Source organism: Eupeodes corollae, chromosome 1, assembly GCF_945859685.1.
Source record: "Eupeodes corollae chromosome 1, idEupCoro1.1, whole genome shotgun sequence".
In the NCBI taxonomy this organism is placed as follows: Eukaryota; Metazoa; Arthropoda; class Insecta; order Diptera; family Syrphidae; genus Eupeodes; species Eupeodes corollae.
The window spans coordinates 97,007,064-97,151,242 of record NC_079147.1 but is presented as its reverse complement, the minus strand read 5'-3'; the positions used below and the strand labels follow the sequence as shown (position 1 = coordinate 97,151,242).

The 144,179-nt window shown below is 36.0% G+C and overlaps 2 protein-coding genes across 3 annotated transcripts; one reads left to right on the top strand and one right to left on the bottom strand.

Annotated features, from left to right (window-relative positions):
* Window positions 1-46,259: 46,259 nt before the first annotated feature.
* On the bottom strand, window positions 46,260-109,630 carry LOC129940766 (probable aminopeptidase NPEPL1). 2 transcript variants are annotated; one of them, XM_056049216.1, is made up of 6 exons: window positions 109,423-109,630; window positions 90,174-91,162; window positions 89,696-89,852; window positions 74,252-74,428; window positions 46,572-46,682; window positions 46,260-46,488 (listed from the first exon to the last, which is right to left on the bottom strand). In XM_056049216.1, the coding sequence occupies exons 1-6, from the start codon at window positions 109,510-109,512 to the stop codon at window positions 46,357-46,359; spliced, it is 1,656 nt and encodes a 551-aa protein (XP_055905191.1). In that variant the 5' UTR covers window positions 109,513-109,630; the 3' UTR covers window positions 46,260-46,356. The 2 variants fall into 2 exon arrangements, with proteins under 2 accessions (XP_055905191.1, XP_055905192.1); XM_056049217.1 differs by lacking the exon at window positions 109,423-109,630 and adding an exon at window positions 91,257-91,367.
* A 5,247-nt stretch (window positions 109,631-114,877) lies between these two features.
* Window positions 114,878-132,706, top strand: LOC129938644 (cytoplasmic FMR1-interacting protein). The gene is made up of 12 exons (XM_056046314.1): window positions 114,878-115,006; window positions 115,349-115,564; window positions 115,633-115,812; window positions 122,493-124,144; window positions 124,222-124,395; window positions 124,472-124,590; window positions 124,666-124,778; window positions 130,955-131,154; window positions 131,220-131,755; window positions 131,829-131,923; window positions 131,990-132,376; window positions 132,443-132,706. The coding sequence occupies exons 2-12, from the start codon at window positions 115,358-115,360 to the stop codon at window positions 132,647-132,649; spliced, it is 3,870 nt and encodes a 1,289-aa protein (XP_055902289.1). The 5' UTR covers window positions 114,878-115,006; window positions 115,349-115,357; the 3' UTR covers window positions 132,650-132,706.
* The last annotated feature ends 11,473 nt before the right edge of the window (window positions 132,707-144,179 follow it).

Here is a 144,179-nt window from a genome sequence, read left to right as displayed (position 1 = left end):
GTTTAAGAATACTTAAAAGCCTACAACTTACCATCACTTTCGAAGTGAAAATAAATATTGTTGAATGTTTTCTCTTTAAATATTTGACCTTTAACCTAAAACACATACAAAATACTCATTTCTACATACATGGTTAAAAATAGAACTTTTTACTTAATGCAATCAGCACGTGGTTGTTGAAAAACTTTCATTTATAATTTCAATCAAAAAGTTGGTAAAATAGTTTTGAGAACATTCCAACGGGTCTGGCTCGTCTGGGTTCGGTTCGTTTTGGTTTGGTTTGGTTCAGTTGGGTTTGGTTTTTGGTCTGGGCCAAGGAATAGCTATGCGATGCATCCATTAATAGCACTTCATAGTTTTAGCAAAAGTGGTATGGAGCTGTAGGGTATAGGTGTAGGTCTACCGCCTACCCAACTTTTGTACCACTTAAACCTTAACCCCATATCGTCATCAGTTCAAAGTTCCAGCTGCACTGCAACAACAAGGCATAAAAAAGAAAGGATTTTAAATGTAGAAAACTCCAAAAATTAATCAAACTGAACTTTCATAATTTAATTTAAATTAAAGTTCATATTTTGTTAGTTCTGTCCAAAAGCTGCTGCTGCTGCTTCGTTGTTCGTTTACTATTTCTAAAGCTATAAGAATTGGAAACTGATGTACGATGGTTTGAAATTTCTCATAGCAACAAAAAGGACCCTTATTTGATTTTATTGTTGCTTGTTAAAAGAGAAAGAATTCACTAACCCTGTATTAGCCAAACTCTCATTCACTTTAACTTTGGAGTTTACACCAAGGGCTAAAGAGATGATGTACGGATATGCACCTACTTTGACCATAACCGTAACCAAATTCGAAACTTATTTGTAGTTAAAAGTAAGATCACTCGAGTTACGGTTGGAGCTCTATCTTTTGAAAAATGAGACACCATGAACTTAGTATACTTTTACATCCGAGGTGAAATTTTTGGAATAGTGTTGCCGTCGAATTTTATTTCTTGGACAAAACTTTATGTTATATAATACAGCAGAAATTAAAAAATGATTTCTCTGATTAGACAATTCCAAATCTTGTTGTTTTAGTCAAGGAATTTAAGGGTTTGAAAATTAAAAAAGCAAGTACATACGTCATTTCAAATAACCGAACAAAAATATAGCGGCAACACTGGTTATACGAAGTCAATTTGCAACTTGGCTGCTTTTTTGTCAAGGCGACTGCTCTCGAGAATAAGTTTCATTATACACACTCCCATACATGACATAAGGATGCACATTTTCCCATGCTCTTTAGTGTGTTGCATGTCCTTTGATATCCAAAAAAATTTGAACTCTCCAAGCACAATCACTTGAGAAGATTGTGGTGCTGGGGCCTGACGACGACCGACACCCTCTGCCGGTTGCTTGGTGTGAGAATATAAGAAGCCATGGTGCGGTGCTTTTTGGAGTTCTTCTCTGACTTTAGTGTACGTATCTTTTGGGAAATATGCATAGCTGAACCTTCAGCTTCTATTCTCTGGCAATAATTATTTTTGGCGGTTTGAAGAAGTTGGGATCAATTTTAGGGGTTTTCTTTACGGAACTTTGTCTTCAATATTGAGAGAAGTGAACATAGACTTAACCCCAATGTGATACATACAGGGGCTAGGGGGTTATGTAGTGTCACAGAAAGGGAATTAACTTTTGATATCACTAGGTCAATAAATTTTGCTGGAAAATGTGTATGAAGTTGACTTTTATGTACTTTTGATATAAACTCGAAAGTATAAAGTTTTGAAATTGTTTTTGTCTGTTTTTTTGTTTTAATAGTTTTGAAAATTATCTTGTATAGGACAAACGTGTGTCCTATGTTGCTTCCAAAACTATTATAATCTGTTTTAAACAAAACAAGACATTGGAAAGTAATAATAATAATTATCGTTATAAAAATGGATCCAAAAAGTGTTTATATTATCAACTAAGCAAGGTTCTTAAAAATCAAAGTTTGTTGGGAAGTTTCATAATATTTGGAAAATAAGAAGTTCGATAAAGTCAGAGGTTTTATTTTACGAAGCTCAAATAAATAAGTCACCTAAACTAAACTTATATAAATATAATCTTCAATCAGGGTATTGAATTGTATTTCATGTTAAAGTGTATGGAAAGTTTTACATTTATAACCTTGTTTTTAAGTTCTATAAGTTCTTAAGATATAAAAGTTTGTTTGGAATTTTAAGCAGAGCAAAAACTGAATGTAGTATCAAATAATAGTTTGAACAGTTAACTGGCCTGAGAATGTTTTCAAACTAAACCTTTTGCTTGATTATGTACTTTTCACAGTTAGAGTCGTTTTCATTCCGAGAGTAAATAAAAGACACTGTACCTAAGTGTTATCTTCCCTTCACACTAAAAATGAGTTTGTTAAATTGTCTCCGAGTGTATTAAAAGTTGATAGCGTTTAATATGATCTAATATTCTAAAAACTTTCTGCTCTTGACCTGCCATTTAAAACGCTGAAAACATTAAAGGAAATGTACCAAAGCTCTTCAGCAAAACTATGGGAAATCGTAACAAATTCTGAAAATTTAGCGAAACTTTCTGGATTTAGTGCATAATGCTTTTTGCTTTGATGGATAATGATGCAGTTTATCAGCTTAATGGTGGGATCGATGGAAAAAGTACTAAAATAAAAGCTCTGATTCGTACCCTGACGACATAGCACTGCAAGCTGATACTCCAATAAAACTCCAGATGAGGAGAAAGTTGTATACAATAAATCAAGAAGAGAGAAAGACGCAGCGGAATAAGAACTAAACTGGGAATCCAAGGACCGAAACAGTAGAACTGCTTGACAATTTAAAGTTACTTACTTACTTAAGGTGGCGCTATAGTCCGGGGCGGACCTGGGCCTCAACCAACAAGCGTCTCCAGCCAGCTCAGTCCCTAGCTAGCTGTCTCCAGTTTCGCAAGCCAAGTTGGTTGAGGTCCTCTCCCACCTGCGTGCGCCACCTGAGTCACGGTCTTCCTCTACTGCGCCGTCCCTCGGGATTGGATTCGAAGACCTTCCGGGCTGGAGCGTTGATATAAATCTAAGCCGTTGGACTTTAATTCTGCTAACTAGGTCAGTGTCGCTGTACAGCCCGTACAGTTCGTCGTTATATCTTCTCCTCCATTCTCCATCTCTGCGTACGGGACCAAAAATCACCCGAAGAATTTTTCTCTCCAAGCATCCTAAGACGCTCTCATCTTTCTTTGACAGGGTCCAGGCGTCAGCGCCATAAATGAGAATCGGGATGATGAGTGTCTTATAGATGGTAATTTTACATGCTCGAGAGAGGACTTTACTTCTCAATTGCCTTCTAAGTCCAAAGAAGCAGCGATTTGCAAGAGTTACTCTTCGTTTGATTTCAGCGCTGGTGTCGTTGTCTGTGTTAATAGTGGTGCCCAGGTAGACAAAGTCCTTAACTACCTCAAAGTTATAGCTGTCCATGGTGACGTTTTGTCCAAGACGTTCGTCGTTCAGTGTCCTTTTTTGATGACAGCATATACTTGCTCTTGCCCTCATTGACCACTAAACCCATCTTCTTCGCTTCCGTCGCAATGCTCAAAAACGCTCCACTGATATCACGCTTTGATCTTCAGATTATGTCAATATCATCTGCGTATCCGAGTAATTGGATGGATCTTTGGAAGATTGTGCCTCTAGTGTTGCCGGTTGAGTTTTGCACAATTCTTTCCAGAACGATGTTGAAGAAGTCGCATGACAGTGCATCGCCTTGTCTAAAACCTTTTTTGACATCAAATGCATCGGTAAGATCTTTTCCGACCTTGATAGAGCAGCGTGCATTCTCCATCGTCATTCTGCACAAACGGATAAGTTTGACAGGGATGCCAAAACTAGACATTGCTCGTTAGAGCTCTTCCCTATAGATGCTGTCATACCCGACTTTAAAATCGATAAAGAGATGGTGGGTATCGATTTGAAGCTCCTGGGTTTTTTGCCGTAGTGTGAATATTTGGTCGATAGTGGACTTTCCTGGTCTGAAGCCACACTGATAAGGACCAATCAGGTTGTTGACGAACGGCTTCAGACGTTCACATAATACGTTTAGAGGGTCTCCTTTCTTATGTATCGGGCACACTATGCTGAGATTCCACTCATCGGGCATGCTTTCTTCCGACAATATTTTGCAGATGATTTGGTGCTTAAAGAGTTGGTATAGTTGGTCAGCTTAAGTAGCTTTTTTTGGCTTTAGTTTAGATATAGTCATGGTCGGGTAGGCGGAATGGTTGATCTGCGTCGCCGAGGTTGAGTGATTCTATCTCCCCAACAGCGGAATTCGGTCTTTCCGTATTTTCAACATCAATATTCTCAACATATACTGGGGTCTACTACGGTTTTCGACTGATCGTCCTTACAAATCTCCTAAGACAATTTTAATGTCATAGCCAGGGCACTGCTCATATGTCTTGTCCAAGAGCTCGAAGAAAATGTCTTTGGTGTCTTCATCTTTCTCCTCTTTTGGGGCATATGAGGCTTATGTTGGCGAATTTAGCCTTGATGCGGATTGTCGTGATGCGTTCGCTCACACTGTTGAAACTCAAGACTTTTTGCCAGAGCCTAGTTCCAACAACAAATCCACACCCAAATAGACGCTGTCTTTGTTCTCGGTACATATCCGAAGTTCGTTGTCCTTATTTCGTTTGCGTGGGTTGTCAACAGTGAATCCGTCCGTATCCGAGGCTTGTTGGTGCTTCGAAACTTAAGGTATTTTTACGTGGCCAGGAAGTCACCCCGACGGCACAACCCCCAACCTGGAGGGCCAGATCCTTAGTATAACTCCAAGGAAGGGGAGCCGGATAAACCGCTCCTTACAGGCCTGGGCTCCGAATATGTCGAAGAAGCCCTATAAGGTGTTCACTAAGTAGTTCAACCTTACTGGAACTGTAGACGCCACCGTTGATTCTATCTCGAGAATTCGTCCGCTGTCGCCTGGATAAGGAGAGTTGCCTTAGTGGAAACACCTCTCCCCGCCCCCTCTCTCGTTTCCTGCCCCCAACAACTTTCAACTGGGGTTGGAACCCAATCTCCAGTTGAGGTACTAGGCACCTGATGTTCACCGCGGGGAGGTGAGAGTAGGAGTTGATAGACAGAGGTGGGTTTTGAGAAAAACCTGTGGACGCTTGTGTCCTCTTGAATGCACATGTCTAGCATTTGGCAATTTAAAGTATAAATATAAATAAATAAGGTGCCATTGAGAACTAGGGCCTAGTGAATAACAACTCCAAACCATCCCTGTGTGATAGTAATTTTGTCAGGGATGGAGGGTACTTACAGCCTTAAGCCGAATCCAAATGGCTAATTTGAGAAAGAACTTCTCATGACTAGAATATTTACTCTTGGAGGATTTGTCAATTTCTCGCAAGAGGCAGTACCGGCGAAAAAACGACTTTAATGTTTATAATAAATTTAAATGAATTGATTAAAATAAATTAAGTCATTAATAACTTCCAATTTACACCATTTAATAATTCTATTGTTTCTTGCATTTTAGATCTGTTTTTCTGTAAAAATGTTAGTCTTTGTTGCTTATAAAATAGAAGGTGTCTTGTTTTGCGTACATGTTGCAGAGGGTACAGAATTGCTTCAAATATCCGTTGTATGGAATGCCATTTAAGGTTACTAGCTCACATCTGGATTTGTTTCGAACGATATTCCTTTGAAGCTGAATATGTGTTCAAAATAATTATTTTTTTAAAGGCTATAATTTAGTTGCGAGTAAATTATTCTGCTCCCAGACTGCTCAGCTTCTGCTACGAATTTTTCTCGAACAAAGTCTTGGAAGTTTTATAATTATATTGTAAAGCTGCTCCTTAACCCTCTAATGGGTAAGACCGTCTCAAGACTGCCTTCAGTTTTTTGCTCTAGTGTCAAACTTAATATTTGTTTTTTGTTTAAACAACGGAAACTTGTTTTCGCTTTCTTTTATTAACATATTGATAACTTCTTCATTTCATTTCGACCACGTGATTGAAGCTGTCATTAATTGAATAAAGAATTTCATTAAAAGTGATTTATGAAATTTATGATAAAATTAAATTATTATGTATTAGATGGATCTCCGAAAACGTAAAAACTCAAACAAAAAAAATTATTTGGAAGAATTATCTGTAGAAACTGATGATGATATATATAGTAGCGATGACACGTATCATATCAGATAATGATGCATGGTCCATAGAAGAATGCATTCAGGAGATAAACGAAGTTGAAACAACGGACGCTTTTGTAAAAGCTATGCGTCTAAATCTAAGCGAAATGGAAAATCCAGCAGCTTCTTCAACTTTTATTGTTGATTCTAAAGAATTGGATTCATATACTTTTTTCGCATCATCATTCAAAAGACTGAAATCACCCCTACCGTCAAATGAGGCTACTGAGCCAAAAATTAAGCCTTCTTCTGGAGAATTCACTGGTACGCTTAGAACGATAATTAAGGATTCAAAAAAGCTGGCAAAATTAGTCTGGCGCAAACGATCAATGCGTTTCCACGTCAATGAAGTTGTATTTCGTGGCAACGCATCACTGCCATTGAGTGTAAGAAACCTCAAAACGACAATGGAATTATTCAATGTGTTTTTTACGGACGAAATAATTGACTAAGGAAACAAATCGTTGTGCGTTGACGGAAAACATAAACTCAAAAACTTCAAAACTTCTGCCGCAGAAATAAGAAATTATATTGGTATAATGATGTACATGTCGATATACCAGTATCCGAATATGGATAGCTACTGGGGAAAAAATGCTTTTCCTTCGATGCAAAAGTGCATGCGGGTAAAATAATTTGCTGCAATCAAGAGATTTTTATGTTTCCAAGATGAATCCCAAAGAAGAAAAAAAGATGAACCTTTCTTAACCGCTTGTTTTGAATTCTTGCTCTTGTAAAGAAACTAAACAGCGGTTCGATTCTATACAGCAAGACTTTGTTTTGACGTGCAGCACCAAGACGAAACACCATTTTCGTCAATATAATATGCCAAACAAGCCTCACAAATGGGGTGTCAAATTGTTTTTTCTTTGTAATTTGAACGGATTTGCATACCGTTTTGAGGCATACAATGGTGCAGGTGATAATATCATCTTTACAGGTAAACCAGATCTAGGAGCAACGTCCAATAATTGGCTTCGATAACTTTTACACATCGCTACACCTCTTATAGTCTATTTACGGGCACGAGGAATCGTATACCTGCAAGTAAGTTTCTGACCAATAGTCAAGTTATCAAGGAAAGCAGAGGATATTCATCAGAGCATATGGCTTCAGTTAATGGAATGGATCTTACTTCGGTTCTTTGGAAAGATAATAAGTGTGTACGTTTGGCATCAACATATGTAGGCACTGAAGACTTTCAAAGAGCCAGTCGTGATCAAAATACTAGTCAAGCTTGTCGATATGACAGAAAAAAGAAAACATTTACGGAAATCGACTGCCCCCAAATCATCCGTTAATATAACACGCATATGGGTGGAGTTGACCTCATGGATATGGGTCGGTATCATCACAACGAACAGCTACATTTTATAAACGAATCCGTGCAGAAAACGATAATGACAGTTCCGATTAACAACCGCTTTTCCAGCTTTCACAGTTTTGCAAAGAAACTGCACTCGATGCTTTCAAGGAAAAACGAGTAGTTGGGCGACCAACATCGTCGCGAAGTGTGGAGCGACCAGCATCACCAATGCCGATCACATTTTGCAAACCACTAGTCCTTATTTTGTTTGACAAATAAAAAAAAAAATGACCATCTGAATGTGAGGCAACATTAAAGATGTAGTCTGCCTGCATCTTAAGGGTGTTGATAAACAGTTTTGCAACTACCTTTTCTAAATAAATGGCGTAGTCAAATGTTCCATTTGGCAGATTAAAAAGTTTTTTTTTTATGAAATTCCTTTGGAGCTGCTTCAAATTCATCTGTTCCTCGAACTTGTGCCGCGTAACAAAGAGAAGTTTTAACAACACATTCAAACATTTTGTATTTAGCTTACAGCAATACATTTTGGTTTGAGAAAATAATTCTCCATGTCATATTCAGCAAGCTTTGAGAAGACTTCGCCTTTTCAATTTGATGATTTTTGAATTCATCGTTTTGTTCAACTTCACACCTAAATAAAATGTGAGAAGATCTTGTCAATACCATGACTTTGGATTTTTCAGTATTTATTGCAAGTCCCCATGTGTTGCAGTATTTTGACAACCGATTTATCATTAAATGCTAATTTTCTGTTGATTTGGAAAGGATCAATAGATCGTCTGCATAAAGTAGAACATTGATTGTAGTGCCAGCTATCCGAAACCCACTAGGGTCCATGTTCTGTAACTCAGGCGATAAGTTATCGCATCGTTAAAAAATGAAACGATTCGTTCCCCACTTATCGCCTCTGGAAAAAATTGGGTTTCTGTAACTCAATGCGATAACTTCGATTTTCGATTTGTTTGGGTTGGAAATTCCATTGGAAGGCGATAAGTAGGACTGTCAAATTGACATTTTAAAACAAGAAAAAAACAGAAAGTGAAATTCAAATTGCATTTATTATTCTTGATTTTATTAAATTATTTAAATAGTGTATTTTTATTGAAAATGTTCGCTATTTTCATTGAAGAAGCTTACCAATGCCGCTACAAAATGCGTATAGAACGCCGCATGCCTCGAGACAGCACGAACCCCTTCGAAATGCCCGGGGAACGTTTTCGTGAGGTATTCCAGCTGAGCCGTGATGCAGCGCTGATTTTGGTGGAAGAAATACGCTCATATTTGCCACAGGGACAAAGAAGAACTTTTAACCCTATTCCCCTCCGCGTTTGCTCGGCAATCCACTTTTTTGCAACGGGACCAGAGAGACATTGGCCATGATTTTTCCGTAGCAATGAGCGGATCCATGATCTCACGGTGTATAGCTGATGTGTCAAAAGTTCTCCAAAATAATTTTACGAACAAATGGATTAAGTTTCCAAGCATAGAAGACTACGAAGCCATTAAACGGAGGTAAGATTTTGATTGAATAAAAAATATTTGTTCGCTAAACTTAATAAATATACATATCTAAGGTTTTTTGAACAAACCAGCTTTCCTGGGGTGATTGGTGCAATTGACTGCACCCATGTACGGATACAAAAACCAAGCCGTGACATTGAAGCCTGCTACCTTAACCGAAAAGGTTTCCATTCGAAAAATTTACAATTGGTAAAAAACCTTTACCTAATTATCGTCTATATTCAACAAAAATTATGAACTTGTGATTTCGATCTAAAAATCCTCGGAGGTTTCGCAAGATATGGAGGTGCTGCCCATGACGCCTACATTTGGGAGGTTTCTCAAATAAATTTGCTGCTAGAAAGGCGTTATGAAGCATGTGGACCCGGAGAGCATAATTCATGGTTCTTAGGTAATTATAGTTTCTATTTAAAACTTAAACTTTTAAGCAGCTTTTATCTTAATTTCTTTAAAGGAGATTCGGGATACCCTCTACGTCCTTGGCTTATGACGCCATACCGTGCTACATCAAATACAGTCGATCGACGTTTCAACACTATAAATGCGAGTACAAGGAATTGTGTAGAAAGATTAAACGGTGTTCTGAAGTCCGTGTTTCGGTGCCTTCGAGTTGGGCTATTTTATTCCCCAGATTCAGCGGGGACAATAATAAACGCATGCTGTGTTCTTCACAACTTTAGAAAAAGACACGGACTTTTAGATGATATAATCGATCCAGTCCAAGAAAATGAAGAGATTCCTTACCCGGAAACGAAACAATCAACAAGTTATCTTCGGGTGGCAATCACAATACGTGACCGGCTTAGGTCAACAATTTGCCAATAAAGAATATAATCAAAATAATTTGCGTCTTTATTTTATTGGAACGGTTTTCTTTAAGCTTTATTGATATTTGTGGTTCATGATTTAAGTGTTTCTATTTCGCTCGAAATTTTTGAGTTACATACAAACCACCATCATTTCAAAAATATGTTCTTCATTTGGGTGGTTGAAACTGCTCTGAGTTCTAATTTATGTCACGTAAGTGTTCATTACAACCTCTTTCAATATATTTGCCAATATCGTTAATGTACAACGCAAACAGCAAAACGCTCAGAGCGTATCCTTGTTTAACACCAACGTTAGTATCAAACCATCCACTACTTCTGTACCAGTTTACATATTAATTAATACAATTAAAAGTTTTGAAGAGATTCCGAATTGAGAGAGTTTTTTAAAAAAAGTGAATTTCTGTTCAAAAAGTCGAAAACTGCCTTAAAATAAAAAAAGTGTAAATCTTCTTATATCTGTTTTCGAATGTTTTGAAAATTAAAGTTAAAACGAATATCTAATCCACAGTACAATAGTTTTTCCTAAAACCGGCTTGGAAGTCAGTTAAAATGCTGATAATATTAACCCAGTGGCATGATGGTTAGTGCGTTGGACTGTCATGCCAGAGGTCTTGGGTTCGATCCCTGCCTATGCCATCTAAAGTTTTTTCACGGGTACTACTAAATTTTCCGTTCGGATTCAGCTTAAAGCTGTAGGTCCCCTCCATCCCTGACAACAGTACTCGCACACAGGAATGGTTAAAAGTTGTAAGTCACTAGGCCCTAGTTCTCAACGGACTGTTGCGCCACCCAATTTATTTATTATTTTTGTTTCTTTTCTGTTCACTAAAACACCGCAAAATATTTTGGCCACGTTTCTTATGAATACGGAAAATAACAGATTTTTTGAACGAATAGGGTATGAAGCCGGTTGAACGAAGAACAAAATTGGACCCATTTATTTCTTTTGCTAAATTCCAAAAGCCTTTCGAATTATTGGCCAGACTTAAAGATTTCATATTTTTTTGTGCGACATAGTTACTTGTACTTGGAGTGTTTCAACGTTCCTTTTTCTAAAGGGCAAATCATTTGTTTCGGGTTTTTCATACATTCTTTAAAAAACACTTTTTTAAATTAATTACAACCAGAAGGTTGAGCTAGGGAAGAATTTCTTATAGACGATATAATTTCCTTTGAAAACAACTCAATAGATCGATTAACTGAAGAAGTCTCTGAGGTATGCATATATAGATTACTTTGTTAGGTATTCAAATTTTCTTTCTTCCTTTTAAATCTTGGTAGTAGCTTTAGTTTTTTTTGTTGAAATGTATTTTCATTGTTCTTATCTAATCAGAGAGGCATACCATCAGAATACCTAGGTTTTATAATCAACTACAAATTTTGAAACCAAGTTAATCCAATCGTTATTCGCTGCCCAAAAGTCGATAACAGATAAAAGTATATAATATTGGTGAAATATTAACTAAAAGAAATAATATGAGGCTTTACTTCACAAAAACTTCCATTTTTCTAACATCCTTTAAGTATAAAGCATGAATGAAACAAGCCTGCCCAAAATAGTTGTAATACATACCCTCCTTTAAACATCGTCATGCTTTGAAAAAGAGAAAAAACTAGTAATCATCAGAGCTTTATTTAGAGAGCAGAGTTTCTGCACTTGAACTACGCCCGTAAAAGGTCAGAAAATCATTTTTGGAAATGTATTGATAATGATGTTAAAAAGGAATATTAATTTTTAATTTTGTTAAAAAGAATTCTTGATTCATTTGCCATTAAAAAGTTGTAAGCTGATTTTTGGATGATGTGAAGATTTGGAACAGTGGGCGTGTTCGTCCCTCAAGAATCAAGAATATTGCTTCTGTAGTCCGTAAAGCAAGAAAACCCAGGTTTATCGATAGGTGTTGAACTTTGTAGTAAAGAATTCCACAAATAACATAACATTGTATATAGAGGATCGTAAAGATTTATCATAAGAACTCAAGCCAGTTGATGACTTCATAACTTCGTTGATTGTGCTCTTGGAATGTAAATTAACCTTTTGCTAAGAACTTTTGTTAAGAAAAGAACTTTTTTCAAAACTCAAAATAAAATCAAAAATTTTAAAACTAACGATCAATTTAATTTGACTGTCAAACCCGAAGATCTCTACTGACATTTTTTTTTTTGAAGAAATAGGTAGATCCTGGTAGATGTATTGATCAATTGTCAGCGGAAGGTTAGGTTAGGTTACAATTGCTGTCCGTGTTGGAGTAGGACACACTTAGGCCAGTTTTATGGCCCATTGTGATACCACATGAATCTTGAGGCTTTCTTCTTAGGTCAATGAAACTAGCTTGAGTCCCTTACGAAACATTAAAGACTGATTAAGTTTATATGATTGAGATCGGGTAGATTGTTATAGAAGAATTCTCCGAGGTAATTTTTTCGCTTTTAAGCTAGGGCATTTAAAGACTTCGCGAAACACTTTCACCTCTTCCTAATCCATACAGCTTCTGCAGAAGTCATTTAAGAAAACGCTTAGCCGCTTGGCGTGCTTTCCGATTAGACATTTATATATTCTATTAGGTAATGATACCGATTATCGACCTTATATGCGATCTGATTAGAGATAGCAAGCACCTTGAGCGTTTTAATCCTAGTACAGGCCATATGTGTTTTGTAACCTGACACGTGGTGATGTTATTCCACCTGATGTTTGTCTTCTTCATAGCGCCTTGCCCTATAAATGGTTTACTTAAACAAAACTTAGTAGAATGGGTTGGACCATTTCTGTAGAGTTCATCTGCCTTACAATTTCCTGGAATGTCTCTATGGGCCGGCAACCAGCAAAAGTGGTTATGGACTGTTATAGAATTTAAAAAGAGACAGAGTCCTCAAGAGATTTGATAGTGCCGTGACAAAATCGATCCACACCGATCAGCTCAAAGTATTAGTTTGTCTAAGGCATTTTGTAAGAGTTCGTTTAAGGTGTTTTGATGCTTTCTGGAGACCGCTATAGCAACGTTATCTGCTCTGAAATCCTCCGCGTCCAGACCAGTAAAGATTTCATTTAAAATGAGGTTACAGAATATAGGGGATATAACACCAACTTGCAGTGTCCTTTACTAACGAATCTTCTGGCGGAAGAGTTGTCCAGTTTAGAGCTACGTACTGTGCTAGTCAACATTAAATGAAATAACTCTCCAAGCGAACCTCTACGTTCAGATAAAGGGTGATTTTGTTTGAGGTTAGGATTTTCATGCATTAGTATTTGACAGATCACGCGGGATTTCAGACATGGTGTCAAAGAGAAAGATGCTCAGTATGCTTTGACATTTCATCATGAATAGACTTACTAACGAGCAACGCTTGCAAATCATTGAATTTATTACCAAAATCAGTGTTCGGTTCGAAATGTGTTTCGCGCTTTACGTCCGATTTATGGTCTACATAATCGACCAAGTGAGCAAACAATTAATGCGATTGTGACCAAGTTTCGCACTCAGTTTACTTTATTGGACATTAAACCAACCACACGAATGCGTACAGTGCGTACAGAAGAGAATATTGCGTCTGTTTCTGAGAGTGTTGCTGAAGACCGTGAAATGTCGATTCGTCGCCGTTCGCAGCAATTGGGTTTGTGTTATTCGACCACATGGAAGATTTTACGCAAAGATGTTAAACCGTATAAAATACAGCTCGTGCAAGAACTGAAGCCGAACGATCTGCCACAACGTCGAATTTTCAGTGAATGGCCCAAAATCCGCTTTTTTATCGACAAATTTTGTTCAGCGAGAGGCTTATTTCTGGTTGAATGGCTACGTAAATAAGCAAAATTGCCGCATTTGGAGTGAAGAGCAACCAGAAGCCGTTCAAGAACTGCCCATGCATCCCGAAAAATGCACTGTTTGGTGTGGTTTGTACGCTGGTGGAATCATTGGACCGTATTTTTTCAAAGATGCTGTTGGACGCAACGTTACGGTGAATGGCGATCGCTATCGTTCAATGCTAACAAACTTTTTGTTGCCAAAAATGGAAGAACTGAACTTGGTTGACATGTGGTTTCAACAAGATGGCGCTACATGCCACACAGCTCTCGATTCTATGGCCATTTTGAGGGAAAACTTCGGAGAACAATTCATCTCAAGGAATGGACCGGTAATTTGGCCACCAAGATCATGCGATTTGACGCCTTTAGACTATTTTTTGTGGGGCTACGTCAAGTCTAAAGTCTACACAAATAAGCCAGCAACTATTCCAGCTTGGGAAGACAACATTTCCGAAGAAATTCGGGCTATTCCGGCCGGAAAGCTCGAAAAAGCTACCCAAAATTGGACTTTCCGAATGGACCACCTAAGACGCAGCCGAGGTCAACATTTAAATGAAATTATCTTCAAAAAGTAAATGTCATGGACCAATCTAACGTTTCAAATAAAGAATCGATGAGATTTTGCAAATTTTATGCGTTTTTTTTTTTTTTTTAAAGTTCTCAAGCCCTTAAAAAATCACCGTTTATGTTTAAAGCACCTTCTATATCAAAGAAACCAACCAAAGTGAACTCTCTATAATGGAGGGAGTATTCGATAGTGCTTAAACTAATGTGTATAACACCGTTTCCACCGATTTACCTTTAAAGTAGGCAAGTTGAGACATAGACAGAAGTCTTGTACCAATACTTGCCCTTAAATGGATATCAATCGATCATTATAAGATCTTGAGAAGGAATGATGATAGATTTATGTGTCGTAGATTTTTACGGTTGATTTGCAAGCATTCACCCGTGTCAATACTTTCACTTCTCTCCATGCCATGGGAATATGGACCAGATATTAACAGCAGTTAAAAATTGCCCTAAGGATTGGTGCAAATGTGTTTGAGCTTTTTGTAGTTCGGCTAATATTACTGACCATGTTATTTCTTGAAGAAGTGATCGCACAATTGGCCGAGATTTTTCACTTGAAACTCAAAGGCTTTAATATTTGATTACATGTAAAGGATAAGGTCAAAAAAGTATACGCAGCCTATTCAAAATCTCACAGATGAAATTGGTAAAGTTATTAAGACGAAAACCTTCTTCTTTAAAATAAAACAAACATCCACATACTGTTCTTTTCTTAAAATCAAAATACTACACAAATGTTAAGAATAAAATTCAAAAAAACTTAAAAGCTTATATTTACCCACACTGACCATAATAATTGATTTATGAGGTCTTATGGACAGAATTTTGGCCGGACTTCTTCCGTAATCCAGCGGAATTCTAAGTCCGATTTGAGCATCGAGTTATTTTATACAGTGCAAAAATCCAACTCATAGTATTTATTCTCTATATTTTTGCTATTGAATCCGTATCGGCTTAGGCCCGGAACTTGTTAAGAACTTTACTTCTGAAGACTTGTAAATCTTAATTATTCTGTTGGATTAATTATATGGTAAAGATAAGGGAGAATTACAATTTTACATTGACTCCAGAGGATTAACTTCAGATGCATTTTTCATGAGAAAAGTTACTCAGCTAGGATTTTTTAATTCCTCAAAGTGCCCCTTAAAAAAAACAAACAATACCAAGGTCTCTGACATGACATTTCTATACGCAACGCACTAACCATCAGACACCTATCAATGGCACTAAGTCGTAAATTAATCCAACTAAAATTAAGCGTTAAAAATTAATCTAATCTTCTGTTCGTCTACAGTTAATTTCTAATTCCTGGATCTTCAGAACAATCCCATCAATGTATCCAAATGAATTGATTGCTTCATAATCAACTCTAAGTACTTTCTGAGATTCGCAAAAAGCACAAACAAATTTAGCATATTATTCAAATCCTAACTGAACAAACTTTTATCGACTTGGGATTTAATTCCAAATCAGTTCAGATCTCGGTGCAAGTAAATTGAAGGTGTTCTTTTTTTAGCTGTTTAATATTTCCAGAGCAAAAGTTTCCCATTACTGCCCTGGGAAATTAACTGCAAAAGGATAAACGAGAAATTAATTATCTTTCTAGCTCATCATTTCCATGGGAACGACTGTCTTCTGGTGTGAGAGTTATGGAGATATAGAAGGTATAGGTGAGGTACCTACGTTAAAAAAAAGGAACAGGGAGGAAAGAATCAAGGAAACAACTGCGACACAACGGTGAACGTGTTTCGCTACCACATTCTTTGTCCCGAAAAAAGTTGTACAAAACCAACTCCCTTTGCGTTTTAAACTTTTCTTCTTTTTATGTTTTGTTTTCGTTCTGTGGAAAAAGTTTAAAACATTTTTCATTCACTCAACCTTCCCTTTCCTATATCTATGTAGGGTAGGTGTCCTCAACTCAAGCCCTCGAACTCCAACTCACTCTTCGTCCCTTCAGTCATTCTATTCTACGACGAGCGACGCGCAACGTTCGAGTTCGAGAAGGACGAGGTTAAGAGAATTCTAGTGTTCTCCATGTGGAATAAACGCTGGCAAACGTCATTGGGAAGTTGTTTCGCTCGAGTGTCAATTTACACATTTCCACAGGATCAAAGGCGAACAAACTTTGAAAGTCAACACGGACGCTGACTATGTCCTGTGATCTCCTCGGCCACATGAGGAATTGGCCATCACCATTCTCTGCTCGCCAGAGTGTTCTTTCATGTTGTTTTAGGCAACTTTATTTGTTTTTTGTTATCCTTGTTTTATGTATTTGAGTTCACCCTTTCCTGTCCTGTCCTTTCCTTCAAAGCCAATAATAAAATACTCGTACCATCAAAATAACAACCAGGGGGTTGATGAATTGGACTTCAAAGAAGGTAGGGTTTTAAGGAGGGGAAAAAGGGGTGTGGACTTGAAGGTTAGCAAGTTTTAAATTATACCCAATGGTCATCTTGTAGACGCGTATTAAGTGACTTAGCGTTTTTCGCTTACACGAAACACCAACCCATTATAAGGATTTTCACAAGAGCAGTAAAGGGGAGAGATTCTACGTTATGTTGACCATCAGTTGAAATGGTGCAATGCGACTTATCGTCAAAAAAGAAAGATAAATATGAAGTGATGAGTATTTGTAAAAAGTGTCACTTTCTTTCAGGGACGAACTTACTGGTAAATTTGTATTTTGGATGCAGGAAGTAAGAACTAACTTATTAAGTTCTTTTTTGTGAAGATATTGTTCCAGTTACAAAATGTTGACATTTCTTGCTCGACGTCTCAAGGTCCGTCTATTTCGAATAATATCGCTCTTAAAAAGATTTCCATATGTAAAAAGGATGAATTCAGACTTTTCGTCTGGGGTGGGTGGAGATGACGTTCACACTGGTGTACAGCTGCTTTAAAAATAAATAAATATAACCTTTAGTCTGGGAGGCGACCGTCGGGTACCCTACCTCATAAGCCGACTGGAATTGAGTGCCAGAAATGGATAGAGCATGACGTGGCATATACAAAACTGCAGGGCGGGCTAACTTTCGATGGGCCTTGTGGTGGCAAAATGGCTACTTCCGGTACCGTTTTTTGGTACATACCTACCTCATCTGCCGACTAGACAAATGAGGAGCTTAGACTCTCTAGATTAAGAATCCGTTGGGCGGGCTAACTTTCGATGGGCCAAACATGTGCCCGCCCAGCTGTTTTTGGAAAAAAAAATCAAAATTCATTGACTTTTTACTTACCGAAATTTCAATTTTTTTTATCTCAAACTAAAGAAAAAAACGGTGAGTTGATTAGTTTCACTGTCAACTCAATAAAATATTTAACTGAATTTGTAAAAAAATTTAAAATTACTTAAGACAAGTATTTTACCACAGTTTTTCACTGTATTATTTGTCTAAATGTATGTTGAAAACATAAATAAAAAACAAGACATTATTTTCTGCAACAAATTTTTCGATCTTCATTAGGTATTTAAAAAAGCAAAACACATACGAAATATAAAAGTATTTATCTTCATTTTTTCAAAAAACAAATAAAATATAATATAATTTAATATAACACATTTACAAAAGAAAGGAATAAGAAATTTGCATATTTCACACAATTATTAACATAATATTTTCATTTGTTTAATCTATAATATTAAAAATAAAATAGTAAAGATAAAAACAATAAAATAAATAATATTAACAAAATGAAAATAAAATTATAAACCTATACCAACATTTTTATTTGCATTAAATTTTTAACAATTGTCATCAGAATCTTCATTACTTAAATATTCTATTTTGCCATTTTCATCTTCATTTAAAATAATGTCATCAACATTTGGACTAGTTGGTTCGCCTTGAGACCAAACATTTTTTATCTCCCATCCAAAATTTTCTGGATTGAGCTTTACACAATATGCCTGTGTTGTATTTTTAAACATACAACTTATGATTATAAGAAATCATTCTCTGAAATAATTAACAATTTAAAACAAAATATTAATCCTTTTGATGAAAATTTAGAGAAAGGATTTCTATTTAATATAACAACGGGTAGAGCGACAAGTCAAGATATAGCAAATTTTATTTTAAAGGCAAATGAAATAGATGAAACCCAAAAATATAATTTTATTAAAGAGTGTTCAAGAGAGCTTGATCGATTTGCAAAACCGATTAAGCGAAATAAAGTTCTTAACTTTGCGTCTGAACGCATAAAGAAACACTAAAAGAGTAGTGATGGTAAAAAACAGGGTCTTATGTAGGTTTAGTTCCGTAACATTTAATAAAATATCAAAAATTATTTTAAAACGAGTATATGTTCTACTGAGTCTCAGGAGATACATATTGTTTTAAAATCATCAGTTAAGGATTCGGAACACTACAATAGAAACGAAAAGGAAACCACAAATTTTGCAATATCTGGCCCACTACAAAAAAGAACAGAAGACTTCCTTAAATGTATAAAAAATCCAAATTTCAAGGAATCTCTGGTAAGATTCTTAGGGCAACATTGATAGTTCATTAATTTCAATTTTGAGGGAAATTTTTTTTCAATACGTGTTTTTCTTACGAAGTTCTAAATGAATCTACTCAAAGTGTGAATAGTCCCAACTCCAAATACAATTGCAGTCATAAAGAAGCCGACACAAGGCTAATTTATAATGTCAGTAAAGCAAAACCGAACTGACACGGGTATTCTTATTATTTTACTTGGAATCATGCATAAATTAAAATATTTAAAGATTTGGCTATCTAGGCATATATTGTACAGAACTTGCCGCAAAACTAGGGATGAGTTTGTGTGCTGCATTACCTTATGGATTCACAGGTTGTGACTGTACAACCAGTTTTTTTCGAAAAGCAAAAGCTAAATCTTTAGAAATACTAGAAAAAATGTCCATTTTCAGGCCGCTTTTGAAAAACTAAGTAATGAAGCTCAACCTTTAGACGAAAAAAGCATTCAAATAATTCAAAATGTTACTTGCCAAATGTACGGCTTAAAGAATTGCAAAAGCATAAATTTAGCAAGAGTTCAAATATATCAAAATCTATATGACTCTAAAAACGTATCTTCTGGTAATTTTTTAAGAACATAAAATATTTTGACTCCATTTCAATTCCACCTTGTTTTAAGTCATTGTTTGAAAAAATTAATAGGACAATATTCATAAGTTGTAAGTGGAAAATGCATCAGAGGTTATTGTGTAAAGCTCAATCCAGAAAATTTTGGATGGGAGATAAAAAATGTTTGGTCTCAAGGCGAACCAACTAGTCCAAATGTTGATGACATTATTTTAAATGAAGATGAAAATGGCAAAATAGAATATTTAAGTAATGAAGATTCTGATGACAATTGTTAAAAATTTAATGCAAATAAAAATGTTGGTATAGGTTTATAATTTTATTTTCATTTTGTTAATATTATTTATTTTATTGTTTTTATCTTTACTATTTTATTTTAAATATTATAGATTAAACAAATGAAAATATTATGTTAATAATTGTGTGAAATATGCAAATTTCTTATTCCTATCTTTTGTAAATGTGTTATATTAAATTATATTATATTTTATTTGTTTTTTGAAAAAATGAAGATAAATACTTTTATATTTCGTATGTGTTTTGCTTTTTTAAATACCTAATGAAGATCGAAAAATTTGTTGCAGAAAATAATGTCTTGTTTTTTATTTATGTTTTCAACATACATTTAGACAAATAATACAGTGAAAAACTGTGGTAAAATACTTGTCTTAAGTAATTTTAAATTTTTTTACAAATTCAGTTAAATATTTTATTGAGTTGACAGTGAAACTAATCAACTCACCGTTTTTTTCTTTAGTTTGAGATAAAAAAAATTGAAATTTCGGTAAGTAAAAAGTCAATGAATTTTGATTTTTTTTTTAAAACAGCTGGGCGGGCACATGTTTGGCCCATCGAAAGTTAGCCCGCCCAGCGGATTCTTAATCTAGAGAGTCTAAGCTTTCATTTGATACCTCATTTGTCTAGTCGGCAGATGAGGTAGGTATGTACCAAAAAACGGTACCGGAAGTAGCCATTTTGCCCATCAAAAGTTAGCCCGCCCTGCAGTTTTGTATATGCTTATGAGGTAGGGTACCCTACGGTCGCCTCCTAGACTACTATATTAGGAACCTGATGAAGGTCTGCAACAGTTAGTAACAGCTGCTGTTCGTTTTTAAGTGCTGCATCCGTATAATAGTACTGATTCGACAGTCGTAGCCTTGTCTTTAATCTGACAGAGCTGTTCCTCAATACATTAGACAATATCAACAATATAACGCAGCCTTTGATTTTTCTACACGGCTAGGAATATCTTGTGCGGCTCCGCATTCAGCAGAAACAATACTTCTAAGATACTGCATACTCCTCTCCTTTTTCTAGTGGTTGTTAAACAATGTTTATTAGAGGGAAACTTGACGGTTTTGAAGCTAAATATATTGATTTATTTTAAGCATAATGATTTCTGCTTCTTTCTTCACCCATCTTTCCATTTGATGATTATTCATAATTTATATTTTTAGATATTTCAGGAACGTTTTCCGAATGTGTCTTATTCCTCCGTTTCCTGTCAAGGATGCCCGCAGCACATGCGGACCATATTCGTGACAATATGCAACCCTGTCTGACTGCAACTCGACGACCTTTTCATGATTTTTTTGTTAGCCAGAGATAACGTATCCAAAATGACCGACTCATCTACGTGACAACCTATCTACGAATCTATTAAAGACACCTCCAGTAGACAACCGGTAGAAAATAAACTATCATCCACAACCGAAATTAAATTTCTTGGCTTATATGTTATTTAAACACTCATACGAAACCCGGAAACAACATGGGCCAGATAGTGTTCCTAAGAAAAACCAGGGGCATTTACTAGCAACAGCTGGAGGATACTCCCCGCCAACGTAACACAAAATTGTGAATAAATCAATATGATGAAATGGAGAAAATGGTGGCAGAGGTGGAGTAATTAGAAAGAGACAAAACAATCGTAGTGCTTTTCAAACAGCCCCTAGTTGCTTGACTCAGTTGATAATACCAAGCAGCCAAGACCTAACTACCAGTACCCAAGTCCAAGATCTTTTAAGAGGTATTGATATAACAAAACACCAGGTTTACAAATCCAACTTCCGATAACAGAGCTTAGATTTCAAAAATCCTTTGGGCAAAGTCACAAACATCACAAACTCCGGAAAGGTTGCACAGTTCGGCAATAACATTGTTATCACTTTTTAAGACCTTAGAATTTAAAAATATAATAAAAGAACCTACAATAATGAAATCGAAATGATATGAATTCTGGGTTCTCAATTCTGGAAGACATTCAAGACAATTTACACAACTAACTGCCTTGTGTAAAAATTATGGATTTCAAGTAGAAAAATCGAAAACTAAAGCCATGGCAAATCACACAAAAGACGATATAACGTTGGACGAAGAAAAAATTGAGTACGTAGAAGATTACATATATTTGGGGCAGTTAAAATTATTTAAGGACCAAGAAAATAAAGAAATTAACAGACACATCACAAATAGTTGGAAATAATTCAGGAGCCTTAAACATATTTTACAATTGGACAAAAGTGCACCTGAAACTCTGCTATTATATCGGTCCTTAACAATGATCCTGACTGCCAAAACGCTCAAGTAGCTAAGGATACGTCAGACCAAAATTTAGGAGGAAAATTATGAAAATTCGACCAAGTCGAAGGGTACGAAATAAAGGTATTCGCAATGGAACCTGAGTTATTGACGTCATAAATGTAGGGTTTTTCAATAAGGGCAGGTAGATGTTGTCATTGTCAATCGTGGAGTTTGTGGTGTGGAACGTAGCGCCGTCCTGCAAGAACCACATGTCGTCTATGACCATATGGTTAAATTTGGGCCATAGAAATTAGTTATCATCGCTGTTGACGATGACCGCCCCAATAACTTCGTTTTCAACAAATAATGGACCAATCACGCCACCGCCGGCCGGCTCAAAATCCACACCACAACAATTTTTCTTGTTAAGACACCGATTCATCCAAAAATGCGCTTTGTCACTTAAGATGATTTTACGGCTAAAATCGGGTTCTTTCTCGCACCGCGGCGATGTTCTCGGCCGAACTTGCATTCCTTGGCGTACAGGTGTTAGCTGATTGTTTACTGAACCAGTCGTCTCAAAATTGGTCACTAAACGTTGAAGAGGAAGAACCAATAAAAGATGGATTGAAGATCAATCACAAATAAGAACTAATTGGTAACAGAGGCTTACTTGCTAAAGCTTAATTAAGTACTTAAATCATTTTTACATTATTTTAAGGCAGTGCATAACCAACGAACAGTTGAGTGAATATATTCAAGAATGACCTGATGGCTTAGATGCCACTTTTCCTTCCGTGATATAAGAAATAAGGGTGAATGTATTCGATTCGATACCTTTTTCATACAACAACTTATAAGTGATTCCACCAAAAGCTTTAAGAACAAGCTCAAAGTTCGACGAAACTCATATCTTAAAGGACACCAATACTTATATTTGATCTTTTTATTTAATTCTTACAAAAATTATTATTACTGTACTAAAGGCCTTTAATGGTACTATTGCATCCCTGACTTCCTCCGTTGTGCCATTGAACTCCGACACCAAATGGCTTCACAACTTTTTTATCATCATCAAGACACCAATAAAGAACATTACGCGTTTCGTTCGTTGGTTTTCTTTTCTTTTTTTTTTTTGAAATTCAAAGCACATCTCAAAAGGAATAGGGGTTTATTTTTGGTCTTTTCGACCACGCACCATTCATTGCCTACCAGAACGCCACACCTTCAGTATCAATGGCTGAAGTTTTGTGTTTTTGGTTTCAAATACAAAAAGGGGGACAAACGCCAAACAAATATCGAGTGACAGAAGCTAATTTATTATTTATTGCGGTAAATATTAATAAATGGGCGATTTGTTTTCATTAGACAGCTCTCAGTATACCACCTACAAACTATGAACAGGAACAAGAGACGTCCTTAAACATCGAAACTTTCGCGTTTTCGATTTCAAAAGAAAGAAAAGACAGAAGTTGGGTGGGTGGGACAGGACATAAATGTGTTCCTTGGGGTATTGGTTATTTTTTAGAGGTGTTCTGTGTGCACGTGTAGACCTAAATAATGAAATAGTGCGGTAACGGTTCACATTTTTGCTACGCATTGTGTAGGAGTTATGGAATCCAACTGGAAAACTGACAAACAAATAAAATGCTAATAATGTTATTGAAGGAAGAAACAAAGGAAAAAAGGCAAGAGATATTATATAAACTTATATTTTTATGTGTCCTTTCTTTTTCTTCCCAAACTCGTGCTTGAAAAAATTTGGAAATTGCACACTTTTACAAAAACATGATACCAAAGAAGGTCCTTTACAGAGTCCAAAAACAAGGCATAGTATTATCAATTTCTAAGATAATGCTCCTATTAACCGCTTTTAAAGTGGCTTATTTTAAGGTCTCATAACTGTTCCTACTAAATTGTTTTTCAATCGGCGCAAGTACATTTTGGGGCCCCGTGGCGGTCATTTTGTTTTTGTGACATCTGTCAAATCTTTTGTTTATTATTCAGTTGTTTATGCCAAATAATCATGGCAAGTTACACGATTGAACAGCACGTTCAAATGATAGAACTTTATTATAAAAATGAATGTTCGTTAACGCAAACGTTGTGCACATTGCACCCATTTTACGGTAGACGTGGTGGCCCTTCACAGTCCATTTTTCAGGGTTTGGAAGAGAACTCCAATTTTGGCCGAAAAATCATTTTTAATTGACGAGGCTCATTTTCGGATGAACAAGCACAATTGACGTACATATAAATTACGACACCAACCCACGCTAGGTTCACCAGGTGATAATGCATCCTCAAAAAGTTACCGTACTTTTTTGAAAACGACGAAACTAAGGCGGTCACCGTCAACAGCGATGATAATTTATTTCTTATGGCTTAAATTGAACCATATGGAGCCTGACGACAGAAAGCGCTATTTCATTCCATTTCAATATCTACCCGCAATTATTGAAAAACCATTTATATAGTTAAAAGGAGGCAGGAAAAAGATTCTGACGTTTTAAATATTTTCAAAAGATCAGTGCAAGCGCGATTAAATGATAAAATGTCAAAATGATTTACCTCAAAAACATTCCAAAAGTGGACAAGGTCAAATACACCGTTTTGTATTTAAAACCTTAAGACCGGTTTACTTACACCCGGTGTAGCATTTAGCCACACACGGCTCATCCGTATGTGACACGAAAAATCGTTGCCCAACTCAAACACAGCACAAATTTTTTCACACCGCGACCGATGCAAATGTGAACACAAGTGTGGTTTCTACGGACCGTAATAAGGTTGATTCAATAATGATTCTTCAATCGCCGACGAAAAAATCGGTTATAATTTGACCTTATAGCTCTAAATTTACTGTGACGCTGTACCACTGAGGACAACATTTTTCGGAAAATCGGTGCATGTAGTCTATTGTTTCAACACCCAAAATCAGTTATTGTATAGGACTACCATGCCAGTGGTCTTGGGTTGAATCCCTGTCTCTTGCGAGCAATTGACAAACCTCCAAGAGTCATTCTTGTCATGAAAAGTGCTATCTCAAATGAGCCGTTCGGAGTCCCTTAACAATGTCGGGATGAGCTATCCATCCTCATCAACAACATCCGTGTGACTCTTATTTGGATTCTAGGTCATGGTGGCATTGTTGGATCGGCAAGGATCGGCCCCTTCATAGCTCACATGCGAAAATGGTAAATTTTCCTCTTGATGCGATGAATTTTCTCAATTTTTTTGACAGAATCCAAACACAGGTGACCTATAGGGAGCATGCAGCACAGCTGAGGAGTCTCCCTCACAACACTCACTGCATGCCGTAGCGGAGACCAACATGAAAGGGACTCTGTGATTCACTTTCTCTGCAAGTGTCCTTAAATGGTCAGTTCTAAAATGTTAAGATTCGGAAAGTCATTATTCCTTTAAGATCTAGATGAACTTTCCGAGATGAAAATCAAAGACCTGACTTCCTTTTAAAAGCGATAATGAACCGAATTCTGCTGTAAGGGAGACAGAACCACTCAACCTAGGCGACGCAGATCAACAATTACGCATACCCGACCTCGATGAATTGAAGATAGTTATATCTAAACTGAAGTCCTATATTGTTGTTACTGAACTGAAGTATAACAAAACTGCTCTAAGAGACCATGCACCAACTCATCTGCAAAAATATGGTCGGTAGAAAGCATGCCCGATGAGTGGAATCTCAGCATAGTTTGCCCTATACATAAAAAAGAAGACCCTCTGAATTGCGCCAACTACAGAAGCATCCGTCTCCTTTATATTCCATATAAGATCCTCTCTGCCGTATTATGTGAACGTCTGAAGCCGTTCGTCAACAACCTAATAGGTCCTTATCAGTGTGGCTTCAGACCAGAAAATTCCACTATCGACCAAATATCCACACTAAGGCAGATCTTGGAAAAAACCCAGGAGCTTCAAATCGGTCTCTCTTTGATTTTTAAGCTGCTTATGGCAGTATCCATAGGAAAGAGGTCTTTAGATCAATATCTAGTTTTTCATCCCTGCGAAACTTATGCGTTGGTGCAGAATGACGATGGAGAATGCACGCTGCTCTGTTAAGGTCGGAAAAGACCTCATTGATGCATTTGATGTCAAAAAAGTTTTTATACAAGGAGATGAACTGTCATGCGACTTCTTTAATATAGTTCTGGAAAGAATTGTGCAAAACTCAACCCTCAACACAAGAGGCACAATCTTCGCAGATGATATTGACATAATTGGAAGATCAAAGCGTGATGTCATTGGAGCATTTTTGAGCATTGCGACGGAAACGATGAAGATCGGTCAATGAGGGCAAGGCCAAGTGTATGCTGTCATCAAAAAAGGACACTGAACGTCGACGTCTTGGGCAAAACGTCACCATGGACAGCTATAACTTTGAGGTAGTTAAGGACTTTGTCAACCGAGGCACCGCTATTAACACAGACAACCAGCGCTGAAATCAAACGAAGAATAACTCTTGCAAATCGCTGCTTCTTTGGACTTAGAAGGCAATTGAGAAGTAAAGTCCTCTCTCGAGCATCTAAAATCACCATCGATAAGACACTCATCATCCCGGTTCTCATTTATGGCGCTGAGGCGTGGACCCTGTCAAAGAAATATGAGAGCGTCTTAGGATGCTTGGAGAGAAAAATTCTTTGGGTGATTTTTGGTCCCGTACGCATAGATGGAGAATGGAGGAGAAGATATGACAACGAACTGTACGGGCTGTACAGCAACACTGATCTAGTTAGCAGAATTAAAGTCCAACGGTTAAGATGGCTGTGTCATGTAGAGCATCTTTGAATCCAATCCCGAGGAACGGCGCAGTAGAGGAAGACCGCGACTCAGGTAGACCTCAACCAACTTCGTGTGCGAAACTGGAGAAAGCTATAGCAGGGAAAAAAAAACTATGTAAAACTTTTTCTTAACCGTAAATACATATATAAAAATGAATGCTACAATTTTTTTTTCATTGACATAATAATTCATGCAGTAGCGGGCTTAAGCCAATTAATACTTTCCCTGCAGAAGATTTCATGTCACCAATCACAATGTTGTTTGTAACAACATCCCAGAAACAACATAATTTAATCCTTCCCTTGTTACAATGAAATGAGCTTTTCAAAAACAAACAAAGAAACAAAAATAAAAGTTTATTTTTAAAATATTTTCCAGCTTCGAGTAAATACAAATCGAGGTATCCCACCAGGACCATTTGAAAAAATGAAACCAAAAATGAAAAAGAAATAAAAACATTGTTATTTATGCATGATGCTTGCTCACATTAAACCATCAGACAAAATACACAAATGCACAGGCATACCATCCGCATCCCTTTACCGTCATCCTTATAGCATCATCATAGCATCGTTTCTGTGACTCTGTTTTCTATGCTCTCGATCTCGTCTCAGATTCAGCTTTAGCTTCAGCTGACTATATAACTCAAACTCAATCTCCATTCGTTATCCTTTTTCATCAGTTTTGTGTCTGATTTTTGCTTGCTTTCCTAATTAAGAGCATCAGAATCAGAATAGCAAATAAAAACGGATAACAAGCTGAAAGCAAACAAGTGAAAATGTGTGTTTTCATATGCACATTCAAAGGATAATAGAAACAAAAATGCACAACTCCCGAGGACGAAGAAGAAGAAGATGCTATCAAGTTGATGCTATCGTTGTAGTTGACTGCTCGTTGTCGTCATCGTCATCGCCGCCACCGTTCTCGTCGTCTACGTCGTCGTCTTCAACATCCTCGTCTTGTCATTGTCGTTTTGTCATCGTCGTCGTAGTAAACTTCAATGTGCCAATGTTGGCACAACCACATGTTCCAAATAGATTCATTCGAGCTGCCATCCTCGTCCTTTAGTGTTTTTCTGCCTTACTGCTGCTATAAGTTCCTCTTTGCAAGTTGTGACTTGTGACTATGTTTTGTCATAGAGTACACAAAAAACTAGTGCAGAAAATAAATAAACGAAACGTTAACAAAGGATACGTGTACATTTAAACAATCACAATCCCAAATGAAAGAAACGCACCTTGATAAACATAAGAACCATAACCTGGTTTATGTGCTGTGCTGTAGTTTTCGTGTTGGATGGAAGAAAGGGTATCACATCAGTTGTGTCCTTTTTTTACTTTCCACACAAGCACAAGAAAAGAGTAGCTAATCTAGCTTTGCACTCGTTTAGCTTGGAATTAAATTAGGTTACCCCTTTTCAAGATTCATTTTTATTCAAAGTACTTTGGGAGAATATTTTAAACAGCGCGTGGCTTTAAAATATTACGGTGCATGACTGCTTTTAAGTTTTTACAATGTCTCCAGGATTTGAATGGAATAATTCCAATCACGTTTACGCTTTGTAACGAGTGATCCATTTAACGGTTTCAAAAATATGGGGATGGAATTTGACATCTGTCAAACCAATTTTTTTTAGTTGAAAATTTGACATTTACAAAAATGGATCGCTTAACTATCGCATAAATTGTTAAAACCTACTACAAAAATGATGATTCTGTCACAGCCACATATCGGGCTTTAAGAGGGCTTTATGGTTTACATACTCGTGAAGAAATTTGAAGAGACTGGATTGGTTACAGATATTGTAAGGCCTGTGAACCATCGTTTAGCTCGTACCGTGCGTCGTTCTCAGGAATAAGGACTGTCTTACGGCACATTATGGCGTGTTTCGCAATTGGATCTACACCTACATCCATATAAAGTCCAGCTTTCACAACAACTGAAGCCAGCTGAACATTCACAACGTCGTCGGAGATACGTCTTATGGGTGCTTGAACTACATTTCTCACTCGGTTGGTATGTTAATAAACAAAATTGTAGTATTCGGGGTTATAATCGACTTTTTTTGGTTCATTTTCTCCAAAGCCACTCTGACCTTGGTACGACCACATAAAAGTGACACGGAGGTTAATGTTGAGGCTGTATAGTTCATCCCGACATTGTTGGTTCAATATAGAAGATGTTGAGGCTGAATTGATACCAATAATAGGTAGCCGCCTGGCTGTCGGTGAAGATAGCCGTATTTACATTGGTTTAAGTTTGATTTGATTGCATGCTTCTCTGATTGCTTGTGATTCCGCTTAAAACACACTGCCACAATCAGGTAGCCGAAAAGACGTTCAAGGACTCTGAGAAGATTCCCGATCCAACTCCACACTAAATCATTGACCGGTCAGTAAAGATAGTGGTATGGAAGTCTTTCGTAACCATGCCATCCTCTCTGGCAAGAAAGATGATTTTAAATCTTTACTGAGGTTCAAGGCAGGGGTGCAGAAGTCGCTGTCCGTAGCAAAAATATCAGCTGGGATGAGTTCGATACCAGTCCAAATACTTGTGGTACACGAAAAAGAACGGTAGGACTTACTTAAGTATTGCAATCTTTTAGTGATGCTTTTTTGATATGATGTACTTGAATTTATCGAAAACCAGTGGCAACATTTCCAAGATGCAATCCGAGAACCTCTGACGTGCTGGGTTTCAAGCAACCACCAACAAGGAAACGCTGGTTTTCCTTCTTAGAAGGAAAAATAGAGAGCATGAGAAGCGTCCGGCCGAAGATGTTGAGAGGTTTAAAAACAGTAATGATAATGAAGTTCGAAAGTTTTATGAACAGGTGAAACAAAATTCACAAGTGCACAAACCTCGAACCAAAGACTGCAAAGACAAAAGTGGAACCGCAGTTATTGCTAACGATATGAAAGGACCACTTCTGCAAACTGTATAACGGCGACGACAAACCGAATTCCGCTGTCAGGCAGGATGATCCATTCAACATAGACGACGAAAGCCAACAATCCCGTCCTCCGGACTTAGACGAAGTAAAAATTGCCATATCTAAGCTGAAGTCTAACAAAGACGCTGGAGCACATGGCTCGAATGGCAGTGTTTTTAAAGCAGCTTGAGAAAATTTAGTTTGGAATACCAACTTATCTTTAAGATATGGTCAGAACAAAGCATGACCGATGAATTAAAGCTCTGTATTGTTTGTTCGATCCTCAGAAGAGAGGGTCCTCTAAACTGCACCAACTATGTAGAAATCAGTGTACTTTACATCGCTTACAAAATCTTCTCTGCCATAATATGTGAACGTCTAAAGCCTATCGTCAACAACCTCATAGGTCCTTATCAGTGTGGTTTCAGACCAGGAAAGTCCACAGTTGATGAAATATTCACATTACGGCAGATCTTGGAAAAACCCAAGAACACCAAATCGACACCCACCACCTTTTCATCGATTTCAAGGCCGCATATGACAGCATCTACAGGCACGAGCTGTATAGAGCCATGTCTAGTTTTGGCATCCCTGCCAAACTCATCCGTTTGTGCAGGATGACCATGGAGAATTCACGCTGCTCCATAAAGGTTGGAAACAACTTAACAGAACCATTTGATGTCAAAAAGGGCTTTAGACAAGGTGATGCGCTGTCATGTGATTTTTTTAACATCGTGCTTAAAAGAATAGTGCAAACCTTACACGTCAACACTAGAGGCACTATCTTTCAAAAGTCTGTCCAATTACTAGCATATGCTGATGACACTGACATAATCGGAAAAACTCAGCGTGATGTCAATGGGGCTTTTGTGAGTATTAAGGCAGAGGCGGCAAAAATGGGTTTAACGGTTAATGAGGGCAAAACAAAGTACATGCTGTCGTCTAGAAAGGACATACAACACCGACGTCTTTGTCAAAACGTCACCATCGACAGACGTAACTTTGAGGTAGTCAAGGACTTCGTCTACCTAGGCTCCGCTGTAAACGCAGAAAACAACACCAGCGCTGAGATCAAACGCGGAATAACTCTTGCTAACCGCTGTTTCTTTGGACTAAGAAAGCAATTGAGTGGTAAAGTCCTCTCTCGAGGGACCAAAGTGTTGCTATATTAGACCCTTATCATCCTCGTCCTGCTATACGGTCCAGAAGCATGGACTATGACAAAAGCGGATGAAAGCACCTTGGGTCGCTTCGAGAGAAAAGTTGTTCGTGTGATCTTCGGTCCCGTATGCATCGAACGATGATGTAACGACGAGCTGTACGGGATGTGCAGTGACGTAGACTTAGCCAGAAGGGTAAAAGTCCAACGACTAAGATGGCAATGTTCTAGCCCGGAAATTCTTCGAATCCACACCCACAAGAAATCTAGTATAGAGTTGTGAAATTATTAAAGGAATATGCATAATTTACATATAATAAATTAACAAATGTAGCAGGGTAAGGTCCCGAAGAACACAGCGTGCCTCAGCAAAATTAACATCAAAAGTCGTCTTATAATTCGCGAATTTTCTCTATTACTGTGACCAAGCTTTCTGTTAATGTTTCATTTTTACTTAACCTGTACTGACATATGTCAAAAAGTGTCCAAGTGATGGACTTCTAACTTGTTTTATATAGGTTTTTAACGATAAACTAAAGGTAGAGGTTAGTAAAGTAAAGTTCTGAGTTTGAAATGTATGACACTTGAAAAACTAACTAGTTGCCTTTGCAAAAATGTACCTACAAAGAATAACGTTTACTTCAAATGAAGTCCCTTGGGTTGTCTGAATCTGACCTATTAAATCCAACTTAACGAAAGATCAATTGCATTGTCGGTGCTTTGGCATGATAAATAATAAAAAAAGAATATTTTATGTGTTCCATATCAGTTATTTGTAATTTACAACAAGCATCAAAGGCACTATTGAAAATTCTCACTTCTTCACAAGTACGTAACTTTAAGACCTCCATAAGGAAGAACTATTATGAGTAATTAAGTTTACCTTTACAAAGAGTTTGAACTTTTAACCATATATTTCATGACAGTTGAGTAAAGTTATACATTTTATATTTCCATCATGCTCCATTGTCGAACAGCTTTTAAATGCGAATCATTCAACCCATCTCAGACTCCTGCTGTCCTAGTTCTAGGGCAAATATAAACGCAAATAAAAGCATAAACGGTTCAGCGGATGATGTCTTGTTAATAGCAGATAGTTTATATGTCATCTAAAGGAATTCCTGCGTATGGAAAAAGATATACTTTTCTGACATATAATTTCTGTGTGACTGGATAAAAGATACATTAGACTTTTTTAAACCGATTTAAAAATGAAGTTTTTGAAGTAATGAGAGATATACATATATGAAGATTACTGATACAGGAAAAGTTACACCCTATAGAGTTCAGTAGGTTAACATATGAACATAATATTTGCAGGCATCTATAAAATGTTGAGAGGTTTTTGTTTGAGTACAATATTTTATACTCTTAAAGACTTTAAAATAAATGTTAATGGGATTTTTAGTAAAGAATAAAACACTTTTAAATGTTTTATGTAGCAGTATACGAAATTTCTATGGTTTGACAGTTGCGAATGTCAAACTGTGGTGACATTTCTGTTCTCACCACTCGCAACTCACCACGATCCAGCACAATTCCTAGCGAACACAAACACACGTTATACTGAGTTATACACTTTGATGAGCTATCCGGTTTCATAAGCTTGATTGTGAAAAGGTGTACACTTTGATGAGCTATCCGGTTTCATAAGCTTGATTGTGAAAAGGTGTCTAGTTGAGACATAATAAGTTAAATGTGATGATTTGCCTAGCTATTCAGTATTAAATCCATTAAAATTGAATGTTCGGTGTGATGTAATCGGGCATTAATATTTAATGTAATTGTGTTTATTAAATAAATAAATCATAGAGTAATAAAGTTCAGCTTTCACTTGAATAAAAACAAACTTGATCAACTGTCATTTTTTACATAAGCAGACTCACTTGATAGTTAAGCAGATTTTTTCTTGACTGACTTTAGTCAACTTTCGAATAAAGTGTCAAGTCCCTTATGTCGACTGAACCTGCCCATTGTTGATACCTTATATCGTGCAAGTCATGTTTTTCAATAAACAATACCAATAAATTCAATAAATTCAAATTTCTTCACAATTTTATTGATTGATTGCAAAGTCGGTGGGCCATAATCATCGTGTTGTTTGCAAAATGTTGGCTACAATTATTTTGGTAATTAAGGCCTTACATGAACTACTAGTAAAGAGACTAACTTATTACTAACTACAGTACTGTGTGAACCAGCTCATCATCCAACAAACCCTTTTGGACATTTTTTTTGACTTAAGTAATCACCTTACTAATCACAGTAATTCTTTTGATTGCTTATATAATTTTGATTTCAGAAGAGCCAATTTCCAGCAGTTGTCTGAAGATTTAACCATTTCTGGAATTGCTGATACACTAGCATTTTCTAACATTGACGAAGCAGTTTCAACTTTTTATAGGATCCTTAATTATTGTTTTGAAAAAAAATGTACCGATAAAGAAATCAAGAAATACAAACTTTAGCCATCCTTGGTACACGAAAGAATTGCGTTTACTGCGTAACAAAAGAAATAAGGCATGGAAAACATATCTCAAAACTCTGTCTCCAGTCAACTTCTCTATTTATGTTGAACTCTTTAACCAATTTAAATCTCTTTCTAATTTTGTGTATGCTTGTTATGTTATATCAGTATATGGGCACCTCTTTGAAAGAAATTTTGGAATTTTGTAAACTCAAAGAAAAAATCAGATGGCTTTCCAGTTAATTTCACTTACAAGAACCTTTCGTTAGATAAAACTTTTGATATCTGTAACGCTTTCGCAACGAATTTCCGTGAGTCATTTGTTAATAGCCCTCAAGAAGTTGATGAAGTATATTTTCATAATCTTCACACTTTTTCGCAAACTAGCTGTAGTCACATACCTGTGCTACAGAGTACGGTCCTTGATCTTTTATCTGCGTTGAATGATGACTGCTCAGCCGGTCCTGATGGTATTCCCCCGATAGTACTAAAAAAGTGTAGTAATGCTTTAGTTGAACCCCTTACGTTTTTATTCAAACTTTCTCTAAAAACAGGCAAATTTCCCAGTATATGGAAGAAGTCATTTCTAACACCAATTTTCAAGAAAGGTAACAAGTCGGATATAAGCAACTACAGGCCCATTGCAAAGCTTTCTTGCATTCCTAAAGTATTTGAACAAGTTGTTTGTGAAAGCATAGCATATTTTAGTAAAAATATCATTTGCGAACAGCAACATGGTTTTGTGAAAAAAGATCAACCGTTACTAATCTCCTCACATTCTCAAACATATGTTCAAGCGCTTTAGAACAAGGTTATGAAGTTGACTGTGTATACATTGACTTTTCTAAAGCTTTTGACCAACTTGGCCACGGAATTATTTTATTTAAACTTAAGGCTCTTGGTTTTCCACCATTTTTCTTAGCTTGGATTAAGTCATGCCTTAAAAACCCATCCTACGAGGTAAAATTTAGAAATTGTCATTCTGAACCTTTTGCTGCTCAATCTGGTATTCCCCAGGGAAGCCATCTTGGCCGTATCACAGCAAAAACTCTGTCGTGTCTCCACATTTAAAGATTTAGGTGTGCATTTCTGTTCCAACTTAAGCCTAGTACATACTTCCTCGTGAAGTGAACGTTCGCCAGTGGAGAAAGTGAACTTTTGACATTGCTCACTGGTACACACTTGTGAGTACACGTTGTGAACATGAACAAACCAAATGTCAAAGCTTCACCAACAGTTCCCGTACATTTTGCACGTGAATTGCCCGTGAACGAAAACTCTCCACTTTGTTCTCCACTCAGCTTCACGAGCAAGTTCACGGGTGAACCAAAAACTGAAATTTGTATGGGTTCACGAGATGGTTCACAAGTATGTACTAGGCTTTAGAGTTTACACATCACATTAATGTTATTGTTAATAAGGCAAGTTCTATGCTTGGTTTTATAAAACGCTGGGCAAAGGAGTTCAATGATCCTTATGTTACCCTTTCTTTGTATAATTGCCATGTTCGTCCTCATCTTGAATATGCTTCGCAGGTATGGACTCCCTATTACGAAATTCATAGAAAACGTATTGAATCAATTCAACATAATTTCATTCGCTTTGCCCTAAAAGGTCTTCCTTGGGAAGATCCCTATGATCTGCCTCCCTATGAACATCGTATTCTACTTCTTCAAATGCAATCTCTCCATCAAAGGCGTGTTAATAATGACTTAGTATTTTTTCATCAACTCATTAATGGTGAAATTGATGCACCTTATATGCTATCTTGTGTACATTTGAATTACCGGGGCGGAACTCATCACCTGCGCACATTTGATTTTATACATATTGACATAACTATGGCAAGAATGAAGCTTTAAGTCGAATGAGCATTTTATATAACTTAAACTGTTCATCGATAGATTTAAATTTAAATAAGGTGGGATTAAAACCATTGTTTAGAACCAGTGCTCCACTATCGTAATCGTTCTCATTTTTTTTTTGTTCTGTAATAGTTAAATGCTAATTTTGTTTTGTATTTTGTGCGTGTGTTAGGGTATATTTGTATTATTTTTTACTAACACATGCACTTATGATGAGCCTCTGATCGTAGGTTGACGCTTGCTATAAGCTTACTACTTTCTGAAATTCTGAAGTGTAAAAAAAAAAAAAAAAAAAAAAAAACTTCTCCATCTATCTCCGCCCCTAGCTAAGATGTCTCTAGTCGCGTACTCCACGTTGGGTAAGTTCACTCTTCGCTGACTGCGGCGGTCTTCCTCTACTGTACTGTCCTATCCCTATGGGTATGGGTTAGAACGTTAAAGGACATTCCGGGCGGAACATTGGTTTCCTTAAAATCCTTAAAATCGATGAAGAGTCAATTTGATTTTCTTGGGTTTTTTTCCAGGATTTGCCGTAATGTGAATATTTGATCGACTGTGGACATTACCGGTCTAACACCATGGTGACTAAGACAGGTTGTTGCCGATAGGCTTTAGACGTTCACATATTACTGCAGAGAAGTTTTTGTAAGCGATTTTAAGTAGACAGATTCCTCCACAGTTGGTCAAGCTTAGAGAACCTCCTAGAGGATCGAACAAACAATACAGATGTTTAATTCATCGGTCATGCTTTCTTCTGACCATATCTTAAAGTTAAGTTGGTGCATAGTCCGAACCAAATTATCTCCAGCTGCTTTTGAAGAACTCTGCATTCAAGCCATCTGCTCCAGCGGCTTTGTTAGTAAATTCCAAACCGAATTCAAAAAGGGTTTTTACGCACTAGACCATACGTTCGGTCTGAGCTACGTAGACGGAAAAAACACAATCTTTTTTCATAGACTTTCAAGCTGCTTTTGATTCAGTAGATCTTAAGTCGCTTATATTTAAGCTTTTTCGGGATGGATTGTCTCTTGAATTCGGAAAGATGATTGAAGACATATTGTGCCGAATTTACTATCGACTACTGCTTTTGCGGAAAATACGAGAAGAAATACACAAGTACGTCACTGTTGAAATTGTTTTCATCTGCCCCGCCAGCCAATTAATCGCCAAACACCAATGCTTGGCACCGCACCGTGGTGAATAGAATTTGCACCTGTGCACTATTAAATTAATAATGAATTGATTAGGAGAAGGGAGTTTTGCAGGAGGTCTTGTTGACTGTTTAATGGTTATGTGCGAAATTAAATGAAGGAAACAAAAATGAAATTTGACATTCGGTACCACCTGGCTCAATTGTGTTCCACAATCCACACGCCGGAACCAAAAAGTCGACTGAGCGGTTAAATGAAACCGTTCAGAAGTTTCGGTAACTTATCAAAAATCTCGTATAAAGAAATTCATTTCATGCGAATTACATTAGGAAATTTAGATCTGGACGAACTTAGGAGTATGGCACATCAATCGAAAGTGAATTTAATGCCGAATACGAAGAAACGATTATCTAGTCGATTTATTGCGACCTGCGAAAAATGTATTCGGTGACAGCCGGACAGAAATGGAAAACTTCCAGGAGTTCGACAGTGGAGAGTGGAAAACACGGAAAATCACTGGAAGACAGTGGATGCCCTATAAAAGAACACTGCATCTTTGAGGAAGGGACAGTTGATTTGGCTAGTTCTAATATTCCGGCGACTTAACTTAAATAGAAGAAAACTTAAATAAAACAAAACCATTAAATAAATCCTCTCGGGAACCGCAATTAAAAAACTTGTAATTATTTGTCTTGTTTTTTTTTTTTTGCTTTTGTCATTCGCCCTAGGTTCGCTTTTATTACAATATATAATCTAACATTTTACGTAGTTTGGGATGAACAAAACCTATGTAAATGATTCCTTGCCTTGGTAGGATTAAAACAAGGCTACAATTTCAGCTCTCCATCTTTTTGTCTACATTAGAGAACTGTTAAAAAACATGCCTTGTGCCTTCATCAAAATTTGTATGTGCGCGAATGACCCGAGTCGCTTCAGCTCATGATAAATAGACCACGAGATTATCTTTTGAAAAGGAACATTACGGTGAGTTTAAAAAAATCAAAATCTTCAAAATGAAACAGGGCTGTTGGCTGCAAATAAAAAATGGATTTTTGGGGGAGGACACAGTAAAAGAATACCAATATTTCGGTTTCACCTTTACAAGCAACCTTACCAACGAAATAAAACTTTTAAGAAACTATCTGCTTCCACGAAAGATTTCTCATTTATTTCATAAAATCGAATATTTCTCTGAACTTCCGAAGCAAAATTTAAAACCGCCGGAAACTCCTGAGGTACTTTAAAACTTCAATTTCGGCTGACAAACAAAACACCAAACTACATGCTCCTTATTGAAACTGGACTATCAACACTTTACCTTTTATCTCAAAATCTTCATTTTAATGATATTGTAAGCTTATGTTTAGCCACACTGAAAAAATAGCTAGAAGGATTGCAGTCTCAGATAGTCAAATCTAGAACTTCGTAGTTCAAAGAATGAATGAAGCTAGTTAAAATGTGTAAGCTTCGTTTTAAGCAATCTATAAGGCTGACTAAGCTTAGAAATGATTATGTCGACATATTCAAATCTTCTGTATGCTCTATAGGCGAAATCAATTACTCCAAAGATAGTTTCAAACGGACACAATATCTATGGCTTTCCGACTAAGAGGAGAACTTAAACCCCCAAATTTCATACCGTTTCTAAACGACTTGGAGCTGTAGCGCTTTTTATACAACACTAGAGAAAGTCCAATACTAAAAACGTTATCCATTTTAAGGTAAAAATTCTTTTTTTAGATCAAAATTTGAATGCACCAATCAAACACATCATAAATCAAAAATAAATCAATTTATTTTGCCAAGTGGAATGTAAATAAAATGCACGACTGGGTCGCACGAACTTGCTCCTGTATGCAAAGACTCTGTTTAAAAAAGTACTTATATGAGATTTAAAAATATACCTGTAAAATAAGTTTCTCTTCAAAGTTATAAATGCCATTGGATTTGTCAAAATAAACCGCACGTTCTTTGTATATGAAAACCATAGTACTCTCATGAGCAGAAACTTTGAGGGCGACCAGATACCGAGTCGTTGGTGTGGCGTTAGTATCGAAAGTGGAGAAATTCAGAGGGAGCGAGAAAAAAATATTATTGCCATTCCCATAAGCAGCCAACAGAGTAAGGGAGATAATTAATTTTCGACCCAAAAAGTCTACACAATTTCCTTCATTCTATTTGATCTAACCTTGGATATGTTTTCACATAAAGAGCTTCCATATGAAGGTTGATGAATTTGCACTATGCACTAATTTAGATAAAAGCTAGGAATGTAATTACAATTTTGTTAAAATAATGCGCTCTTTCGGGCTCATGCACAGTTAAAATATTAAAAAAAAACTATTTTAAGATTCGAAATTTCGACCGAAAAACAAGTTTGTCTTCAAAAATTTAAATGTCATTTTATAAATAAAAAAGCATTTGATTTTTCAAATTTTTTTTTTGAAAATCGTTAGAGCGGTTTTTTTTTAAATTAATTTTGTATATATAAAATTTTTAAATTTTGTTCTAAAAATATTTTTGGTACGCAGTTGTTTAGAGATTATTAATATACGCTATACATTTGAATTTCATAAAAAAATGTTGACCCGTTTTTGAGATATCGAATTTTGAAAAAATAAAATTCAATATTTTTTTAAAAATCGAAACAATAAAAAAATGCACTTTTGATAATCAAATATTGTTAAAGCAATATAAGAGCTCATTCAGAAAAAAAATTATTGAAATCGGATCATAAGTTGCTGAGAAAATTAAAAAACAAAATAACGGTTCTATGAGTGGTACCTTTCCTGAGCAATACAAAAATATGGTTTTCTTACAAAAAGAAGCCAAGTTAAAAAATAAAATTTTAGAGAAAATTTAAAAAAAATCTATCGGTTTTTTTTTGAGAAAATTAGAATTTTCTGTTTTTGACCAAAAAAATTGTATGGGGGCCACTGTTAGTTTTGATCTTAAAAAAAAAATGAAAAAAACGCCTAACGCGAATCTGCTCAAAACCTTAACTTCCAAGTTTGAACTCAATGGACCCAATGGTTTAGGCTGTAGGAGCGTGGACAGACAGACAAAACCGACCGGACGGAATCGCGGGACCCACTTTTTTCGACTTCCCTACCATCGTAATATCATGTTTGATTAAAATCTCGAGTTCGAAATTTTGCACGAATGCAAAACTTGCCATATAGTTCCTATATGTCGCAAGTAAAAAGGGGAAAAACGACGACGGTTTGACAGATCAGAAGCAAATAAATTGAATTATTCAACCGATGGAAAAACCTATAAGCAAATGACATCGCAAAACACAGTGATGTATTATCAACCTCTTGGGCTTTCCAACGTTTTTTAATTTGAAATCTTAACGCTCTCTTTTAAAATTCAAGGTTTTTTTGATGGAAATTTATATCATCAGAGCAGCGGATTCTACATTCTTGTAACTTTTCAGCTTTTTGGGTTGAGGTTTAAGCGTTGGAAGGAAATCATAGGAGCTATTTACTTTTTCACCATATTTATTTTTAAAATATCTGCACTCAAAGTTACAACAACGGAACTCAAAACTCTTAAACAAAATCAACTTAAGAAAATGATCATAAACAAGGTTTGCTCCTTGAAAAAAAGAAAACACATCCTTTACCTTTTTTCTGTCCAACAATCAATTTAAGTCCCAGGAATGATTGTTTATACCGCATCAGTTTCCGTCAGTTTGTTTTGTCCTCGACACATAAGTGCGTGAATGGGAAAGTTGTTTTTCTTTATTTTAAGACACCACCATACCGAGCGTCGTCGTCGTCCTTGTTGGCATTGCCACCATACCGACCCTACCGATCCTGATCCTATTTGTTTATCCAATCTAAATGGAAAGGGTATATCATAAAAATGAGAACCTTTAAGAATGTTCAAACTAAATCACGCTCAAAAATTCTTGCAAGCACATCAAGAACGTAATCTCTTCGAAGATATCTCTGGCGTTCCATCGATTTGTGTCCTTTCGATGTTCCTTCATCGCATCATCATCGTTGTCGCTCGTCGTAGTCCTTTGTCGTCGTCAAAGTCGTAGTTGGTTGATGTCCCTGTTCCCAGTCATTCGGTGGTTGGTATTTCAATCGTTTTCATTTAACTTGATATGCGTTTAGTCTAGATTTAGATTCCAGGTTTGGAAGCTTTTCATTCGACGGGGGTTGTATGTTTGTGACGAAGCCTTTTTCGCATTAACCAAAGGATGAAGACGACGACAACGACATCGACAACATTGATGCTGAAGGCTTTTATTTTATTTTGTTTGCGACCCTCTGATAGAGCACGTGCGATTATTTCCTAACATCGAATCTAAAAATCAGGATATGTATTTTGCATAAATTGTGAATTGTTTTCGAGAAAGGGTTTTTCTTTTTGTGTTTTACGTTCAAATGACTAAAACGATATGGCTTGAAGGTGGTGATGTTGTTTTCTTGACAAAACGAAATCAATTACGTTTAAGGAGGAGACATACAAGCCTTTGGGAAAGAGGTATACCTTACCTACCTAAGCATAATGAAAGTGTTTTCATCGATTCCCTGGAGGTTCACTTTGCACGTTATTTTCTTTGTTAGATTTTCTATTTTTGTAAAGAAAATTGAAAATTGAAAGCCTTTTTTTGGCGCCCAATATTCAGGACACGTGAAATTATCATCTCAAAATGTATACAACATAACATAAAACGAAACTCAAGTCTAAATGGGGAAAATATTAAATAGAATTGTGTAGACTTTCAAATGAAATGTTTATAGATTTGTCAAAGGAATCGTGTGCTTTGAAAAGTCGTTTAAATATGTCACAAACAATAAAGGCAAAATTGCTTTATACAGTTGATTGAAGTACCTGTGTAACCATTTACCTATCGAACTTTTAAATATCCTGCATCAAGCCATAATACGCAACGTTGTTATTATATGTCTCAAGGACGTTTTCCATTAAAAAAAAAGAATTCTGTAGACTATGGAGTATGGAAGTTATGAATCTAAATAGAATGAGAGATTAACAAGAACGAAGTTTTGAACGCTCTTAAAGCATTTATTTATTCACTGCCCTCTACTTTTATGACTTATGACCTCTGAAGTAAATAGTTCTACTCACATCGGTTAAGATCCGGGGGAAGTTCGCGCTACACTGCGGCGTGAACTAGGTCCTAATCCAACCGTCTCCAGCTAGATGTGTTCTTTTGCTCCCTCCAAGTTGGTTGAGGTAACTTTCCACTTGTGTGTGTTACCTGATCGACGACCTCGCTATCCGGGGATGATGAGTCTTATAAAGCAATACTTTGTTTACTGGAAAAAGAGGGCTTTGCCAATGATTGCTTTCTTAGCCCTAAAAACAGTAAAACAAAAGATTTTCTTAGTTTGATCTCAGGGCTGGTGTTATTTTCTTCATTCATAGCGGGCCAAGGTGGTTAAATTCCTTAAATTTCTCAAAAGTACATCTGAAGATGATGACGTTTTGACTGAGATGTACGTATGTACTTTTTTTTAACCCTCTGTCTCAATGCCCTATTTAAATCGAGTTGAGTTATTTCTTCAATTACGTCAATATCGTCCGCATATGAGAGTAATTTGACAGACTTTTGAAAAACAGTACCTCTGGTGTTGACGATGTACACCACTATTACAGCGCATTACCTTGTCTAACATTTTTTTTGCATCAAAAGGTTCGGCTCCAACCTTTATTGAGCTGAGCTCTTTCTCCTTGACAATGCTTCACAAACGGACGACAGGGATGACAAAACTAAACATGGCTCTAATTACTTCGTCTCTGTAGACTCTTCATATGTGGCCTTTATGTCGATTTAGTGTTTAATAAAGACCTGTTAAGTTGTAGACGCTGTCTGTCAGAGGATATAAATGTCGAAAGATAATACCTACATTAAACAAATGATTGCCCTTATATCGGATAGACGTACCACGTCAAAAAGACTAAGTGAAATGATTGAGTATACATTAATGCTTCGTTTCACTAGTATGCAAGATCTAGGTTCACTTTTATCTGTCACACACAGTGTGTAGTACCCAGTAGTCTTCGAACAACGGATCCCACAATACCTGACTTTTGGATCAGGATGATGTCTTCCCCGTTTCTTACCAGACGAAGAAGAAGTGAGGCCGAGGCCTTTATGGAGTGTTGGAGATTAATCTGTACTAACTGCAGCATTTTGGCTACAATTAGGCAGATCAACCTCCACCACGGTTTTGTTCTGATCCTCTGAGGATGAGCCCAAGAGTTCGTCCTCGCTCAGAAGGATCATGTTAAGGTCGTCCTCAGTCTCCATTAAGGATGGATTGTCTACGACTTTTTTAGAGGGTTGAGTAGCGACTGGAAAGGGCATGGGTGCATCGTCGCCCTCTGTTAGGAGAAGACGACGACGTCCCAGGCCCACCACCATCGGTTATTGTAGGAGGCCCGCTATCCGCGTTTACCTCATCTTTTTTGGAAATTCGAATTTTAACGGATTTGAAGCCATAGTTTATAGAGCCCTAGTTTAAGGCCAGAGGAGCCAAGGACTCTTTATTGAGTACCACAATGTCACTTCTTCCTCTAGCTTGGCTTTCTTCCAGCTATGCGTCGGAAGGGACGGGTTTCAAACTCTGATCATCTCGAGAATGTCCTCGATACCAACAGGTTCCATTGGAATCCAAATGTGGGCTATAGGTCTGCTAGGAATGTCTTCCTTAGCTACAACCTCGAGCCTCGCACCTGGCCAAACCTCACCTAACTGGCTGATAGCGATCTTGTATAAGTCACAAGAGACCTTTCTCTTTTGGGCGTAGAGTCCTTATTGGTCCTTGTTGTAGCAGGTATGCTCTTAGCCCATTCGACACTAGCGGTTTGCTGCGGTGTCCTTTCAGCCCCCGATGATGCACCATAGGCCTTTAAGATTTTCGCCGCCTTAGACTTTGTCTATAAAGGCTTTTTGAGAGTTTTCCATTTCTGGAAGTATTCTCATTAGTAGTGGTAGGGCCATTTTTCACAACCCTGCCACTACTGAAATTAGGTATCGCTACCTTTATATTCTCGTTGCTACCAAAAGCAGAGGAGGGTCCATGGTTAGCCACTACTTCCTTCTCTGTGTCGGCAACAGGCGATACGGTCCTGAATAGATACCGGTCTAATTGGTTTTTTCATTTTTGTTTTTGGTTTTGTTCATCTTGGTCCCACGAGATGCGAAGAAAAAAATCCATCTGCACAGAGATTCGCATGTACAGATAAGGCTAGTTAATCTGGAGGTCGCCAGGTATCCAAATACTCCGTTAGAGATTGGGCTATTTTTGAATTGGGCCCCCAGCGAGGCTGATCATCGGCACGGGTCGTTTAACACCTTAAATCCAGCCCAATAAAGATGAGAGGTGGTTGGGGAGAAAGAGATAGGGTGAGGAGTCAGTTGATGTTTAATCATAATTCTGTTATGTCTTCGAATCCGCATCCACAGGACAGCGCAGTAGAGGAAGACCGCGGATCAGGTGGCGCGCACAAGTGGAAGGTGACCTCACCCAACTTGGAGCGCGAAACTGGAGACATCTAGCTAGGGACCGAGCTAGATGGAGAAGTTTGTTGGGTGAGGCCCTAGTTCACACAGGACTGTAGCGAAACCTTAAGTAAGTTTGAAAAATAGTGCCTCTATTATTGACATGGAAGCTCTACACTATTCTCTCAAGAACGATGTTAAGCAGATTGCATGAAAGCGCATCACCTTGTCTAAAGACTTTTTTGACATCGATAGGTTCGGTCAAGTAGTTTCGAATTCTCCACGGTCATCCTGAGGTGATGCCAAAATTAGACATAGCTCTTTACAGCTCGTCCCTGAAGATACTGTCATATGCGGCCTTAAAATCAATAAAGATATGGTTGATGTCGATTTGATGTTTTTGGTTTTTGTCAAAGGATATATCGTAATGGGGACTTTCTTGGTCTAAAACCACACTGACAACCGATGGGCTTAAGACGTTCGCATATTACGCAGAGAAGATTTTATAGGCGATGTTAATTAAATTTATTCCTTTATAGTTGATGCAGTTTAGAGGGTCTCCTTTTTCAGAATCGGAGAGAAAATACTGAAGTTCCAATAATCGGCCATGCTTTCTTCCGACCAAATTTTACAGATATATTGGGTTCATACTTCTAATCGAATTATCTCTAAATGATTTGAAGGGCTCGGTATTCAAACCATCTGCTAAAGTGGCTTTGTTAGACTTCAGCTAAGATATAGCGATCTTCACTTCGTCTAAGCCGGGAAGACGGGATTGTTGGTTCTTGTCGTATATATTGAATAGATCTTCCATATTCTTAGCATTGACTTCGGCTTTACTATGATGTTTCCACTTTCGTTTTTGCAGCCTTCGGTTCGAGGTTTATGAACTTTTGAATTTCGTTGTACGTCCTAAAAAAACTTTTGAACTTCATTTCTGCTTTTGAAACTCTCAATGTCTTCGACTCACGCTTCTCATGCTCTTTCTATTTTCTTCTGAGAAGAATTCGGTGTTCCTCTCTCCTATTCTACTTTTAAAGCTCCTGAGCAGCTCTCGTCCTTCTATGAAGTGCCGTTTTTTGTTAGGCTTCATTTGCCTGCCGATATTTCTCGTCAAACCTGGGGTTCTTGTTGGTGGCTACTTGAAGCCTCCCACGTAAGTAAAAGTGCTTTATCTACATAATGGAACTTACAATTTGTAATAAACAACATTCGGACGGCAGTTGCGTTAAAAAATAGAATCGCCACATTTTGGTCTCGAAAAACCCACTCGTTATCGTCTAGATAACGCCAATGGGTCATCCAAGATGGTGCGCCATGCTTAACAACCCGTGGTATTATTGATATTTTGATCACCAAATTATAACTCTTAAGTTAAAACCTACACAAAATAATAAAAACAATCCCTTACTGGACTTTCAAATGTATTCAGAACTTCAGATAGAAGTGTAGGAAATTAAAACTCCTCTACCATTCTTGTCTTTTCCACATACTCTTCAACAACATTCCAAAACGTCTAGCCGTTCCGGAAAGAGTTTTCTGATTCAAAAAAAATACATGTTCGCCCACACTTGCTCCCTTCAGTCTGCCTTCTACCAAATGGGCATTTGAATTCTTTAAAAAGTTCAAAACCGCGAGTTAAGTTGAAAAGTCGCAGCCATCTCTGCGTCTATCATCAAATGTCATCAGGGAATTTTTTACATATACATAATAATTTTCCAAAATTCAAATTATTTCTTTGAACGTTTTTTGTTTTCATTTTTGTGTCTCTTATTCTGTTCAGAGGGAAATGAACGAATTAAATTTTGTTTCGTATTGTAGAAAGTCCTTCAAAGGAAAACAAAAACACAGCAAGTACATGACAGTATCCCACTCTCCTCTTATCATAGAACAACAACAACAAAAAAAAAGCCACAAGCTACAATACTGTTCAACTTAATTTTAAATTCAACCATTTCTTACCTTTTTTGTACACCATCATGTTCCACTTGGAATATTTGAAAAAATAAGAAGAAATAAAAAACCGAATTCAAAAGCAACAAAGATAAAAGCAATTGGAAGAAGAGCTTCGTCTCCTTAAAGGATCTCTGTAAAACGTATTTCGTTCGTAACGTAGTTCTACTGCTACTACTAACTTGTAAGGCCCCCTAGAGGGAGTAGATGAGAAATTATGCTCTCGGGATGTATTCCATTGTCCAGCTGATATTACAATGTGATTCTGAAGTTGCCTGCTGGCGATGGGATACATCTCTCTTCGTCATTTTGGAAACCCCATCATTAAAATGTGCACGACAGATGAAATCTGGGAAATCTTCTTTCGCTTTCGCTATAACAGAATACAGATGTGCTATTACTCCACCAACTAAGAACTGAAAACCGAGAACTAGTTCTCCTCCAAAAGCAAAATAGCCCCGACAATATGACAGGATGATGCGGCAAGAAGATGAAACCAAAAGGTAGTTCCTAGTTGCATAGCAAGCAATAAATTAAAAAGCAACAAAAGTGTAAAAAAGAAATGAAAACTGAAATAAATTGAAGAAAACTCTACACTCCGTCTCTCGTTTGTTTTGTTTCATATTTCGTTTCAAAACTCCAAAAGAGTGAAATTGATTTAATTTCGTAAACTTTACAATGATGAACGAAGTTAATGAATTATTAATCACGACAGATGCGCTTCGATGGTGGTTCATATTCTGCTGGAGCAACGGACTGCAACATCGAGCAGCTGGTATAATTTCCAAATAGGGCCAACAGTAAGGCTACACCATAGCCAGTCGCTCGTTCGCCCTGTTTTTCGAAAGGGGATATACAAAAAGTAAATATTGATTAATTAATTAATGGAATTAGAGACAAGATATCTCACTACTCACGCAATGAACTGGAGTTGCCATATCTACGTGCATCCAAACTCCGGGGAAATCAAATCCAATATGAGCTGCAACAAAAAGACCAGCACACGATGATTGTGCATTATTTCGATCCTGGAAATAAATTGAGAACATTTCAAAAAAGGGAATATTTAATGAAGTAAGATAAAATTTAATTAATATGCTTGTAATTTATTTTGTATGTTTTTGTGTTTTTCTCGAAGATGAAAATGGGATAGGATTGAGTTAATTAAAGACAATTGGGACAAGGATGCTCCCTATGACATTAAGAAGGACAAATGTTTGAATAAGTAAGAAAGGAAAGTCCGATTCCATGATTTATCACACCCTAATTTTTTTGGAGGCTTAAAATACAAGAAGAGAATACAATTTTCCTAAAAATATTTCCCACAACCAAGTGATGCTGAGGTTGTTCTTGGAATTATTTTAATTTTTTGAATACATTTTTTAGAGGAATTTGGTTGTTTGCAGTATGTAATTGTTTCAGAATTTAGTGGAAATTCAGCTCCGAAGTTTCTTTGAAACAACAACATTAAATTCATTGATTTTGGACAGTGTTAAATTATTGATAAGCAGAAATTCTGAGAAATTACTTGATTTTAACATTAAATTGGACCATACAATGACTAACCAATTACAAATGTGGATGGGATATAGCATTTCTCTCCTGTGAAAATTGGGATTGTGAATAATTTCGATTTAAATTTATTGGTGTTGGAAAAAGTTTCAACGGAAATCACTGCATTCAGAGGAGTCTCAAAATGAAAATGTTGGAACAAGCAATTTCTTTGGAAGATTTCTGATAAAATATCAGGTTTTTAAGTTAATTCCGAAAATCTTACCATATAATAAGATAAGAGACTGAGGAAGAGCAATTTATGACCCGTGGGTCACTTTCTTTAAATGAGAGCATATCTTACATTTATGTGCTTTTTGGTTTAAATGTTCATTTAAATTAACCTTTTTTTGTAATTATAAATTTAAAAGCTTCTTTTTAAAATGCAATTAAATAACAAAATAAAATTGGTTCGATGTATTTTTGTCTTATATTAAAAAAAAGGATTTGCATTTATACTATCGAACTCGACATTGTAAGACTGGCTTAGCAGTAGGGCATTCTGTCACTCCAATTTTACAAGACCTTGTTGATGATTTCAGACTTGAAAGCTTGGATAGTTCCTTGATTGTTGGCAAAAAATTTTACCTACGGTGTCCAAAAAAAAAGTATTCCAAAGGGCCCAAATAACAGTTTTGAGGCGGCCATAATCAAGATAGCTGATAACACTTTTCACGCAAGACTATCAGTCCATAACTTGAATTATTGAGCTGTTACGATAGATACGGAGTTGATATGAATTGCGTTTGAGTACAGCAATCTCGAGAACAACAGCCAATTCTCGTCTGTGTGCGACTAACAGTGGTGTCCCCTAGCACAGCTTTATCAGTAAGTTTTACTGGACAGGTTCGGACCACATAAAGGACTTAAAGGTAATGCAAGTTTCCAGTATCTGGCAAAATATGTCCTTCCAATTTAGGCTATATCGGAGAGTTCTCTACTTACTTCAAAGCTGGAGGGTACTTCCGTAATTTTGGAAACAATAGTCGTCAACATGGTTAATGTCAACGAGATCAAAACACATTTATACACTAACTAAAATAATTGAAGACATAAGGACTGAACTCGATATTGATAATGTAACTTTTTTAGTCCTATTAGACTTTTCAAAAGCATTCGACATGGTGAATTACTCGATACTTATGAATAAACTGCATCACAGATTCAACATATCTTCAGAAGCTATTAAACAACTTTCTTCCTTTTTGAATGATAGAAAGCAAGCAATTTTCTTAAATAGAAATCTCTCCGATTTTCTTCCGGTTCAACAATGAGTTCCTCAAGGATCAATTTTACCCCCCTTTTATTCTCATTATATGTGAATGAAATCGGTTTCATTATAAATGAAGTATCAAAACATTTTTATGCCGATGACATTCAAATTTACAAAAGCTGTCCTTTGGGTTTAATTGACGACTGCGCTTTCACCCTGAACCAAGAACTAGAAAAGATATCCTACTGGGCGAAAAGAATTAGACTTAACATACTTTCGTTCCACATTTCTAAACCAGAACCCATTAGAATTCGTAGGAGTAATCTTCAATAAAACATTGACCTGGAATGACCACATCAACCAATTATTAGGTAAAACTTATGGAACGCTTAGAACGCTGTGGACCGCCCAAAACATCACTCCATTTAAAAGCAAACTAATGCTTGCAAGGACCCTTGTAATACCTGTTCTCACTCATGGATCCGACATTTTTTACAACTGCGATACCATCAGCAAAAATAAATTGACAATAACATTTAATAGTATCATTCGATACATCTTTGGGTTAAGAAGGTACGACCATATTTCACATTTGCAAGAGGTTCTGCTTAGTATGCCTTTTAATGACTTCATGAAGCTTCGAACATTGATACTGTTTTTTAAAATCTTTAAAACACGTCAACCAGCTTATCTGTTTGAAAAAATCAGAATGTCAACATCGACATCGGTAATTTTGCCACCCTTTTTGTAATATGCATATTTTCCAAAAAAGTATTAAAATCTTCTTTTCGAACCAAAGCAACTAACTATCTTCTCTTCTTAACTTTAACAAACTTAACTATCTTTTCTCTTTCTTCTCCTTCTTCTATTTCTATCATTTCTATTTTAACGTCAATTAATATTTTATCGATAAATTATTGTTATTTTCTTTTTTTTGTATATAATTTAATTTTATATTATTTTCTTTTAGTATTTTTTAAGAATTTGAATTGTTATATAAAGTTAGGTCATAGGCTTTCACAAATTTATAAGATATTTATTATCTTACTGTGTAAGCTTTATAAATAAATAAACTGAAACTGAAACTTATTTAAAGGATACCAATACAACAGTCACAAACTTGAAAATGAAATTGTTAGATTTGTAACTTTTGAAGAAGGTTTCAAAAGTTATGTACGCATTGAGAAGCTAGCTTCTAAATAACTTCTGTCTAAAGCGACACCATTAATCGAAAAAAAGATTCTATAATAAGAAAAGCAATATCATTGCTTATCGTTTACATTAAGGATTTTGGCCAGGAGATACAATTATGAAGATTTAACATTCTGCACAGCTATTTCTCCGCAAAGAATTAGACAAATGGTAAGTGAAACATGCGAAAACGTTGGACATACCATAACGATTGTTCATAAATATCATCCGCTTCAGAACTTGACTTCTAACTGCTTTGGACTTTCTTCAACTCTTTCCGGTAATTTTCCCGAAAATTATTTACTTTTTTAACAGACGTATCACGGTCGCCCTTAAGATATTTTTCTTTTAATTTTTGAATTCAACGGTCGTATCCTTGATTTTTCATAAATATTTGCACAAGTTGACAAACCTGAGCAAATATCAATATTATTTTGATTTTTACACAATTAATTGTACAAACCGCACAAATAACCCCATTCACAACACAGTCTGTATAAACCTCAATGTGTGGTAAATTTATTTTGTGTGGTAAATTGTCGTTATTTGACTTAGCAGATTGCAGGAGTGAATACTTTAAAATGACATAAACTTGTGTACGTACGAGTACAAAGTCACAAATTACAAGCAAGTTAAAACCTCAGGATTTTCCTGTTCACGAGGATTTTTTCCGAAATGTGATTGGATGCGTTCAATCTTGTGTTGGATGGGAAATCATGGATAGTTGGATTTTTAGATACCTTGTTGAACGAGTTGGATAGCTGTATTGAGATAGCTTGTAAAAAATAAAAACAACTTTCAGCTGTTCACAAAAAGCAGAGAAACTATTAAGCTTCGAAGTCAAAATACATTACATTTCACACTACTCAGCACATAAATGTACGGAGGAGAGAACACAGCACCTTGAGCGACTAGACTATGTAAGGTGATAACAACACAAGACATTAATACAAGAAAGAAGGACAGAAGAGAAAGAATAACAGACAGAAAGAACACATGACAACAGCACGTGGTAGGTTTCGAGACGGTTCCCCATCGGTCTATTAACCACTCTCACAGATGCTTGATTTCGGTGATTGATGGAAACAGAAGCTTTATCAGTGACTAGGCCGTTACCTCGAAGTCAAAATAGACCTCATAATTACCTTCTAAAATTCGGAAGCAAATAGCTTCTTCATCGTCTATTATGTACAGAACATCCTCAAATACAACTTCAACTAACCTTTTGTATCTTTTTGTTTACAACCAAAATAATACAAAAAGCTGAAATCAATTGTCAAGTTTCTTAAGATTCAACCATGGGTTGAATAAGCTATTCTGTCAGATACCTACATACATACCCCAGAAATTCTTGGATCCCTTTGGATTCCTTTTTTGACATCTCAGCTGTTTTTGATCAGCTGTTATTTAACACGCAAAACACTAACAAAAAGGTATCCGGATACTCTAACTAAACGGAAGTGTCAAAAAGCTGAATTACTATATATTTGGGGGAATCAAATCCAGCAATGCTCAATGGGACGGAACTGTACACAGAAAGGGTAACTATATGTGGTGCTTAGTTTAAGCAAGGTGTATTGTCGGGCCATACTTCTTTGAAGAAAACACAGTAACTGATCACCTGACCTGATTTCACTTTTTTGTGTGGGGATGTCAAGCAGGAGGTGAACGAAACAAAACACAGGAATTGGACTGAATGGAAGTATTATTATATAATTAGCAATAATTGAGGGGATTCCGAATTGTCAAATTGAAAATTTTGATATTTCTCAACGTTTCAAGGTCCCTAGAGTCGAAATAAAAGATTTAAAAAAAAATGTCTGTGCGTGGGTGTGTATGTACGTTCGTACGTCCGTACGTTCGCGACGTTTTTTTCGTCCTCCATAGCTCGACAACCAGAAGAGATATCAACTTCAAACTTCAAGAAAATTGCGTGGGTAGTTTTTTTACCATAGCAGTTTGAAAAAAAGGTGAACATTTTGGTTAACCCTAAATATCTTACGAACCAAAAACGCTAGAGACTTGAACTAAATTGTATATAATATATTGTAACGTGATACCAAACAGGTATATTTTTTGAAAAAAAAAATCAATATAACGGTTTTTTTATAAATCAATAAAACTGATAACAAAAATTTGTCACCTCCAAAAATTTTACGACTGAAATATGATTTCATCTCTAAAATAATTTTGTGCAACGAAGAATAATGTTTTTGACATCTGATAAAATGTTGAGAAAAATCGAATTGACAGTTTTTTTTTATAAAAATAAAAATCTAAAAAAACATTACTCAAAGTTCGTAAAAATTGAATATCGACTTAAATATATTTTCAAAAAATTGAAATTTAGGCTTCAAGCTTATTTTATCTTATAAGGAATATTGTTTTCAACATTTTGAAAAATGTTGAGAAAAATCGAATTGACAGTTTTTTTACAAAAAATTAAAGACCCAAAAAAATGTATAAAAGTTGGTAAAAATTTATTTTGGACTCAAATATATTTTCAAAACTTTGAGATATTGGCTTTAATTTACTTTTATCTTTCAAAAAATCTTGTTTACAACATTCAATTAAAGTTTGAAAAAAACCGAATTGACAGTTTTTTTTACAAAAAATTAAAAACCGAAAAAAAAATTTACAAAAGTTGGTAAAAAATGATTTTCGACTCAAATATCTTTTAAAAACTTTGAGATAATAGGTTCTACCTAATTTTTTCTTATAAGAAATATTGTTTTCAACATTAGGACAAATTTTGAGAAAAATCGAATTGACCGTTTTTTTTACAAAAAATAAAAACCTGAAAATATGTATAATAACTGATTTTCGACTCAAATATCTCTACAAAAATTTTAAATATTGGCTTCAAACTAATTTTATCTTATAAGAAATAAGTACGGACGTACGTACACACGCACGCACAGTCATCTTTCTAAAAATCTTGTAGCGGTGGGAAATGCCAACATTTTCAATTTGACAAATCGGACCCAGAAATGCTCCATGGGACGGAACTGTACCCAAAAAGAGTAACTGTGTGGTGATTAGTTTAATCAAGGTGTATTGTCGGGCTATACTTCTTTGAAGAAAACGGTGTAAGAGTAACTGATCACCTGACCTTACTGCACTTTTTTGTGTGGGGTTGTGTCAAGCAGGAGGTGAACAAAACCCAGGAATTTTGCTGAATTGAAGTATTTAGTAATAATAATAATTGAGGCGATTCCGACTTCAGGCCGCAATGAACAATTTTTTGATCGATTTCCAAGAAATATGTGGAGGTCATTGAAGCAAAGTTCCAAGTTTAAAGTTAATGATATCTGAAAAATTAACTTTCTACTTTACTTTTATTTTGTGATAAAAGAATGCAGTTGACCGCAAATGAAGCCCCTTATATTCTGTGGACCTGCTCCTAGATTTTTTAAATTTTCTTTTTTCTTACAATTTACAAAAATAAACATTCACAGTTTTCTCTTTAAACAAATGATGTTTTTTTTTAGATACGAAAATTAAAACTTTAAAACAACTCGGTTCTTTTTCCTACCAAGGGCGGTTTCAGATTTTTGTGTGTCAAGGGTTTTTACATGTGTTTTTGAGCACCGCTTAAAAATGTTCTTTAATGTTCTCTTAAGAAGGCTTTCAAAATTTATGTATGAATTACATTTACATATTTCAAGGGCTAAAGTGACAACTTTACTTTTACGATTATTTTAGAATATTTGCCCAGCTACATATGGTCTAACTATTTAATTTGGATGACTCGTTACACATAAAATCATTCTAAGATTCTAACTGTTTTCTAATAATGCCATATTTAAGTGCTAAAATAGAAAAATGTGGAGGGTTTTTGGTTCATGTTACGAAGAAATGTTAGAAATTGTACTGAAACTCAGCTTTATCCAAAAATAATATAAATTGTTCTTGTTGGCATTTCTTTATATGCGGAGAACGAACATCCAGAAAATGAGAAAGTTTCCCACAAAAATTTGATATTTTTCGTAGGAAAATAGAAGAATTTTCCCACTTTTTCTATGACGTATTTTTTCACACTTTATTTTCAAAAGCCTCTTTTAACTATTGTTATCAGTCCGCTTACTCGCAGAAAAGAGCCGATGCCAGAAGAAATAATAAGTTGGGAAGAACTGTAGTATGGCACTCACAAATTACACGTTGCAAATTCTCTTTTTACTTTAGTTCTCGAGAGATTCAAAGCTCTCATATTAAATTAATAGATATGAAACGTTCATTGTTCATGTTTTTCAATTAGCCATTAGTTTAGAAAAGTGTTACTTTTGCTGTTTTTGGGAGGTCCGTAAAGTTGGAAACACCACAATCGAATTTTTAAAATAATAATTTAATTTAACACATTTTTTCTATGATTTTTCAAACTAATTTTATTATAATTACTTTTTTCCCCATGAAGTTTTTTTTTTTCTATGTGAGTGAATTTTTGCACACTATTATAATAAACTAAGAACATGAACTATTAATAAAAAAAATTAAATTAATAAAAACATTTTTTTTTATTATTTACAATTGGGGTATGTCACACCCCAGTGTGAGGAACGGGTAAGAAAAATATAGGTGTGAGGACGGAAAGTTAACATCGCCTATAAAATCTTCTCTGCCGTAATATGTGAACGTCTAAAGCCCATCGTCAACAACCTGATAGGTACTTATCAGTGTGGTTTTAGACCAGGAAAGTCCACAGTTGATCAAATATTCACATTACGGCAGATCCTGGAAAAAACTCAAAAACACCAAATCGACACCCATAATCTTTTCATCGATTTCAAGGCCGCATATGACAGCATCTACAGGAACAAGCTGTATAGACCCATGTCTAGTTTTGGCATCCCTGCCAAACTCGTCCGTTTGTGCAGAATGACCATGGAGAATTCACGCTGCTCCATAAAGGTTGGAAACAACTTAACAGAACCTTTCGATGTCAAAAAAGGTTTTAGACATGGTGAAGCGCTGTCATGCGATTTTTTTAACATCGTGCTTGAAAGAATAGTGCAGAGCTCACACGTCAACACTAGAGGCACTATCTGTAAAAAGTCTGTCAAATTTTTTAGCATATGCTGATGACATTGACATAATCAGAAGAACTCAGCGTGATGTCAATGGGGCTTTTGTGAATATTGGGCAGAGGAAAAAAATGGGTTTAACGGTTAGTGAGGGCAAAACAAAGTACATGCTGTCGTCTAGAAAGGACATACAACTCCAACGTTTTGGTCAAAACGTTACAATCGACAGACGTAACTTTGAGGTAGTCAAGGACTTCGTCTACCTAGGCTCCGCTGTAAACGCAGAAAACAACACCAGCGCTGAGATCAATCACAGAGTAACACTTGCTAACCGCTGTTACTTTGGACTAAGAAAGCAATTGAGTGGTAAAGCCCTCTCTTGAGGGACCAAAGTGTTGCTATATAAGACCCTTATCATCCCCGTCTTGCTATACGGTGCAGAAGCATGGACCATGACAAAAGCGGATGAAAGCACCTTGGGTCGCTTCGATAGAAAAGTTCTTCGTGTGATCTACGGTCCCGTATGCATCGAAGGGGAGTGGAGGAGACGATGGAACGACGAACTGTACGGGCTGTACAGCGACGTAGACTTAGCCAGAAGAGTAAAAATCCAACGACTAAGATGGCTGGGTCACGTAGAGCGCATGGAAACCAATTCTCCGGCCCGGAAAGTCTTCGAATCCGCACCCACAGGACAGCGCAGTAGAGGAAGACCGCGGATCAGGTGGCGCGCACAAGTGGAAGGTGACCTCACCCAACTTGGAGCGCGAAACTGGAGACATCTAGCTAGGGACCGAGCTAGATGGAAAAGTTTGTTGGGTGAGTCCCTAGTTCACACAGGGATGTAGCGCCACCTTAAGTAAGTAAGTAAATCCAAAAACAAAAACTAGTTGATACAGTTTTGTCCTTCTATTTTTGTGACTCACTTGAATAAATCATATTTCACTAGATAAGATATTTCAAAAAACATTTATTCCATTCTATTAATTAAACCAACATTTTGTTTTACATCAATTTTAAATTATAATTAAAAACAACTAATTTGAAAAAAGTTTTTTTTTTTATTTCAAAATAGATTTAACTTTTAATGTACAAAAACTTGAAGGATTTAAAAAAATTAAAAAAATCTGTTTTTTGAAGTGATTTTGCTTTGGATGCTCTAGAACTGGATTTTAAACACGGATTTCAAAATTATAAATGCCTAAAAAACAGCGAAATTGGCACTTTTCTTAGACTAATGGGTAATTGAAAAACATAATGAACGTTTCAAATCTAGTAATTTTATATAAGACCTTTGAATCTATGAATAACTGAAGTGAAAAGGGATTCTGCAAAGTGTAATTTTTAAATGCAACACTAAAGTTTCTTACCTGCTTAATTGTTTACCTTAATTTGTTTTTATTTATTTTTTAGAGTAATTATGTACACCTATGTATTTCATTTTATTCATGAAGCAAACATTTTTCTCTCTACAATTTTAAAATTGTGTGGTCTCCTTTAGAATCAAAATAACGGGTTATCTATTTTGAAGTTTCAAAAGTATAGGGTTGGAATTTGACATCTGTCAAACTAAACCTATTCTTCTTCACTTAAAAGTTTGTGAAATTGTGAAGAGATTTGAAGAGACTGGATTGGTTACAGATATTGTAAGTCCTGTGCATTATCGTTTCTTTCGTGCCTCTGAAAATGTCGCTGCTGTAAGTGAAAGTGTTGCCGAAGACTCGAATGTGTAGATTCTAAGTCGTTCTCAGGAATTAGGACTGTCTTTTTGCGTATTTTACATTTGAATCTACACCTTCATTCATATAAATTCCAGCTCGCACATAAACTTAAACCAACGACTTTACAACGTCGTTGATGAGTCGAATGGGAGCTTAATGGCTGAAACACAAACCCGCTTTCGGCTTTGCCTGACATTTACGAGTTCAGCCACAGGAATTCAATGCATTCTATCACAATAAAGCTTCAACCTCACGTTTGATTGACAATCGGAAATAAGGTAATGTAACTCCAAACGGAAGCTCTAGTTCAAATTTGTTGAACATTTGCTTTATCTGACAGCTCAACAAATTTAATTTTTTCGATTTCAAAACTCTCTTTTTTTTTATTATGAGAAAAAAAACAGCTGCTAATGACAGAAGTGCCATTTTAGAAATGTCATATTAGAAGCACGGTTGCCAACTTGAAAAAAAAGTTTGTGTCCAAATTTGAAAATAAAAATGAACATAATTAATTGATGTCCGAAAAATTTGTAAACACAGATTGATGAATTCTTCACATTTTTCTTAACATATTTTCCATATTATGCAGATGACATTTTTTTTTAATTACGTACAAATAAACTCACAATATCGTAAACAAATTTAATTAAATGAGATTAACCCGAATAAAGATAACGAAACATAAAAATAAACCGTTTTAAGATGAGATCAAAGTTAATAAGCTTAACAAAATGTAAATGCTAAAACATAATTTAAGAAAATTTATTACTCGCCAGATAGTAAGACTATTTTAAAGATCTTTGCCCAGCACGTTATTAAAATTAAGTATTTTCCTCTATTTTTTTTAAACAAACTATTCCAAAAAAATTAAAAAAACGACTTTTCGACAAAATTCGCATGATGTCAATTTTATCATTGATTATGTTTTTTTTTGTTGAAAATATAGGCATCGTCCATTTCATTACTTCATCTTTGGGATCACACACAGTTGCTTAAATGAGTTTAACCGTTGTTTCTGTTTAGCCAAGAACGTTTTCGTTACCCAAATTGTCGAACATCTTTTTTCGTTTCCGAAAAATATGAACAAGTGGAATAAAAATTGACCATTTGATCAAGTAAAAAAATATTGAATATATATAGGTCACAGATGACCAATGTGGCAACCGTGATTGGAAGTGTCATTCAAAGCAACCTCGAAGCTGGCCCAACGAAGCCGAAGCTGAAGCGTGTTTGTGTTTCAGCCATTAACAACAGACTCGGCGGTGAACCGCGATTTTTCGAACACCAATTTTTCTGCGACGAAGCACATTTCCCACTCGTGGGGTAGGTATACAAAATTGTTAAATTGTTGTATTTGGGGTTCTGAGAATCCTCAAGCAAGAAAGGTCATTACATCCACAACAAAAAGCACTGTTTGGTCCGAAGTGTTATTGAACCTTATTTCTTGGAAGACGACGATGGAACGAATGTCACCGTCACAACTCTCTATTGCAACAGACATTTCCTGTCCGTATAATTTCTCGTCGTGCACATATCAACTTACCACCACGATCATGAGGTTTGACTACACCGCTGGACTTCTTTTTGTAGGGCTACGCAAAAGACCGTGCTTATGCAGATAAACCTTTAATTTTTGAGCACTTAAAAACTAACTTTCATCAAGTTAGTTATTGCCCAATATGGGTCAAAAGTGGTCAAAAATTACCTTAAAAAAATCGATGCTTGCAACGATTCGCGTGGTGGTCATTTAAATGATTTAGCGTTTCACACATAATGTCAACGTTCAAACTTTAAGTTATTTAGCTGACGGCTATGCCAAAGTTTTATAAAATTCGTTATGTTTATTCAAACTGTATTAAAATATTTATAAATAAATAAATTACTTACTTACTTACTCACTTACTTAAATAAATAAGAAATATCATTAAACAAATATCTTATATCTGCTTTATTCAAGTTTACTTTTGAAACCGCAAAATGGATAACCCTATATGTTAAGCTAACTCGATTTCTGTGCAAAATTCATTAATTGATAAGTCCAATATAGATATTCCCTTTCATAAAAATAATATCTACCTTCTATATTTTTCTTCTTTTCTTTTCATTATATCCTTCAAGAACCTCATAGATACAATCTTAATTAAAAGAAGACAGCCACAAGCATAAGTCCTATATTGATGGGCAACACTTTAGTGCTGCTCCACATTTTATTTACCCGCACTCAAGACGTTAATGTTGGATCGTAATAAAGCGCAATAAATTCGACTTCTTCCAATGTATCGAAAGATTCAAGCATCTGAGCATCTGAGCATCGGCATCCAAAACAGAACCAGACCCAGACTCAGACCCAGAACCAGAACCGAACAGCATAAGGAATGTATATCTATATTTTATTCGATATATGTATACTTGGTACTGTATATGTATTAAATTGTTCTATTCAATATTTTAGGTGCAATGAATTGAAAATGAAAGAACTCACCAAAACCAAATGAACCGAAAGAACCATGAGGAGGAGTTCGGAGCTCGGAGTGTGCTCTACTTAAACCAAAATTATGAATCATTTATTGTCCCGGACTAGTTGTTTACACCAATGTTATGAGGCAATTAATTAAGATTAGAGCAATCAATCTGTTATTTTGTGATTTTTCCCCCGCAACAAAAATAAATCATAAAACAGACCAACTTGATTGGCAATTTCACGGGCTCAAAGGATTGAAGACCTGCAGATGGTGATATAGTATAGACGATGGCGAAGGAAGATTTATATGTACTGAGATGGAAATGGAGATCTAGATGTGAATAGAAAAAGATGTGTGGATGGAATGTTGAAATGTTCAGAAATCAAAGACCAAATGAACCCAATTTTTATTACATACTTCCAAATGGCCATCAAGGTTGGTTGATGCTTGATGCTTGATGGTGGATCCATCGTCTACGTCGTCGTTCGTCGTCAACATCTTCATGTCGGTCGTCTATGGGTTGAATAGGTCGAACTGATATTGGTTTAGGAGGTTTCGAAGATGCTTCTTGTATTTTGATGGTACATACATATATAAGAAATACGAGTAAAATAATATTTCTAAAAACCCAACGATATGATTCATTCACACAGCATTTTATTTGATGCAATAAAAATACAAGTATTGCCCATAAATATGGCATCCACATCCGAAATGGAGTTTTATGGCTTCGTTTTGGTTTCAAACGACCGACGACGACTAAGAAGACTTAGACTTAGAGGAAAAAGATGAAACGACCAAAGTGTGGCAGGAGAAAGAATTACTTTTTATTTTATTCCTATAAGTATAGAACTATATATGTTTGAGTTGTGCATCTAGGTCAATTTCAATAAAATATTTATTATTTTAATCCGCTTTGATGTGGTTCTGTCAAATCGAAATAAAAAAATAAAAACCAAGAATCGAAAGCAACAAAGTTCTTTTTTTTCGATTTTATCGATTAAACTCAGGAGACGGTTTTGGGAAAGATGCTTTAATGTCTCGTTAAATTTTGGTCCCTTGTTTGAAAAATAAATAAAATGCAAGACTGGATCGCACGAACTTGTTTCTTTATGCAAAGAGTCTGTCCTCTGTCTATTTAAAAAAGTACCTATATAAGATTTAAAAACATACTTATAAAATAAGTTTCTGTTTAAAGACTGTAGCGCCACCTTAAGTTAGTAAGTAAGTAAGTTCAAAGATTTAAATGCCATTTAATGTGTAAAAACAACCTTAATTTTTACTTTTTTTTGAAAATTGTTAGATATGTTTTATTAAAAATAATTTGTATATATACAAATTTTCCATTTTTTCATTTGTAATGCAGTTGTTTAGGGATTGAATAGAAATCTAGTCTAGACGAATCATCATATATATTATTTCGTTAGGATGTCTCCCTTTATCGGATCTAATTTTAACAAATAAGGTGTCAAAACAAAGAGAATTTTCCGTAGACTATGCGAATTGTATTTTATTGTTTGTATTATTTAGAATTTGTTGAAAAAACTTAACTTTGTATTATAATAAAAATATGAAATACTCGGAAAATATTGTGTTAAGGGAAATGGTTTGTGTATTTGAATGAACTTATCGAATGCACACCATTTTTTGTCGGTAAGCTAGTTTCCAGGTATTTCCATTGTATATACAAAGGCGCGATTCACAACTCATCCCGGACATGAAAAATACTTGTAGGTATACTTAGCAAAAACATTTGTTTGTGTATTCAATAAGTTTGTTCAAAGCTTATCCTTTAGATAGCTTTATTTTAATTTCATATTAGAAGAACCAGGATGGAAAATGGAAAATGTTCAAATGGTAAACATGTGCATTCAAGAGGACACAAGCGTCCAAAGGTTTTTCTCAAAACCCACCTCTGTCTATCAACTCCTACTCTCACCTCCCCACGGTGAACATCGGGTGCCTAGTACCTCAACTGGAGATTGGGTTCCAACCCCAGTGGAAAGTTGTTGCGGGCAGCAAACGAGAGAGGGGGGAGAGGTGTTTCCACTAAGGCACCTCTCCTTATCCAGGCGGAAGCGGACGAATTCTCGAGATAGAATCAACGGTGGCGCCCACAGTTCCAGTAAGGTCGAACTACTTAGTGAACACCTTATGGGGCTTCTTCGACATATTCGGAGCCCAGGCCTATAAGGAGCGGTTCATCCGGCTCCCCTTCCTTGGAGTTATACTAAGGATCTGGCCCTCTGGATCTGGCATGAGAAGCGCGCGATCGAGGAGATAGAGGGATGTCACAACAGGAATGAGGTTCGTAAATTTTACCAAAAGGTAAAAAAAACCTCCCAAGGGTACCAGCCACGAACCGAAGCCTGTAAAGACGATCAAGGGAACATCGTAGTAGAACCACAGTCGATGCTGAGAATATGGAAAGATCACTTCTCCAAATTATATAACGGCTATGACGAACCGAATTCCGCTGTAAGGGGAGATAGAACCACTCAACCTCGGCAACGCAGATCAACACTTCCGCCTACACGACCTTGACGAAGTGAGGATAGCTATATCTAAACTTAAGTCAAACAAAGCTGCTGGAGCTGACGCCATCGCTGCCGAACTATTCAAAGCAGCAGGCGATGACTTGGTAGGGAGCATGCACCAACTCATCTGCAAAATATGGTCGGAAGAAAGCATGCCCGATGAGTGGAATCTCAGCATAGTATGACCGATACATAAGAAAGGAGATCCTCTAAACTGCGCCAACTACAGAGGCATCAGTCTCCTTAACATTGCGTATAAGATCCTCTCTGCCGTATTATGTGAACGTCTGAAGCCATTCGTCAACAGCCTGATTTGTCCTTATCAGTGTGGCTTTAGACCAGGAAAGTCCACTATCGACCAAATATTCACACTACGGCAGATCTTGAAAAAAACCCAGGAGCTTCAAATCGATACCCACCATCTCTTTATCGATTTTAAAGCCGCATATGACAGCATCTATAGGGAAGAGCTCTACCGAGCAATGTCTAGTTTTGGCATCCCTGTCAAACTTATCCGTTTGTGCAGAATGACGATGGAGAATGCACGCTGCTCTATCAAGGTCGGAAAATATCTTACCGATTCATTTGATGTCAAAAAAGGTTTTAGACAAGGTGATGTACTGTCATGCGACTTCTTCAACATCGTTCTGGAAAGAATTGTGCAAAACTCAATCGTCAACACTAGAGGCACAATCTTCCAAAGGTCCATCCAATTACTCGGATACTCAGATGATATTGACTTAATTGGAAGATCAAAGCGTGATGTCAGTGGAGCGTTTTTGAGCATTGCGACGGAAACGAAGAAGATGGGTTAAGTGGTCAATGAGGGCAAGACCAAGTATATGCTGTCATCAAAAAAGGACATTGCACAACGACGTGTTAGACAAAACGTCACCATGAACAGCTATAACTTCAAGGTAGTTAAGAACTCTGTCTACCTAGGCACCGCTATAAACACAGACAACGACACCAGTACTGAAATCAGAGGAAGAATAAGCCATGCAATTCGCTGCTTCTTTGGACTAAGAAGGCAATTGAGAAGTAAAGTCCTCTCTCGAGCATTTAAAATCACCATCTTTAAGACACTCATCATTCCGGTTCTCATTTATGGCGCTGAGGCCTGGACCCTGTCAAAGAAAGATGAGAGCGTCTTAGGATGCTTCGAGAGAAAAATTCTTCGGGTGATTTTTGTTCCCGTACGCATAGATGGAGAATGGAGGAGAAGATATAACGACGAACTGTACAGGCTGTACAGCGACACTGACCTAGTTAGCAGAATTAAAGTCCAACGGCTTAGATGGCTAGGTCATGTAGAGCGGATGGACATCAACGCTCCAGCCCGGAAAGTCTTCGAATCCAATCCCGAGGGACGGCCCAGTAGAGGAAGACCGCGACTCAGGTGGCGCACCCAGGTGGGAGAGGACCTCAACCAACTTGGCGTGCGAAACTGGAGGCAGCTAGCTAGGGACCGAGCTGGCTGGAGACGCTTGTTGGTTGAGGCCCAGGTCCGCCCGGACTGTAGCGCCACCTTAAGTTAGTAAGTAAGTAAGTAAGTAAGTTCAAAGATTTAAATGCCATTTAATGTTTAAAAAAAAACCTCAATTTTCAGGTTTTTTTTTTTAAATTGTTAGACCTGTTTTATTTAAAATAATTTGTATATATACAAATTTTCCATTTTTTCATTTGTTATGCAGTTGTTTGGTGATTGAATAGAAATCTAGTCTAGACGAATCATCATATATAATATTTCGTTAGGATGTCTCCCTTTATCGGATCTAATTTTAAAAAACAAGGTGTCAAAACAAAGAGAATTTTTCGTAGACTATACGAATTGTATTTTATTGTTTATATTACTTCAAATTTGTTGAAAAAACTTAACTTTGTATCATAATCAAAATATGGAATACCCGGAAAATATTTTGTCAAGGGAAATGGTTTGTGTATTTGACTGAACTTATCGAATACACACCATTTTTGTCGGCAAGCTAGTTTCCAGGTATGTCCATTATCAAAGGCGCGATTCACAACTCATCCCGGACATGAAAAATACTTGTAGGTATACTTAACGAAAACAATTGTTTGTGTATTCAATTAGTTCGTTCAAAGCTTTTTCCTTTAGATAGCTTTATTTTAATTTCATATTAGAAGAACCAGGATGGAAAATAAATTATCTGAAGATAAGAAAGAGGCAGAACATGTATGTTTAAATTGTAAAGCGATGGCCTATTGGTTGTGTAGTTAGGTAGGTGTCTAAAACGAATAAAGACTAGTTCATTGGTGTGCTCAGGCTGCAGATAGATAGATAAAGAAATGTTTATGATGATAATGAAGGAATGTTCTTGGAAGAAGGTACTTACTACTACTCCAATCACATTCCTTCTTTCCTACAAGTTTTCAGACAAACATGGAGTTATTACGTTCAGCTTGCTCTTGTGCGTTTTGGATTTTAGTTAAGAAGTCACACGGAAGCAGTAGTTGTAGTGGTTGTACGTAATACCTATATAGGTATGATGTGTAAACGTTGAACAAGAGATTCTAATAGAAATGCATATATACTCAGTTTGTTTGGGGAAGCACTTTTTATGACAAGAATTTATCTCGAAGGATTTATTAATTCCTCGCAAGAGGCAGTACCAGTGAAAAAAACTTTAGTGGAACCATCACGCCACGGATACTAAAAAAAATGATTTAAAATCTTAAAATAAAATATTAAAAACAACGGCAATGCTTACAGTTATAAATTATACCCTTTTCAAAAGCCAGAATTCTAAATTTTTTTAACTAACTAGCAGACCCCGCCTGATGTTTAAATGATAGACCTGTGCATTCAAGAGGACACAAGCGTCCACAGGATTTTCTCAAAACCTATCTCTGTCTATCAACTCCTACTCTCATCTCCCCGTGGTGAACATCGTTTGCCTAGTAGCTCAACTGAAGGTTGAGTTCCAACCCAGTGGAAAGTTGTCGGAGGTAGCAAACGAGAGAGAGGGCGAGGTGTTTCCACTGAGGCGCCTCTCCTTTCATCCAGACGGCAGCGGAGGAATTCCGAAGAAGGAATCAACGGTGGCGTCTACAATTTCAGTTAGGTTTAACTACTTAGTGAACACCATATAGGGCTACTACGACATATTCGAAGCCCAGGCCCATAAGCAGCCGGCTTTCGCCCTTGGAGTTAAATCAAGGAACTGGTCCTTCAGGTTGAAGATCGTGCGTCAGGTTTACTTGCTGACCTTTAATGAAGGTAAGGTTAAAAAAAAGATCTTGTATTTCCCCGAAAATAGGATTATAGTCCAGTTAATAAAGGTTTTCACCTCAAAAAAAAATCCAACAGTTTTGAAACTTGGCACACTTACTAAGGAATGTCTGGTAATACCCCAAAAAAAGTCCCCAAGAATCCGAAGTGAGCTCTAGCGGCACTTAAGAGAAACATGGAGAGTGTTTCAGTTATTCACGTTTATTTTGAAAACTATGTATGTGTCGTATCAAACAAGTTTGTTCCACAAAATTAAAGCTCATTAAATTTTATAAAAAAAAGCTTTCATAATTTTGTTCGTATCTTTTATAGTTTATAAAATAACTCTAGCGGCAGTGAAGAGAAACATACGGCTTTTTCGGTTTTTTGGGTTTATCTTAAAAACTATTTGACAAATCAAAAAATAATCTTCTACAAAATTAGATCTTAATAAATTTCCTTAAGAAATATGATATTAATTTGTTTGTACTTGTTTAAGTTTTAAAAAGAACTCTATAGGCATTTAAGGAGAACATATGTTGTTTTTTAACACAAAATGAAAACTTATTCAATAGCTGATATCTTCAACAACTGAGCTTCATAGGATGAATAACAAAACCCTAAGCTTGATTTAAGGTTTACCAACTTCTTAGAACCAAGCTTTCTGTATATAAATAAGGCAAGGCTGCTTAGTATTGGAGACATGAATGATCTGGGACGCACAACTGATATAATGCTATGCCCTATTGCGATGAACTTCCTTTTTATTCACTGCCGCTAGTGTTTTTTTTATAAACTATAACAGATAAGAACAAAACTTTGAAAGCTTTTTTTTTTTTTATTTAATAAGCTTTAATTTTGTGGAAAAACGTTTTTTGATACGACAAATACCTTTCGAGATCAATGTGAAAAACTATAACAAACACCATTTTTCTCTTAACTGCCGCTTGAGCTCACGTCGGATTCTTGAGGCTTTTTTTTTGGTCATCACCAGACATCCATTAGTATAAGTGTGCCAAGTTTCAAAACTGCTGGATTTTTTTGAGGTGAGAACAATTTTTTTTCGTTCATTGATTGGACTATTATTACATTTGTGGGTGGGGTAACACCCAGTCCACACCAAGCAGCCCAAAGTATTAGACTATCTAAGGCATTTCGTGGAAATTTTTTTAGGATGAGCAATCACTTTGAAACCCTCCGCATCCAGACCAGTAAGAATTTCATTTACCACCTGTGGAACCTCCACAGGAGATGGGATAGAAAACCACGTTGCGGTGTCCCTCTTTTTATGAATAACCTAGAAAAAGAGTTGCCAAGTTTTGAGTTAATTATTCTGCTAATCAGAATTAGATTAATTAACTTCCCAATCGAACTCTCTACGTTCAGAGATGTTAATGCCGATGTGATTGCTGATGTGTCCATTAAAGCGCTTTCGATGTCAAGGAAAGCAGCCATAGTGAAAACCCTTTACTTTAAATCAAAATTAAGAAGCCTTTTCCAAAGTGTCCCAAATTAATAAAATCTCGAAAAGTTCCTAAAACGACCAACAAATCTTATTGCAAACGTGATGCATACATTTTTACATTCTTAACAACATAAAAGCCTACATTTTTTTTCTTTTCACTTTATATGTTCTTAAAATATTCCCAATCCCCCAGTTCCGCTTTATTAAGAAAGAAAATTGAATAATAAATAAATTCTTAAATTATTTAAAAGTAAATATTTCTGCATCGAGGCGGCCTTATTACGTAACATATGAGCCGCATTCCGAAGCGTTTAACTCCTTCATTTGTATTTTGATATAAGGGTTTTCATTTCTATACGATGAGCATGAAAGTTCGCGTTTTTTTCGCGGCGTTCAGCTTATAGCTTATCATTTCCAACATTCGCTCGGTTTCCCTGCTGGATAAATGAATAATAACACCATAGTTCAGTGAGCACCAAAAGAAGACGTTACTCGTCGACATCGCAACTATGCGACGAGCTAACATTCACAGTTTACGGAAATTGCTTCTATAAAACAGCCATCATAAAACTGTGGAATACATCTCTATATAATATTAAGGCTTCTTCGCTCGTAAGTTATTATGCGACCGTACAAGCTTTTCATAAGCTATATGTATTTCCTTAAGAAATCGTGCTGTGCACAGCAGCGTCTTCTTCTTCTTCATGGTTATTTTTTCAGTTCTTTACAAAAAGTTTCTAATGCCACAACCGCAACGCAATCTACCTCTCAATGCATAGGGTAAAGTTGGAGAAGTAGGTCGAGCAGAAAGAAACTCCTAGGGAGGACTAGAAGGGTTGCTCTCGATGCACTGTTTTTTTTTAACATCCCACTATTAAGACCTTTCTTTTTAAAAACATGTTGTTCCTTTTTTTTTAAATCCCATATCTTATAATCGCAGGATTTTAACAGATTAAGATTTTGAATAAGCTGGATTTCAGAAGAGGGGATTTTGAATAAAAGTGTATTTTTAGCAGACGTGATTTAAAAACGATTTAAAGTGGGATGTTAAAAAGTGGTAATTGTTCAAGCTGAAACTTATTTCACCAAAACTGCTTACGAACAAAAAGTGCTGATTTATTTCCTTCACTAAACCAACATGTGTCTCTAGAAAGACTGTGTTCAATTAGTACCGCAAAAAAGTAATATTTTGATCCCAATTCACCCTATCTTCATATTTTATGGTGTTAAATCGATTCTCTATCGTTTCCAGCACGTTGTTTTCTACTCACGATGAATAAAACACACAACACACAACCTCTTTTTACTTTACATTATTTATGGTATGAGTCTATACAGAAATAACGGTAGAATTGCACTCTAATATTTGTACCTAATGTAGAAGAATCTCTAATCCCCCAGTGAGTTAAGGCCCATCTCACACTTGGAGTTGGAGTTTGAGTTGGAGCTTGGAGTTCGACCTAAGAGTGTTTCGCTTTCTAAATGTCAGTTATGCTCATAATCGCGCTAAACAGGGCCAGGACCCAGGACCAGGACCTCTTTTTACACCAAACTTATACATATATAAATATATATGAATGATATAAGCAGCAGAAGCAGGAGCAACGGCATCCTTTAGCTTTTGCGGATTAAATGAATCTACTGAGCTTGTGTGGGAGTTCGGGACATGCTGTTGCAGCAACTGTAACATTATCCTCGTACCCAACATCCCCTTGCGCCCAATCTTTGGGTGAAATCTTCACCACATTAAATAGAAAGAGAGCAAATATTATTATTTAGAATAACCGTTTGTCAAGGGGGTTGGTTGTTGGTCTTAGGGTTGGTGGATGGGTGGATCTGGAACTACTGGATGGTGGATGCCTCTGCTGGTGCTGATGATGGGCGGATGCAGTGGAAGGATGATTGGTGTGTTGTGTTATGTTGTGGATGTGAAAAATAATGAGATGAATACTTTGTGCAATTTACTGCTGTGCTAATAGCATAGCAATCTTTTCGTCTTTTCGGTATAACATCTTAGCGATGAGGATGAGGTCAATCCGTATCCGCAGTTGAAGCAGTAGGGGGATAAAACTGATTCCTTACTGATAATAATAAAATTGATGTTAAGTTTTTCTTCCTATTTCTTTTTTTTTTTATTTATATGGTACCGAGTATTATTATTTAGTGGAGTTGCATAACAGTTTAATATGCACCTTTGCTGGATATCGGGCCATGGAAGCATTCAATGGTAAGGCAGATAAACTAGCCAGAAATGGTACAGTACAGAAGTGGTACATTCTACGACGTTCGGCCAATGCTATGAAGAAGGCAAACATCTGGTGGAATAACATCACCACGTGTCAGGTCGCAAAAAAACATCTAGCCAACACTAGACTTAAACTGATCAAGGTACTTGATGTCTCTAGGCAGATCGCATATAAGCTCGATAATCGGTGTCATAAGAAGTACCCGTGGCATGATGGTTAGTGCGTTGCTCTGTAAGTCCTTTGTTATAGACGAAGGTTGAGCTTCAGCTCATCTTCAATTCAATAAAAAACAAAAAGTGCATTGAAAGACCGCTGTGGTTCATCCTCTCCCGAAAAAGGGAAAGGACAACTCCAACCCGTCAAATCTTCGGTCGATAAGTCTTCTTCCGAGCATCAGCAAAGTTTTCGAAAAGATCATTAATAGGGCTCTGACTAAGTGGGCTGCGGACAACAAAATAATTCCGGATAAACTGTTCCGGTTCAAGGCGGGTCATGACACAATTCATGCTGCGTCTAAACTGGTTTCTGAATTCCAATGGAATAAATCAAAACAACAAAGCACAGGTACTGTTCTGGTTGATCTGGAAAAGGCCTTTGACACAGTATGGTTAGAGGGTCTTTACCTAAAACTGAGCAGGCTTGGCATAAGCAAGCCATTGTTGTATATACTTTATGATATGCTTAACGGTAGAAAGTTTGTTGTCAAAAGTGGCAATGTAACTTCTACCACAACATTCTCAATTAAAAATGGTCTTCAACAGGGAGCGGTGAATTCGCCGATTCTCTTCAGCATTTACACCAGCGATCTGATAGGTAGTCTTACAAAGACAATTGCGTACGCCGACGATCTAATTGCGTACAGAACGGCCCGAAAAGTTGAGGTTATTGAAATTCTCTTGCAGCGTGATTTCGACAAGATTCAGCGATATTGCGACGACTGGAAACTGAAAATAAATGTCCAGAAGTCAGAGACAATTCTGTTCCGGACTCCGTTGGCTAGTCATCGTTGATCTTCACGGGCAGCCATTAACGAGCAAAAGTGTAGTGAAGTACCTCGGTATCTGGTTAGATCAGTATTTATATTTCGACAGACATATAAATGCTGCTCTGACCAGGGCCAGAGGAGCCTTCGCTCTGACGAAACGGCTGTTTTACAGCAGTCGGCTTGACCCCAGAGTGAAGGTTATTTGCTACATGGCGCTCATACGGCCGATGATCGTTTATGGATGTATTGTATGGTTCAACGTTGCCCCTTCCCAGATGGAGAAGTTTCGGGTGTTCGAGCGGTTCGAACGGCAGTGTTTACGAAGCTGTACCGGGTTATATCGAACAGCCGAATCTTCTTACGGGCATTGTTATTCCAACGAGGTCCTATACAATGGGCCTGAATCAACAAAATTGACAATTTCGTGATACTCGTTCGAGGTCACATTGCAAGAGCTATGTCTTCCACCAACAATTTCATTTTCGGGGCGTTCTATCCGAACGACGAGTATTTTGAGAATGCATGACTAAATCAGGAAAGATTGACAGTTCCACTAATCTACCACGTCAGACGTAGAACCGTGGATATGCGACTTCTGTACAATCGGGACGTCAGAGCACAAGGCGGAGCAAAGCTCCTTCGGTTCAGTAGGGCTGTGTCCGAATGGGACCGAACTGATATGGTAAAGCAGGAGAACCAGTTTGGTGGCTTCAATCGGCACTTGATAGTGAGTTGTCGTAAAATAGGCATGGTGGCACAAAAAAAATTACAAAAAAAAGAAATAGAAAAAAAAGGAAAAAAAATGAAAAACAACAAATGTTAGATTTGCTGTATTAAGTAGCTTATAGGTAGAACATGTAGTTTAAGTTAGTTTTAAGTTTTATTTAAGGACCTAATTTTAAGTAGTTTTTAGGTAAAAATAAAAAAAATATTGAAATAAGTTTTTATTATTTTTTCTAATGAACACAAATGACTAACAGTAAAATAGATCTTAAGGACGAAAGGCATTAGTATTAAGTGTATTTTAACTTAGAATGTCATTGAGAATAGTTCATTTTTTTGACAATTTACAATTAAAAATTACTTACAATGCATTCAAATTTTTAAATTCTTCGCGCCCGTTCCCAAAACAAAAGCACTTTGAAGACCTCTTGGAACCTCGATGCTGGATTATTCTTCAATATCCTCTGTGTTCCAGGGATGATTTAACTTTATGATTGGTTAATTTTGTATTTGAGTTAAATACAACCTTTGGTGGTGATGTTTAAATGGTAGAAATGAGCATTCAAAAGGGCACAAGCTTCCACAGATTTTTTCTCAAAACCCACCTCTGGCTATTCACTCCTCCCCGCCTAATACCTCAACTGGTGATTGGGTTCTAACCCCAAAGGAAACGAGAGATGGGTAAAAGTTTTTCCACTAAGACACCTCTCCTTATCCAGACGGCAGAGGAAGAATTCCCGAGATGGAATCAACGGTGGCGTCTGCAGTTCCAGTTAGGTTAGACTATTTAGTGATAGTAGGTATTCTACGACATATACCCAAAGCTGTAAGAAGCAGTTTATCGGGTTCGCCGTCCTTTGAGCTATACTAAGGATCTGGCCATTTAGGTTGGGAGTTTTGCTCTAGGGATGACTTTCTGACCACATACAAATATACTAGTTGCGAAGCACCAATAATCCTCCGATACGGACGAATTTACTGATGACGAACGAAGGACAACGAAATTCGGAATCAGAAATGGTTAACACGCATTTGATTGCCGGAAGCAATAAGTTAAATGGAGAAACCAAATGTAGCACGTCACATCATTCTTAATCAATCTACAATTACTTCAAAACTAACTGCTACCGTTATCCGACCCCTATATTTTTTTTATAATAAACGGGCACTGAAGGAGTTATTAATACCTTAACATGTTTAAAGTTTAAACACAGTGCGAGCTTTAGGAAAATAGGGAAGGATTTAAGAGAAGATATCGATGCACATTGGTCTTAAGGTTTTGAATATCAAAATGAAAGGAAAAACAAAGCTGGGTAAAGTATTCCACGTTCTTGATGCTCGGTTAAAAAAAAAATCTCTATACTTGGCAGTACGTCCGAAATTGAGCGCAAGGTTAAACTAATTTGCATTCCTAGAAGCACAAGTATTACGGCTAAATTTTTTGAGGGGGGGAATGAAACATTGCGGCGGTGTTCAAGTAACGTAATTGTTTCGGTTATAGTTCTGCCGCCTATCAATTTCAAAGCTCTTTTTTGGATCCTGTCCAAAATACTTAATCTTGTTTTAGGGGCACCTGCCCAAATATGCGAGTTATATTCGATAAGAGAGCTTGATGCCAAACTCTATCAAGTGCAATAATCTTACTTTCTTAAAAACGATGTAAAGATTTGTACCACTGTTCGGTGAGATACTGCTACGAAAGCCATACTGCCGGTCATTAAGAAGCTTCCGTTCTTCAAGATATTTCTTAAGCTGATATTTAATCAGCGTTTCCATGACCTTGGAAAAAAGGGACGTGAGTGCTATTGGACGATAGTTAGAGGGGGAGGAGGACGATACAAAGGAAAATTCAAAATATACCATTAGATAGGCCTGTCAAGAAATTTCACTACGTTCGGGAATGTCTAGCTATGTCATTGAAAACTTCATCAACCAAAGTCAGGTATATGGGGCAAAAAAAACGACCAAGAAGAACGCCGCTCGTCAACAATCAGGCCAAAGAGAAACGAACAGACTCCTAATGTGAAACAAATTGTGTACTAGAGAAGTAATGGGAAAATGGATTTAGTAATAGGAGTACGACGAGTCCAACAAATAATAAAAAAGGATTAGATTTCCTTAGGTTTCCTTTGAAAACAAATGTGCCAAACCTGTAGTCTTGCCACGACGCAAGCTAGCTCGGCTTCGATTTTCTTAAAAACACCGGTGCTAGAAAGAGGAGTGGAGAACAGACGAGAAGAAATTGCGGCAAAATTTAGGTTTATGATCCCTTATGGATTTAAGGGGTGCTTCGTGAGCACAAAAATGGATTCTGTTTATTACATTCAACTACTCGATGATGTCTTAATCAACTTTGGAAAGGAAATAGTCACACCAGAATTTATTTTCCAGCAAAACAACGCTGCAATCTACCGACAAGAGCAACAAAGCAATTTCTGGAGTCTCGAAATATCACCACGTTTGATTGACCAGCATTATGTCTCGACTTAAATCTGATTGAAAACCTGTGGTCACTTTTATCGTCAAAAATTGAAACAATCAATCCAAGAGGAGTGGAAGAACATTGAACATTCTAGTCTAGACGACTAGAAGAAGTTATAGCCAAAAAAGGCAACCATGCTTCGAATAAGAATTTTTGAAACCGAAAAAATAAAAGCCACCTTATAATTATTTTGTAGTGAATTTTTAAGTTTTAGTTTGTTTGTTCCTTAAAATTTAAGACAAATAAATCAGGAAGGCAGCCAGTAGTTGTAAGACAATCAAAATCAAATGGGGTGGCGCAACAGTCCGTTGTGAACCAGGGCCTAGTGAATTACAACTCTCAACCATTCCTGTGTGCGAGTACTGTTGTCAGGAATGGAAGGGACCTACAATTTTAGGCCGAATCCGAACGGCTAGTTTGAGAAAGCACTTTTTCATGACAAGAATTACTCTTGAAGGATTTGTCAATTCCTCGCAAGAGGCAGTACCCGCGAAAATTATTATTTTTTTTTTTTTTTTAATTAAGGTGGCACAGGCAGGGATTGAACCCAAGACCCCTTGCATGACAGCCCAACGCACTAATTATCATGCCACGGGTACTACAAGACAATACTTTGTCGTATAGAAAATTTTCATAATGAAAAAAGGCGCATGTTTTCAATATTGTATTTCGAAAAAATGTTTTCAGTATTCAATATTATACTTATGACCCCATACATTGACTCTACAGCAGGTTCATATAGTTCCACATAGTTCGACAATGATTCATCGTTTTGCAAAAATGTATCAAATATTCTTCAGCAAGCAATAAAACCTGAAACAAAAACTCATATTTGAAGCACTTTTTTTTAAATCAAACAATTCAACTCTTTAAATTATGGATTTTAAATCATTCCATGCAGAGGATAAACTTTTATCCTTTCATGATTTTTTTTGTTGTTGTTGAGCCGTCCTCATTCCTTATGATGACCATGTACATAGTACAGGCATACTGACCATCATATTCAGAGTGTAATTTTCTCTTCACTTGGACAATGGAGTTGCAGTTGCAGCAGCTTCAGCTTCAGCTTCAGAAGCAGCAACAACACCAGCAGCCAAAGCACTACAGTCACTGCTACTACATCATTCGACCTAATCGATCAAAAATCCCATCGGGTTAAATGACTGTCGCATGCATAGCGTCCGGCCAGCTCTCCATCATCTCTATACACCATGTCGCCATCAAATAGCCTCAAGTTATCATCTCTGACATTGTCATGCATCACTATAAAGATCAACACAAAAACAAAAACGAAAAGAAACAAAACAGAGCTAAAAATAAAACGACAATTTTCCTGTACACGCTGCAAACAGGAGGACACTTCTATAGGTCGAGCATAGTACACAAAATAAAATAAATCACCGACCGTAACCAAGCAACAACCGAAGCCACTCGAAAAGGTGGATGGATTTCCCGCCCTACTATAGAGTTTTAAGGACCAAATCCAAATCCGAACCCAACCCAAACGACCAAAGGGGTGATTTGTGTTTGAATTTGCACGCGCGCTAGACTTCTAGATTTAAAATCTAATCTCAAACAACCACCACATCACTGTACATGGCGTTCAGTCCTCTTCATCTAACACGCGTCCCCACAAAACAAAAAAAAAATACAGACTCATATATGCAAAAAAGCAAGGCCCCTTTTAAAAAAAAAAGGTATAAAGCACCTTTCCTAAAAAACAAAAACTAAAACAAAAAAAAAAAACATAAGGCTCTTTTATACTTACAGCGACGGAATTTTTCATGTCAGCTATCGCCGATGTAAATTCAGGAAACTGCAATTCAGGACAATAAATTATTGGTGCTAATAAATCTCCAGATTTGCGTCCAGCTTCAAGTGATTTCACCTCCCAATCCTCTGAGTTTGTCAAAATGGCACCATGATACTTGCCTGTTGCTATACCCTGCAAAAATAACAATAAAAACGTTAAAACCAAAAACAAAAAAGGGTTAGTGAAGTTTGGTTAGAGTATAGAGGTACCTACTATTACCGTTATATGGCTTATACAAGATACAATCTTAGCAACCTTTGGAAGCAAGAAAGCAGGCAAACAGGGTATTGTAAAGTTGCTATAAATTATTGTTAATTTATTGAACCATTACAGAATGCTTGGCGCGTTGTTTTTTTTTTTTTTTTGTTGGTCCTTGCCTCTTATGGAAAAATATACTATAGTATTCCGGCCACAGATATACTCTTTGAGAGGAGAAGCAGCACCAAACCCATCCAAAACCCAACCGCCTACGAAAACGCAGCTCAACGTTTTGTTCGTTACCCAAGCGTATCGGTCGTGTTTATTTTTCTAAAGAAAATGCTATCCGAAAGGAAAAACCAAGGGTGAGATGTTCGTTCGTGTGTGCTATAACTTTTCTTTTTTCCTCTCCGCCATCTATTTAAGCTCAAGAATATTGTGTTCAGCGTTGTTATATTTTTTTATTGAACTTAAAATCGTCTTGTTTTCGACTTTTAATTATTTTGAAATCTTTACTTTTATGTACATATTTACTTGTTTGAAGAACCTTTATGAAAAGGTTAAAGGTTTTATCTGAGAGACATTGACGTATTAACTACTTCTTATTCCTGTGAAAGAAATCAAACTGTTGGCGCTTTAAAGGCTTAATAGGCACAGTTACGAAATAAATTAATTTCGGAATTGCCAAATTCAATTTTAACTTAAAGTTAACTTTTATTAAATAAACACTGAGTCCAATGACGATCCTAAAACCTACAACACGAAAATTGTGTGCTAGTAATAAATTATATCTGGACTGATATGGTAAAATATCTTAAGTTGATTTCTTTATTGAAACATACACAGTTTTTATTCTACCTCAGTGCGTTTCCTTTTTAAATTGAACAAAAATGCATCGTATGTGTTACATATCTTAAGTTAGTATTAGAAAAATCCAAAGTGGACTTAAGATTATATTAGCCTTACATTATTTACAAAAATTAAAGGCTAAAGATTTTAAGTTGATTTAGATATTTTTTCACCCACAAAATAAAAACACAATCACTTTTAAGTCGACAAAAATTATCAAACAATTCTGAAAAATCAAAAGAATACAAAAAATAAAGATGACTTTAAATAAATTCAATGACAGTTTGTTTGAATATTTCACTCAAGCCGCATATTTTTTCTAAAGGCTTAAGTAAAAAGCTTAAGCTTAAACTTTAATCAAATTAATAAATTAATCTATAAGCTTAAAAAAGAAAGATACGACTGTTTCGAACAAATGTCGAATCTGTGCTTTTTTATGGGTGCAGCACTTAGAAGGTTACTTCAGCCATTACAAGAAAGCTGCAAACTTTCGCGAATAGATGTCTTCGTAACATCCTAAGGATTTTCTGGAGAAGTTTTGGACCTGTCCTCAGGTGAGGAACCTATAGACTCTATAATACAAATGCCTAAGTGGCAATAGATTGGACATACGCTTAAAAAAGGTAACGAGTGCATTGCTGGTTAAGCAATGCAGTGAATTCCGCTCACACAAGAAGGAAGAAGAGCTGGACGACCGAGAAGCATAAAGCGCAGGACAGTCAAGGCGGAATCAGCGTCACTAGGAAAGTGTTGGAGGGAGCTGAAACACATCTCCGGAAACCGTACACAATGGCCTCTTAAAGTTCCCAACGGACTTTACAGGTTTGAGGACCTACGTAAGAAGTAAGTAAATTAAGTGACTTACAACTTTCAACCATTCCTGTGTATGAGCACTGTTGTCAGGGATTCATGAACCACTTACTCCCTTCGTGGTATAGGTTTTTATTCAAGAATGGATAATTTCTATGCTTATTGATAGAAGGATTCAAGCACACAATCTCTTCGAAACATGTGGGTAGAGGACCACCTAATAACCGTGTTCTCTTTCCGCTCTTATGGATTTAAGTTAAAATTAAAAAGTTGTGGGGAGAAGAAGGAAGCTAATGCTGATGATTTGGCTTTACTCGTTCGTCACCGTAATAAGTGAAAAAGGAGATTTGTCTAAAAGAAGATAGCAGTTGGGAATAAGTGTTAATCGGAGCAAACTGAACTGATGCTCTTAACGACCAAAACTAAATCTCCCTACCCCGAAGAAACGGTCAAATCCTGTCTTTATTCTCCAGTGCAAAATGTCAAGGGGTCATTCTAGATTTCAAACTAAACTGGAAAGTAAACATCGATAAACGGGTTAAGAAGGCTTGCATTGCCTTTTTACGCCTGTAGTAAAACTTTTGTTAAAAAGTGGGCCATTCAATCGGAATTGATTTTGTGGACGTGCATCAGACGTTGAACGTCCTATTTTGTCTTTTGGTTCGATTGTGTGGTGGTTCAAAGAATAGCTAGTGTCGGTACGACAGGGACCCTTCGATCCTGCCCAATAGATTCCTTATATGTTATTCTGTACCTAATACCAGTAGACCTACAGATTAAATATTAAGTATCTTGCAGCGTGCTTATGCTTAAACAATCAACTGTTGATTTTCTAGACCCTATGAACATGGCAACACTAACGAATTGATTCCAGCTGATATTTTTGCAACGGCACCAACCACTGCACCCCTGCCTTGAAACTCAGTAAAGAATTGGGCGGATGGCATGGTTACGAAAGACTTCCTTACCACTATCTTTCCTGACGGGTTAAGGATGGAGTGCTGAGTTGGGTCGTCAATATTATCTGTGTCCTTAAATATCTCTAAGACTAACTGAATGTGCCAGTGTATTTCAATCAGAGAAGCATGCAAAACACGCAAATCAAACTTAAACCAAAATAGAAACATGGCTATCTGCATTGAAATTCGGCGACAACATCCTCTATAATGCTCCAACAATATTGGGATGAACTATCCAGCTTCAAAATCATCCTCCCTGTCGCTCTTATTTGGGTTCCAGGTCATAGTGGCATTAATAGAAATGAACGGTTTGATGAATTGGTCCGGCAAGGGTCGGCCCTTCATAGCTCACTTGTGGAAATGGTAAATATTCCTCTTCGAGCTATGAAGGTCACATTTTTCTGACAGAGTACAACGCAGGTGGAACAGTCTAACTGCACCATATCTATAGAAAGATATGACCTACCTATAACAAAAACCGTTCTATCGAACTTTTATTTAGACCCAGGCATGAAATAGGATCAATGAAAAATGTACCGGAAATTGGACGATAGGAGAGCATTGATCAAAACAATGGCTGCTTAGCGAATTTCGGACGGCTAATTTGAGAAAGCATTTTTTTTTACAAGAATTATTATTATATGATTTTTCAATTCCCCGCAAGAGACAATAACCGTGAAAAAAAACTTTAGATGGCTCAAGCAGGGATTGAACCCAACACCTATCTGACAGCCCAACGCACTAGACATCATGCCACGGGTTTAATCATCTATTATAAAATTACATCACACTGACTTTCTTCCTTTTATTCATAAATGTTTTATATTTATTTCCAATGTGGAATCTTTAACTGTGTAGAACGCACCTATTGCTTATAAAACTCAATGCTGCTCACAATTTTGACGTCGCCAAAAACGCGTAGCCTTATTGTCAAATATTTTTGAACACCTTCATGTTTTTTTTTTAAAGTAAAGAGAAACTCAATGATTATTTCTTTGTATGCTTTATATTTTGGCTGTAATCTTTAAGGTCTTTTTTGTCCGAATTTCAAGAACACTATAAGTTAAGACCTCCTTTCCCTAGATATTTAAAGTTCCAACACTAACTTGAATTTGTATTTATGCTATTTAAACCTAGACTACTTTAATATAATTGGTCGTATCGTAGTAATAACCGTTTGAGTTCAAGCATAATTTACGAAAAAAACTCTCTTCAAGTTCATTTTCTGTGAATGTTAACTTTTATAACTCAAAAGCTCGAGCTCGATTTTATGTTCGTGTAATTTTCGATTAAAATAAAAGTAAATATCATTAACTTTCAATAAAATATTTGTAATGAATCTTATATCGGCATAGGTTCTTAAAAAGTTCTACAAAAAATTAGGCAAAGTAACTTCCCTCAACTTGAAATTTTGTAAGTAATTAATTTCAAAGACGAACTAATATCTTAAGTCATATTTTCTATTCTTATAACTTTATATCTTAAAGTTTTTTTGGAGAGCTTCTTTGAATTGTATTTTAAACGGTGATTTTTTAAGAGCTTGAGAACTTTTTAAAAAAAAAAAAACGCATAAAATTTGCAAAATCTCATCGATTCTTTATTTGAAACGTTAGATTGGTCCATGACATTTACTTTTTCATTTAAATGTTGACCGCGGCTGCGTCTTAGGTGGTCCATTCGGAAAGACCAATTTTGGGTAACTTTTTCGAGCATTTCGGCCGGAATAGCCCGAATTTCTTCGGAAATGTTGTCTTCCAAAGCTGGAATAGTTGCTGGCTTATTTGTGTAGACTTTAGACTTGACGTAGCCCCACAAAAAATAGTCTAGAGGCGTCAAATCGCATGATCTTGGTGGCCAACTTACCGGTCCATTCCTTGAGATGAATTGTTCTCCGAAGTTTTCCCTCAAAATGGCCATAGAATCGCGAGCTGTGTGGCATGTAGCGCCATCTTGTTGAAACCACATGTCAACCAAGTTCAGTTCTTCCATTTTTGGCAACAAAAAGTTTGTTAGCATTGAACGATAGCGATCGCCATTCACCGTAACGTTGCGTCAAACAGCATCTTTGAAAAAATACGGTCCAATGATTCCACCAGCGTACAAACCACACCAAACAGTGCATTTTTCGGGATGCATGGGCAGTTCTTGAACGGCTTCTGGTTGCTCTTCACTCCAAATGCGGCAATTTTGCTTATTTACGTAGCCATTCAACCAGAAATGAGCCTCATCGCTGAACAAAATTTGTCGATAAAAAAGCGGATTTTCTGCCAACTTTTCTAGGGCCCATTCACTGAAAATTCGACGTTGCGTTGTGGCAGATCGTTCGGCTTCAGTTCTTGCACGAGCTGTATTTTATATGGTTTTACACCAAGATATTTGCGTAAAATCTTCCATGTGGTCGAATACCACAAACCCAATTGCTGCGAACGGCGACGAATCGACATTTCACGGTCTTCAGCAACACTCTCAGAAACAGACGCAATATTCTCTTCTGTACGCACTGTACGCATTCGTGTGGTTGGTTTAATGTCCAATAAAGTAAACTGAGTGCGAATCTTGGTCACAGTCGCATTAATTGTTTGCTCACTTGGTCGATTATGTAGACCATAAATCGGACGTAAAGCGCGAAACACATTTCGAACCGAACACTGATTTTGGTACTAAGATTCAATGATTTGCAAGCGTTGCTCGTTAGTAAGTCTATTCATGATGAAATGTCAAAGCATACTGAGCATCTTTCTCTTTGACACCATGTCTGAAATCCCGCGTAATCTGTCAAATACTAATGCATGCAAATCCTAACCTCAAAAAAATCACCCTTTACTATCCTAAAAAATATTTAAAATAGGCTAAAGATAGTTTACGTGTTTCAGGCTAGAATCAATGTAAAGCCTTACACTCAACTTTAAAGTCAAAAGCGTTGATCTCTTTTTAAATTAATAAATAACAACCCTGCCTTTTCGATACGAGGAAATTTTCCTTCTTTATACACCTTGGAAGGATATCGACATCAAGTGGGTACACAGATGGTAATTTGTTGCAGAATGGTAAAAAGAAAAGGACTAAAAATGCATACGAGCGACAAAAAGTAAACTAGGATTGTAAAGTGTAGAAAACTGAGAATGCAATAGAAGAGACACACACGCCCAGCCCATCCCAGACCAGGCCAAGCAGGCAGACCAGGTTCACCCACCCTCACTTTGAAGTAGTACACCTTCCTAGATGAAAGAGAGCCGACAGAAGGAAGACAATCGAATTAGAGGAAGGAAACAAATTTGTGAAACAGGAAATTTCCGTTAAATTTTATTTTTCTACTTTTTATTGTTTCTTCTTCGATGCGGGGTGGGGGAGGGGGTGGTTCGGGCGTATTGGTTAAATTGAGGTAGAAGGGTGGCAAGGAGTTATTGCCATGGTTTGTGCCAACACCCACCGTCACTGCCACCCGACCATGATATACGAAAAGATAGAAGAGGCGACGGAGCAGATCACTTAAATCATTTTAAAATCATCTCATTGGATATATGTACGTATATGTATATGCATAGGTTGTGCAGGAAGGTACCTCCATATAGTTAAATAGCTGGAAGGGGATATTTTAGAAAATTCCAAGTAGTGCAGTGGAAGCTCGCGAGGAGGAGACGTGATGGCTTCGGAATAAGATTCGCGCGATTTATGAGCCGATTGGGCGGAATTTGTGGTGTTTTTCTTTTTTTTTTCTTTGTGTGCAAGGGTGGATAATGTAAATTTTAAGCTTCAAGGAGCAATATAATTTATTTGGTTAACAAAGATAGTGTGGTGTTAGTTGGGAAGGGTGGGGGTGGGTCGGTGCAACACAGAATTGCAAGCAATCCCATCACAGTAGTCGATTGCGATCGTCATTTAGGAAATTGCAATTGAGAAATAAATTAAATGCAATTGGTTTTGGGAAGGGTATAAGGGGTTGTTGGCAGGGGGTTGTAGGTTGAGCAATGTAAATGCAAATACATATGTTGCGGTAAGATATAAGGAAAATAACAACAAGAACACATACACACACACACAATTTCTCTTTCGACATGATTGATTGAGTTTTATTGAGAAATCAAGAGTAATGCCAATCACAGTGGTAAATCAAGAGCAGAGGGTGTTTTTTTTAGAAGGTAATTTATTTGACTTTCATAAATAAATTGAATTTTGTAATTAGAGAAATTTTCAATTTCTTTTAGATGTACTTTAACTTTAGATAAAATAACTCAAGAATGTCAAAATAGAGAAGGGTTTTAATTTATTGTGGTCACTGTTAGATTTTTTTAGCACAATAAAGTAAAATGCAACTTAAGCTAATAGAACGGAAAAAAGTTGTCTTTTGAGTGTTTTGAGTTGTAACAACAATTTCTGAAAATTTTTTAGCTTACAAGGGGTAAATGTGACAAAATATTTTTAAAAAAAACAGCTAATATGTAAGTTTTTTGTTTATGTTTTTGACACAGTTGGTGCCTTTGTGGCTTCAAGAAATGATACAATTAGCTTTATTAAGGTTCTATTTACCTAATTGAATGGAATCAGACCAAAAACATAAACTTTAAAAAAACAGCCAAGTAGATCTAAAAATATGTCAAGTTGTAAACTTTTGAAGCAAACGTTTACAGTTCTGAGGTAATAATTTGCGTCTATCGATGCATATCATCTGAAAACCCTTTTAGAACAGTCTCCACATGGACGCAAATGGTTTGGAAATGTGGGATGGCGAGCTCGCAAATAAGTTTTAAGCTTTTTAACAGTTTGCTTGCATGTGCGAGTATGCGGGATCGTCATATTCATTTGCCTGATATCACTATTGGTTATGAAGCAGTTCTGTTTCAAATAGTCGATGACAAGACCTTTGTACATTGAAGAGTCAATAAAAGTTGATCCGAAAAAAAGAAGAGTAGATGATCGACAGACATTCTTACGAAACAGTTATTTAATTGTAGTTTAGTTCACACCTGCGCACCCGAAATTACTCAACACCAGGTTCTTGGGAACTTTCATTTAATTCATATTCTTCAATTAAATCCAATGTTTAGTGATCTTTCTTTTCGAAATTTCTAATGAATTTCAGCACTTTTTCAAAATAGTGTATAGACATTTTAAACTTCGTCATCAATCACAAACATATCTTATAAAGGGTTTTTCAATTGGCGTGGGTAGATTTGACGAGCCGTGAATAACACTGTTGATTAGCGTAATCAACGATAGATTATTCCTTATGGCTGCGTCTCTTCATGTGAACTTAACCAATATCTTAAATAATATGCTTCCAGGAGAAATTCGGAAGTAACGCTTTTGGGTTTAGCCTGTCTCCAAAAAAAACGTACCTTCTTCTTCTTCTTGGTAGAAAATTATAAACCGTGTAGAATTTGAATTATTCAAAAAGTCAATGCTATTTCATGCCATGAGCGTCACTTTTATCGAAGAAACTAATCAACTTTCAGTTTGGGTGCACATGTTACAGTTCAACCTTAATGCAATTATCACATATTCGATATTACCAAAAATGCTAATAGGTGCCTAGGATTTCTCAGATAAAGATGCAAATAAATGTGTAATACCTTCTGGTGTTAAAAAAGCCTTTACTCGTCCTAAACTTGAATAGCTCACATATCGGAGATGTGCTCGTATAACTAGTCCTTCGACAGAATATAAAACAAGAACTTTGAACATGATAAGCGATAGAAATATAACTGAAACTTTTACATTGAACACCATCGACATGTTCCATGCCTTTCGTTGTTTTCCTGATATTACTACAGTTCCTATAACGGAAAGAACCACATCAACGTTAACATCCTCAAACAGTTTTTTGAAATACACAACGTACGATCTAATTGGAGGTTACTTCAATGCAAGGCTTCATATGTAGCAGGATAACACGCATCAGTACTGAAAGCAAAGCCAACGTGGACTGGATTTACCTAGACAGTGATGAACATTCTTTGGTGTTAGTGTCATAGCTCAAGCCAACCTTTCCAAGAACTCCATCAACCTTTATCAACATAAAATTTTATTTATATACACGAATTGAATAGCTGCTTTCTATCAAGCTCAACCAACTAGCCATTTTAACAGCAAGTCCCCAAACGGACTTCTTAAACTTCAGGAGACTGAACGTCGAAAGAATGCGGAGGCACGTCGAACAACATCTGTACTTCCACATGCCAATAGAAACCTCCAGAATAATAAAATTGATGGAGCCGTCGAGATTTTGGAAATGAAAATCGGCAACGCACTTGACGTCCAAAAGGTACCCATGACTGCTAACGATAGATATTAACACCTACCGGAGTATGTGCGAACTTATATTAGCTCCGACAAAGGTTGAGAAAAAGGCCACAAGGAATTCACCAAAAGAAACTTAACGCAGCGAATCATAAAAACAAGACACTGAAAAGTTAACTTGAACATCATGTTCCGAAACTCCATCCGGCATTGCTATGACAAAGTTCTCAAGAAGAAATTACGAGGAAGCAAACCTGGAACAGAAGCTTTCAAGGAAATCAAAAGTTTTATAAAAAGAAACAAACGACTTCCGGAAGTCATGATGAGCAATAAAACACTGATATGACGTCATTGGTTGATAAAGTGGAAGCCTTTGCCAACCTCTTCGAAGGGAAGTCTACCCCCAACCCACTTCTAACCAACTTTTTATAGACGAAGTTGAAGATTCTATCCAACAAACTCTGGCTCCCTCCCATAAAAAAAAGTGTATTTAACGAAACCAAATTGTAAAATGACCCAATTGACAACTCAAACTTGAGCACTACAGGGGAAATATCAGAAATATTATAGTACTGCAAACCAAAGAAGTCAACAGGGCCAGTACAGTATCTAACTTCATCCTAAAGCGGCTACTGTAAGCAGTGTTTATATTCCTGACAATCGTCTTCAACAACTGCCTAAATAATGGCTACTTTCCCCAAAAATGGAAAACTGCTAAGATCCTGGCAATTCCCAAGAAAGGAGATCGGAATAACATCTGCAACTATAGGCCCGTATCTCTCCTCAGCAATATCAGGAAACTATTGGAGAAACTTATGCTCAGGAAACTCAAAAAATTCTGCTCTATCATTCCTGCCATGCAGTTTGGTTTGGGGAAAAACACACGAAGCTGCATCATTTGCTGAAGTTTGAACACGACATTGACTCAGCCCTTAATAGTCGTCTTGTCACCGTTGGATGACTTCTGGATGTTGAGAAAGCATTTGATAGCGTATAAATTGAAGGCCTTATCCATAAACTTCACATTGGCTTGGCTTTCCAATTGCACTAATAAGAATTATTTTCTGAAGCGAGAGTTCTTAAACTGGATAACCACCTACTACTTTTGGCTAAGAAACTAGCAGGTAACTCATTTAGCCACCCAACCCAACTTATTGTAAAGATGAAAACCCAACAGCGACTGCCAGAGCCCATTTACCTCAGATAAAAACAGAATACAAATCAACAACGTGTCAGCTTTCCGACGCGACGCACAGTGGTGCGAGAGCGGAAAATTCTTTTGAAAAAGTCATATCTATCCATTTAAACTTTATGTTTAAGAACTCTTTAATAACCCGAGCGTATTATTTAATAGTGTTTTTTTAACATATATATATTATGTTCTGATTTACAAGCCCTCAAAGATGAAAAATAATTTTACTCTAATCGCGAACCGTGTTTTCAACAAATTTTGAGTTGTTTTTTTCCGAAGTTCCTTTAAATTAATTTTCTAGCTTCTTAAATAATTTAATTGGTCTACTTTCGATTATCTAAAAAAATAAAATGATAATTCATAAAAGATACCTTCTAAAAGAAGTCTGAAACTTTAGTACTAAAAAAAATGTTTTTTTTTTAACTTTTTGATTTAAAAAAGTGTCAAAAGATTCCAAGTAAGAAGATATGCCAGCATATGCTGCATTCATTCATATTAAAGCACAGAAAAAATCAGCTGCAGGTACGTGCAGACGTGGAAGTTATGCTCAAAAATGTTTTTCTGAATCGGATTTCAAAAAACTCCGTCTTGACGGTTATGTTTGATTGATTTTTTCGGTATTAATTTTCAAATTTTTTGAATTATATCATAGAGCTTAATACAAAATGAAGAACAAGATTAGGGATAGTCTTTTTTTTTCAATTTTTCGCTAAAAGTAGGAGAGGTAAAAATAAAAAAGGTGATATTTTTAGAGTTGTATTTTGTTTTTGTTGTATATTTGGTAATTTTTTATTACCTGGGCTTATTAGAATAAAATCGCTTGCTTAAATCTACAGTTATGGACAGACAAATAGCACACTCAAGACCTTTTTAGACAATAATTTAAAATGAATAAGAACAAAAACTGAAACTAAACTTCTGGGGATTAAATTTTAAAAAAAAACAAATCTTGCGTGTGATGACATTATTTCTGCCGGACATAGAAAAAGCACACATATAAAATTCAAACGTTTAGAAATTAAAACTTTTATTTTATACAGTCTTTCTAGTTAATGCTTTGTGGATCGGCCACGATTTTTCAAAGTAGCTTGTCATCTTCTTGGTAAACTCTCCTCTAATTTCCTACATTTGTTTTGGGGAATAGATTACCAAGCTTCCTGAATTCCGGTCCAAAGTTCTTCCGAATTTTGTTTGCCAGATCTTAACTTTAACATGAAAATCTGACTGGCATTGACTCGAACGCGAATGGTCCCATTGTGTTTTTTAATATGTTGAGGTATGAAAACATATCCATCGGTCCATCTATTTTCACCACTAGCTCCACCCCATGCCAAGAAAAAGCACCCCACACCATCACACTTCCTCCACCATGTTTCACATTTTTTTAAAATGTATTTTGAGATGTAAGCCTGACCTTCTGGGCGAGGAACAAACGTTTTTCCATCTGATCCGATGCGGTTACACTTTGTCTCATCACTACATAGCACTCTTTTACAAAATTTTAGGTCTTTGTTCGGATGGGTCTTGGCAAATGCCAAACGAGCCTTAATATTTTTTTTTTGAAAGCAAAGGTCTTCTTACTAGTCTGCTGGATACGTTAGCACCACATTCTTCATTAATTTCAGACGTAATGATGCGGAAGGATTTAAAAGGATCGGAATTATACTTTCTGACGATGGCTCTGTCAACGCGTACTGGAAGTCTTGCGAGGGGTGGACTTCCGAATTTTATTAGTTATTCTGAGTTCAGGATTGGTTTTCACCAAATTAATAGCATTATAGACCACTTTCCCCGAACACTTTATTAATTTCGCAACTTCTAAAGGATTATTCCCTTTTTCGTAGATCATATTCCTTTTTTCATTTTGGAATTTTTTTTTGCAGTTGTATATGAAGTTCGATAAACAGATGAAAAGTTACAATTTAACTAATAACTGTGATATTTCTTTGTCCACTATTTATGTATAGTCGAATGTTCTAAACTTACTTACTTACTTAGTTAAGGTGGCGTTACAATCCTGTGTGAACTAGGGCCTCACCCAACAAACTTCTCCATCTAGCTCGGTCCCTAGTTAGATGTCTCCAGTTTCGAGCTATAAGTTGGGTGATTCTGCGTTTGATCTCAGCGCTGGTGTTGTTTTCTGCGTTTACAGCGGAGCCTAGGTAGACGAAGTCCTTGACTACCCCAAAGTTACGTCTATCGATTGTGACGTTTTGACCAAAACGTCGGTGTTGTATGTCCTTTCTAGACGACAGCATGTACTTTGTTTCTCCCTCATTAACCGTTAAACCCATTTTTGCCGCCTCTGCCTCAATACTCACAAAAGCCCCATTGACATCACGCTGAGTTCTTCCGATTATGTCAATGTCATCAGCATATGCCAGTAATTGGACAGACTTTTGAAAGATAGTGCCTCTAGTGTTGACGTGTGAGCTCTGCACTATTCTTTCAAGCACGATGTTAAAAAATTCTCATGACAGCGCATCACCTTGTCTAAAACCTTTTTTGACATCGAAAGGTTCTGTTAAGTTGTTTCCAACCTTTATGGAGCAGCGTGAATTCTCCATGGTCATCCTGCACAAACGGACGAGTTTGGCAGGGATGCCAAAAATAGACATGTCTCTATACAGCTCGTCCCTGTAGATGCTGTCATGTGCGGCCTTGAAATTGATGAAAAGATGGTGGGTGTCGATTTGGTGTTCTTGAGTTTTTTCCAGGATCTGCCGTAATGTGAATATTTGATCAACTGTGGACTTTCCTGGTCTAAAACCACACTTATAAGTACCTATCAGGTTGTTGACGATGGGCTTTAGACGTTCACATATTACAGCAGAGAAGATTTTACAAGCGATGTTAAGTAGACTGATTCTTCTATAGTTGGGGCAGTTTAGAGGGTCTCCTTTTTTCAGGATCGGGCAAACAATACTTAGGTTCAATTCATCGGGCTCATCTTACAGATGAGTTGGTGCATGCTCCTAACCAACTTATCTCCAGCTGCTTTAAAGAGCTCGGCATTCAAGCCATCCGCTCCAGCGGCTTTATTAGACTTCAACTTAGATATGGCAATCTTTACTTCGTCTAAGTCGGGAGGACGGGATTGTTGGCTTTCGTCGTCTATATTGAATGGATCATCCTGCCTGACAGCGGAATTCAGTTCTTCGTCGCCGTTATACAGTCTGCAGAAGTGGTCCTTCCATATCTTCAGCATTGACTGCGGTTCCACAATGATGTTTCCACTTTCGTCTTTGCAGCCTTCCGTTCTAGGTTTATGTTCTAAACTACCAACAACAAAAGGCTATAGCTGATAACGGTTTAAATATAACTCTCTTTTCTTGTGTCAGTTGCAGTAAAGTAGCAACATACCCACACAAAATTGCAATGATCATTCAAAATAACAGAAAATCTTTTGGAAGTGCTTTACTTTCTTTATGTGTGCTATTTGTATGCCCACAACTGCATTTACATATGTATATACAAATTAATGGAAAAAAAGTTAGTATTGTTAGTTTCGTGAAAAACTGGGCATCAGTGTCGATCTAATAAAACAAGTTACGGGGAGAAGTAATGACGATAACACCTCCTCAAGATTTTTTGCAAATCCAACTATGACTTCAGAAATCACTGGAGTTAGTGAATCTCTACTTTGGCGGTTATCCTTGAAGTAATAACGTCGAATGAAAAATTAGATTTAAAAAAAATTCAAAATAAAAAGTTAAGATTTTACTAAAAAAAAAACTTTTATTTTGCCAAATTTCACTAAAATCCGTTGAACCGTTCAGATTAAACAGACTTTTTTTAGCTCTCCTATACGAACTGAACCACTGTGCGACGTGGCTAAGCCTGACACCAACCCTTAAACCAATCAACAAACCATCAACAATGAGAACCTTGGCGCAACACCCCGAGGATAACCTTTTAAGAATGGCATTTATATTAAAGAATAGTTCAATTTAAATCTAAGCCAATGTGTTAAGTTAGGACACTTTTGTGGCAACAAACTACTTTATTATTATCAATGCATCTATTTAATTTTAAGACTATAAAACTGTATACATAAAAGTTAATTAAACAAATCTTAATATTATTACAAACAAATTTCTGTCAAAAAAACAGCCCCTCCTTCAAAAAATTCAACCGTAATACTTATATTCAGAAAAACGCTCATATTTTTTCAGCGGCACATCAATATTGTACAATCCTTTATCCAACTCTTTTTTTCTACCATTTTTGTATTCAAATGACAGCGGTATCTCATCTTAAATCCTTCAATTATTTTTCTAACGATCGTACTGTGTTTTAAACTTGAGCTCAAATTATAAAAAAAAATCCGCAAAAGTTTCGAATACGAAAGAACCTACCCTAAAATGTAAGAAAATGGACTGCAAAATGCTGTTAAGGTAAAGACAAATCATAGACTTCAAAAAAACTGTCGCATATGCCGTGAGTCCCAAGAAGTAAAAGTAAAAGAGCTTTATATTCAAAATCCATTGCTAATATCCTCTTTCCTCACGCATACCCAGCTAAGCTATTCATTAAAACATGAATAACATTACCTAATTACCGTTGTTATTTACAAAGAAGAAGATCTGTTGTACGTTTATTTGTCGTTTTGGTTTTGTTTTAGTGATTTGGGCATAGTCTTGTGAAATACAAAAACCTAAGATAATTTTCATGTTCTCAAATCATAGATCATTTTCATTATACAAATACATACATACGTTATCGCCAGAAGACTCACAAAAACGTGTTACATTCGAATTAGGGTACTCATATTTCCATTCATACTCACAACGCGATTACCAACCACATTCGGTGTTGCATGCATTTTACAAAATATTTATCAAAAAGAACTTTTGCAAAATCCATAGATAGATTGTAGCTAAGCAAAAACTCGCTAATGAACTTTACAAGCACAATAGAACGAACCATACGTCCCTTGGATTGGCTTGGCTAGGCTAGGCTAGTAGCTAGTTAAAAACGAAAGAAGGTGGCAGGCAAGCTACAGCTTCAGCTTCAGCAACACAAAACAAAAGACACGGAAACTTTGCAATATTGAATAATTGCCTAGCTGTGTGCGGTGGTGGTGGGTTGAAGTGGAGTGGAGTGGATAAGGTGCGGTGCAATTGCAACTATAGCAACCAAAGATATATTTACCTGAGCTCCGGTGAGTGTTGCCATATCCAATATGATGTTTGCCTTCAAATCCTTTTGTGCATAGGTTACACCGTCGGCCAGGACCAGACGTCCCTCAGCATCCGTATTGTTAATTTCCACTGTACGACCAGAATACAGTGTATGAACATCATCTGGGCTGTTATAGTTCCAACAAAAAACAATAACAAGCAATGTAGCAGCGGTAACGGGAGCGGCAACGGCAGCAGCAGCACCAGCGCCAGCACCAACCAACAGCAAGCATCAAACACCAGCAGCAATAGCAAATACCATGTGAATAAAAGAAGACAAAACAAGAGGATAGTAATAATTAAAATCGTTATTATTCATTGCCAGCGACTTGGTCGTGGTTTTCGTTGTCGTTGTCATCGTCATCGTCATTCTCGTTGTCGTCATCATCATAGTCATCATCATCAACGAAAAGCTAGGAAAACGCTAGCGTTTCAATTAGCTCACTCACCGTGTGGCATTCGGTCCGACAGAGTTTTCAGCCAAACAAAAGACTGCATGCAAATTCTCTTTGAATCCGCACTTAACCGCCGCATAAAATGCACCAAGAATAGCTGCAGCACCGCCGCAATCCCTTTTCATACCAGGCATTGCAGTCTTGCCTTTGATGCTCAAGCCACCAGTGTCGTAGACAATTCCTTTGCCCACCAACGCAATTGTTTCGTTGGCCCCCTTCGGTTCGTGCGAGAGAACAACGAGAGCCGGTGGCACAGCCGCTGCCTTCCCCACACCATAAATGCCACCAAATCCCAGCTCTTGTAACTTCTCGCCACGAATGATGTGCGGAGTCAGCGAGAGCTCACTAGCAATGACTCTAACCTCTTCGATAAAGTGGCTGACATTCATTTCGTTGCATGGCATATCGACTATTTTGGCAGCCAACCGGATGCCTCGTGCGGCTTCTTCCATGCAGGCAATATCGTCGGCAGACAATGCAGATGTGGCAAGTTGGCCGTCTTTTTCAATGACAACAAACTCAATACTAACGGTGTTGTTTGATTTTTCATGGTTCGAGTTGGAGCCATTGTTGGAAGTTTTTCGTGAATACAATGGAAAGGCTCGAACGACGGCACAAGCACTTGCAAATACGTCCGCACGCTCGCAAACAATTACAACAGTGTCGTTGACATTCATTGTTTTGTTCTTAACCAAATTAGAGATTGCATGAGCACGAGAGCTAGTGTTGTGGCGAGAACTTTTGAGGGGGAGTGCGGCTATGGTTGCCATGTCCAAGTACAACGAACACGAGTCCGTTGGTGATGGATGAAGGGATGAGACAGCATGCTTGAATGTTTCCTGGTTGACACGCGGAGCAAGTTTGCATTCGATTACGGGAAACTTGAGAAGATTAAGATGACGCAGTTGGCCGATGATAAGGACTGGTGTTACATGCGGATCGGATTTGGTTAGAGATGCATTGAATTTAATGTCGGTAACCATCTGCAAAATATGAATGAAAAATTTGACAAATACAAAAAAATTGATATTCATTCGCATAAATATTAATCTAATATAATTTATCAAATAAATTTACAATTTCTTGAAGTATTTTTGGAGGAGAGGAGTTTTTCTTTTTGTTTTGTTTTGATTTATTAATCATTCACTTTCGAGATGTCGTAAAAAAAATTTGAATGCTTAAGTATTTGGATGTTTGCATGCATAGTCATTTTCAAGATCTAAACAAAAGTGGCGCAACAATCATTGAGAACTAGAGCTTAGTGACTTAAAACCCTCAACCATTCCGATTTGAGAGTCAGGTCAGGAATATAGGGGAACTACAGTTTTTTGCCGAATTGGAACGCGCAAATTTGAGAATGCATTATTCATGACAAGAATTACTTTTGGAGGATTTGTCAATTACTTGCAAGAGGCACGAGACAAAACTTTAAGTGGTACAGGCAGAGATTGAACCCAACATTTCTAGCACGATAGTCCGGCGCACTAACCATCACCCCACGGGTTCTACATTTTCAGGAATTGGATAAGCTTAAAATTGGTTCAGTTTTCTGAATTGTATGCATAACTTGAAAACGATCAGTTTTGTATGCCTCTCGGAAACCGGTGAAATGATTTCCTTGGAATTAGAAAGAAAGTTAAATTTTCTGTTTAGTTCACATATAAAACCGCAACTACATAAAGACGAATGGCTACCTTCCATCCATGTGTAAGCTCAGTGAGTAGTTGGAGCAGTAAAAATTGTTTTTGCCATTTCAGCTTATAACTTTCGATGATAGGCATTTATTTTTTTAATCTGATCATTCATTGATGACATATACTATTTGGGTCCCAATGATTAGCTTAATTTATAACCTTCAATCAGCACACCAACTTGTTTTGGTTCGTAATACTTGAAGCGCTTCTATCTTCGGAAGCCTATTATTACTCATCTTCATAACTCCGAATATGTAATCGACTTGCATTTTTGGGGTTCGTATGAACATAGGTGATAATCCTGATTCCAACATAATAACATAGTTGGGTGTATTTGATGGCAGTGTAAAAATTCTATTAATAAAGTATCGGAAAAGTTTCTCCACTGTTTGGTATTGTTTCGTTCCCCAAGTTTGTGCCGAGTAAAACTTGACAGACTCAGATACCGCTTCAAATATTTCACCTTTAGCCTTAACCAGTTTCTATCTTAGGTGAATTTCCATGCTCAAATTTGTCGTTAAGTGAACTCCAAGGTATTTGAATTTCGTAACAACTTCAATGACCTCTCCATTATAGAACCATTTTTCTTTTGCCGAATTACGGCCTTCTCCTCGTTTAAAAATCAAATTTTTGGACTTATTAAAAGCTGGCAATATTGAACAGGTGGTTTATCATTAACTGCAATGGATCAGGTGATGCTGCAAAAGAAAAATTTCGTCCGCAAACAGAAATGCTTTTATTATTTGTCCGGCGAATCCAATGCCACCTGATAAGGGGTCTGTAAGATCTTCAATAAACAAGGCGAACACATTTGGACTCAATGTACAGCCCTGTCTGACTCCCGATTGTGTTTTAAACCTTCTCCAGAACTCTTCTTCATTCCATATCTTAGCAATTGTACCTGCATATGAACGTTTTCGCGATACTTTTAAAGGTTCAAATGTGGTCAACGGTCGAATAATATTTTATAAGAAACATTTAGAAAGCATATTCCTCTATAATTAGAAAATGATGTACTCCTTTAATTCTAGTGGTATCATTCCCGTTTCCATGACATTGTAATATATAGTTGTCAGTCGGTGGGTTAGCTCTGTTGTGTCATACTTATAAAATTCTGCTGGTATGCCATTCGGTCCGCATGCTTTCCCATCTTTAAGATCCATTACAACTGAAATCACTTCTTGGTGTCTTATTTCAAAATTTCTTTTCGCTTTTACAAGACGCTAATCTCTTGGATTCAGCTTCAAAGAATGCTGGCTTCTTTAGCTTACATATTGCCTTGAAAGATCTATTAGCCAACATATATTTATTTTTGAAGTAGCCATCATTCGAATATCTGTATGCTCTAAGCCAGCTAAACGATAATTCCTGTACCTTTCTACATTCTACATCAAACCCTGGCTCTATAAAGTTCTCCAAGGCTTTGCTGTTGGCAGCTACAGTTGGAAACGACTCCTTGATTATTTTATCCAGCTTGGATAGATCACAATTTCTTTGTCACAGCAGTGAGATATCAAGCCTTGTTTGATATTTAATCTCGTTTGTCGGTTTCCATTCTAGTTTCGGTAGGAAATATATAACCTTGGCTTTTCTTTAAATCGGTCCGAACGTTATGATCATTTACACAGTGGTCTACGAGACTAGAGTCTATCATAGAGCTTCCCTGACCACTGACAAAATTTAATTGACCTTTCATATCTGACAAGCTTAAACCATTTTGTATTCTTAACCCGTACGAGTTACACAGGTCAATAAGCTTCAAGCGACAACTGAAAAATAATTTGTGGAGAGTGCACAACCTTATAATTACTTTATATGACACTTAAAACTGTTTTTGTTTTAAATAAGACAAAATTACAATTTTAGCCATTACATCTAATTAAAAGGAACTAATTAATTTAACACCTCACACATAATAGGACACTTAAATACTTATTACTTTGTTGCGTATCCTTTCGATTTAATGCCTTTCTCAGAGCGTCTAGGTATTGAAGAGAGAAATTTTAACATACTTAACGACTTATTTTTTGCAATTTCTCTTAAAGGCCCGTCTGAAGGTCCCCAATTGTTTTTAAAGTTCAAGAATTATGAACCTTTTGTCTGTGAACAAAATCTAATTTATAATATTCTCATATATCTACGGGTTGACTAACTTTCGGCTATTACGTCAATAATAAAGCTTCTTCTTCTGATGTTTTCGTTGCTGAATTTTTTACTCGTGTTGTCATTAACATACATTTTTATAGATTCCAAAGATATGAAAAAAATATTAGTTGCTTAGTCTAAAAAGAAGCTTATTATTTTACGTCTCCAGGTTCTTTCCTTTTAATTTCAAGGTCCCTAGAGTAGAAATAAAAGTACGTATGTACGTACTTCCGTATGTACGTACTTCCGTACGTTCGCGACGGTTTTTTCGTCTTCCATAGCTCAAGAACCAGAAGGGATATCGATTTCAAATAAATTCTGTTTTACAGATAATAAGGTAGAAAGATGCAGAAAGGGCTCTCAAGAAAATTGCGTGGGTGGTTTTTTACCATAGCAGTTTGAAAAAAAAGGTGAAAATTTTGGTTAACCCTAAATATCTTACGAACCAAAAACGCTAGATACTTGAATTAAATTTTATATAATATGTATATTCTAACGTGATATCAAAGAAGTATATTTTTTGAAAAAAAAAATCCATTAAACGATTTTTTTATAAATCAAAAAAACTGAAAAATAATTTGTCACATCCAAAATTTTACGACTAAAAAATAATTTCATCTCCAAAACAATTTTGTGCAACGAAGAATAATTTTTTTGACATCTGATAAAATTTTAAGAAAAATCAAATTGACAGTTTTTTTTTATAAAAAATAAAAATCTAAAAAATCATTACTCAAAGTTGGTAAAAATTGAATGTCGATTCAAATATCTTTTCAAAAACTTGAAATTTAGGTTTCAAACTTATTTTATCTTATAAGAAATATTGTTTTCAACATTCTGAAAAATGTTGAAAAAAATCGAATTGACAGTTTTTATACAAAAAATAAAACACAAAAAAAAATACTAAAACTTGGTAAAAATTTACTTTCGACTTAAATAGCTTTTCAAAAATTAAAAATATTGGCTTCAAACTTATTTTATTTCACAGAAAATATTGTTTTCAATATTCAGTAATTTTTATATAAAAATCCAACAGTCCGTTTTTTCATAAAAAATAAAATCTACAAAAAATAGTACGCAAATTTGGTAAAAATTGATACGAGTACTTATAGACAAACTTTTAAGCAAGACAAATTGACAGACGGGATGGGAAGTTATCAGTGTGGGTCGCATCGCAGCCTCTTTTTTATTAGAAAAATTGGATTACAATAACTTCCTTTGCGAAGTTAATAATTACTAGTCATTTGACTTAAAAAATACCGTTATAGAGTGATTACAGTGCAAGAACGGTGAGTGTCCGATTATGCGTGAGAGGTTTAATTAAGGAATTGTTTTTGTTTCTTTTTTTTGTATTTGTTTTTGAGCAGCGCATACAAATGTTCCTTAAATAATTTGTTACTTAAACTTACAGTTACATACGTCAAGGGATAAAGTGACAACTTTAGCTATTAGATTATTTAAGAACACCGTTGTCCAACAAGATATGGCCTTACTATTTTATTTAGACGAATGTTTACATATGAAATAATTCTAAGATTCCATCAGTTAAACAAAATATGCCATATTTAAATGAACGCTACAAAATTATAGATTCAAGAACCCAGAAAATGAGAAAGTTTTTCAGAAATCTTGTGATCTTTTTTCGCAGGAAAATAAAAGAGAATCTGTTATGAAGAATTGTATGGCTTTTTTTGACGTATTTTTTCGGACTCAATCTTTTCGAGTCTAGATTGGAGAGCTGATGCTACAAAACAAATTCAAAAAAATTACTGTTTTGCATGAATCCTTTGAAAATATTTTGATCTTAAAGGAGTCAAAAAAAACTTAAAAATTATAGAGAGAAAATTGTTTGGTTCATGAATTTTAGGAAAAAATAAAAACAAAAAACAAGGTAAACAAATAAGTTGCCAAGCAACTTTAGTTTTCGAGAGATTCAAAGCTTTTATATTACATTAAAAGATGAAAAGCCTTCATTGTTCGTGTTTTTCAATTAGCCATTCGCTTAACGAAAACGTCACTTTAGCTGTTTTTGGGACATTTATATTCTTGAAATTCGTCTTTAAAACTCAGTTCTAGAGCATCCAAGCAAATTTATTTCAATTTTTTTTTAATTATTAAAGATCTAAAAAGTTTTTGTAGTAGTACATATTACATTCTTAAATTCTAGGAAGTACACATCCATAAATTTATATATTCTTTTGATTGTTTCAAGTGGCCGACTTAGAATTGGTCTAGCTATACTAATTATATTTAATATTAACTAATTTGTAATGCAATTTACAGTGCAAAGACAACAGTCTGGTTTATTTTTAGAATTATAAATACGTACACTCAAAAAGACGATATTTTGATACATAAAAAAAAACTTAACCTAAGAAAATAATGAAAATATAAAAAGAGAAGAAATGATAATGATTTCACAGTAAGTTTGTTTCTATCTCCTTACTTGAGATGAAGCTAGATTCAAATGGAGTAAAATATAGTTTTTATTACTCAATTTGTGTCCTTAACGTTTTTTTACTTTTCAAGGACGTCAGTTTGGTTGTTAACATAAGTTGCCAAAGTTTTGAATGTATCACATAGTTTTATATTTTTTTTCATATGTAAGATATCTTTACATATACTTAAATCAAAAATTTATCAATAAATAATGTATTTCTATTTACAGCACGATTACTAATATTATAGGAACTTAAGTTAGTCCAATTATAATTGGATGAGTTCAGTCTAGGCGTGCGTTGCAATTATTTGTATGAGGTATCTTATTTTTTCATTTTTAGATATATGTAAGTTAATCACTTTTAAGAATAAGGATCTAGAGATGTTGAACTTTAAATCGAGGACTTTTCGCTCTTACAAAGGATTGTGAAAACCTCATACCCACAAGAGAGTCTCAGCCAAAAGCAAAGAAATGCAAGAAAAGAACCCTGGTTTGACGAAGAATGTCTTAAAGCTCGTAAAACATAATTTGCGTGGTTGAGGATTTTCCGTAACTTAACGCAAGAAGGTTTTTATATAGAGGCAAATAAGAACTTTAGAGTTTGTAAGAATAAAAGAAAGTTTTACGCAGAAAATCAAGCAGTGCGATTAGCATCTTGTAAAAACTCCGCTGATTTGTGGAAACTGGCTAAAGAGCTGAATGGAAAGCGTTTTACTATCCACACAAAACTCACTTCAAATGAAATGCTTTCCCATTTCAAGGTTCTTTTAAATCCTGAAATAACGCCGACAAAGTTGAAATTCGCAGCACCTGGATTCGTAGTCGATTCTCTGACCTGTGCATTTACATTAAGCTAGTTGAAAGAAACGCTGGAGATGATTAAAGATAGAAAAGCAACCAGTTCAAATGATATTCCAGTGAAATTTTTGAATTATGGTACTGTCATGCTTAAAGAGCACCTTTAAAAACTTTTTATTATAGTTTTGCAGGGAGAACTGTCTCCAGAGGAATATCGAGATGCTTTTATATTTCTGATCCACAAGAAAGAATCTTAGTGTTTCTTAGTGTCTTTTTTATTTATTTATTTCATTTCAAATGATCTTAAAGTAAATATTTAAAATAATTTTAATAAAGAACTTAAATTTCAATATAATAAAATGAAAAAAAATAGTGAAAATAAAATTACTTTGTTACACAAAATCAAATCAAAAAGTTCCTCATTGTACACCTAAAGTACTTTCCCAAGTTATCCGTGTGAGTTGAGAAATTCATTTTGGAATCAATTACAAGGCCTAAGTATTTAAAATCATTCACTTTCTCTATTGAAAAACAATTGGACGCACAGTTTTGGTTAGTAAAAGTTAGATAAGCCTTGGTCCCAGTTAAAAAGTTGCAGTTAGGAAGCTTGAACTTTTGACATTATGGGGCATGGTACTGAAAATCAACTTCAAAGTTTTAAAAGGATGATAAGCTAAACAACATTAGTTTCGTTTTCGAACTAATAACCATATTATGTACCGAAGACCATATTCTCAATAACTCAAGGTAGGTCTCAATTTATATCTGAGACCAAATCCAATCGACTATTAGTGAAATAAGAAAAACAATATGATCCGCAAACACATTTGGTTTAACTCTGAAATCAAGAGCAAACAGAGAGTTTATGTACACTAGGAATAAAATTGTTCCCAAAACAGATTCTTGGGGACACCGAGGTTGAGAAACATAAATTCGCTTCTGATCTCATCCAACTTCACTCTCTGACAACTATTTTAAAAACCAAACCAGTTTAACATAAAACCATGAAATCCAGCATTTTCTAATTATCGCAGTAAGATTTTATAGTCAACCATATCAAAAGCCTTTGTTATATCAATAAATAAACCAGCTGTGCACTTTTTTTGATCTAAATTGACCATTATTTGGTCACAAAACTGCAATAACGCTTCTTCAGTTGATTTTACCTGCTGAAACCCAAATTGGACAGAATTAAAAAAAATTGTTTAGTTCAAAAAGATAACCATCCTTTGTTTTATAACTTTTCCAAAAATCTTACTAAAGACGGGAAGAAGAGTTATAGGTCTATAGTTGCACATATTACTGGCCAAAACTTTTTTTAAATATATATTATTTATTATAAACACATTTGATATAGCATCAGCCCTAGACGAATGCGAGTTTTTTTTTTAAATTACCACAGCTTTAAGTATCTCAAGAGAAGATATGGACTCAAAAACGAAACTGTTGCTTTGCATCGGCTCACCGTCACAAATAGGTTGACAAGAAAGTGGTTGCAGATTAGGGACTACATTTATAAAAAAGTCATTAAACGCATTAGCAATTACACATTTGTCAGTAACTTCACAATCATCAATGCACATCGTTTTAAGACTTTTTGACGTAGAATGTTTGTTGAGTATGCTGTTAACGATTTTCCATTCATTTTTCAGATTACCTGTTAAGGAGTTAAACTGATTCCGGTTAAAGCTATCATGGCAAAGCTGAATTTCTTTTTTAAGTTCAGCACACAGCTTCTTATAATTTCGTTTTAGAATAGTATTATTAGGGTTCTCATAGCATTTTATTCTTAGTTTGTTTTTTCTTTTTACTTTATTTATCAAATAATTTGAAATCCATGGCTTAAGCCTTTTATTTATTTTTTTTTTGGGGAAAAGTTGAAAAAGAAAAAGCGAATAGGAACTTGAAGCATCTAAACAAGAATAGACATTTTCCAAAACTCAAACAAAAGCAAATGTTTTAACTTATTATAATCGATTTTTATCAAATTATAAGAATTTTCTGAGATTTCACAATGTTTTCTTTTGGAAATATCAAATAGAATTCCTGTCATGGAATGATCGGATATCAACAAATCAATCGATATTTGATGCAGCTAACTACAGAGGAATTTCCATTTTAAATGCTTCTTACAAGATATTTGCAATGATGATGCATAAGCGTCTTGTAAGTTAGATTGAGACCGGAAACTTGCTAGGTTAGACCAAGATATTCAGCATTTTTATATTCAGGAGCTTGGCAGAGGATTTCTTGAAACAAAGGAAAAAGCTGTATGTATTTTTTATCGATGATTTTAAAACAGCTTTCGATACAATCGATCGAGGTGCACTATTCTATAAGCTTTATGGTCTTGGGATATCGTTGAAGTTTGGTCGCGTTCTTGAGCACCTACAGGTGTGTTCATAAAAATAGCAGTGCTCTCAAAATAAAACAAAAAGGCCTTCAATATCAACGTTATATTACATTTCATTAAACTTCTAATAACAAACTAAAATATTTTATTCATAATAACAGAAAATAAGAATTATCGATTTTTTATCGTTAAGTTTCTCACAGTAAAAACCGTTTTTAAATATATGGCTGTGCATAAAAATAGCAGTGCATGACAAAGTACTAGATCTATTACGTAAGAAGTAAAAAAAACTGTAATAAGTTATATAAAAGTATACAAATAATTTTAGCTTACAATTAGTACTTTGTTGCATAACCATTGTTTTTTATGATGCCTCCCATCTACGTGGCATCGAGTCCACTATCTCTCGACTGGTATTGCGTTCCACGAATCAAGCACTGCTTCCCACAATTCTTCCGAATTCTTGGGTTATGCTTTATGAACGGGTTAAGGTCGGGGGATTCATGAGATAAATAGGCCCGACCCCGTAATATGAAAAGCAAGCTCATATCATAATTTTTCCTCCACCATGCTTCACTGTTTTCATAGTGTACCGTGGATAGTATGCTGCATTTTAGGGTCTTCTCACATATTCTCGACGACCCTAGGACGCAAAAATTATGACTTTGCTTTCATCGCTTTACAGAACATTTCTCCATTTCTCTTTTGCCCAATCTTTATGCGTGGTCTTTGGGCCGGTAGCTTCTCTCTTAATTGTCTTCGTATTGTGACAGCGCTAACAGACAGTTGAAGTCCATTTTTTATTTTTGTAGAGCCTATGAAAGGGTTCTGTTTTGCTAACTGAAACATTTTTCTGTCAGTTCTTTCAGTAGTCATCCTTTTTTGGCCTTGAGTTTTTGGTTTATTTTGCCATTTAAAGGCGTTACTGCACATTTTTGCTGAGCAGCCTAGGATGTCTTAAATATTTTTTCGAATTTCTTCGGTGAAGTGTCTTGACCGTCCGTTTGTTTATTTTTGAGCTAATATTTATTAATTGTTTATATGCTAGTATGGTACAAATCTTTAATACTTTATATAGTATAATATTTACTTACTGAAAAATAAAAAAAAAAATTTGTAACACTTTTTAACTATAAAATCAAAAGCACTGCTATTTTTATGAACACTCTATATGCAAAGAGTTTGAAATAATGGGAGTTCACCGGAAAAAGTAGAGTTTAACTTTAAGCTAAAAGTCTCTAATATGAAAACGAAAGAACATTAGATGCAAGTAACATGCCAATTTTTTTTTTTAAGAATTTCCGTCCTTAAAATAATTGACAATCTAATAAAATGTGACCAGCACTGCTATTTTTATGAACACAACTGTATATAGAGAATCGAGGGCGGCTGTATGAGCAGGTGAAGAACTGTCAGACTGTTTTGAAACCTCATCGGGAGTGAGACAAGGTTGTACATAAAGCTCTACTTTTTTTGCACTTTTCATAGACGACCTTTTAGACTACTTGCCGAGTGGAGTGGATTTCGCAGCACTTCTGTTCGCAGACGATATAGTCATGTTTGCGCATTATCCGGAAACTCTACAGCTGACGATTAACAGGGTTTAACAGTATTGTCAGCAATGGAATTTAATAGTAAATATAGATAAATCCAAGGTTATGGTTGTTAAATGAAATAAAAGAACAAATCAAAACGGTTGATTTAGGACTACAGGTTAACAAGATTTCTAAAAGTGTTGATGGATCTATCGTCATAAAATGTGGTGATAAGGAAACAGTGAAAAGAATTGAAGAGGAAGTAAATGATAAATTAAAAGGAAAATATAATGTCAACATACCTATGCTAGTCAAACCAAAAATAGTAGTGATTGGCATAGACAACGAGGTGAAAGGTGAAGAATTGATAGAAATCATAAAAAGCCAAAATAAAATAAGTGGTGAACTAAATCTTTTGAAGTGCTATAGTAAGTTCAATGATAGTAAAAAGTATAATGCAATTATAGAAATTGAAAAGCATATTTTTAAAGAAATAATTGAAATGGAAAATCCTTGCTTAAATATTAGATGGAATTAGTGCTTAGTGTTTGATAAAGTAAATGTAAAAAGGTGCTATAACTGCTGGGGATTCATAGACAATGCTGAAAACTATTCAAATAAAATATGTTGTCCAAAGTGTAGTGGTGAACACAAATTAGACAAGTGTACAAGTGAGGAGATGAAATATAAAAATTATGCTCTGACCATCGAAAAATTAAACTTAAATATTGATTCAAGTCATGATGCTAGGGATGCAAATTGCCCAGTGTATCTTAGAAGGCTTGAACGAAAAAGAGAAAAATTCGCATATTAACAACCAACATTTCTCCAATGCTTGCATCTCAATATACAGGGCTTGATCAATAATTTAAATGAATTAAAGAATATTATTTATGAAAACAATTTCGATATAATAGTCCTAACTGAAACACATCTCGGCTTATCAGTGATGTTTAAAGAAGTGTATATAAAGAACTATAATATTATCCGTTGTGAAACATCATCAGCCTATACTGGAGGAGTGGTTATTTATATAAAAAAAAAATTGACGAATTTTTAGTGCTAAAAAATGTACAAGTTTTTATGAGTATATGGCTATTGGTTGTTGAATTAGAAATGCTTACAAAAAAAATCTTCAAATAACAGAGTGAAAATTTATTAGAGATAAGTTAAATGGGGCTAGTGATCAAAGGAATATGTGGAAAACGTTAAAAACTTTAGTTTTGAGACAATCAGTAACAGAAACTAATTGTGTTGAGTTTAATGGGAACAAAATAAGTGATGAGAAAATAATTGCTAATAAATTTAATGAATTTTTTATTAAAAGTGTAATAGAAATAAATGAACAAATGCCGAAAGTTGCATGGTCAAACCTTTTGCTAAATAGTGAACATTGTTTTAAATTTAAAAAAGTGGAATCAATAGAAGAACTCTTAAATCTCCTGGAAATCGTCCGTTATAACCCCAGTGGAAAAAATATCCAACTCAAAGAAATGCGAAGACTATAGGCCTATAAACATGCTTCCTACTGGGAAAAATTGTTCAAATCCAATTAGAAGAGTACCTACAGCTAAATGATCTGATAATTGAGGAGAAATCTGGGTTTAGACGAAAACACTCTTGTGTCAGCTCTAAACTATGTTATAGCAGATTGGAAGGAAACGATACATAAAAAGAAGAAAATTGCAGCAGTATTTATCGACCTCAAAAGGGCATTTGAAACGTTGGATAGATTGATTTTATTAAAAAAATTGTATGGGTACGGAATACGAGGAACTGAGTTTAATTGGTTTAAGTCATATCTAATAGGAAGAAAACAAATTTTAAGGTTTAATGGGGTAATTTCGGATGCATTAGATTCAGACTTAGGATTGCCACAAGGTTCAATTTTGGGTACATTATTGTTTGTAATTTATATTAATGATATAAAAAGTGTTTTAAAATATTGTAACTTAAAACTATTTGCTGATGATGGTTTATTTTACGTTGAAGATAATGATTTAAAAAACAGTATAAGACAATTGGTAATGGATATTAATAACATACAAAATTATTTAAATATGAATAAACTAAAATTAAACACAGACAAAACTAAAATAATGTTATTGCCAGAAAATAAAATAATTTGTAAAATAAATGAATTTGAATGTGTACAAGAAACCAAATACTTAGGAATAGTTATTGATTGTAATTTAAATTTTAAAAAACATTTTGAAATGCTTTCTAAAAAAATTGCCAACAAAATTGGGTTTTTTCGAAGAATACGGAAAAAGCTCAGTATTTCTATGGCGATCAAGATATATAACTCCATTATACAGCCACATTTTGAGTATTGCCCGACAATACTATAATATTTGTTTTCAAAGTAAAAAATAATTAAATGCCTATTTATTTACAGAAAAGACTGATAACAAGGAGTGAATTGCGTCCATATAATCTTAGAAATAATAATAACTTGCACTTACCGTTTTTTAGAAATAATAGGACACAAAACATGTTATTTCATAAAGGAATTCAAATTTTTAGCTGCCTTCCTAGTAATATTAAATTAGAAACTAATTTAACTAGATTTAAGCACTCAATAATTTATTTTGTGAAAGTAAATTATTAATGAATACTGTAAAAGAGTTTACAAATAGCAAATAGAATGCTAAATAAATATATACTACCACTACTTCTACTTAAAAGTGGTGGTGAACGTAATGCATCAAATAAGAAATTGGTTAAGGCGAAAACTGCTATTAATATGACATGGAAACAATGCTTCAAGAATAAGTGTATAGCACATAATAGCAAGTTTAAAGTATTTGAAGCAGTAGCTAAGAGCATACTACGTAATAATGCTGGAAACGGGTTTCTCTCCTTTGTTTATAAAAACATTGAAGTTGCAACCGGACTTCTTGCTTAATGTTTTTAAAATAAATGATTCACGGGTCGTGAAAAAAGTGGCCATAAAAGCCATACAAGATCAAAACAGTTGGTATCGAAAGTGGCAAGATCTTGCTGAGGTATGTCAAATTAATTTTAATAAACCCATCGAGGATTTAACAACCGCTAAAAACATCTTGTATGAAGTCATTCGCTGTAGCGTCTAATTTCTTGTACAGAACAACTTGCAGCAGATTAAATTATAACCTTACAGAAAACAACTATTTTAAGGATTCCAATAATGTCCGTGTGATTTCTATGATGGTCAGACTACGTATTGAACTAATAGATTTAAATTTCATTGCACACAGACCTGATTTACTGTCCACTTTTCGGAAAAATGCCCCATTCTCTGAGAAATCAGAAGGAATGTATTCAGAAAAGTCTTTTTATCGGAAGATGAAGTAATAAGTTTATTGAATAAAATGAATGTTGTCAAACTTTACGAATACTGCAAAACTGCCTTCTGATTGTGTTTCTATTTATTGCTTTTTAAATTATTTTTAATCTCTAATGAACTTTATATTGTTAAAAAATTATAAATACCTTTTATAATATCTAAAAGAAATTATATTGAGGACTTATTACATTCATTGCATTTTGTTGTCAATCTAAACATTTTTGGTGTGTAGTGTAAATTGTACTTTGAATAAAATCTCTATCTATCTATAATTTATTTATTTACATCAATTAGAGATCTTAACATCTACAATTAGATTACAAAAGGTCAAGAAATAAAATAATCATTTATAACAAAAAAAAAAAATAGGCGGAATAATACATAACATTAAGTGCTTAAAATAACAATTTTATAAACATGGTTTGATTAATTAATTCGATAAGAACAAAAGTATATTATATCTGTTTATATGAAAATTAAAATCAATATGATTTGAAATGAGATTTGTTTCTCTAACACAGCGAGTTAAAGGTTCATTACAAGCATAGTTTACCCTATGTTCCTTTTCTCGGAGTAAGCAACGTTCTCTTATTTGACGCGAGGGAGCATACAAATCTATCAACGATAAAAGGAAAGGGCATTTGATATGATGCGACAAAATGTCACTTAAAAACATTACTAAAAACATTTTCCTTCTATTTTCAAGTGACTGAGTTCGAACCTAGTTTCTGAATTATAAACCTTGTACATTTTTTTGGAGCATTTGAATTCTATTTGAATAAATATTGTAGTAAGGATTCCAAACCACACAACAGTATTCTAAGTTTGATCAAAGGTGTTAAATAGAGATTTAAGGACAAAAGGATCCTTGAAGTCTTTTGTATTACGTTTAATAAAACCTAGCATTGAATTGGATTTTGCTACAATATATTCTATATGCTTGCTAAAGTTTAGTTTTGAATCAAACACTACACCAAGAACCTTTTTCTCCAAAACTCTTTCAAGAACAAAGTTAATTAAATTAACTTTGTAATCAAAAGAAATTTTGGAAAAATTGCGACAAAAGGAAAAAAAATTGACATTTATTAACATTCAAGAATAATTGGTTAGTTGTACACCATTCTGTTAACGTTTGGAGATCGTTTTGCAAAAGAATACAATCATTTAAAGAATGTATGCATCTGAAAAAAACTTTAAATCATCTTCAAATAAAAGTGTACTAGAATTTAAGAAGATATCAGCCAGGTCGTTGATGAAAATTAAAAAAAGAAGGGGACCAAGATGGCTTCCTTGCAGGACACCCGAGATAACAATAATTGGACTAGAGAGCACTTGATCAATACAAACGAATTGTACACGACCCCTTAGATATGACTCAAACCATTTCAACATATTTGAGTGAAAACCAAATTGTTTCAGTTTTTCAACCAAAATAGTATGACTAACTCTATCAAAAGCCTTCGCAAATCAGTACAGATGACATCAATTTGGTAGCCTTCTTCGAGTTTATTTAAAACGAAATTGGAAAAGATAGAAAGATTAGTGGTAGTGGATCTTCCTGCAATAAAGCCATGTTAAAAAGGTGAAATATGCTCAACTTTTCACATATAATTTTCTACAATAGTTTCGGTATACTTGATAATTTACAAATAGGACGGTAGTTATTTACTTCCTGCTTAGGACCATGTTTATGAATTGGAGAAAGAAATGATTTTTTCCACACTGAAAGAATTTCACCTTTCCCAAGAGAGGCATTGAAAATGAAATAAAGGGGCTCAAATATAGCAAGTGCACATTTCTTCAAAATAATTGGTGGAATTTCATCAGGGCCTTGCTGCAATTGTTATTTAAATTCAAAAGATCTTCTTAGATTTCCGAAATATTAATTTCTAATTGTCCTATGTCAACCTTATAACTATGATTAGATAATTCGGCTATTCTTAATGGATTTGAACTAGATTTCGAATAAATTTCGAAGTAATGGGCAAACGAATTACAAATATTTGAAAAATCCGAAAATGTAGAACCCAGATAGTTCATACTGCTAGGAATGCCATTTGACATTTTTTACTATTAATAAATGACCAAAAACATTTTGCATTAGTTTTTATGTTTGATTCAATCGATAAAATGTAATTTTTATCGAATTCTCGCGCTACACGAATGTAAGTATTTTTTAAATCGATATTATTTTCACAAGTGCGTATCCTTTTGTAAACCTTTTTTTTTTTCATTACTTAAGTTACAAAGCCTCTTGTTAAACCAAGGAGGCTTTGTGTTTTTATTAATTTTTACTTTTGGGACATGCATATTAATTACCGCATTCAAATTATCAATGAAGAAATCATAAAAATCAAACAAATTCATAGAATTATAATTCAAGCGCCACGGAATACCCGACAAATAACTCACAATGTCTATGTAGTAAGTTTTTGCGTATTTATATTTAAATTTATTACAATTTGTGCTTTTCAATTAATTATAGAATAAAAAATTTACATTTAGAGCTAAATGGTGAACAGAGTTAGGAAAAATAGGATAAAGTGATTTATGAACAGATATATTTAATTCTCTTTCAACAAAAACAAGATCAAGAATACGATTTACGAGAGGCGTTCAATATATTCTCGGTATCGGGGTGAAGCTGTGGTTATATATGTATATAAATTGACTTATTTATCAAGTAATACTATTATTTTAGTGCATTCATGTAAAATTTCATATAAATGTGATTATTATTTACCGTTAAATCTCTATTTAAACAGAATCATAATGGCAACTGAGACGATGATGATGAAAATTGAGCATCGCGCTGTAATTAAGTTTCTCACTAAGCAAGGAAAAAGTCAAAAAACTATTCATGAAGAAATGGTGTCAGTTTACCAGGGTTCCGCACCTTTATTATCAACTGTGCAAAAGTGGTCAAGTGAGTTCAAGAGAGTCAGAGAGAGCATTGAAGACGACCCCCGCTCCGGCGCCCCGGCTATTGCTTGTACGGAAGAAAGCATCAAAGAAGTCGAAAAACTTGTTCTCGAGGATGCCCGAATAAAGGTGAAAATGATGGCAGAGATCACCAAGCTTTCGACTGGTACCATTCACTCCATCCTTCATGACCATCTTAACCTTTCAAAGGTCAGTGCAAGGTGGGTGCCTCGAATGCTCACAGCGCCTCAGAAAAAAGTGAGGATCGCATGCTGTAGAGAGCTTTTGGAGATGTGTAGTGAGAACGCGGACGGTGTGATGCATCGGATTGTTACTGGTGACGAAACATGGGTTCACCACTATGACCCTGAAAGCAAACAAGAGTCCATGCAGTGGCATAAAAAAGAAACAGACCCCCGAAGAAGTTCAAAGTCAATCCGTCTGCCGGGAAGCTCATGGCCACAGTTTTTTGGGACTCAAAGGGAATCTTACTCATTGAGTACAAAAAATAAAGGTGAAACCATCAACGCCAAATCCTACGCTTCCACTTTGCATAATTTGCGGGGGGAAATTAAAAAGAAAAGACGGGGTAAACTCGTAGCGGGTGTGTTGCTTCTTCATGACAACGCTCCTGTTCACACGGCGCGAGTTTCCAAGGCTGCTCTGCGAGATTGTGGTTTTTGAAGAAATTCAACATCCACCTTATAGTCCAGACCATGCCCCTAGTGATTACTTCCTGTTTCCGGATTTGAAAAAATGCCTTCGTGGAAAAAGATTTTCGGATGATGAAGAACTCAAGTCGGCAATAAATGGGTATTTTGCAGGGAAAGAGGAAACTTATTTTTATGAGGGTTTAAAAAAGCTTATCTCAAGATGTAACAAATGCATTGATGTTAGGGGAGATTATATTGAAAAATAAAAACAAGTTAAATTGAATTCGCATTTTCCTTCATATCGATACCGAGAATATATTGAACGCCCCTCGTAAATTATTCTTGCAACAATTAAGTTGAATCAAGTCATAACTTGCAAAAGAATCAATTACTTCCCATTTGAAATCTGTGTTAACATTAAATGATAACAGTTCGGGATCAAAAATCCATTCGACATTCGTAAGATTAAAATCTCCAACAATAATTATATGTTCATTATTTTTTAGTTTAGAAGAATAGAAATTACAATTATTTACATACATTTTATACAAATCCAATGAGCTTCTGCGTGGAATATAACTTTCAACAACAAATAATATAATTTGGTCAATGTCGTACGGACAAGAAGAAGCAGAAGGCAAACTCATTTCGATGCATACGTATGTGGAGCAGACAGCAAGTAGCACACCTCCACCTCTTTCCAAACCAGTAGCCTGAGAGTATAAGTTCTTAGTGTTAGTTTACAGATTCATTAGACTTTCTGCTAAATAACGGTGCAATATTTGACTCCAAAAACGCAACTTAGATGTGTTTTTACGAAAAAACAAAGCGCACCTAGCTGACTAGAAGGCTAAAAGGTGACTGAACTCAGGGAGGGTTTTATATTGTTATCTAGCGGAACCTACTTTTAATATGGGATAAAAGAAACTCTTAAAAACTAGATAAGATAAACAAACAAAACCTGAAACATGTAAATATTCAGACCATTTTATAGGTAAATGAATACCAACAATAGCATTCCTTAAATATTGCAAAGTAGGTATTTATTCTATTGTCTAAAGGAGCACAGAAAGACCAAGGTTCTTGTCAAGCTTTCTTTACTGAGAAAAACCAACTGCAGAACAAAATTTATCACCCACAAATGTTAACATTGGTAAATAGCAATACTAAAGAAATGATGCTAGGATTTAATAATTGCCATCAAGCACAGCCTGTTGATATGGCTTTTATAGTTCCAAAATCCACCTTCATTGTTATGTTAATATTGTCATACAGGTTATTTAAAGGTCAAACCAAACTGGAAAGGATCACACACAAAAAACAACAAGTCTAATTCCTATTAGAAAATACCTAACCCATCTTTTTCAAAACTTACCTTGCGAAGCCCTTGAAGGCAGTAGGGATTGGTGGTAAATGCTTTAAACTTGGTACTTCTATTTAATAGAATTAAACTCAATAATCGCATGGAAATTTATTCAATTCTTTCAAGAAATAAATTGGTAAATAAGATGCCGAAAGAGACCCCGTAAAACCGGTGTTCTGTTCGGTGTCGGTGATTTGCAGATCAAGAAAATGACAGTTTGCGATGTTTTTGACATAAGATGTTTTGATGACATTCGGCTTTTCGATGCTTTCTTTTTTACTTTATGTTTTTCTTTTGGAATAGAACGGAAGAAAGAATGTATAAACGTAGTAGATTTTTAAAATTTAAGTAACTAGCTTTATGTTTAAAAAAAGTCGTTAAATTTGTTAGATTTTCAAAATTTTTATAGATTTAGTATGTTTTTCACTAATTCCTATATTCTGTATTTACTAAGAAAAAAGTATGTTTTGTAGATGGAATAGGAAAAGTGAATAAGTATTCATAGCCACAGAAAGAATTTTGCACCATACGTCACCAGCAAACAACGTGCTGCCAGGCAAATATTGTAATCATTTATGAATTTATAGAATATTAACTTAATTAGAGTGGCGCCACAGTTCTGTGTGAACTAGGGCCTCACCCATCATACATCTCCATTTAGCACGGCCCCTAGGCAGGTCACTTTCCACTTGTTTGCGCCATCTGACATGCGGTCTTTCTCTACTGCGCTGTCATGTGGGTGTGGATTCAAAGACTTTCCGGGCCGGAGCATTGGTTTCCATGTACGTTACCCAGTCGTTGGACTTTTATAATTTTGGTTAAGTCTACGTCGCTATACAGCCCATACAGTTCGCTTTTCCATCTTCTTCTCCAATCGCCTTATATGCATACGCTACCGTACATAACACAAAGAACTTTTCCCTCAAAACGACATAAGGTGCTTTCATCCGCTTTTTTCATAGTGAATGCTCCACAACGTATAGCAGGACGGTGCTTTCTCAGCCCAAAGAAATAGCGGTTAGCTAGCGTGATTCTTCTTTTGGTATCAGCTTTGGTGTTGTTTTCTGTGTTTATAGTGGAGCCTAGCTATATGAAGTCCTTCACTACCTCAAAGTTACGTCTATCGATGGTGACGTTTTGACGAGACGTCGCACAGTGTGACAATTTCGCTTTTTAGCAGGAGTTAATTTAAAAAAAAGACTTGCACAAATGTAAACAAAAACCTGATTTTCTTGATTGTGACCAATTTTTTTTGAAGAATCATTTGCAACAAAAAAAATTGATCTCAAAGTTCTATTTATGTTCAATTATTCATTCCAAGGTGTGAGAGCAAGTGTTTCCTATTTTTATTTTTAGTTAATTAAAATACTCATAATAAATAAAAAAGTAAGTTTATTCTGGATATTGGGACCTTTTTAATAAATTAAAAAGGGAGGAAACAAAAATGATTGGTTATTTGGGTCCGTTTTATGAATTCATTAGAGTGAAAGTACAGTTGTGCAGTGTTATTCAAGTTGGAGCCCCTTTTTGTTGTAAAGCCGTGTATGTTGGTTACCAAAAAGTGTTTTGACTTGTTGAGCACAGTTGCGACATCCATACTAAATTTTCAATTTTCTTAAGATGGCTACAAAAATTACGAAGAAACAAATTTATGATATTTGGATTTCTAAGATTAAAATTAAGTCCTTTGATGCAGTATTTTCTTTTTTTAAGAGCTTTTTTAGTAATAATATGTTTTCTGAGGACGTAATCAACTCAATAAAGACTACCCTAAAAAAACGTATGCTTAGGGTTTGACGAAAGGATGGCCAAAAGTGGTCGCCATCGAGATCGCTTCGAAAGTACTTTTTGTTCGTGGTTGAATGAAACCCTAACACTCCCGCAAACAGTTTTAGATGGAATTCCTTCTTAATCTCGGGAAAACAAGGTAGGAAGACCAAGAAAAATCTTTGATGAATGCTGTAAAAGAAGCAAGCGAAGAAAAGTACAAAACCTATTAGATTCGTTTAGATCTACAGAAATTTCGATTGCGAATGAACTAAACCTTAGAAGAGCAGAAAAAAAGAAATACTGCTATCGTAATAAAGCAACTGTCAACATGTTCCCCAAAAAGAGGTTTGTATATTTTTAAATGTAAATAAGTAAAAATGTGTATATATAAGAATATAAATAAATTTATTTGTTAATTACTTACTTACTTATTTTTAAATTTATGTACATTTTTATAATCATTTTTAATCGTTAATAAGGTTCAATTATAAGAAAAGCACTGGAAACTACTAGTTCTGGCTGTATTTCAATGTCTGCAGATGAAGCGATAGCAATGATGACAGATTCACAGCTATCTACTCACCAATATGAAATAATACCCCAGAAAATAAATAAAACTGTTCCACATTTATTACCCTCTTATCACAAAATTAAAGAGGCTAAACCAAAGTGCTACCCTGATAGCAGAACTGTAAGCGAATCATCTGCTGAATGTGGCTTACAAAGTTTACTAAATCATAGTGTTAAGTTAAGCGTATATGTTTAACTAAAAAAGATGTGTTAGATTCTATTGATGATTTTAACACCGGTTTAAAAGAAATATCCCTGATAATAAAATGGGTTTGCGATGGTGCTCAGTAAAAGTCATACAAACAGAAATTATCATCGGGTGATCATTTCGATGAAAATCTGTTCAGTGTATCTATGGTGCCCATTCAAATGTTTTTTGTTAAAGAAAGAAACCAAAATAGTACTTTGGCAAAACCGAGCCCCATAATCAACGAGGCATTGAAGGCCTATTTAATTAAGTTTTGCAAAAGAATTGACCGAATTGATCAAACATGAAGTAGATTCAATTCAACATCAAATAAACTATAGAATGATAAATGAGAACAGTTTTAATATCTTAGTCAAACCAGTTTTCTTACCTACTATGATTGACGGCAAAATATGTACTGCTTTCCGCATCTGTAACGTCTTCATTTTAAACCTGTTATATTTGCGCTGCAAAACCTTCCGAAATGAAGAACCTAGCCAACCTTTCGAGGAAGTCTCTGTAAAACAAGCAATGTCATTCGAATGAAGTCTTGATCCGATTTATGGAATGTGTACTTCACATTGCGTAGAGACCAGTACCTATGTTCTGTAACTCAGGCGATAACTTTTCGCATCGTTAAAAAATTAAACAGCTCATTCCTCAGTTATCGCCTCTGGGTAAAATCGGGTTTCTGAAACTGATGGCGATAAGTACAATTTCCAAACTATTCTGACTGGAATATCCATAGGAAGGCGATAAGTTGAACTGTGAATCTTCTGTCAAATAAAAAAAAAGTTCTAAAATAATAGAGATTGAGTAAAAGTGTAGAAATATTAATATATAAAATATATCTATATAATTTTATTGTCGGAAATGGACCAACGACGCAACAGAATGCGAATACACAGGCGAAGTCTTCGGTATAATACTAACCCATTTGAAATGTCGGAAGAGCGATTACGGGAGCTGTACCGACTTAGTCGGGATACAGCTCGCGTTCTCGTTGAAGAAATGCGTCCACATATGAGGCAGGGACAGAGGACAACCTTTATCCCCATCCCTTTTCGTATCTGTGCGGCACTGCATTTTTTTGCGTATGGGTCCTACCAAAGGGACGTTGGGAAGGGCTTTTCAGCAGCAATGAGCCGAACTATGGTGTCCCGCATTGTAGCCGAAGTATCCAAAATACTTCAGGACAAGCTAGCGGGCAAGTGGATAAAATTCCCCAGGGAAGAGGAATACGATTCAATAAAGCAAATTATTATTAGATTTTTCAATGCGACCGGATTTCCCGGAGTTATTGGGGCTGTTGACTGCACCCATTTGAGGATCCAAAAACCTAATATTGAAATCGAAGCATGCTACCTCAACAGAAAAGGATACCACTGAAAGAATGTCCAGTTGGTAAATATATTCTTAAGAACTTAAAATCTTAGTTTTAATGAAAATTGCTTTTAGGTATGTTACTTCAACCTGAGAATTCTTAGTGTGATAGCAAAGTTTGGAGGATCCTCACATGATTCCTATATATGGGATGGGTCCCAAATGAAATCTTTGCTTGAACGACGCTATGAGCCTTGTGAACCGGGGGAACAAAGCTCTTGGCTGTTAGGTAAACAATTATGTTTCACAAGGCGCTTACACTACAATTTTAAATCTTTTTTTAATTATGTAGGTGATTCTGGTTATCCACTTCGCCTTATCTCATGACACCATACCATACCGCTTTTCTTCTGCTGTTGATGAGAGATCCTACAACTTGATTCATTCAAGAACACGCAAATTGTGTTGAAAGGCTCAACGAAGTTTTAAAATCTGTGTTCCGGTGCCTTAAATTGGGATTATGCTATTCTCCGCAAGCAGCAGGAAGAGTAATTAATGCATGCTGTATGCTGCATAACTTCCGATTAAGCAACTTATCTCCAGTTGCTTTAAAGAGCTCGGCATTCAAGCCATCTGTTCCAGCGGTTTTATTAGACTTCAGCTTAGATATGGCAATCTTTACTTCGTCTAAGTTGGGAAGAAATTGTAAGCTTTCGTCGTCTATATTCCACTATGATGTTTCTATTTTCACCTTTTCAGCATTCTGTTCAAGGTTTAAGTACTTGTGAATTAAGTTTAACCTTCTCATAAAACTTTCGAACTTCATTCCTGCTTTTGAACCTCTCAACATGTTCGCCTTCAAGCTTTTCTTGCTTTCTTTCTCTTGCTTAGAAGTCGGTGTTCCTCTCTCCTATTCTGCTCATAGAGCTCGTGAGCAGCTAACGTATTTTTATGCAGCGCAACTTTGCGTGCCTGTTGTTTGGCTGACGAATTTTTTGTTATGTTAATACAATAAAAAAATGCTTGGCATTTAATTTTTAAATATGAGATTTTTGGCATATGTTGATAGTGATTTTAATATTTCACTATTAATTCCAATAACCGTATGAAATGCCAATGATGGCTTGAATATTTACTTCCAAATTGATTTAGCAATTATATCACGAGTAACACCATCTTGTTTAAACTATATGCCGTTGATGTTTAGATAATTAATTTTTGGAAACAAACAAACATTCAGGTATATATCTCAAAAGTCCTGGCCATTTATTTCAAAAGGAATAACGGCCGATGATGCGAATTTCAGTAAACAGTAAATTTTAATGTATGTTTTAAACGCTAGTTCGTCAATGGTTTCAGAATTGTCTTCGCTCCAAGTTTTTGTTTTATTTGAATTTAGGAGTTTTTGAGTTGCTAAAATTAATATAAAAATAATACAACAAATTTTAGGAACTAAATTAAAATTCTGTTAAAATGTTTACAAAATTGTACAAAAACAATAAGAGTTCAAAAGGTTCCGCGCTGAACTCGACCATCCACATTCAAAAATGTACTAGAACATCAAATTCTGACATTTCCTCTTTTCACTGACATTCCATGACTTTCTAGTGTGCCCATAAAATTATGAAGTGAAGCCAATAAACCAATTTGGAAATGGAATGTCTATCCTCCGACGCAGGCATCGACAGATTGAAAATATTTATTTGTTTATAATCTATTTTTCCACAATAAATATCAACAACTAATGTAAGTTAATAGTTTTAAATTAAAAATAAACAAAGTGTGCTTCGATTTCCCCCTGAGTTTTCCTCAATTTCATTGTGTATATGGTGAAAATCTTCAAAATAATTAAGCTCCAATGGTGTCAAGAATAGAAAATATTGCCAAATGAGTGATTGATGAAAAAGAAACTAGACCCACCCATAAAAGCCCAACAACAGACGCACTTGATTAGTTAATTAGGGAAGATGAATTTATAGCCTACTGTCTGTTGTGTTATTTACAGTGCACCAAAAACTTAAAACTTTAAAAAACAAAAAACTATTTATCTGTTTAATGTGTTTGGAACCTCTAAAAACTATTTTCTAGCCTCACACCATGACGGAAAAGATCACCCTTGCGGATGCTCTATCCAACGTGGAAGTTCTGGATGAACTGTCGCTGCCCGACGAACAGCCATGCATTGAAGCCCAACCGTGTTCGATTATTTACAAAGCAAATTTTGATACTAACTTTGAAGATAGAAATGGATTTGTCACTGGAGTAGCTAAATATATTGAGGAGGCTACAACTCACGCTAATTTGGTTTGTTTTTCTTTTGATATTTGTGGGGAAACTTCTTAATTGTTTATGTTTTTTTTATTCTTTTTTAGAATGTCCTCCTGGACGAAGGTCAGAAACATGCTGTCATGTTGTACACTTGGAGATGTTGTTCGCGGGCAATTCCACAGCCCAAGTCCAATGAACAACCCAATCGAGTCGAGATCTATGAGAAGACAGTGGAAGTTCTTGCCCCAGAAGTCAATAAGCTGTTGAATTTTATGTATTTTCAAGTAAGCAAATAATTATTTTGATTCACTCTAAAATTGATGGTATTGAAAGTTTTGGTATGGAATTTCTTTTGATTTCGAAAAAAGGCACAAATAGTTTTATCTTTAAAGTTAGTGATGCATATCCGGTGTGTATTTTGGATTGGCCTTCATTGTTTGTTGACGTAATCGAGTTATATAAATACATGTGATTCATAGAATTCGTTCATGACTTTAAAATACGATCGAGTGTAAACAATGCAAGCCAAGCCTTGTTTATTGATAGTTGAGCTGTCAATTTTGAAGTGTTTTAATGATACTCTGGTAGTTTTCGTAGCATAATGGTTTGATGGTAAGGACTGCCATGTCAGGTTTCTGAGGCCACCAAACAATCTTTTCACGCGTACTGTCGCTTCCGAGATATTGACAAATCCTCCTAGATCAATTCTTATCATAATAAACGTTCTTAAATTAGCGTAACAATATAGATCCTTGCGTTCATGACATTAATAGCACACATGACTGGCTATAAGCTGTAAGTTACTAGGATCTTTTAACTACTCTTTTTTTCTTTTTTTTTTTGACTCAACAAATGGTCAACATTAGTTGACGCTGCACTCAGGTTTGAATTGGATCATAACCAAATTCTCAAGCTGAAAAAACTCCATCGGAATATTAAAGACGCATTTAGTTCGAATATGAATTTGTGAAATAAACAGTCATTGTCGTGGCCGATCGTGTTAACTTCCTCGATTGTCTTATGGCCTGCACTAAAAAAACAAACAAAGTTATAAAGTTTCAAAGAAAAGCTAAAGTTCCACAGGGTTTCTTAAATCGAGCCCTGGAAAATCTTAAATATTGTTCTGGATCTCTTATCAATCGCAAGATTAAATACGGCAATTTATTTTGCTGAAGCTTTAGATTCCTGATTGTAATCCCATATTTATTGGCTAATTAGATTTATAAAGTTCCTTTATAAGTAAAACAACGTCTTCTATGTGACGATATTTATTCAGATAGAAAAAACTAAAAGAAAATTTTTTTATTTTCAATAAACTGATCAAGTGTTGTCACTTAAGTGTTGTCATTTTACACTCTTCCTCATTCTACAAGCATGTCTTATGTTGGACAGTACTTACACTTAACAAAATTCTTGTCCACGTAATCCTTTACAAAATAAAATTTGGTGTCAATATGCTTCGATCGGTTGCTTAAATTTTCTTAAGAGCTTGAGACAGCTCTGATTATCTTCGTAGATTAAAGGTGGTTGTTGGGGAATGTCGATATCGCGATCGAAAGCGTTCTTAGTCAAACTGCTTTTTTGCATGTTTCCGATAAAGCTATAAACTCTGACAAGGATTGACATTTGCTGATCTGTTAAACAGTTGTGGAAAATAAAAAGCTCTTAAACAAGTTGTGAAATTCTAATATAAATATTAATTTGATGATTTAAATTGTTGCTTCAATCCAATTAAAAAAGCTACTTTTAAATCCATAAATTAATATCTGAGTTAGTTGTAGCGATTAAGATTGAGAAACATTAAAACAAGTTGTTGCATCAAGGATAACCCAACTAAATGAACACAAAGAAACGTGGAACAATTGAAACCTCCCTTGAGCATACTAACACCACAAAGCGTAGTTCCAGCTTCAGTTTACTCGAAATGACAGCAAATAACAATATATCAGGCATGAGTATGGAAATCAAAATCAAGAAGGGGAAGATGCATAGGCAATAAATATCTAAACCACAGCGCAAAACAAAAAATTGTACGTGCAACTGCAACATCCATCATGCTATATGCACAAGTGTGGGGATACCGCTCATATACTACTCTTGAAGTTTTTCAACGATACTGTGTCAAAAGAGTATTCAAACTACCAAATAGCACTCCCAATTACATGATTCATCTAAAGACGGAGATGCAACCACTCTTTCTGGAGACACTCAAATTACACTTTGACTATGTGCAGAAAGTTATGAGAATGGATGACTGTCAAAAATAATACCCTCCTACCTGCTAATGATGAAAAGTAATTGTGTTCAACAATGGGAAACGCTAACATGTAATGGTGGATTAAATACAAATTTTGAAAACATCCAACACGACCAACTTTATAATATATTAGAAAAAACTGATAACTCTCTGTACGACTCATATGTGAATGAGTCATCTCAATATCAAATGTATTACAGTAAACTCAATTACAACTTACAAGAAGCAACATATTTTTTGAACACAAACTCTGCAGAAAAAATAAATAAATAAATATTTTCAAAATAAGAGGTGAATTATCAGGCCTAAATTACATACCGCATCGACCTGATCTTCCACTTGAATGTAGCCTTTGCAACCACAAAGAGAGAGAAGATGGTACCATTTTATTGGAAAATGCCCTATTTTGTGCGAACTACGAATGATATACTTTGGAGCAAATCTTGTGGAGATGGTGGATGTGCTGAGTATTTTGAATGGACACCGCGGATGGGACGTACTATACAAGTATACTGTTAATACGCTGCACTACAGAACTAGTATTATTGAAGGCAATTTTTAAACATCAAACTATCTTTTCATATTTAATTTAAAGTTAACTTTTTCTATGTATACAAAAAAAAAATCATGTCAATCTGGTAGACGGCATAATGCCAAACCAATACTTGCAACTAAAATGTCATCGACATACATCTAATCTAATGTTTAGGCACAGATCTGCTTTCCTCTGGATGAAACCACTTCCAATGAGAACATTATGAATTACTTCGTTCCACATGTGTGCTGCTTGCTTCAAACCATATAGACTCTTCCTTAATCGGCAAACCAAACCCTGTTCTCCAACTTCGAACCCAGGCGGTTGTTTCATATAAATCTCTTCCTTGAGTTCTCCGCTTAAGAACGCTGACTTTACATCCATATGTTGAACTTTAATTTTGCATTTCCTTGCTATAGAGAGAAGAAGTCTAAAAGTTGTCTGCCTGATGACTGGTGCAAAAGTTTGGTCGTATTCTTGTCCATATTTTTGACTGAATCCCTGCTCAACAAGTCGAGCCTTGAACCTCTGAATACTTCCCTGAACGTTTCGTTTAAACTTATAGTTCCATCTACAACCGACTATGTTCGCGTCACTTGGTGGAAATACTACTTCCCATGTTTGGTTTTTCTTAATTCCTTGAATTTCTTCTGTCATTGCCTTTTTCCACTCTTCTTTGTTCTAACAAGTAATGAATTCCTTTCCTTATAGTTCCTAGGGTCCTTCACAAGGGATTCCTGTACCATATTTGCACCGCTTATAAAACATTGTGGTAGGACACCTTTATTTTGTCTGCTAAATGTTCTTGGGAGATCTTCCTGTGTTGGTTCTTATTCCTCTTCTATTATATTTTCGTCGTTATTGGTATCTTCTGGTTGTGTAGTCAAGTCTTGGATTTTTTGGTAAAATTGGCACTATTAGTTCTGAACTATTCGTCTTGGTACAATTACACTTTTCCGTATGAACCTCCTCATTCTTTGATAACTAAAAGAACTTTGCATCTCGGCTAATTGTAATTTTCTTGGTTCTTTTGTCAACAAAGCGATAAGCTTTTGAATGCTCGTCGTAACCAACAAAAATCTTAGCCTCAGTTCTATCATCTAACTTTATTCGAGTTTCTTTAGGGATGTAGACAAAAGTCTTTGTTCCAAAAATATGATGATAACTTACATTTAGTGTCTTTCCAGTCCATCTTTTATAAGGTGTTTTTGGAATTGTACTCGTGGGCAGTCTATTTTACAAGTAGTTCGCGCTCATAATTGCTTCTCCCCAGAATTCATATCCTAGGTTCGCCTCCAGAAGCATACACCTACCCATATCTACCAAAGATCTGTTTTTGCGTTCAGCAGTCTCATTTTGTTGAGAAGTGTAAGTTGCACTATGTTGATACTTAATGCACTGTCCTTCTAAAAATTTTAAAACTCTTCCTGCAGTGAATTCACCGCCATTGTCAGATCTTATGACTTTGAGCCTTAGCGGAAAAATATTTTTGACAGTTTCAACATACTGAGTAAGCCGTTCAAATGCCTCAGATTTATCTTTTAAGATTCTCTACTGTGCTTATAATCGATAATATTAAAATCACTCACCATTTTATCTTTGGCCATATTTTAATAGCTTCAGTACTTCTGTGACCAAACAAACGATGCCAATAATCAATACAGTGTTTTTGAGCCCCTCCGTCATTCACCGAAAGTGCCTTCGAATTGTTGAAGTTGAATCTAAGCCTCAATCCGCCTAAGCCTAAGCCGCAAATCCTTTGTCTGTTATTCTTTTCACAAATAATAAACTGCCTTGAAAATCAGGGGCCTTACTATGTAACTCGATTCTACAATGAAATTGCTCGAATTCGAAAAATTGGTACTATGTATCTATTTGACTACTTTCGAACGAACGAGAATCGAATAGTTGTAGTAGTGCCAACTATATTCTTATGAACTTGCGAATAAATGAGGAACTACGTAACTCGAAAGTAGAATTAAAAACAAGGCAAAATTGAAAATAATCACTCTACAACAAATGTGTTTGCGAGCGAAGTTTTTTTTGTTAAGGTTTAAGTAAAATGTTAAATATAAGTTCCATCTACCACCCCAATTACACCTGGAATTCGTGATTTTTCCAAAGAAGCGTTTGAACTTTCGTTTCTTTCCTCATTGATTTCAAAATTCATCGTCAGCGGGCACATTACTCTTTCGATTGAGGCAAAAACTTCGGCAAGTATTTTTGTCATGGTTTGTTGTTCAATTTCAGCGTTCTTGTCACGATGGATTTGGTTTTGGTAACATCCTGTTGCTCAGCTCCATTATGTTGGAATTATCTCTTATGCTTCTGCGTTCAATTTGCTCGTACCGTTCATCATTTCCTTGCAAATTAAACAAGTTGGTATAACCGGCGTTCGATTCTATTTTCATACGTCGTTCGATTCTACTTTCATACGTCACTCAAACCAAATCATAATTTATTGGAAGAAGTTACGGTGTTGACTTTTCCTTGTTTCTTAGAATTTTTCCACTGGATGTATTTGCGGCAATCTTTCTTCATATGAACCTTTTTATTACTAAAGGAACATTAAGTAGATTCGTTCGAATATTTATAAGATACCTTTAGTGCAGTATTATCATTCCCCTTATTTTGCCTTGAAAACTCTTCCAGTAACTTTGCTTCTACTATATCCAAAGTTAATGCCGCTTGATATCTGGTTTCAAGAGCTGTAACAAGTGTATCGTATGATCTGGACAGACTGCTTAAAATCATTGCAACAGTCCAATTTTCCGACAACTGATCTTCACCTAATGTTGCTAGTTTGTCGAAAAGTGTTCTCATCTTCTGAATGTGTTCCTCCAGGCTTAAATCTTCCAATTTTAAGCTACATATTTTTCGCATGAGCTGTACATTATCGCTTAGTGTCGATTTTTCATGATGAAGTCTAAGCTTGTCCCACGCAGCCTTCCTGACATGGTGAAGTTGGTTGTCCTCAACAAACAAGCCGATGAGAACTTTCGCATCGCTGTCCTTTTTGGACTATTCTGCTGTTGGTGGTTCACGTTTTTGATTCAGAACCACTTCCCAAAGGCCATCCTTTCTCAACAAAAGCTCTAGCTTGTACTACTACTTTAAATATGCATCTGTTCGTCTTTTTGCCATCCAAACTTTGCAAGTGTCTTTAAAGCTGATTTGATAAAAAATCAAATTACATTGCAATCAAAAAGGAGGCACGGGTGGAGCGGTTAGATGAGAATTCACAGAAAGATACTCGTTCAACAATTTTGGAAAGAACTTAATTACTTAATGTGGCGCTACAGTCCGGGTCGGAGCTGGGCCTCAACCAACATGCGTCTCCAGCCAGCTCGGTTCCCAGCTAGCTGTCTCCAGTTTCGCACGCCAAGTTGGTTGAGGTCTTCACCTTCCTGCGTGCGCCACCTAAGTCGCGGTCTTCCTGTACTGTGCCGTTCCTTAGGATTGGAGCCGAAGGCCTTACGGGCTGTAGCGTTAATGTCCATTCGCTCTGCATGACCCAGCCATCGTTGGGCTTTAGTTCTTTAACCAACCAGGTCAGTACATTAAGTTGTTTTACCTTCTACCCCACTCTTCATCTATGCAGACGAATTTCTGTCGAAGCATCCTAAACCGCTTTCATCTTTCTTTGACAGGTTCCATAAGAACCTGGATGATGAGTGACTTAAAAATGGTAATTTTAAATGCTCAAGAGAGGACTTTACTACTCAATTGCCTTTTAAGTTTAAATAAGCAGCGATTTGCAAAAGTTATTCCTCGTTTGATTTCAGCGGTGCATAGGTAAAAAAGTCTCCAATTACAGCTGTCCTTGGTGACATTTTGTTGAAGACATCGTCGTTTAGTGTTTTTATTAGAGTTCAACGGCCTCTCCTCATGCATTAAAAATCATAATTGGTCCCAGTTTCTTCCTAACAAAGATTTAGTCTTTAACGTAGACACCATGACTAAGGCTTCGCTATCAGATTCCCCATGTCAAATTTACGCTTAACAAAAACAAAGATTTTTCGGAATTTCTACAAGTGAATATTTATAGTTGACTAGAAAAGAAAGATTATATGTACTTTGAATTGCTTTAGAGTCCTTAAAAAATAACATTCACCCTCAATCGTATTTTGTCTCCAATTCAATCTTAAACTTAATCCATTTACCATTTCCAGCGCAAAGCTATTGATGCCTTCTCTGGCGAAGTAAAACGCCTCTGTCATGCTGAGAAACGTAAAGACTTCGTCTCCGAAGCTTACCTTCTGACGCTGGGAAAATTCATCAACATGTTTGCCGTTCTAGACGAGCTGAAGAACATGAAGTCGAGTGTTAAAAACGATTACAGTACATATCGGCGAGCGGCTCAATTTCTAAAAGTCATGTCCGATTCTCACACACTCCAGGAATCCCAGAATCTTTCAATGTTCTTGGCAACACAAAACAAGATTCGAGACACTGTCAAAGACACTCTCGAGAAAATTCCCGGATACGAAGATCTACTCTCGGATGTGGTCAACATCTGTGTCCATATGTTCGAGACAAAAATGTATCTGACTCCCGAGGAGAAACACATGTTGGTCAAAGTCATGGGTTTTGGTTTGTTTCTGATGGATTCAGATGGCTGCAATATTAATAAATTGGATCAGAAGAAGAAGATCCGTTTGGACAGAATTGATCGCATATTCAAGAATCTGGAGGTGGTTCCACTGTTCGGGGACATGCAAATAGCTCCTTTCAATTACATCAAACGAAGCAAGCACTTCGATGCCAGCAAGTGGCCTCTATCCAGCTCGACAGCAACCAGTCCACAGGCGGATTTGATGGTTCATTTGCCACAAATTCGAGAAGATCATGTCAAGTATATTTCCGAGCTAGCTCGCTACACCAATGAAGTGACAACAACAGTGAAGGAGAATCCGTCGGATGCTGAGAATCGCTGCACATCGGATTTGGCTTTGCGGGGACTGCAGCTACTCTCGGAATGGACAAGTGTGGTCACAGAATTGTACTCATGGAAGTTGCTCCATCCAACCGATCATCATCAGAACAAGGAGTGCCCCGTCGAGGCTGAAGAGTACGAGCGGGCTACTCGCTACAATTACACGTCTGAGGAGAAGTTCGCTCTGATTGAGGTGATTGCCATGATCAAAGGCCTCCAAGTGCTGATGGCTCGAATCGAAACGGTTTTGTGTGAAGCTATACGTCGGAATATCTACTCGGAGCTGCAAGACTTTGTGCAGCTGACACTGCGAGAACCGCTTAGGAAGGCTGTCAAGAATAAGAAGGACTTGATCAGGAGTATTATTATGTCGGTGCGAGAGACCTCCTCCGATTGGCAAAAGGGTTACGAACCCTCCGATGATCCAGCTTCGAAGGGAAAGAAGGATCCCGATGGAGGTTTTCGCATCCATGTGCCACGTTTGAACGTCGGCCCATCCTCAACCCAACTCTACATGGTTCGAACAATGTTGGAGTCCCTGATTGCCGATAAGAGCGGTGGCAAGCGGACACTGCGCAAGGACATTGATGGCAATTGTTTGATGCAAATCGATTCGTTCCACAAGACCTCGTTCTACTGGAGTTATCTGCTCAATTTCAGCGACACCCTGCAAAAGTGTTGCGACTTATCACAGCTTTGGTATCGAGAGTTCTATTTGGAAATGACTATGGGAAGGAAGGTGAACAAATGTCTGGTTCGTCATCAACACAACGAGGAATGCAAAGATTTGATTACAATGGAGAAGCGCATTCAGTTTCCCATTGAAATGTCGATGCCTTGGATTTTAACAGATCATATTCTGCAAACAAAGGAGCCATCTATGATGGAGTGAGTGACATTTTATAATTTTGTTGTTTTCTCCTTTTCTGTGATTGGATTTTTATTAACGTTATGTTTGTTCTTAGATTTGTTTTATATCCTTTGGATTTGTACAACGATTCAGCCCACTATGCGCTGACAGTCTTCCGTAAACAGTTTTTGTACGATGAAGTCGAAGCTGAAGTAAATTTGTGCTTTGATCAATTCGTCTACAAACTTAGTGAACAAATATTTGCTCATTATAAACAATTAGCTGGAAGGTTTGTTAAATAAAATACAAATATTTTATAAATTTTATAATTTTTAACAATATTTTAATTTTCTTTTTATTTTTAGTATGTTTTTGGATAAGCGATTCCGGTTGGAATGTGAAGTTCTTGGATTTAATTTCCAATCCTATCCAAGGAATAATCGATATGAGACTTTACTTAAACAAAGACATGTCCAGTTACTTGGTTTGTAGATTGATAATTTTGTGGATGAGGGAGGAGTTTAATGAATTGTGTTTGTTTTATTTTATTTTTTTCCAGGACGCTCAATTGATTTGAATAAACTTATAACACAACGTATAAATGCAAATATGCATAAAAGCATCGAACTGGCTATTTGTCGCTTTGAAGCCAATGATATTACTGGAATTGTGGTAAGTTAAAGTGTTTTCTTTATTTATTAATAAGGACGTACGTGGTGGAAACAAAAATGGCTAAGCTCCATTTTCGTGAAAGAGAATTTGTGTGTAACGCTCGTCTTTCCTCGTCTATATTTCTTTTGACCGCCGTAGTTTAAAAACTTTTCTAGATGTTAACGCCACTAATTCTATTGTGTTAAAGGCTGCATTCGGAGACCCATCGTAACATGTATCATTTTTAAAAATCAAAGCCTTAGATCAGTCAAAAGTATAAGAGTTAATTAATTGAAGTACAAGCCTAGATAAAGCCTGAAAGATAAAGAAAAAAGAAACGACCAATGGCTTTTTTAGGACCAAACAAAAGTTTTAAAAAAAGGTTTATTTCTCAGTGTTGGATAAAGGTGATTCATTATTCATTATCCAAGTTTCCGAGTTAAATGAATTCTACCTGAAGGGTTTTAAAATGAAACAGGAGTCAAGAAGAGTGAATTGTAAGTTTCCTTTTTTTTCAAACGGCAAGTGCTAAGCAAAGATTATTTAAAGCGGTATTGATCAAAATTTGGAAATTAAGAATTTGCTTTGATACTTCATTAAAAGATGGTTTACATAATTGAGCCAAACCACTGCACTCCAAGAAATGATTATTTTCTTATTTGTATATCCAACTTTTGGAGAGAAATTAAAAAATACTTCAAGCACAATCACGGGCTTCAAAAATATTTCCACAATATCATATGGGACATACAGTCCATGGTCATATTATTAGACGCACTTTAGATTTTATGCAAAATCTTTATTTCTAGCTATTTAAATCAAGTTTTCGAATATTGTAATGCATTTAAATTATTTTGTATGCAGAATATAAACAGAATTAAAGATTTTGTTTAAATTAATATTTTCAGTTTTGTTGTTGTTGAGCCTCAATTCTGCGCGGCATAGTATCAATGCATGTTTCCTGCATTTTTGAGTGGTGATTCCACACGTGAATTACTCTTTCAATAACTGACCGCATCTTTAACTAATTCCCTCTTCATCAGCTCCCACACGTTTTCAATTGGGTTCATATCAGGGCTGTTTCCCGGCCTGTCCAACAGAGGGATGTTTTCTTCCTTCAAATAAGCTTTTATGGACCGGTCTGTGTGGCATGGAGCTCCATCTTGCATACAAATGTAACCATACATCCATTCTTGATTTGCAGGTTGGGCGACACACTGTTACATGCTCAATGACTTGTAAAAAAATTGATCATGGAAAAATTCGTCATATCTGCTTAGTTGGCAAAAAGAAAATAGATTATCGTAACCTGGTTTCGCCTGATACTGACTTATTTAAATGCCAACACTAATTGACTTAAGCTGACGCTGCAGTCCTGTGTGACTCGCTCCCTAGCTAGATGTCTCCAGTTGCGCACTCCAAGTTGGGTGAGGTCACTGTCCACTTGTGTGGTCCACCTGATCCGCGGTTTTTTTCGACTTCGCTTGGTCGGAACATTGGTTTTCATGCGCTCTACGTGACGCAGTCTATATAAGTCTACGTCTCTGTACTGCCGCTTGTCGTTCAATGTTCTCCTCCACTCACCTTCTATGCATAGGGGATCATAGATCACGCGAAGTACTCTTCTCTCAAAATGACCCAAGGTGCTTTCATCCGGTTTTGTCATAATCCCTATAGCAGGACAGGAATGATGAGGGTCTTATATAGACAATTTGGTCGCTCAAGAGAGGGCTTTGCTTTCTTAGCCCAAACTAACAGCGGTTATCAAGAGTTATTATTGGTTTGATCTCAGCGGTGGTGTTGTTTTCTGCGTTTATACCGGAGGCTAGGTAGACGAAGTCCTTGATTACCTCAAAGTTACGCGTGATGGTGGCGTTGTAAGTCTTTTCTTGACGACAGCATGTATTTTGGTTTCCCCTCGTTAACCGTTAAACCCATTTTTGCCACCTCTGCTAACAAAAGCCCCATTGATATCGCACTCAGTTTTTACAATTGTCAATGTCATCAGCATATGCTAGTAATTAGACAGACATATAAGAGATAGTGCCCTTAGTGTTCACGTTAGAGCTTTGCACTATTTTTTCAAAAGACGTTGTTAAAGAAATCGCATGACAGCCTTTTTTGACATCGAAAGGTTCGATTAAGTTGTTTTCATCCTTTATGGAGCAGCGCGAATTCTCCATGGCCATCCTGCTCAAACGGAATAGTTTGGCGGGGATGCCAAAACTACACATGGGTCCATCCAGCTCGACCCTGTAGATGCTGTTATTTGCGGCATTGAATTCGATAAAGATATGGTCCATTGTTCATGGGTTTTTTCCAGGATTTGCCGTAATATGAATATTTGAACGACTGTGGACTTTTCTGGTCTAAAACCACACTGATAAGGAAATATCAGGTTGTTGACGATGGATTTTAGACGCTCACATATTATGGAAGAGAAGATTGTGTAAGTGATGTTAAGTAGACTGATGCCTCTAAAGTTGGCGAAGTTTAGAGGGTCTTCTTTTTTCAGATTCGGGCAAACAATACTAAGGTTCCATTTATCGTTACCACAGCTGCTTTGAAGAGCTCGGCATTCAATCCATCTGCTCCAGTAGCTTCAGCTTAGATATGGCAATCTTCACTTCATCTAAGTGGGGAAGACAGGATTGTTGACTTTCTTCGACCACCCGCTTCTCATGCTCTCACTTTTTCCTTCTGAGAAGCCGGTGTTCCTAGCTCCTCTCCCTCTATGCAACGTTTTGCATGCTTGTTGTTTGGCTGCACTTGACTCCCGGCATTTCTCATCAAACCAGGGTTTTTGTGGGTGGCTGCTTGAAACCTAGCACGTCAGTATTGACTTTTTTGATTGTATCTTGGCAATGTTGCTACTGGTTTGCGGCAGAGAACTTTGATAGATGTTAATGGTGACTCGGTCGGAAAAAGATTTGGCTATTTCTTGAGATTGTAGCGTTGTATCTGCTCTCAGCGTCTTGGGTCTGGAAACCTGAAGTGCTACCTTGGCTACAACAAAATAGTGGTCCGAGTAGATGTTAGCTCCTCGAAAAGTTAGTGCATCCATGACGCTGGAAGCGTGGTTGATGATCTAGAGTACTCCAAGTCTTCCTTTCCTAGCTTAGCATTAAAATCGCCCAGGACAATTTTAATAACGTAGCCAGGACATTGCTCATATTATGCTTTGTTCAAGAGCTCGAAGAACATTTCCTTGGTGTTGGCATCCCTCTTTTCTGTGAGGGCACTAATTTTGATAATAAAATTCAATCAAATTCAAGCGTTGCCCATTTGTTAAACTATTCATGGTTAATTTATAGATCAAACTGAAGATGAAGATGGCTGTGAGACAAAACACGAAACGTGCGTTAGTTCAGGCTTTTTTTACCACGGCACAGTATGTTCGTTTGGTGGAATCAGAGAGCTTTGATCGTTAATGAACACGTTTTAATTTCTGTGATTGTCTGGTTTACTCCCAGGACAGTGCTGAACACTCGCCAAATAATTGAGACTTGCGTTGAGTGACATAAGATGCCACTATTTTGGTAACATTTCTTAAATGAACGATATATACTTTGAGAGTATTCGAACAAGAGCTGGAAGATCAGTCTCCAAGATAATTGGAGTTTTGACTTTGCATGTATGATAAAATGAGCGCAACGTTTGCATTAAAGATAACTCATTTTAAGATCAAATGTATGATATATCCATGTGTTGCATAATCATGTGGCTCACATTGGACATAAATGACAGTAAAACCCTAGGTTACCATATTATTACATCAATCTGCCTGAGAGTTAAAAACTTACATTCAATCCTTCGTTAAAAAACGTTGCATCTTTACAGATACGCAACAACTTCTCAAAAAAAGGTACATTTGCTTTCTATCGTTTACGTCCCTCGATACGGCAAAATAATGGTCATTAAATCAAGAAGTCAATTAAGATTATCAATTTAGACCCGTCCCTAATGCAATAGACAATTTCACAATTTTGTTGATTTCACATTCATTCCATTAAAAAGTTATTCTAGACGGAAGTAAAATAAGAATTGCTTTACTTACTTAGGTCTTCAGACCTGTTAAGTCCGTTGGGAACCCCTTAAAGGGCATAGGGCCTCTACTACGCCCACGCGCCATCGTATACAGTTTCCGGAGATGTGTTTCAGCTCCCTCAACTCTTGCCTAGTAACGCTGATTCCGCCTCAACTGTCCGGCACCATGTGCTTCTCGGTCGTCCAGATCATATCCCTTCCCTTGTGTGAGCGGGTTTCACTGTATGCAATGCAGTCGTTACCTTTTCGAAGCGTATGTCCAATCTATTGCCACTTACGTCTTCGTATTATAGATGGTTCTTGACCTGTCCTTCTATGAAAGACCTCATTTAATATACGGTTTGGCCAGAAAATCCTTAGGATGTTACGAAGACATTTATTCACGAAGGTTTGCTGCTTTCTTGTTATGGCTGAAGTAACCTTCCAAGTGCTGCACCCATAAAGAAGCACAGATTCGACATTTGTGCGAAACAGTCGTAACTTTGTTCTTAATTTTTGACAGCATACCGAACGCCGCTTTTGCTTTGCCGATGCTTCCAAGGTATTGAAAGCTCTCCACTTTTTTCAAAGGTTACAAGAAAATATTTACTTGAGAGGATGGTCGGGTTCTGAGGCTGATCATTTTTGTTTTGCCGGAATTAATTTTCAGCCCCACAACTTCTGCTTCTCTCTCCAAACTTGTTGTCATTTGATGGAGATCCATGATCCAATGAGAGAGCAAGCGAAAATCGTCCGTGTAATCCAAGTGCTTTAAATACGATTTCAAAGTCCATTGGATCCCTCCGCCACCTGACAGAGCTGAGCGCTTATCACCAACAAAAACAATATTGGCGATAGAATACAGCCCTGTCTGACTCCGCTTCGGATTTCAAAATTATCTGACAACCTACCATCGTGCAGAACGTGACACTTGGATCCATCATATGCTGCTTTAATAATAGCAATTAGTTTTTTCTGGGATGACTCTCCTTCGTAAAGCTAACCAGAACACAAATTTCTCTACAGTTTTCGCACTTTGTAAAATCTCCTTCATTCCATCAAGTCCTACCGCTTTGTTGTTCCTAATTACGTTAATTGCGGCAACGATCTTATCTTTACTGGGCACTTTGTTACCGAGGAAAAGTGTTCTTTCCACCTTCTGACTTGCTCATCCACCGAACTTATCACAGTACCGCCTGCTTCTTTCACCACGTGTTGCTTTGAGCTGTGTGTACCGGTCAGCTCTTTGGTTATTCTGTAAACGGTCCTGCTGTCACACCTGTTTGGTTTGCAGCATCTTCTGCTTCTTGCGCCAATGCATTGATGTAGTTACGCTTGTCGCTGCGCACACTGCTGTGAATCTCCCTCTTTTTCATGCAATACGGGGACTCCAGCTAGTTTATTTCTTCCTCTTGTGCAGCAGTTATTCGAGCCCTTAACTGTTTGCGTTCGTTGATCCTTGTCCAAGATTCTTCTGAAAGCCAAGTTTTGTTGCTTCCTATTTTCCGACCAACTATTCTGTCAGCTCCTGAAACGAAAACATTTTTCACAGCATTCCAATGGTGTTCGATGTCGTCATGTACTGTGCTTCTAATTGTTCTCATTTCGTGTTACAGGTGGTCCTTAAATTGTTGACGGGTCGTGGGATCCTTTAGTCTGGCGATGTTGAATTAAGAGGCTCGTGTTGTTCCGTTGGATCTTCGAACTGAAGCTGTACGCAATCTTAGGGTAGCAATTATTAAGTGGTGGTCACGGTGGTCCCATGTCGGCGCCTCTTCTGTTTCGTACATCCAAAAGACTGCTTCAAAAACGTCAACTAATCGCGAAGTGGTCAATTTGGTTGGCAGACCCTTGCTTATTTTATGTCAGAGTTTGCGTTCAAACATAGTGCCACCAATTACTAGGGTATTGGCGTTGAAGACGTCAATGAACCTCTCACCATTATCATTGCAATTGCCGACTCCTTAAACACCCATCACATGCCTTAGCCCGTTGTTGTTACTGCCAACCTTAGCATTGAGGTCTTCGATAACCAAAATAATATCTCCGCGGGGAGTGTTGTTGCAGGCGGGTCCTAGAAAGAATTACTTTAATGACTTAAATTTCATTCACTCCATACTTTCTCATTTCTTTGAAGTCCATTTAAAAACATTTACAATTGAATATTACAGGAATTAGACGGTCTACTTGAAGCCAATCGGATATGCCATAAACTTTTAAGTAAATGGTTAGCTATGGATAATTTTGATGGTATGGTTAAAGAAGCCAATCATAATGTCCTGGCTCCATACGGAAGAATAACGTTGCACGTGTTTGTCGAATTGAATTATGACTTCTTATCAAATTATTGTTACAACGCAGCAACAAACAGGTAAGTTTTTAAAATTTTGTTGTAATAAAACAAGAATTAAAATCATCCTCCTTCCCTTTTCACAGATTTGTTCGCAGCAAAGTCAATTTATCTTCCTCCCAAGCTATTCAGCGTGAGAAACCACCACAAATGTCTCACTATTATTTATGGGGTTCGAAACAGCTAAATGCCGCCTATTCGACACAATATGGTCAATATGCTGGCTTCGTCGGTGCTCCCCACTTCCATGGAATGTGTCGCTTGCTTGGCTATCAGGGAATTGCCGTTGTTATGGACATCATACTTAAGGATATTGTCAAGCCACTCATACAAGGAAGTCTACTGCAATTTACCAAAACCCTAATGAGCGCAATGCCAAAGTCTTGTAAACTGCCACGATGTGAATATGGCTCGCCAGGGGTACTGAGCTATTATCAGGCCCATTTAACGGATATCGTTCAATATCCTGACACAAAAACTGAACTCTTCCAATCATTCCGTGAATTTGGAAATTGTGTTATATTTTGTTTGTTAATCGAACAAGCTCTGTCACAAGAAGAAGTTTGTGATTTGTTGCACGCCGCTCTCTTCCAGAATATTTTCCCAAGACCATTTTGCAAAGGTTTGTTTTTATGAATTTAATTTTTGTTATTTGATCTTCATGTTTTTTTCTTGTGTATGTGATAATATTTTAGAAAATGAAAAACCCGAAGCCAAACAAAAACGATTAGAAGCTCAATTTGCGAATTTGCAAATTGTTTCTAATGTTGAAAAACTTGGATCAGCTAAAGTAAGTTTAATTCTAACAGTTCCTGCTCAAGATGTAAGATAAACTATATTTGTTGTCAACTTACAGCAAGCAATGATTGCCAGAGAAGGTGACCTTTTGACCAGAGAACGACTTTGTTGTGGTTTGAGTATTTTTGAAGTCATCCTTAATCGCATCAAGAGTTATTTGGACGACCCTGTGTGGGTGGGGCCACCACCAGCCAATGGAATTATTCATGTTGATGAATGCTCTGAATTCCATCGCCTTTGGTCAGCCTTGCAATTCGTCTATTGCATTCCAGTACGGGGAACCGAATACACAATTGAGGAGCTCTTTGGTGAGGGACTGAATTGGGCTGGATGCGCTATGATTGTTCTGCTTGGACAGCAGAGGCGATTCGAGGCATTAGACTTTTGCTATCATATTCTAAGGATACAGCGGGTAGATGGCAAAGACCAAGATGTCAATGGAATTGTTAGTCTCATCACTATCCTTGCTTTTAAAATTGACATTAACAAAATGTATTTTGTTTTATTTTAGAAATTAAAACGAATGGTTGACCGAATTCGTCGGTTCCAAGTTCTCAACTCGCAGGTTTTTGCTGTTCTAAATAAGTATCTTAAAAGTGGCGATGGTGAGGGTTCGAATGTTGAGCATGTTCGTTGTTTCCCGCCACCGCAGCATCCATCGATGGTATCGTCACACTATCAAGATCCAAACAAACTCCGCCAGAGTCTGAATAATTAATTTTTCTAAACAAATGTATGTATATCAAACTTGGTCTTCTTCGTCTTCTTCATCTAATCAACAACAACAAAAACAAAAACTCTATCGATATTACAATATCCTGCTGATGTGCATTTTCTTATAATGACAAAATTTAAATATTAAACAAATATAGAAATATGTTTAAATGAATTTATTTTTTAAGATCAAAATTACTTTGATTTATATATTCGAGATTTAATTTTATATCATAATTATTATTATTCTTATTTGCTAAGAATGTTATATTATTAAGATGTTAAGTGAATATCACTAAATACCTACATACCGACCTACAATTATTATATACATACCTATCTACCTATGTTTTGTTTTTCCTTTGCAGTATTTTCATGTTTTTTTTTTAATTTGTTTTCTTTTTTCCACTTTTTTTCTAATTAATATAAAAATCTATCGAAAGTTTATTATTAAGAATTAAAAGTAATAGAATGAATGAATTATACACCAATAACAATTATTATTGTATAACAAATTAATTTTAGTATTTATAAGTGAGGGCGCGGTGTTATAAAACCGTTCGTATGACTCATTGTGGACAAATTGTTTTTTTTTTTTTAGTTTTTTTTGTAAACAAATGGACACATGCAAGACACAATAATTATATTAATAAAATATTTATTACTATTTAGAAAAAAAAATACTTGTTTTTCATTTCTATAAATAATGCGCCATTAAGAGGTTTCATTTGAAATAGACCTCAAGTAAAGAACTTTTTAGTCGTCGCTCTTAACGTACCTTCTTGGCCGGCAATAGTAAAACTTTTGGAAAAACTTAAGTCGCTCAGAAACTACTCAGAACATTTACACTTAATTTGAGATACGCTTTCGATCGAAAGTTAGTCGAATTCGAGAAGATCTTATTTTGAGATTCAAAACTTTGCCGATTCGATCTTAAGTTCATTTGTTTTTAAAAACTAAGTAGACTTTGACTTTTGAATGAGGAGAATCCGGAAATTGCTAAAGGTGTTTTCGCAAACCGAATAGATGTTTTGGAGAGATGCTACCGTCAAGTTCAAAAGCCTGGGCCTCCATCGAAATACATGGATAACGGTTGTAAATAAAATCTGTGAATTTAAAGATAAAAAAGATTTGTGTTGTTCAAGATCTGGGATGATTTCGAAAACCAAACCAAAAAGAAGTTGGAGGCAAATGAAACAAAAAGGAAGCAGTTCGGGTTTAATGATAACAATTTGATTGAACTCACAAAATTTGAACAAATAAATGACCTCCTTCAGCCAGTCAGTGAGTTTAATCAAGGACAGGGAATTTGGAATAAATGAAACTCGCCTCGAGAAGCCTGACGTGGCAGAGACAGCATTAAACAATACAAAAGTGTGACCATATTTGAGAAATGAAAATAACATATTAAACGGTACAATCACATAGAAATGTAAACAAAAATGGTTAACTTAGTTAACAAAATGTTAAATTTCATGCCTTAAATGTTTTTTTTTTACCAATTTATAAACTTCACTAAATTTTAATCTGTTACATACTTTGATTGAAGAATAAGGTTCTTCGAACAAGTTATGGACATCATTTACAGTCAACTGCATTCCTTGAACGTACATTTTGACGAAGACAACCAGTCAATTTTCCAAGTGTCATACATTTCAAAGTTTTAAACTTACTTCACTAACCTCTACCTTCAACTCGTCGTACAAAAACAGACAGCATAAGGGACTTCATAAGGAACGACGTAAGGGACTTGTAAGTAAGGCAAGTTTGATGATTGCCTTCCAAAAAAGGCAACTTTATTGGAAAGTTGACTGGAAAATTAGTCAAGAAAAATCTTCCATTCTATCATGTCAAGTCAACTTATGCCAAAATGACAGTTGATCATGTTTTTTCATTCAACTAAAAGCTGAACTTTATTACTTAATGATTTATTTATCATTCTGCACAACTCCATAAGTCCCTTATGTCACTTCGACATGAAGTCGCTGTCATCCCGATTGGTAAGTTCAACAAGATGAAGTACATTGTACATATTTTCAACTTTCGAGATAAAAAATGTTCTTCATCATCGCTGTTAGATAATGATGGTAAATTCTCACAAATAAAGTCAACTCGAAACATTTTTATTTTTTAATAATTTATAGTTTACATTTTTAACATTCTTAAGCAAAAGGGCTACAACTAGATTGAATAAACAAAAATCAAACGAAATCCCATGTTTGCTTCATTAAATCAGGGCCGTCGAGAGGCAATCCAAGTCCGGGACGGAAAAATCTCGCCCCCCCCCCCATATTTACCATTTTTCTCAAATTTCATGCCTACTGATATGGTATGTTCTAATTTCAATTACGAATAGCATGAAATTGGTTGGAATCAACGGAAATAATAATTTTTTGATCGCAAAGTGAACCGAAATAAAGTGTTAATCATCAAATCAATCTCACGGGTATCGTCCAGTTTAGTTGACATTGAAGATGGATAGAAAATAATTCTACATGCGAGTAGATCAGATTCCGAACAGAATCATACATTCAATTCAATATTGCCAACGAAAGTTAGTAACTGATAATACGCTCGATTAACTATTTAAAAAAAAATTAGCATGAAGATCTATTACCTACTATGAAAATAAAATAGAGCGAAGTAAAAGTATTTGAAATTTGTCCTATTTTAAAAGGTTTACATTAAATACTCTTTATTGTTTTTCTTTATATTCAAATATTATCACAATGTTTTCATTAGAGTTAGTTTGCATTCAATGAAATATTTCTTTTTGCAATCGAGCTAGCTTTCTGAGCAGCAAAACAACTTATAATTGAATCGAAATTCAATTTCCTTGCCAAAGGTGCTTCGATGCATAGTGTAGCAAGTCCAGAAACACGATCTTGTGATAACCACGAACGATGGAAATTCTTTGTTCTGGCAAGGACGCTAAATGAATGTTCGGCACTAGCTACGGTTACAGGTATGGTGGTGGTGGAAAACACACGGAGAGCAACGCAAATGTTGGGGAAGTTCGTCTCCAAGTTTTGGGAATAAATAGCATTAAACAAACTCAATGGCGAAAGTTCTGCTTCAAAATTGGCTTCATAAATGTGTTTCAGATGAATTATTTCTTCTTTCAACTCTTGAGACACATGCGAGTTATACTTTTGGATGAACCTTGTAGCAAAGTTTTTAATCTCAATTTCGTCCATTGTTGAAAACTGTCATAAAAATGAAAATGTAGCATTCAAATTCTCCATCGTATCGAGTCGACGAGAAATTTCAGATATATTTAAATGAACTAGGTATGACGTAAAAGGTGTTTCTCTTGAAATTTATTTCTTCGTCTGTTTCAATTTGCTCTCCGGCTCCTCGATTTTCTCCAAAAGGTCTCTTTAATTGCCTTTTTCGGTTCGATGGGAACGATTCTGGAACATCCCCCAATCAAGTAGCAACTGCTTTGCATTAAGATAAAATTTGATCCCAACCGTTTCAAATAATGTTCAAATCAGAGATCAAGTTGTCAAGATTTCGAATGTTAACGCCAATAGTCAAGTTTCTGGATTGAAGAATGATACTTCTTTCATTTATAGCGCTAAGAACCTCGCACCAAATCGAAGGCATCAGGACGCGTTCAAATTTGTGCATATATTTAAAAACGCCATTTACATCTTCTCGAGCTTCGGCAGTTAAATTAATATCACTTAAGGCTTCCAATGTTTTAAGGTTTTTCAGATGATTTGCAAATAGTTTCACTGCCTCAATTCTAGCTGACCATCTTGTATCGGAAAGTTTGTGATGGAATCCGGGCACATGTTTCTTAAGAATTTCCCAACGTTGGGCACTGCTGCTAAACAACTTTGAAACACTTTTGAACAACACCAAAAAATGTGATTACAGCAGTACAACATTTCGCTGAATCCACACAAATTAAGACTGTGAGCTGCACATGGTGAATACGCGGCATTCGGATTTTTCTTTAAAATATGACTTTGTACACCATTGTACTGTCCTTTCATATTGCTTCCATTGTCATAGCCTTGTGCACAGGAGTCTTCTAAAGGGACAAATTCCAAAAACCGTTCTTGGATGGAGAACACATTTCCTTCCAAGCGCAGACATCGTAAAATAAATGTGTTTTGTTCCACATGACTAGAGGCTTTTTCTCTCTTCTTCAAAATAGCTGAATTCACAAAATTTAATGAACTTATTATGAATCTCAACGGAAAGGTTGTGGACTTGCAGAAACCGAAATAAAAAAGAGGCTGAGATGCGAACCACACTGATAACTTCAAATCCCGTCTGTCGATTTGTCTTGCTTAAAAGTTTGTCTAGATTTTATATTTTATGAAAAAACGTACTGTTGGATTTTTATATAAAAATTACTGAATATTGAAAACAATATTTTCTGTGAAATAAAATAAGTTTGAAGCCAATATTTCAAAGTTTTGAAAAGATATTTGAGTCGAAAATCAGTTTTTACCAACTTTTGTTAATTTTGTTTAGGTTTTTATTTTTTGTAAGAAAACTGTCAATTCGATCTTTCTCAACATTTTTCAGAATGTTGAAAACAATATTTCTTGTAAGATAAAATAAGTTTGAAGACTAAATTTCAAGTTTTTGAAAAGATATTGGAATCAATATTCAATTTTTACCAGCTTTGAGTAATGTTTTTTTTAGATTTTTATTTTTTATAAAAAAACTGTTAATTCGATTTTTCTCAAAATTTTATCAGATGTCAAAAACATTATTCTTCGTTGCAAGAAATTGTTTTGGAGATGAAATCATATTTTAGTACTCAAATTTTGGAGGTGGTTTTAGGGTTAACCAAAATTTTCACCTTTTTTTTCAAACTGCTATGGTAAAAAAAACCACCCACGCAATTTTCTTGAGAGCCCTTTCTGCATCTCTCTGCCTTATTATCTGTGTAACAAAATTTAACGTCGAGAAATGTCAAAATTTTCAATTTGACAAATCGGACCCATTACAATAACTTCCTATGGGAAGTTAATATTTGTGTTTTGTTTTAATTTTCCGGGCCCCTTATTTTGACTTTAAACATTTTTAAAATAAAATAAATTTGAAATTTACGTTAAATAAAATAAGAAAAGTGAAAAAATGTATTATAATTTTCTTTCACAAAATCAGCATATAAAAGTAAATTTAATATTTCATCACTACCATTAACAGAAGCATCAGCACGACAACATTCATTCCGAGTCTATCACCAGGTTCAGCAGTGCGTCGCCCGAGAATTGGTTTGTTGTATACGCCAAAATGCACTTTTTTAAAGTAGGTATACAGTACTATGTTTTCGAAGGTCCTCTTTCTATTTCTGCAATCGGAATTGACCTATCATTTACCGTTGCTGAGATAATTAGTGTGCATTTTGTCGTACATCCACAAAAATAGCATACTCTTAATATTGGTTTGTCGTACACGCCAGTTTTTGGCATATACGACAAAAATTCCATGTATTTTGAGCAATTTTTTTCTTATAAATTGGTTTGTCGTATGTCTATAGGCTTAAAACATACGACCAAAAATTTAAAATAAAATCTGAAAACTGTTTTGTCGTACGTGTATGAGATCCACAATGAAAAGGTGAAAACATAAAAAAAATTACTTCTCGTGACTATCGTGTAGATAGTCAATATTGTCGGGCTAATACAAGTAGGAAATATTTAGAGAGCCATTTAAATATTACAAGGAAGCTGTGATTAATCCAGTCCATGAACAAATTTATAGAAGGGAATTCAATTATAGCTTTAACTTGTCATTTTATAAGCCAAAAAAAGACCAGTACGATCGTTGTTTGATCTTTAAGGCAAACTCAAATCCAAACATAGTTGAAATGGGTACATACAACGAGCACAAAATGAAAAGGCAGCTCTGAAAGCAGAGAGAGACATTGATCGCCAAAACATTGACCCTAACCATGCCATCGTCTGTTTTGACCTTCAGAGTGTCTTTTCCCTTCCAAAAGGTAACGCGTCTTCCTTTTTTTTATAAACGAAAATTAAATGTCTATAATATGACAGCAACGCTTTGTTTGCCAAGAAAGCCAAAAGTAACTTATTGTGCAATATGGAATGAATTGCACAGCGGTCGTTCTGGTGATGATATTGCCAGCTCGATTTTTAAAATTTTGAAACAAATATTATCTGATAACTCGTTCATCACATCTCTGACTCTTTGGAGTGACTCCTGTGTCCCCCAAAATAAAAATAAGGTGATGTCAACTGCTTTGATTTTCATACTAAATAACACTTCTTCCTTAAAAGTTATTGAACAAAAATTTTCGAACCCTGGAAATTCGTTGGTTCAGGAAGTTGACTGCGTCCATAGCTCCATCGATAGGTACCTTCGAAATCTGGAAGTATTTAGTCATCTTTCGCTTTTGCGACATCTTAAAGCTATGCATTTTAGAAATGTAACTTTAAAAATAATTCAAATTCTGCCAATTGACTTTAAAGCGTTTTCGGCTAGAGCAAGCCAGTTAAATTTCTCTGTCATTCCTTTCACTAAAGTAAAATTTCTTAAATTTAACCAAAATGATCTCTTTAATTTACTTTGCAAAACAAGTGCTAGGGAATTGGAATATCGAAGTGCCTCAATAGTAAAGAAAGCAAGCAAAAATACAGTACAAACTCCAGAAAATGTTTTCAGTCTATCCCTTCGAGTCGCAAGCTTCTCTAAGCCTTTATCAAATGAGAAAGTAAACGACCTTAAAAGTCTCTTTATTTTTATGCCTAAGGCAGACCAGGCCTATTATGAAGCCTTATTCAAAATGAAACAGTAAATAAACCTGAAGTATTCTTAAATTATTTGTAGTTATTTTTAAGCAAATGGTCATAGAATGACTGCATTTTTTATTGAACAAAATATTATTTAATTTTTATACTTTTATTGGTCATAGGATGACTTTTTTTATGTAATTGTGATCTCATATTTACTAACTTGTATACTTTGTTTTTATAATAATTTTTTTGTAAGACTGCCTTAATAACAAAAGACTGTTTTTTATGTTAACGTTATTCATTAAACAACTAAAAAGACTGTTAAAAATTGAAAGTTGACTTTTTTTTAGATGGTTTTCATACCGATTCGTATGTGATTATACTTTATGCTTGAATATTGGAATGTCGTACGTGCGTTCACTTTGTCGTACGTGTATGGGATGGAGAAAAAAGTTGAATTTGGTGGCGTATACGACAAACTCATTTTGGCTAAAAACCTTTATAATTCCAAAACTAAAAAAGGTGGGGCAGTTTTGAATACAGTAATCAAAAGAATATATTCCACACAGTATTATATGAGAAATAGAAAAAATTCTATCGGTTTATTTTTTTTTATATGAACGCAAACCTTTAAATGCGATTTCCCAAATTCTTAAAAATGGCGTATACAACAAACCAATTCTCGGGCGACGGGTAAGGAAATGAAAAAAATGCAGAAGAATAGGAATGGAATGGAGCCCCCGCTCCAGCATTGAAACTTATTTCTTGCAAGTGTAAAAAAGGATGTCAAAAAGCCTGTGGATGCAAAAAAGCTGGATTAAAATGCTCGGTTATATGCGTAAATTGTAGTGGTAGTTGTAATAATTCGCCAATTTCATCATATAATCATGATGAAGAGGAAGAAACGGCGACTATTTTTGAAAAAGCTTTCGATGAAATCGAAAACGATGAGACGTGTGATGAATCTGATAGTCACATCGCACATGATGAGGACGAAATTTCGGTCCTAGATGCTTTTATCGATGATCAGGACGAAGTCATAACACCATCAGGCACAGCAAAGCGAAAAAGATTGCACTAAATTTCAAAATAAAATTGATCACAAGTGGATTAGGCCTATAGGGGAAACCACAATAAAAAAAACGCGCCGCTAACTCTACCTCTAGGTGGTGTGGAAATGAGTTTTTTTAAAACGTCTATTGAAATAGACGTTGTAGCGCCAAAGACTATTGATTTTATGAAAAAATTATTGAAACAGAAATTGTAGGAATTTTTTTCTAGTTTAATTTTCTACATAAATATTTTTTTGGTAAAATGCGTCGGAAAGGAGATATTCCCAAAAAAAACCGTTTTTAGAAGCCATTTTTTTCAAGATGGTGGCGCGAGCGGCGGGATTACGAGGTGGCAAAGTTGAAATTCGAAAAGGGCACACCCAAATCTATAAATTAACCAATTTTCAAAACTCCCGAAAACTTTCCAGGTGAAACTACCAAATGACTAGACTAAGTTAACAATTAGGTGAATAAAACAAATTCACAAGTTGAATACGAAAATCCTCAATTGTTCAACTTTGAGTTCACTAAATTACTTTCACTTAGAGAAATAACTTTCGTTTTGACGAAAATACGAGATCTTATAAGGGTTTTTACTAGCTTTGATTTCGAGATTGACCCATTTGCTCCTTATGTTACTGGACTATTAATCTTTATTTTCGATTGAATGGATTTATCTGCATTCTATCAAATAATGTGGTTAATCGTCTAGATGTAACTCACAAAGCTGAGCTAGTATGTAACTAAATATTATTTAATTATTTTCATATCACTTTTAACGATGCCTAGAGCTCACATCTCAGAGTACTAGAGTACTAATCAGATTTTATCCCTTTAATACCATATAATCATTTATTCTTATCCGATTGATATAAATCAACATAAATCAAGATAATAAAATTTGTATTTCTGTTTTTTTTTTTTGTTTAAATAGATGAACAACTGATATTAGGGCATTCAAATAACAACTGGAAAAATCAAAATAACTAACATAATGATTGTGTTGTTATCAAAGTATTATTTTTTTTTTGTTGACGGTGATTTGCAAAGAAATATAAACATGGCCACAAGTGGTGATTGTGCACTTATGACTTATCCTATCCTATCGTTTCTTTAAGTAATTTAATTCCTTTTACTGAAACTTAAGTTGTACAAGTAGATTAATTGTTCTGATATGTGATATCAACGTGCGTCTTACGAAAGTAAGTTACCCCCTTATATACGAGTACCATAATTATACAAAAATAGATATTAAAGTTTTGTACATAAGTAAAACACTTTGAATTTAATTCGAGCAATTGTACTGAATAGCATGGGCGTTTTTACCATAGCATAGGTCTATAAAAGGGCTACAGTTGGGGACGCTAAAGCTAGTAGGAGCCAATTTATAAAATTTGTTTGAACTTTCAAAACACACAATCAAAAAGGCACAATAGCCACCTTCAGCAAATCGTTCTGCAAAACATGAAGATTGGGGAAATCAACATAGTAATCTCAGAAGCAACCATCTTTTTAATTTGGCGTTGACCTGCTGGCTACTGAAAAGCCATCGTATCCAAGAAGCGGCTCCTTTCTGGATCTTTTGCTGTACGACACCAGACTGACAGTAACAGACAAAGTGGGTAATCACCCTCCAAACTGCTTACAGACAGTCGAGTACGAAAATGATCACTGCGGACTGGCTGCTGTAGATTCCGGAAGAACGCGTGGAGTTGGAGGAATACGTTGCAACGCATTCTTACAATTACAATAAGATGCGCTGGCCTCGTTTCACCAACGCCCTAGCTAGAGAACTTCGTTCGAGTGACGGAGCCCCACCAAACAACAGAAACCTGACAAATACAGAAATTCACCAACATTTACAACAGATGGACGAAACAATAAAACGAACGATGGAACGGACAATACCAAAATACAAAGAACGGGAACAAATGGACGCTTACAGAAACGCGACTCAAAAACTTGTACAGACGACTTACAGACCCACACGACTTGGAGGTTATGACACTGAAGTCGTCATTAAAAAATGTCAATCTGTTGATTAAGGAGAACTACAGGTTATCAATTAACAAGTACTGGACCCGCAAGATCCGGTCACTTAATTTCAGTGACCCTAGTATGTTCCCTAAAATCAACAAGATATTCAGGAAAAAGAACGACAATGACCTTCCGAGTCTGAAACTCCAAAGAACCGAAGAGAACAGGGACGTACTCAGGACAGCGCAAATAGATCCAGAGGAAGCCATCTTTGACGATGACTTTTTTATAATCGAAGATCCGAAGGAAAAAGTGGAGGCGGTGGTAGCTGCTTTCCAGCATGTGTACAAGGTTAATGTTAGCATTCGCCCCAACCACGACCTGGAAAACAGAGCCCTTCTTAATCACTTTTAACTTCGAAATGATATGATACAATGGCGATCTGAAAACCGCGGTTTCATGCGGTTCAATTACGACTAATTTGCAAATGCCATAATCGCAAACGGGACTAAGTCCCTTGTTAGTGACGAAGGTTGTCCTTCAGCTCATCTTCAATTCAATAAAAAACAAAAAGTCAGCAGGTGTCGATGGTATATCCAACGTTGTACTAAGACATTTACCGATGGAAGCAATTGACATATACACCACGCTCTTCAATAATGCACTGAATAATGCATATTATCCAGCGCATTGGAAGACCGCTGTGGTTCATAGTCTCCCGAAAAAGGGAAAGGAAAAATCCAACCCGTCAAATCTTCGGTCGATAAGTCTTCTTCCGAGCATCAGCAAAGTTTTTGAAAAGATCATTTATAGCGCACCGTATGGTTAGAGCGTTAGAGGGTCCTTACCTAACACTAAGCAGGCTTGACATAAGCAAGCCATTTTTGTATATACTATATGATATGCTTAAAGGTAAAAAATTTGTTGTCAAAAGTGGTAATGTAACTTCTACCACAACATCTAAAATGGTTCTCAACAGGGAGCGGTAAATTCGCCGATTCTCTTCAGCATTTACACCAGCGATCTGATAGGTAATCTTACAAAGGCAATTGCGTACGCCGACGATCTAATTGCGTACAGAACGGCCCGAAAGGTTGAGGTAATTAGAATTCTCTTGCAGCGTGATTTCGACAAGATTCAGCGATATAGCGACGACTGGAAACTGAAAATAGATGTCCAGAAGTCGGAGACAATTTTGTTCCGGACTCCGTTGGATGGGGCCACGAGGTATACATGCAAGAATTGGCGCAAGATGGTCATCGTTGATCTTCACGGGCAGTCATTAGCGAGCAAAAGTGTTGTGAAGTACCTCGGTATCTGGTTAGATCAGTATTTATCATCGAATCTTTTTAAGTTCTTTTTGACACATTGAGCAGTGTCTTAGCCATAACCTGATTAATGGTGGTTTTTACGTGCTTGAGAGTTAAAGGTTTGTCTGCATAAACACGACCTTTCGCGTAGCCACACAAAAAAAAGTCCATCGGTGTTAAATCGCATGATCTTAATGCCCAGTTGATATCGCCACGACGAGAAATTATGCGACCAAGTGACATGTGGTGATGGTGCCACATGTCACTTGGTCGCATAATTTCTCGTTGAAACTACATATTCTCCAAAAAAAAAAGTCATTTATCATAAGACCATAACGCTCCGAATTGAAGGTTACAGACGACGATGGAACGTTTTGGGATAAGCGCACCAAACAGTGACTTTTTGTGGATGTAATGGCCTCTCTTCATATTTATATTTTCAGTGGTATGATTGAAACGATGATGCACAG

What these genes read in the sequence shown, in the direction of transcription:
- LOC129940766 (XM_056049216.1), bottom strand. Translation starts at nt 109,512, where the DNA reads ATGCGATTATTGAGTTTAATTCTATTAAATAGAAGTACCAAGTTTAAA. An exon ending in GCCTTCAAGGGCTTCGCAAG is followed by an intron (nt 91,163 to 109,422) that starts GTAAGTTTTGAA and finishes CATATTTTGCAG; the next exon opens with ATGGTTACCGACATTAAATT. An exon ending in ACATGAAAAATTCCGTCGCT is followed by an intron (nt 46,683 to 74,251) that starts GTAAGTATAAAA and finishes ATTTATTTCCAG; the next exon opens with GATCGAAATAATGCACAATC.
- LOC129938644 (XM_056046314.1), top strand. Translation starts at nt 115,358, where the DNA reads ATGACGGAAAAGATCACCCTTGCGGATGCTCTATCCAACGTGGAAGTT. An exon ending in CTACAACTCACGCTAATTTG is followed by an intron (nt 115,565 to 115,632) that starts GTTTGTTTTTCT and finishes ATTCTTTTTTAG; the next exon opens with AATGTCCTCCTGGACGAAGG. An exon ending in TGAATTTTATGTATTTTCAA is followed by an intron (nt 115,813 to 122,492) that starts GTAAGCAAATAA and finishes TACCATTTCCAG; the next exon opens with CGCAAAGCTATTGATGCCTT.